At 68.6% G+C, this 121,896-nt stretch overlaps 8 protein-coding genes across 12 annotated transcripts; 6 read left to right on the forward strand and 2 right to left on the reverse strand.

Moving 5' to 3' along the window:
• The first annotated feature begins 3,060 nt into the window (after nt 1-3,060).
• LOC114506636 (MRG domain binding protein) lies at nt 3,061-6,393 on the forward strand. 2 transcript variants are annotated; one of them, XM_028524418.2, is made up of 5 exons: nt 3,061-3,347; nt 3,690-3,811; nt 4,488-4,569; nt 4,818-4,892; nt 5,500-6,393. In XM_028524418.2, the coding sequence occupies exons 1-5, from the start codon at nt 3,200-3,202 to the stop codon at nt 5,685-5,687; spliced, it is 615 nt and encodes a 204-aa protein (XP_028380219.1). In that variant the 5' UTR covers nt 3,061-3,199; the 3' UTR covers nt 5,688-6,393. The 2 variants fall into 2 exon arrangements, with proteins under 2 accessions (XP_028380219.1, XP_035865902.1); XM_036010009.1 differs by lacking the exon at nt 5,500-6,393 and adding an exon at nt 5,042-5,283.
• Nucleotides 6,394-10,112: 3,719 nt separating this feature from the next.
• OGFR (opioid growth factor receptor) lies at nt 10,113-27,397 on the forward strand. 2 transcript variants are annotated; one of them, XM_036010012.1, is made up of 8 exons: nt 10,113-10,333; nt 12,495-12,563; nt 13,088-13,166; nt 13,835-13,913; nt 14,636-14,702; nt 15,048-15,196; nt 15,737-16,727; nt 27,387-27,397. In XM_036010012.1, exons 1-7 carry the CDS (start codon nt 10,172-10,174, stop codon nt 16,707-16,709), a joined length of 1,578 nt encoding a protein of 525 aa, XP_035865905.1. In that variant the 5' UTR covers nt 10,113-10,171; the 3' UTR covers nt 16,710-16,727; nt 27,387-27,397. The 2 variants fall into 2 exon arrangements, with proteins under 2 accessions (XP_035865905.1, XP_028380327.1); XM_028524526.2 differs by lacking the exon at nt 27,387-27,397 and having other exon boundaries at nt 15,737-16,729.
• On the forward strand, nt 19,007-34,371 carry COL9A3 (collagen type IX alpha 3 chain). Of its 2 annotated transcripts, XM_036010010.1 has the most exons (32): nt 19,007-19,306; nt 19,873-19,941; nt 20,856-20,891; nt 21,320-21,391; nt 22,022-22,075; nt 23,021-23,056; nt 23,272-23,295; nt 23,525-23,578; nt 23,956-24,009; nt 24,310-24,351; nt 25,078-25,134; nt 25,451-25,504; nt 25,964-26,017; nt 26,235-26,288; nt 26,585-26,638; nt 27,037-27,090; nt 27,420-27,473; nt 28,191-28,244; nt 28,342-28,395; nt 28,518-28,562; nt 28,673-28,726; nt 28,826-28,879; nt 29,327-29,380; nt 29,503-29,574; nt 30,329-30,364; nt 30,771-30,815; nt 31,004-31,036; nt 31,122-31,268; nt 31,367-31,421; nt 31,849-32,031; nt 33,033-33,110; nt 33,713-34,371. In XM_036010010.1, the coding sequence occupies exons 1-32, from the start codon at nt 19,022-19,024 to the stop codon at nt 33,901-33,903; spliced, it is 2,262 nt and encodes a 753-aa protein (XP_035865903.1). In that variant the 5' UTR covers nt 19,007-19,021; the 3' UTR covers nt 33,904-34,371. The 2 variants fall into 2 exon arrangements, with proteins under 2 accessions (XP_035865903.1, XP_035865904.1); XM_036010011.1 differs by lacking the exons at nt 25,964-26,017; nt 26,235-26,288; nt 26,585-26,638; ... (1 more) ...; nt 27,420-27,473; nt 28,191-28,244.
• Nucleotides 34,372-34,500: 129 nt separating this feature from the next.
• Nucleotides 34,501-44,003, reverse strand: TCFL5 (transcription factor like 5). Of its 2 annotated transcripts, none has more exons than XM_028524454.2 (6): nt 43,295-44,003; nt 42,575-42,761; nt 41,975-42,137; nt 40,338-40,584; nt 38,751-38,892; nt 34,501-35,265 (listed from the first exon to the last, which is right to left on the reverse strand). In XM_028524454.2, the coding sequence occupies exons 1-6, from the start codon at nt 43,984-43,986 to the stop codon at nt 35,143-35,145; spliced, it is 1,554 nt and encodes a 517-aa protein (XP_028380255.1). In that variant the 5' UTR covers nt 43,987-44,003; the 3' UTR covers nt 34,501-35,142. The 2 variants fall into 2 exon arrangements, with proteins under 2 accessions (XP_028380255.1, XP_028380254.1); XM_028524453.2 differs by having other exon boundaries at nt 40,338-40,587; nt 43,295-44,001.
• Nucleotides 44,004-61,276: 17,273 nt separating this feature from the next.
• On the reverse strand, nt 61,277-95,729 carry DIDO1 (death inducer-obliterator 1). The gene is made up of 17 exons (XM_028523646.2): nt 95,502-95,729; nt 87,283-87,450; nt 86,170-86,278; nt 84,372-85,194; nt 82,080-82,398; nt 80,178-80,390; nt 79,062-79,275; nt 70,661-71,126; nt 70,417-70,576; nt 69,138-69,254; nt 68,941-69,045; nt 68,684-68,816; nt 68,078-68,552; nt 67,682-67,835; nt 67,052-67,141; nt 66,376-66,571; nt 61,277-64,931 (listed from the first exon to the last, which is right to left on the reverse strand). Exons 4-17 carry the CDS (start codon nt 85,190-85,192, stop codon nt 61,834-61,836), a joined length of 6,561 nt encoding a protein of 2,186 aa, XP_028379447.1. The 5' UTR covers nt 85,193-85,194; nt 86,170-86,278; nt 87,283-87,450; nt 95,502-95,729; the 3' UTR covers nt 61,277-61,833.
• Nucleotides 89,617-95,711, forward strand: LOC114506154 (collagen alpha-1(I) chain-like). Its single transcript, XM_028523647.1, has 4 exons — nt 89,617-89,975; nt 91,597-91,843; nt 92,128-92,304; nt 94,377-95,711. The coding sequence occupies exons 1-4, from the start codon at nt 89,617-89,619 to the stop codon at nt 95,709-95,711; spliced, it is 2,118 nt and encodes a 705-aa protein (XP_028379448.1).
• Nucleotides 95,730-103,824: 8,095 nt separating the features above from the next.
• GID8 (GID complex subunit 8 homolog) lies at nt 103,825-108,260 on the forward strand. Its single transcript, XM_028524226.2, has 5 exons — nt 103,825-103,946; nt 106,104-106,233; nt 106,999-107,195; nt 107,384-107,581; nt 107,976-108,260. Exons 2-5 carry the CDS (start codon nt 106,116-106,118, stop codon nt 108,147-108,149), a joined length of 687 nt encoding a protein of 228 aa, XP_028380027.1. The 5' UTR covers nt 103,825-103,946; nt 106,104-106,115; the 3' UTR covers nt 108,150-108,260.
• Nucleotides 108,261-110,859: 2,599 nt separating this feature from the next.
• On the forward strand, nt 110,860-121,528 carry SLC17A9 (solute carrier family 17 member 9). The gene is made up of 13 exons (XM_028524512.2): nt 110,860-111,067; nt 114,931-115,128; nt 115,477-115,616; nt 117,075-117,174; nt 117,500-117,630; nt 118,071-118,167; nt 118,280-118,376; nt 118,590-118,677; nt 119,325-119,359; nt 119,658-119,773; nt 120,321-120,376; nt 120,566-120,595; nt 121,046-121,528. The coding sequence occupies exons 1-13, from the start codon at nt 111,000-111,002 to the stop codon at nt 121,207-121,209; spliced, it is 1,320 nt and encodes a 439-aa protein (XP_028380313.1). The 5' UTR covers nt 110,860-110,999; the 3' UTR covers nt 121,210-121,528.
• Nucleotides 121,529-121,896: the final 368 nt, after the last annotated feature.

Consider the following 121,896-nt stretch of genomic DNA (forward strand, 5'->3'; position numbering starts at 1 on the left):
CAGGGGTGCCCCTGTGGAGGGAGGGCTCCCCGGGGGCCTTGGGAGGGGAAGGGGAGGGGCTGGGCTGGTCAGTGCCAGCAGGGAAAGTGAGTGGGACCCATGGGACCCCCCACACTCAGGGAAGGCGGGGGAGCAGGGGTCACCTGTGTAGAGCACAAAGCCTGGTTAAGCACAGTAGGCCAGCTACCCAGCATTCCCGTGTCTCGGTTTCCCTAACACAAAGGGAATGATAATGGCTGCTGGCACAGAGTGACCAGGAGACCCTCCTCTCGGCTTGGTCCTGGCAGTCACCGCCTGCCCGATGGACAAAAGTCCTTCCAGCAGGGGCTGGCCCCGATGACAAAGGCCACACCTCCCACCACAGGCTGGTCTCCCCCAAGAGACTGGAGAATGGGACAGCGACCAAAAGCAGCTCAGCCTACTCCCCACGCCCCGCGCACTGGGAGACAACTGGAGAGCCCCCCCTTGGAGGCAGCTGGGCCGCTCCTCCCTCCGTGCCCCACCCCAGACCGGCTCCACCCAGCCGACGCTGCGGGAGTGCAGACACACGGGTGCGCACACACGCACACGGGCCCCGGCTGATGCGGGGGCTGCCGGTGAGGCCGGACCCTGTACCCCCGTCCTTCTTGGCCCCACCCCCCCAGGCCGGGGGTGCACTCGAGGGCAGCCTTGTGGCACAGCGCGGCGTCTCACCGCCGTTCACAAAGACTCTGCCCGTGGACGCAGCAGCCAGTGGAGTCGACCCCGGTGCCCCCTCACCGGGGTGGGGGGGTGTCTTCTGCACCCGCAAAACCAAAACCGGAGATCGGGGGTCTGGGGCCTGCCTCCTTGGCCATTGCAGCAGAGACACCCACTCCTGTACAAACCCTGAGCACCCGGGGGCGACAGGGCCGCCCTGTCCCTTCTCACTGCCACAGCTCGCTTCAGGGAGAGGCGGGCCCCACATCCGGACAAATCCCGCTGCCGACCGGAAGGTGATTCCGGCAAACCCAGGAGTAGGATCGTCAGATGGAATGCGGTGTGGCGCCCAGTTGAATCCGAACTTTAAATAATGAGCAATTTTTGACATAAGCGTAGCCTACGACACGTTTGGGGTGTGCTGACACTGCCAAGGCATTCGTTGTTTATCGGAATTCAAGTCTAACTGATGTTAAAGCTGGCACCCCCCCCCCCAAAAAAAAGAAGCCAGCCCCGCACACCGGTGAGGAGTGACCAGCAGCTGAGCCCAGCATTTCAGGGCTCCCCGCCCCCCCGCCCAGGGCCCAGCTGAGCCTTGCGGGGGTTGTGGGGAGCACACCTCGACAGTGCCAGGACGGGGTGCAGTGAGGCTCTGCAGAGCTGACCACACAGCGGCACTCCCCGGTGGGACAGACGTCCCCAGGGTCGTCGCAGCGGTTCTGCGTCTGTCCCTTCTGAAGAGCTGGGCTTCCTTTTCCAGATTCCCCAACTGGCACCCTTTGGGCCAGCCAGGTCTCCAGGAAACAAGCCTGCCTTTGGTTCCTGCCGGCAGGTTTGTGGACAGCCCTAGTTTGGGTCCAGTGGGTGGCAGACGCCCCCTGGAGGTGGGACGTGTGCACTGCAAGTCCCCGCCGTTTGCTGGAGCAGAAGTCCTGCCATGCCCGGCTGGCGGTGCTGGGGGCGGGGTCCTCCGGCACCAGGGGGAGGAGGTTCTCCACTGGGAAAAGGCGAGGTTGGGGCGAAAGTGGCCGGGGAGCAGGGACCCCGAGGTGTCCCGGGCACAGTAAGATTAACAGCGGAAAGGGCCGCCCTCTGCGGAGCCCTGACTGCGGTTGGGGCCAGGGCGAAGTGGCCGAACCTCATTTTGGCCTTGCAGCCTCCGCTGAACCAGGTTCTCCTCCCCGGGTCAGGGCCCGACAGAGGCCCATCAGAACGCCCAGATGTCTCAGGCTCCCATGGCAGCTGGTGGCCCTGAGCCCCCGCAGAATCCTCTCCGGGCCACTGGTCCTCCTGGAATGGGGCGGGGGCGGGGGGCACCGGCATCACCCGCAGCCCCTGCACAGACGCCAAGCCGAGGTTCAGGCCCCAGCCAGCAGACCCCGCTTGGAGACCACCTGGCCGTCCCAGCAGGAGAGGCTGGCCAGCGCCTGCACCGGCCAGGGGACAGCGCTCAGCCATGTGGCTCCAGCCGTTTACTATGCAGCCCAGCTGCGTTCGGGGCACCGGGCACCGAGCGGTTGCTGGCAGGACAGCGCGCCCTGGGAATGCGCCCTGATTGGTCCCGTGCACGGAGGAGGAAACTGAGGCTTTGCCCGACTCACACAGCTTTCGGGCCGCTCAGGAGGGGCCCTGGAGCCCCACCCGAGAGCCAACACTCGGTGGGAGGCGAACGACACTCCGCCCTCGAGGCCCAGGCTACAGGACCACGGGGGCGAGGCCTGGCGGGAAGAGGGCGGGGATGGGCGGGGCGGGGAGAAGCGGGAGCCCGAGCGACCTTGATTGGGTGCTGCTTTGAGCTCCTCACCGGGCTGCCTCCCAGTGCGGGGCCCCGCCTTGGCCCCGCCCCTGAGCCAGACTCCGCTCAGGCCCCACCCCGCCGCGTGCGGGGCGCAGACCCTCCGGGAACCTCCGCCTGGCCCCGCCCCGCCCCGGCCCTGCCCGGGCCACGCCCCGCTGAGAACCGCAGTAAGGCCTGCGGGGCCGTGCCCACGCCGCAGTCCAGCGAAACCTCCCAGGGATTCCCTCGTCGGTCACGCGGAGGCCCGCGGTCCCGGCGTCTGGGCCCGGGTCGCTCCCCGGTGCGCGGGAGCCCCTCTGGGCAGCGCTGAGACCAGAAGTCGGCCCGAAGCCCACGACGCCCACAGTGGCAGAATGGACAGTGGGACAGCGGCTTCTTCTCGTTCTTCTTAACCGCTTTGTGGAGGCGTTATTTGCAGTTCCGCCACTTACACTCAACGGGGCTTGCCCAGAGTTGTGCGGGGATCGCCACAACCTCATTTAGAGCGTTTCCATCCCCCTCCCCAAATCTGCTGCATTTCCGGAGGTCCGCCGGGATCGGGCCGCGCTGCGCTGCAAAGCGGACCGCCAGGGGGCGCCGCGGCACCGACTCAGCTGCGCCTGCGCCGGCGCCGCGCGCGAACCCGAGCGCTAGCCCGCCGAGCGCGCTCCCCCGCGACTGCGACTGCGCGGAGCCCGTGGCCCCGCCGCTCCCGCCGGGGGCTCGTAGCTGGGCGCCTGGGCCATGGGAGAGGCGGAGGTGGGCGGCGGGGGCGCGGCGGGTGACAAGGGACCGGGGGAGGCGGCCACCAGCCCAGCCGAGGAGACAGTGGTGTGGAGCCCCGAGGTGGAGGTGTGCCTGTTCCACGCCATGCTGGGCCACAAGCCCGTCGGTGAGCGGAGCGCCGCGGACCCGCGTGGGGGCGGGGCAAGCCGGCAACGGCCGGGGGCGCGCGGCCGGGCGGGGGCCTCCCACACCGCACCCCCACCGATCCTGCCCCCGCTGCACCCCCACCCCCTGCCATCTCCTGCACCTCCTACACCTGCCCCCTCCGCGCCCCCACCCCTGCCACCTCCTGCACCTGCCCCTCTGCAGCCCCACCTCTGCCCCATCTTGACCCCTTACCCACTGATGCCCGCCCTGTGCTCCCCTCACCTTGTCCCCCCGATGCCCCCACTGACTCCTGACCCCTTGTGCCCCCCAGCCTCCCTCAACTGACCCCTTTCTCCTGCAGGTGTGAACCGGCACTTCCACATGATCTGTATCAGGGACAAGTTCAGCCAGAACATCGGCAGGCAGGTGCCATCCAAAGTCATCTGGGACCACCTGAGCACCATGTATGACATGCAGGCCCTGGTGAGCTGGACCCCACCCTCCCCCGCCAGTCCCCGACGACGAACTGGCAGCAGAGGATCCGCTGTCCCCGTGGGGCCAGTCATGAGACAGGGTGGCTCCCAGCGGGTTTGCCAAAAGCACAGCCCGAGGGGTGGCAGTGGGCCACCGGTGCCGAACCTGTTTTCGGTTGGTGGTCAGGGCAGGTCTCTCCAGGAGGGAACGCAGGAGCCCCGGCCAGAACGAGGGCTCCTTGCGCCAGCATCAGTCTTACGGGCGAGGCCCCAGAGTGCTCTAGGCAGGCAGGTGACCGTGCTCCCATCAGGTCAAGGTGAATGGCATGGCTTCGGGGAGAGCCAGGCAGGCAGGGCCATAGGCCTCTCGGACCTGCCAGTCACCCGTCCCAGAGTCCTCGGCCGCTGGGCGGTCACTGCCCTCTGAGCTCATGACAGCTGCTGCCACTCTGCCCCTGAGGGCGTGGGCTGCTAACCCGGCGTTCCTCCCGGGCTGGCGCTGTGGTGGCACCCTCCCCGGGCCTGCGGACTGTGTCCGAGGCCCGCGCCCCTCCGTGCCCACCTCGGCAGCCCCCAGGACGGCTCACTGGGTGCTTCTGAGCTGGCTCTCACGCGTTTAGTCATTCACTAAAATCACGTTGTCTCTTTTGCTTCTTAAAAAAATAAAACTCTCTATTTGCCCTCAGCACGAGTCCGAGATTCTTCCATTCCCGAATCCAGAAAGGAACTTTGTCCTTCCGGAAGAAATCATTCAAGAAGTTCGAGAAGGTGAGACTCTGCCAAGGTCGGGGTCGGGGGGCAGGTGGGGGCAGATGGTGGCAGGTGAGGCCCTGCGCCTCCCGGAGGGGTGGGGTCGCCTGCCCATGATGCTCAGCCACCCGGGTCGGGGAAACGTGCTCAGGGGCAGGCGGCTCCTTGCAGCAGCGGGGCCCACGTGTGCGGCGTGTGGGGGGCAGGCCGGCCCGAGCCACCCGCCAGCGTGGGCTTCTGGTAAAGGTTTGCTGTCCCCACCCCAGGAAAAGTGGTCATTGAAGAGGAAATGAAGGAGGAGATGAAAGAAGACATGGACCCCCACAACGGGGCCGACGATGGTAAGCGTGGAGCTCGTCACGTCCCTCTGCTGGGGCCCCGGGGGGCACGGTGCCCGCCCCTGGCAGGGCCTCCCCGCAGGGCGCAGCCCAGGTGCCCAGCCGTCCTTCCTGGTCCGCTGCAGCCACGGCTGCTCTGTCTGGTCCAGCAGCTGAGAGGCAGCTTCCCTCTGCTCGGGCAGGAGCCTCGCCGGGCGTGGACATCGTGCGCACGGCCTGCACCACGAGCGAACTGCAGGGCGGCCTCGGGCCTCGGGCGGGCCCGCTCAGGTGGACCCCGTGTGCAGTGCCGGAGGTCTCAGTGCAGGACAGACCCTGAGTAGCAAAGCCGGCGCAACCTTGTGGGACAGGCGTGAGTGGCGGCCCGGCGGGCCCTTCGGCCGAGCGTGCGGTGCCCGAGGCCCCCGAGGCCCCCGAGGCCCCCGAGGCCCCCAAGGCCGGCACGTTCTCAGAAGGACCAGGCGCTCCGCGGTCCGGGCGGGCGCCCCCAGCTCAGGAGAAGCTGTGGGTTCGGAGCGTCGTGTGTGTAGACGCAGCGTTTCTAACTGAACAGGAAGATAAAATAAAACTCTGGATATTCTGTTTTCAGCCAAATGATTTTGTCTCCCAGTTTTTTCATCTTCAGGAAGCTTGGGGAAAGTAACGGAAAAGCCCGGCAAAGACAGAGACAAGAACCCCTCGGACTTGGGGGCCAAGGACGGGGCGGACAAGCGCAAGCGCAGCCGGGCCGCCGACAAGGTCCTCACGGCCAACAGCAACCCCTCCAGCCCCAGCGCCGCCAAGCGGCGCCGGACGTAGCCGCCCCACGAGGAGGGCCGGCGGCGCCCCCTCCCCGTCCGGAGTCCGGACAACGCGAAAAGCCGGGATCGCCGGTTCAGGCTGAGAGCGCGCTCAGTGGTGGCCTCGGGGGCACGGAGCTGCTGCCCGCCCGAGTGACAGACGCCGCCTGGCATGAGGAGCAGGGAGGCCCGACGGCCCCGCCCTCCCAGGGGCACCCGTCTCCCTGCGGGTCCATCTGTCCACCTGTCCGCCCGCCGCCCTTGTTCAAGCGACCGTGACCTCCAGGGAAAGGCCACCGGGCCTTGTGCGCACGCCCCTCTGTCGCCCGAGAAGCTGGGAACTGGATATTTGGCCTCATTCACTTGTACTGTAACGATGTATATAATTTGGTTGCTGTTTCACTATTTAATTTCTAAGAAGCCTATTTTACTAGTGTTTTATATGAAAAAAATACGGCAGAAGTTAAGAACCTGTGTTGTATTTTTTCCGAGATGTTTTGTTGTAAGGTAACGACCACTGAGATACTTTTTGCTCAGTTTTTATACGCCAGACAGAGAGTTTGTGGCTATTTTTGTATTACCGAGTAACTTGCAAACAGACCGAACTCTCGCGTGGAGGGCGGCCCGCCGGGGCTGCTGCCAGGCCGGGGACTAGGGGACATTAAAGCCCAGAAAAGCGACCTGGACTCCTGTGGTTTTCATGCCAAGATAAGTGACCGTTTGCTGCAGTGGGGAGCTTTGGTTTTCCCGAGACGGGTGGCTGCAGCGCGCCCTCAGATGCACTTGGCTCACGCGACACGGCGCAGGCACGAATGTGTGTGCCCGCCCGTGGTGACCTGTGGGTGTGACAAGCCCTGGAGTCGTGCGGGGAGAGCCCAGGAGGCAGCGCCCGCGCCCCCTCCTGCAGGAAGGCTGGAGCGCCCCTGCCTCGCAGGTGCACCGCACAGGTGCGCCCCCTCCTGGCCAGCCGCCACGCCCGACCTCCTCAGCCTGAGGAACATGAGGACTCCGAATTCCCCTCCCCTGTCCCGTGTCCAGTCCAAGGCCAACCCGGCCACCACGGGGCCTGGAAGATGTCACTGGTGCCTACTTGCCCCACAGGCCGGTGGCACCTGGCACAGAGCGTCTCGTGCCAGGGCCTGCCGACCGTGAGCAGAGGGTCTCGGCGTCCACCCCAGGCGGGAACCCGTGGGAGAAGCCTGCGCTCCCGGCCTTGCGGCCCCACAGGGTGCGTCCCAGCGGAGGACCCACAGCCGGTCAGAGCACCCTGCCATCCAGGCAGGGCTCTAGGCAGAGCCCAGGTGGGGTCGGAGGCCGCCCTCCCGCCACACCCCTGCTACAGGCATTTCTCCTGGGATGAGGGCCCGTGGGGTCCGACTCCACACACAGCATGCACCACGCGCTCCCCCGCTGCCCAGAGTGGTGGCCACTCTCCCAGGGCCGGGAGCAGAGGTCTGCCCTATAGAGAGTTCTAGAGCTGACTGGGGGAGGACATGCCCCCCCATTCACTGTGCCCACCACCCCCACTCTGCCAGGTCCAGGAGTCAGGACATGTGAGAGAGCCCTGCCGGGGGGAGAGACCACCTGCCCAAGCGCACGCAGCCCTGAGGGATGCGTGCAGAGTGGGGGGCAGGCTCCCTTGGCCAGCTGAACCGCCTGCCTGAAACATGCCTTCAGGGGCCTGGGGACCTGCTGGAAAAACCCAGGCAATAAATCACACCTGCCTGTTTCCATCATTCGGCGTTTCACAGGACTCGGTTGGAGGACACAGGCGGAAGGGCGGGTGGGCAGGGGAGCAGGCAGCCCCACCCCCATATGCCCTGATGCCCTTGGGGGCTGCAGTCCTAAGCATTACCCAGCACCCCGCCCTGGGCAGATGCAGCCCCCCAGGCCTCCCGGGACCCTCACCGCATGTGGCCTGTGCAGGCCGCTGTGGCACATGATGTCTCCAGCCCGGGAGCCAATCTGGGACATGGGGGGCCCACACATGCCCACCAGGTACTGTGGGAGCTGCATCTGGACAAGGAAACGCAGACAGTGTGGGGCTAAGGTCGGGGTGGGGTGTAGAGATGCAAACACCCCCTAGAGCTGCAGAACAAACAAACAAACAAACAAACAGTGTCCTCACGGACCCAGGGGTGGCCTCAGACTGGAAACCTTGGCAGCGAGTGGCCCTCGGCACCAAGGACGCCGGGGCCTGAGCACCCTGCCTGCTTCCCTGGCGCTGGTGGGTGGGAACCGGGTGGGAACCGGGTGGGTGTGGTCTCGGTGCTCCTTGCTCTGGCCCGGCCCCCGATGGGGGTCTGGAGGGACAAGGGGCCCCCCAAAATTGTTGAACACACACTGAGCGGCAGCAGGGGGCCGTGAGCACCCTCCCCCCGCCCCCGCCGTGGCTGGTGGAGTGGGGGTGGGCGGACTGGGGCCCGATAACGTGCCTGCAACTGTGTTTGCCTGAGGAAAGTGTCAGAGCAAGTCTAACCAGAGCCGCCTCAGCCAGGCCCCCACCAGAGCCCTCGCAGGGCCTCCGGGCACGTGGCTGGCTGCCGGGGCGCGTGGGGCGGGCCTGAGGGTGCACGGCCTGCCCGTGCTCTGGGCTGCCTCACGAGGCCTGGGCAGCAAGCCGCCTGGATGTGGGGCCCATGGCAGGTGTCCCCAGAGCCCCCGCTTGCCCCCGCAGCAGAGTCTGGGGTCAGGGATTACTGCCCCCTCCCCCCACGAGGCGAGCTCTCGCAAGCTGCACACAGAAGCATCTAAAGGGGCGGCCGGGTGCGACCACCATTGCCGGGGCAGCGGCTGGGCGGTGTCTTCGGAACAAGCCAGGAGGCGGGCTGCCCTCCTGGCCCTGGCCGTGGGTCGGGCTGGGCCCTGAAGCCGAGTGCCTCCCCTCCCGCCTGCTCTGGGGTACAGGAGGGGCGGAGCCTGCCCCCCCCAGGAGCTCCCAGGTCAGCCATACCCTGCAGGACCCTCCACCCCAGCGCCCGGGGCCTCCGCCAGAGGCTCGCACGAACCCGGTGTCAGCACCAGGGTCTCCAAAGCCAGCTGCTCGCCGGCTAGCGGGCCCGCGGCTGCACCCCCCGGGGACGTCTACCCCGGCCACTTCTGGCAGGTGACTCACAGACATGCCCAGAGCCCGTGCCTTTGGGGGAGCCGCCACCGTCCTTCTGGGGAAAGTGAGGTGTGCTCACACGGCTTGCAGCGGGGTGAGACGGGGCCCAGAGAGTTCCGGAAGGCCGAGGAGCCAGCCCACCGCCAGCACAGCTCCGAGGCCCGCCCTCCCCTGTGCCCTGTCCTGCTCCGCTCTCAGCCGTGACCAGCTGTGCGGGGCCAGGAGACGGGGAGTCCCTCCCTCCCAGGGCTGGGCTGCAGCCTTCCCCACGGCACCCGTCACCCGCAGGCAGCCCGCTCTCCTCAGGGCTGAATCTGAACGCTTGGGTCTTCGCCGCGTGTTTGCAGGAAGGCAGTGGCCTTGTCGCAGCACACGGTGTTACCTGGGGTGGCCGCACCCAGACTTCATTTCCAAGGGCCAGTCGCCCGCTTTGCTGAAGCTCTGGGTCACCTGCTGGAGGTCAGAGGTTAACTAAGGGACCCGCGTCGCAAGGAAATTTGGAGCAGCAGGTGATTTTAAGCCGTCCGAAATCGGCCACCTCCCAGCCCCCAGAGAGACCCCCGAAGGGCGCATAACTGGTGTGGGCGTGCACGGGACACCCACAGGGGACCCGCAGTCACTTCTGCCTCCCGGTGCTCGGGCCGCGTTGACGGTCACCACGCTGCGGGCACGCTCCCGCTGGCCCCGGGGGGGGGGGGGGGGGCGGAGGCGGTAGCCCACTGCCGGGTACCAAGGGCCGGTGGAGGGCCCGAGGGACCTTGGGAGCAGGTGGCTCCCCAAACAGGCCCCCGAGGGGCCCACGGCCCAGCCGACACCGGAGAGCGTCCTGAGGGGACCGTGGCAGGGGCGGCCACCACCTGGGGGTATTCATGGCGCTGGGGCGGGGGGGACAACTTCCAGGCAGCACCCTCCTGGGGGCGGCCTCCGAGGACAGTCTCAGGGGGACACTGCTGGGGGCCTCCGGGCCGGGTCTCTAGGGGGCGAGCGTCCTCCGGGGCGGGGCGGGGCGTGCTCGGAGTGGGGAGCTTTGGGGGATCCTCGGGGTGGGCGGACCCCGGGGTGGGGGGGGGGCCTGGGAGCGGTTCTGGGGACACGTTCCGGGGGCCACGCTGAATTCGGCGGCAGCCTCCCCGCGAGAGACCCCGCAGAGTGGGGAGAGTGGGGCGGAGGGGTTCGGGGTCGGGGGCGGCGGGGGCGAGGGGAGAGGAGTGCTCGGGTCCGGCCGCCGGGGCCGGCGGCCGGCGCGCACGTCCTTCCGGGCGGGCGCCCCCGGGCGGGCGGGCGGGGTGGAGCCCGAGTCGCCGGAGCCCCGCCCCGCCGCGCCGGCCCCGCCCCCGCGCTTCCTCCCCGGCTCGCGGCCGCTTCCGGCGGAGCGCGGGCCCCGCCGCCGCCCGAGCATGGACGACCCGGACCGCGACTCGACCTGGGAGGACGACGAGGAGGAGGACGGCGAGGACCCGGGCGCCGGGGGCGGCGGCGATGGCGAGGCGGGCGCCCCGCGGGGCGCGGAGGACGCGGAGCAGGAGGAGGAGGAGGAGGCGCGGCCCAGCGCGCTGCCGGTGCGTCCCCCGCGATCCCCGCGCCCCCCGTGACCCCCGCGCCCCCCGGGAGGCCTGCCGGGCCGCCGCGGATTCCGGGCGAGGCCCTGCCCCGGGGGGAACCGCCCCCTTGCCCGGGCCGGGGGCGGAAGCTCCTCGGGCACGCGTTTGGAGCCCGACTCCCGCTCCGGCGGCCCCCTGTCCGGACCCCTGCCTCCCGGAGGGCCCCGCACAATCCGCGGGACTCCCTGAGATCGCCCCCGCTCGGCGCCCCGAGGGCGGAGTCGGCAGGGAGGTGCCGGCATTTTCTCCGGGGGAAGCCGGGGCACATCCTGGACCTCCCTTCCTCCGACACGTCCAGCTCCGGGCCTGTGGCTCGGGTCTGGGTCCCACCCTCCGCGCCTCTCAGCCCCCTGCGCCCCCTCCAGAAGCACCTCGCGATGCTCCCGGCCACCCAAGACTCCCCTCTTCGCCCAGGCGGCCAGCGCCCCAGCCCCGCGCCCCTGCTACTCCGCACGGGGTGCGGGCCCGCCCTCTCCAGCGGGGGCTGGCCTTGCGTCCTCCGGCAGGTGGTCTTGGGGGCTGCACTTGGGTGACCTGCCTGAGCCAGGGCCACTGCCCTGCTGAACGGTTACTTCTGGTTACCACTGGTGGCTTGTTACTGCTGGTTACTTTGTTGCCACCCGTTAGCTGTCTTAGCACTGGTTACTTGTCTTTAGCAGAGGTTGCTTGGCGGCCCTCACTGAGCCGTGGGTGCCATTGTTCCTGCTGGGGTCCCAGGAGTTTGGGGGGGATGGGACCCAGAATGGTAGCTGTCACCCTGTGTCCCCGTTGGTTTGGGACCATGGCCCCCGGCAGCACGTCCAGAGAGGCACAAACGTGTCCGTGGGGCCTCTCAGGTGGATCCATTCTCCTGGAGCAGACCAGAGCGCCGGTTTCCAGGTCTCCCCCTCGGTGTTTGGGGAGCAGAGGGACCCCGGGGGGGCTCCTGGGCACATCTGGTGTTTCAGGACGAGCTCCTGGGGTCCGGGCCTGGAGGGGCAGGCAGGAATCTGGTTGTCTCCCGGCAGGTACCAGCAGGGGTGGTGAGGGTCAGGTGGGGGGCGCAGCCCTCCCACAGGTCCACTGTATGCCGTGTCCATCCTGTCACCCTGTGGGTGCCCCGACCCTCGGACCTCTTCCCCGGCTCCCCTCCCCCCCGCCCCCAGGGCCCCATGCTGCTCCCAACACCCGCCGTTACAGGGGCAGGAGAAATAGAAACTGATGGAGAAGTGGGACTGGCTGCTGCTGAGTTTCGGTTCTGTGTCCTGGCCAACGGCCAGGAGGAGCTCAGCAGCTGGCCCTGGAACAGAAGTCGGCGGAGGGGCAGCTCCAGACCCTGGGTGGAGCTCACACGTTAAGGGGTGGGGCAGGGGGGCGGGAATGGTGTGGAGCCAGGGGACACACAGGTGGGCTTGGCCTGCTGACCCCTCCAGCAGTTGGCTCCTCCCAGCTGTCCCCTCCCGTGGTGCCCAGGAGCTCCCTATCCTGGCCCCTCACCCTCACCCAGTCTGTCAGATGGCTGGGCTTAGCCCTGCCTTGTGCCCCCGCCCGGACGCAAGGTGGGTCCCGGGTCGGCTGTGTTGACCCCCCCCCACGCTTCCCAGGACCCCTGGGTTCTTGGCCCCCAGACACGGGGCTGTGGGGGCTGGGAGAGCGGGAAGGGGCCTCTGCCTTGTTACGGGGGAGCCCCAAGCCCCACTGGGGAGGGGCTGGGAGCCCGGAGATACGGGGTCTGGTCACTGAACAGTGGGTTTGGGCTGGAGGGGGCAGGCTCCCTGCGCCTGAGACACTCATCCCTTTCTCAGACCCCAAGACAGGCACTTGGGGCCCCACCAGGGGGCAAGCAGGCACAGAGCCTGGTGACAGCTCAGAGCATGGCTGAGGAGGCTGTGCTGGGGGAGGCGGGTTTCCTGGGGAGGCGTGGCTGCAGCCGTGGGGCGCTGGCAGGTTGTCACCAGCGAGCGAGCGTGGGAGGAGGAAGTGAAGCTAGAGGGCTGCGCCCCGAGGGGGTTCGCGTGGGCCGGGGCTCCTGAGGGCTGAGGGGGCCCCTTGGGCCCTGCTGACACCTGGCTCAGGGCTTGCTGGCCTCGAGGAGGGCGACGGTCTCCCGGGGGTCTCACCCTCCCTTCTCCCCCCCCAGTCTAGGACGGCCGAGTTCCGGAACTGGCGAGCCGTGCGGGACACACGCAGGTACCGCCACCGCTACCCGGTACGTAGCTGCCCGGCACCCTGGCACCTCTGCGGCCCGCCCCAGACAGAGCCCTCCCGCCAACCCCGGACGAGGCCGGCGGGCCTGCGTCCCTGCGTCCCTGGGCCCTGCCTCTCCGAGCCTCAGCGTCATCACGGTGCTGGCTCTCCGTGCCTCGCCCCCCCCAAGACCCACGCCCCCAGCCCCACCCACCAGGTCTCCTCTCGTGCTCCGGCGGCCCTGCCCTCTGTGCGCACAAGTCTCAGGCCACCCTGGGCTGCCTCGGGAGACAGAAGGAGGCTGGGGGGCGGGGTGCGTCCCAGCGCCGGCCCACACTGGTGGGGAGAGGGTCAGAGGCCAGCTTGGACCCCACGGGTGAGGGGCCCGGGTGGGCCCTGCGGGGTCTCCGGCAGCCTCCGGGATGTCTGGAGGGTTCTGGCCGAGAGCAGACGCCCCCTTCCCCCGGGGCATACTCTAGTCTGAGGGGCCTGGGGGGCCAGCCTGTGCCTGATGCCGCCCCACCCGGACGCTCTCTGGCTCCCCAGGACTTGATCGAGCGGGACAGCAACGGCGACATGCCGAACCTGAGTTTCTACCGGAACGAGATCGAGTTCCTGCCCAACGGTGCGTGCCTGCAGCCCCCTCCCCTCTCTGCCTCTCCGCGCGGGGGGCGGGGCTGGGAGCAAACCGCGGGGCCTGCGGCCTCAGGCCGCCCCACAGCACCCCCTGGAGGCGGCTGCGGGGACACCAGGGCCCGGCAGTGAACACGGCCACCTGGCCACCGGGCCCCAAGCTCCTTGTCACGACCAGGTGGCCACCTGTGCCACCTAATACGTGTGGGTTTGACATTCTTACACAGTGGGAGATTTTACGGAGGAAGATTTTTGGGACTGGAAATCTTAGGAAACTCAGGTTTCAGCATCCACGAGTGAAGTTTTAGCGGGACTCAGGTGGCCGCCCGGCCTCCAGTGCTCACCCTCCAGCTGTTTGCAGAACGGGGGGGGGGGGGCTCAGTCCTGTGAGCGAGCCACGGGGCGGGGGGCGGTGAGGACCCCCCTGCAAGGACGGGGGTAAGGCTGGGAGCACGGGCCCCTTCCCCGGGGGGCGCAGTCCTCTCTCTGGGGGCCGCCCTCGGTCAGCAGTGGGGTCCCCGCTCCCAGCTCGCATGGGGCCGAGGGCGGGAACCACACGGGACGTGCGACCCAGAGCCTCGCGGCCCCAGGTCCTCAGAAAGCCGGGGAGGGGTCGGGGCCTGGGTCACCCCGCGCTGACCGCCCCCCGCGGGCCCCCAGGCTGCCTCATCGAGACGGTCCTTCAGGACTGGAAGGACGACTACGAGACCCTGGAGGACAACCACTCCTACATCCAGTGGTGAGCGGCGGGCTCCCCGGCGGGGCTCCCGGGGGCTGGGTCCAGGCGGGCACCCCCAGCAGGCACCCTGGGCCCTTTCCAGGGCCACACGTGGTGTCCACCTCGGGGGGCCAGGGCTGAGGGAGGACCCTGCGCCCTGCAGGCTTGGGCTCTTCAGCCCTGACCGGCCTCTGTGGCGGGGGGGGGGGGGGGGGGGGGGGGGCGGGGGGGGGGGCTGAAGCGCCGGGTGTGGGACGGCAGCCTCTCGAGCCCCAAAGGCAGCTGGTGCCAGCCTGGCCTGCGTGGCGGGGTTCCGCCCGTGGCTGGAGGTGACCCCCAACATGGCCCTGCAAACGCAGCGTGTCTTTGAGGACCGCTCACAGGGGCCCTCTCCTGGGCACCGAGCGTCAGTGACCAGAGAGAACGGCGAGGAAGAGAAAAGGGCCCGCTGGCCGCCCTGGGGGAAGGGCGGGCAGGCAGGCAGCCCGGGCTGCCGGGCGGACTTGCTGAGGACCTGGGGGGGGGGGGGGGCCATGGGTCTGTCTGCGGCACCGGCTGAGGGCTCTGCCCTCGCCCACAGTTTTATCTCCAGAGCCTGTGGTGTGCGAGGGCCCAGCCCTGCTCGGGTTCAGCAGTGGGCCCAGAGGGGGGGCGAGCCGCCCAGCCTGCCCACCGGCATCCGTAGGGCAGGGGCAGGGAGCCGGGTCGCCTCTGACGGGCCGGCACCGCCGCTTCTCCTGCAGGCTGTTCCCTCTGCGGGAGCCGGGGGTGAACTGGCACGCCAAGCCCCTCACGCTGCGGGAGATCCAGGTGAGCCGGGGCCCCTGGGTGCCCCCGAGGAGCCCCCTGCAGTGCGGGAGCTGGGACTCCCCCCACTGCCTTCCCTCTGCAGGGCCCCCACCCTGGGCACTCCGCAGGGTCTGCCAGGGGAACGGGGCTGCGCGCACGGGCAGCTGGGGCGGGAGCGGAGTCCGGGGTGGTGTGAAGCGGCAGGTGGGCGGCCAGAGCTGAGGGGGGCGGGGCATTGCTCTCAGGGCTGAAGTGACGCCTCAGGCCCTGGAGACTTTGGAGGAGCTCGGGGCGGAGGGACGGTTACCGTGACGCGTCTCAGGGCCCCGTCTCTTACCCCTGCACTCTCCTCGGGCTGCCCCGCAGGAGTTTAAAGGCTCCAAGGAGGCCAGAGCGCGGCTCGTGCGCGCCTACGAGCTCATGCTGGGCTTCTACGGGATCAAGCTCCGCGACCCGGACTCGGGTGCCGTGTGCCGCGCGCACAACTACCAGAAGCGCTTCCAGAACCTCAACTGGTGAGGACCCCCGCCCCCGCCAGCCAGCCAGCCAGCCCCACGGGGCCCGGGTTACGGAGGAAGGGGCTGCACTGGGTTTCAGGCAGGGGTCCCGGCAGCACCTTGGGGGAGGTGGGGCAAGCTTTGACGAGCGCCCTCCCCCTCGCTTTGCTTGCAAGGCGGGGTGGGCCCTGCCCGGCGGGGTGGGCAGGCGTCGGAAGTCCCACTGGTCGGTGTGGCTTCTCAGCCGCACACCGCTGCCTGCGAGGCTTCGCAGGCACAGCGCCCCTCCCTGTGGAGAAGCACGGGGTCTGACGCTGGCCCAGGGGGTGAATGTGCCCACCGCCCAGCCTGCAGGGGCCCCTCTGACCCCCCTGTAGCCGCGCGGGGACCGGGGGTGTTCCATGGGACCAAGGGGACAGTCACCTCCCAGAGGACAGAGGAGACATCCCCACCCCCACACCCCTCCCCACCCCCCCATGCCAGGCCCCTGGAGGTGGGATAGGGAGGGGCGGGCCTCGGCCGAGGACCGCCCACCAGCGCCCTCCGCCCCGCCCGCAGGCACAGCCACAACAACCTGCGCATCACGCGCATCCTCAAGTCGCTGGGTGAGCTGGGGCTGGAGCGCTACCAGGCGCCGCTGGTGCGCTTCTTCCTGGAGGAGACGCTGGTGCACCGGCAGCTGCCGAACGTGCAGCAGAGCGTGCTGGACTACTTTGTGTTCACCGTGCGCTGCCCGCGCCAGCGCCGCGCGCTGCTGCGCTTCGCCTGGGAGCACTTCCGGCCGCGCCGCAAGTTCGTCTGGGCGCCCCACGACAAGCTGCAGAGGCATGCGCTGCGCCGTCCTCCGCGGCCGCCCTCGCCGGCGGCCCCTGGCGAGGCCCAGGGGGAGGAGAGCCCCGGGGACGCCTTCCCCCAGGCCGGCGCCTGCGGACCTGGGACAGGCCAGGGCGGGGACAGTGTGGCCGCCGGCCCCCAGCTTCCGAGCCCCGAGCCCCAGGAAAAGGGGGTCGAGGAAAGGGACCAGGGAGAAGAGGCCGAGAACGGAGGAGAGGAGGGGCCAGAACCTTCGAGCCCCAAGGAGGGCAAGAAGAGGAAGCTGGAGGCGAACCGGCGGGAGCAGGCCCCGGGGGAGGCGGGCCCCCAGAGCTCCTCCGAGGTGGAGAAGGTCGCCCAGAACCTGGAGGACTGCGCGCTCAGCCAGGGGGCGGGGGCCCGAGAAATGGGCAGCCAGGAACCTGGGGAGACCGAGCAGCCCTGTGCCCCGCCCCCAGGGGCCAAGGCGGCCGACGACGAGGTGAGGAAGCGGAGGAAGGTGGACCAGTCTCCGGCCCCCACCGGGCCCCCTGCCCAGCCAGGGCCCCCTGAGGCCGGCGTGGGCGAGAATGGGGTGGAGCAGGCGGCGGCGGAGGACCAGGGCCCCGGCGCGCCAGAGCGGGATGCCCCCCAGAGCTCGGCCGCGGAAGAACCTGCGGTGGACCGGAAGGCGGAGCCGGCGGAGGCGGGACTGGCTGCCGGACCGCGAACGCCCTAGGCCACGGGGCGCCAGAGGGTGCGCAGTGCCGGGGGACCGCGTTGCCAGCTGCTCCCAGCGCCGGCAGTGCTGCCCCTCCCCGGCGGGCGCTGCGGCCGGGGGAAGCACAGAACTCCAGAATCCTCACCTCGCCTTCCCCTGCTGCCTCCCTCCTCCTCCGGGGCCGCTGGTCCGTCTTTGTAAATTGGCCCCTGAGGGTCTGGGAAGGGGGTGGGGGTCGTTTTCTAAGTCTGGTGCCCAGGCCTTTTCTGAATAAACTCGTTTGACTTAGAGCGCTCTGGCGTGGGTGGCGCAGGGGCTGGTTACAGGGGCCGGGCCGCGCCAGGCTGTGCGCACACGCGTCACTCGCAGGGGCTCAAGGGCCCCACCCAACGTACCCGATCATACCCCCTGGGGCTTGGACGGGCGGCCCCTTGCCTGCCTCTGGTCGGGAGAGAAGCAAGTCTGGGGGTGCGTGGGGTCTAAGCCACGCCCCTGCCCGCCCTGATGGCGGCGCAGGCGCAGTGTAGTGCTTTGGGGGCAAACTCGCTCGCTCCGTGGTTCTGCCCCTGCTGGCCACAGCCCCCTGCAGACCCTGCATGCTGAGGCACGGCCTTCCAGGGCTCCCTCGGCCCCTCTGACCTGGTGTGCGCTCGGTGCGCCCTCCCCACAGGGCGTGGCCAGCTCTGTCCCCTGGGCCAGAGCCTTCCCTCCCTGACACTGGCCCGCGGGGCCTCGTGGGGGGTCCCCACACTCGCAGGAATGGAGGGACGAGCTGCAGCGCCCCCGGGGCAGGCGCAGGGAGCAGTCGCCAGATCTGGGTCCCTTTCAGTAAGAAGCACTTGATGATTCGCCCCTGTTCAGGGAGGGGTGCAGGGTGTGCCAGACACAGGGGGTCATTTTGGACAGAAGAGGCCCGGCGTTCTCGCTCACCAGCGCTGGAGTGGGGAGGGGCGTGCCCTCGGCTCCCACCGCGGAGGAGACACTGGGCCCCGATGTGGGCGTGAGGTGTGGAACACAGAGTCACGCTCGCACCCAGGTCGGGTCCTCAGGAGAGCGCCCTCCGGGGCTCAAGTTCAGATGCAGGAGCTCGAAGCCCGGAGGAAGCCCCTTTGGAGCCGCCCCGGAGCAGTCAGGCAGCTCCCGTCCACTGACCCCCAAGCTGTGGCCTCTGTGGTCCCAGCCCCACTGTTTGGGCTTGGGGGGGTGGTGTCAGGCAGCTCCCAGGGGCAGGGGTCCACTGGCAGCTGGAGGTGGGTTTGTGGGGGGGGGGGCGGTGGGAGAGGGTGTCAGACAGCAGGGGGCTCCCTGGTGGAGCTGAAGGCCAGGGGGCATTCCCCCCAGCCCTGGGGCTGGGTGGGAGGGGCAGAGGGGTGAGCTGCGGCCGATCTTGCTCCCGGGCCCTGGGCTGGGGGTGGGGTTGCCGCTTCCCACCAGCCCCCCACTGTCTCCGAGGCCGACCCAGGCTGGCTCGGACTCCGTTGGGGCGCAGGGGTTCCCAGCTTCTCTGAGATCTTCCCAGTGCAACCCAGGCACCCCCCCCCCCCACCCCCTGCTCACGGGCGAGGCCCGGCCTGGACCCAAGGTCCGGCCGACGGAGAAGCCCGGCAGGCGCTCTGGAGCCGGGTGCTTCCCCGCAGCTCCCCTTCCGGCTCCCTTTCCGCCTCCGGTGTCCGGATTCACAAAGTCACAAAAGCCCTGAGCCCCCACCCGTGCAAAGGAGGCTAACACAGCGTGTGGCGCCCCCTGGGGGTGGGCCTGCAGGTGGCCTGGCCAGTGGAGAGGTCCCAGGGGAGCGTGGAGGCCTCCCCGTCCCAGGTGCTGCCCCTTCCACCCCACCCCGCCCCGGGGCGAATAACCAGAGCTTGCCCGGGGCAGGGACCCCGAGCTGCCCGCGGCTGTGAGAGACCCAGGGGGCCGTGCCTTCCTCTCTGCCAGGGCCACCGCTCTGCTCCCTCTCGGGGCGAGGGGGGCCAGGGGGCAGTCTGGCCTTGGCCTCCGGGGCGCATGTGTCCGTGTGGAGTTTGGGGTCAGGCCCTGGGGTCCAGAGAGCGGGCACGGTGAGGCCCATAGCAGGGACCAGGGCTGTGGGGGCCTGCTGGGGCCTTGGGCAGCCGGGGCCCCACTCAGGACCCTGAGAGGGAAAGGGGGCGGGTTCTGGGCCCCGTTTCTGGGACGAAGCTGCTGCTTCCCTGAAGGGTCCCCTCAGCATGGGCTCTCCACATGCGGGGGGAGGGGCAGGGGAGAAAAGAGCATCTTTCTTCTTTGCTAAAAGGTGTGTGTGTGCAGCTCACCATCCTGGGTTAATTTTAACCCAGAGGCCGGCCAAAAAAATGCCACTGGAGCTGTTTCCCCCTGCCTGGCTCGGCGGGGAGCGCGGGCGGCGGAAGCCCCCGCCCGCGCAGGTGGGCCCCACTGAATGGGGGGCTTGTGCGCGGCCGGAGGGGCGGGAGCTGGCGGCCCGCCCACCGCCCGCCCCGCCCGCCGAGCCCCGGGCCCCAGCCCGGCCACCGCCGCCAGCGCCGCTCAGACCGAGCGCAGCCATGGCCCGAGCCCCTGCCCTGGCCCTGCTCCTGCTCGGGCAGCTCCTGGCCAAGACGCTCGTGACCGAGGCGCAGGTGAGCACAGGGCCGCGGGCGAGCCCGGCCCGCCCCGGCGAACAGCGGGCTGGGGCGGGCGCCCAGGGCAGGCGCCCAGGGCAGGCGTGGGGCAGCGCACCCTGGGGACGACCCCCTGTCCCGGCCGCCCTGGGCTGGCCAGCAGGTGAGCCCGGGATGCTGGGGGTCGTCGCAGCCGCTGGGCTGAGCCCCCGCAGACCCCAGGGCCGCTCAGGAGCAGCCCAGGTGGCTGCCCGGTCGTCTCCAGGCTGGGGTCCAGCCACGCCAGAGCCGCCGCCGCCGCCACCGGACACACAATGTCGCCTTTGTTCCCCCGGGCGCCCTGGCAGGGCCGCCACAGCCCCTCCTGGCTGCGCAGACCGGGCGGCCGACACCCCCACGGGGTCTCTGAGGCCACAGGGCCCAGGGGCCCCAGAGCCAGGCCCCAGTGCTGGGCCACCTGGGAAGACAGGACGCTCTGTCGGGCTGACCCGAGGGCCCTCCAGGGGACCCACTTGGAGGGTGGGGTGGGGAGGGTGGGGAGGGGTGACAAGTCCCAGGTGTCTAACGGCGTTTCTCCGTTTCAGAAAATGGGCCCCAGAGGCCCCCCGGGCCCCCAAGGGCCACCTGGGAAGCCAGGCAAGGACGGCATCGATGTGAGTGTGGGGTGCGGGAGTTTCCCCAAACCCCCAGGCCTGATGGAGAAAAAACTTAGTCCCGCCTCCCAGGGCTGGGCAGCATCAGGGCGACGAGCCAGCACCCTCGTGGGATGTGACATGACAACGGAGACCCCGTTCTCACCTGGGGCCCACCCCACCAGATGGCATCCCCGGGCGGGGGGGGAGGTGACGGTGTGGGGGTCCTTGGACCGGCAGTGAGGGCCCTGAGGTGTGGGGCTCTGCGCCCCGTGTTCTGGGGACCGTGCGGGGCCTGGCCCTCCGCCCGGGCTGCTGGGGGCTGCAGACAGCCTTGGGGGGGAGGCCTGTGCCGAGTCGTGCAGCCCCCACAGGTGCACTCTCCTCCGGGCAGCCCGTGCAGGGGCAGCAGAAACCCTGCCGCCTGGCCACCCCCGCCCAGTCACCTCCACGAAGGACAGGGGTCCTCCACGACGCCCCCCCTCAGCCTGGGCCCCCGGCTCCCTGGGCTCCTGGGCCCAGCCGGTCAGGCCTTCGCAGGGGGCTTGCACTTGAAGCCCTGCCTGCCAGGTGTGGGGGCGAGGCTGGGGTGACCTTCCTGGGCCTCAACGGGGCCAGGGCCAGGGCCGGGGCCACCCCCTCTGGCCACGTGGAGGCAGGAGGCCCAGTTTCTGGAGCTTTCCGGCCAGTGGAGGCCCAGGGCCTCGGGACACGTGCCCTCGTTCCCGGGAGTCGTGCCCCGAGCCCTCAGAGGGACCGTCTCCCGGAACCTGTGGGCCGTGCGGGCGCTGCACCCTCCCCGGGGTGCTCGCCCCTCCCCCGGGCCTGGCCCTGGAGAGGCGGCGCCCCTAGGTGTGGACGAGGGGGTGAGGGGTGCCCATCGGGGGTGGGTCTTCAGGGGACACTTGGTCACACGGGGTGTCTCCCTTCTGCAGGGAGAAGCTGGCCCTCCCGGCCTGCCTGGGCCCCCGGTGAGTGACCCCGCTGTGGTGGGGGAGGGGAGCTCGGGCCGAAACAGAGTGGCCATTGACCCCCCACCCCACAGGGGGCCGGGGAGCCGGACGGCAGGCCCCAGCGGGGCTGAGCCGGGCAGGGGGCGGGGGCAGAGCGCAGGGCCCTGCGTGGGTGCAGGCAGGTTCTGGGTCTGAGGCTTCCTTGCCGCCTGGGATGCCGCAGCCCCGAGCCGGGGGGCTGGTCGGGGCCGCTGGGAGGTCCGGTCCTGAGCCCCAACAGGGCTGTTGCGCCCGGAACGGAGGCTCCTGGGCCCATGGAGGGGGGCCCACAGAGGGGCCAGCACGGGTGGCCAGGACCCCAGCGGGGCAGGGTCTTCAGGCCGGAGTGGCACCTCAGCGGAGAAAACGCCGGGTTGCCCCCTCACGCCTCTGCCCTCCCCACACAGGGGCCGAAAGGGGCTGCGGGGAAGCCGGGGAAGCCAGGAGAGGCCGGGCTGCCGGGGCTCCCGGGCGTGGACGTGAGTGTGCCCGCTCCCCCAGGGCCCCTCCCCGCCCCCTGAGCCCCCCTGCCCCCTCTCCCGCCACCCCCTCCCCAGCCCCCGCCCCAGCCCCAGGAGTCCGGGTTAATTGCTGTCCTCCCACCGGGCCTGCCCCAGCGTCCGGACGCCCCAGCAGGCCGCCCCTGGCCGTCGTCCCGGAGCCTCGTCTGGCCGGGCCTGCAGGGGACAGAGCCCGCCCACGGCAGAGCTGAGGGTCCCAGCCCCTCTTCCTTGTTTGTCTGGGGATGAGTGCCCACGACCAGGCCCCTCCCAGTCCCCACTGGGCATTGGTCGCCAGGGGCTCCAGGGCTGGCCCCGGGACCACTGGGCTTCCTGGGGATGGCAGAGCTCTGAGACGGGAGCTCCCCAGCCTGCTGGGCTCCGTGCACTGGCCTCCCCGCTGGCTGCCCAGCAACCCCCAGGGGCCTGACCCACCCAGGGGACAGCGATGGCCAGGAGAGGAAGGTGCCAGGCCCGAGGTCCCCTCGGCAGCTCTGGACTCGGTTTAGTGAGGGAAGGGCCTGTGGCTGGTTCCTCCCCTGCACCTGGGAGGGGGGGGGCACGTCCTTCCATGTGACCCCTTGAGCCCTTCGTCCCCCCCACCCCCAGGGTCTGACCGGGAGGGAAGGACCGCCTGGATCCAAGGGCGCCCCCGGAGAGCGGGTGAGTGCCGGCGCCTCGGGAGGCGGCTTCAGTGCCCGGGGAGGCCGGCGCCGGGAAGGCCGCCCTGGCACCCCTCCGTCCACAGGCCCTGGGGCTGGCGGCTCTGGGGGCAGCTGCCAGACAGGGACGGTGCTGCCATGGGGGGGTGGGGCAGGAGCCCAGGGGGCCCAGGGGGCCCAGGGCACAAGCGGAGAGCCCCTCGGGGGGCCTCCCCCTTGCACGCCCGCCTGCGGTCGCAGCTGTCCCGGCGTTCAGTCCGTGTCGAGGGCCACTGCCCCCCATGCACGCCCCTTCCCCGGGGGACCTCTCCCACGCCAGCTCTGTGTCCCCCTGAGAGGCCCACGGTCACCTAGACTGTGCCTTAGGTCTGACCACCGTTCCCTGAGCTCCCTGACCAGGCAGTGCCTCTCGGGGAGACTCTCCAAGCCCCCACGCTGTCCCCTTGCCCCGGAGGGCAGTGGCCGCCCACCCCAGCCCTGGGACACGGGCGGCACAGCCCCGCCCCCGGGAGCTCAGCTGTGGGAGTGCGGGGACAAGAGGCTTCTGGACCCACCAGTGGGTCCTTCGGGGCCCAGGGGACGGGGGCAGGGGAGGGCGGGGGAGCCCCAGGCCTCCTGCAGGGAGTCTGAGCTGGGGGACACAGCGGGGAGGGGTGGGGAGTGGCCTCAGTGAGGATGGTGTCCTCGGGGTGCTGGGCTGCAGGAGACGCAGGGCCAGGCTGTCCGTTCTGGGCTCCCTCCGGGGGGTCGGGGCCTCGTGACCCCTGCGGCAGCTGACCCGGAGGACTTCCTGGCCGAGGAAACACAGGCCACTGGGGGTCCGGAGGCCCCCACGCCCAGGGCCTCAGTCCTCTGTGCAATGGGGACCCCTCCTCAAAGGAGGTGCAGGATGGATTGGGGGACGGCCGGGCCCGGCCGGCCCCTGACACCTGGTTTCCTCCCACAGGGCAGCCTGGGCCCCCCAGGACCCCCCGGGCTTGGGGTGAGTCCTGCCTTTCTCCAGGCGGGAGTGTGAGGGTCGGGAGGGCCTGCTGTCCTCCTGGGCCGGTCCCGGGTGCCCTCTGGGTGGGGTCCTCTTCTCCGGGGGTGGGGGAGGCTCTTCCCCACACCCGCTGGGGCGTCAGTGGAGTGGGGGAGGGGGGAGGGCCGCTCGCCGCCCTGTCCCCAGCAGCTCTGACCCCGTTGTTGGCTTCGCAGGGCAAAGGCCTCCCCGGACCCCCCGTGAGTACCCTCAGGGCCCCCACCTGAGCACGCCCACCACATCCACCCAGGGCCCCCTGGCTGCCAGGTCCCACACCGGGGCTGGGGCTGGGGCGGGGCAGAGACCTGGCTAGCCCCCGGGGGGTCTCCGTGTCTTTGGAGAGGGCAGACCAGACCAGCCCTGCGTGGGGGTCGGGAGCCCTTGGGTGTGACTCCGCCCTCACCTCTTTACCCGCCCCCCCCACCCCAGGGAGAGGCAGGAGTCAGCGGGCTCCCAGGCGGACTCGGCCTCCGGGGCCCCCCGGTGAGTGGCTTCCCCAGACCCTCCCCACCTCGGGGAGCGGGCGCCCTACCTGCCAGGACCCCGACTTCAACCACCAGGGGCTTCCCCATTCTCTCCCCTCCCCTGGCTCCCCTCCCCCCTTTCCTTTCTTGGTGGAAGCCCGAGTGACATCTGGGGACAGGGCATGACATCTGGGGGCAGGGACAAGCCCGGCCTCGGAAGCGCAGGCGCGAGAAGCAGGCCAGGCCAGGCCGGGGGAAGTGGGCGGAGCTGCAGGGGTCCCCAGGGGCACCGTCCAGAGCGCCCTCTCCCGGGCAGCCGCTGGTGCCCCCCCCCCCACCCGCCCCTGCTCCGGTGAGGCCGGTCCTGCTCCGTCTAAGTCGTAACCCACCCCCCAGGGGCCCTCTGGACTCCCAGGCCTGCCTGGCCCCCCCGGCCCTCCAGGACCCCCTGTGAGTACTGGGCAGGGGGGGGGGGCTGTGGGTGTGGATGGCTCCCCTCCCCCGCCTCAGCCCCCGGGACTCCCCGGCACCCGCGCCCACGCCCAGTGTCCAGGCAGAGCCCGGGGCCGAAGCAGAGACTCGGGGCGGGGCGGGGCTCGGGTGGCTCCGTCACTGTCCCCTGCCCTGCGGACGGGCCAGCAGCACGAGGTGCTGGCCACGTGGGGGCTGAGGCAGCTGAGTCCCCTGTAGTGGGGGGTGTGGGGAGGGGTGGGCGGTGGGCTGGGTCGCAGTCAGCCACCTCTGTTCCAGGGCCACCCAGGGGTCCTCCCCGAAGGCGCGACGGACCTCCAGGTGGGCGCCGCTCGTGGGGGGGGGGGCGTGTCTTGGTGGGAGGGGGCTCTGCCCCGTGTCCCTGGCCTTGGACCCGCCCGGAGGCCAGCCCTTCCCCCCCGCAGGGAACGGGGAAGGCAGAGCAGGTCTGGGCTCGGCCGAGGTCCGGGGGCGCTGGGCACCGCAGACGGGACGTGCCCCTCGCGGAAGGTTCCAGACTGAAGTCTGGGGCTCGCTGCTCCTTGGCCTTCGGGCTTCGTGGCTGGCTTGTGTGAAAGGGAGAACGCCCGGCCACATCCCAGAGGGTGGGGGGGGGTGTCTTCCGGATGAGGGCAGGGGCTGAGCCCCCGAGGGGTCTGCCAGGGTCGACGCCCCGGCTCTGCCAGACCAGCTGTGGAAGGATCTAGAGTCCTCAGCCCCGCCCCACCCCCTCCCCACTGTGGAGCATCCAGTCCGTGTCCGAGGGACGGGCGCCCCCCCCATCCCTGGAAAGCGTGTCTGTGGAGGCGGAGCCGCCCCTGCTCACGGCGGGGCGCCGGGCTCGGATGAAGGCCCCTTTGTGTGGCTGCAGACGCTCTCTCCGGCCCGGGCGGCCCGGCCTGCCCTGAGGCCGGGAAGTCGGAGCCGGGCTGTGAGGGGGCGGCCCAGGGGCCTGGCGGCCGCGGTCTGGCCCCCACAGAGCCCGCGGCCGGCCCTGAACGAGGCCCCTGTGTCTGGGAGGGGACTGACCTCTCTGTTTTCCAACAGTGCCCGGCCGTCTGCCCGCCAGGGCCCCCGGGTCCCCCGGGGATGCCAGGGTTCAAGGTGAGTGGTGGCCAGGGGGTGACTCAGACCCAGGCCCACCTCCACGCCCCCGGGGGGGGGCAGCTCGGCCCCCGTGTGGGCTGGGATGGGGGACATGGGAGCCCAGAAGGGGGGGCTGGCCTCCCACCCTGCCTGGGGGCCTGGCTCCGCCCCCCTCCCCGTCACCCCTGCTATGATGCACTGGGCGTTTGTCTGGGTGCTGCGTGGTCAGGCCCCGCCCTTTCCCGGCCCGGCCTGCTTCCCCCAGTGGTTCTGGGGCCAGGGCCCCCGGGAGGGTCGGGCTGTGACTCACTGCCCCCCCAACCCCCACTTCCAGGGACCCACTGGCTACAAAGGGGAGCAAGGAGAAGTCGGCAAGGACGGCGAGAAGGTGCACGGCGGGTGCCCGCTCCGGGTGGTGACCAGGGCTGCGGCCGGGCGGAGGGGCAAGGGAGCGGGTGCTGGGGGCAGCAGGGGTGCACCCCAATGGCACACCGCCCCAGTGGGCCTGGCTGCCCCGGGTTGGGTGACACAGGACGGGGTCTCTGTGTGAGGGAAGACTGGCTTCCACTGGAAGTGTCCCCAGGGGTCCCTGCCACCCCGCAATGGCCACTGCCCATGGACCCGCCCTTCCTCCCTCACAGGCTGGGGTGAGGTCGCCGGCCCTCCAGCATGGCCCGTGTGGCCAGACCCCCACGTGGGCAGCAGGGGCCGCCCCGGCCAGGAATGGTGTCTGGGCAGGGCTGGTGCCGGCTGGATCAGAGCCCGGGGATTGGGGAGCAGAGCTGGGGGGCATGGGGAGAGCCCGGGAGAGCTGGGGGCTGACCTCTCACCTTCGCCTCCCCCGCAGGGTGACCCCGGCCCCCCCGGGCCCCCCGGCCTCCCCGGCACAGTGGGGATGCAGGTGAGCGGCACATGGGCTGGACGGGGTGCGGATGAGGGAGGGGAGCCCCTTGGGCAGCTCGGGGTGTGAGGGGCCGTCACCACCAGTGCCCACAGCGTGAATGTGGACGGGGCCCCGCCTCTGGAGCTGGGGGTCCCGGGGGTGCACCGCCTGGGGCCCCCCACGGCTCTCGGGGACGTGTGGCCCTGGGGCTGCATCTCCGCTCTCCCCCCCACAGGGCCCTCGGGGCCTCCGAGGACTGCCAGGGCCGCTCGGGCCGCCCGGGGACCGGGTAAGTCCGCCGGCCCCCACGTGGCCCAGCCCGACGCCAGCCAGGTGGGGGGAGGCCCCTCCCTCCCAATCTCTCCAGTGGCCGCAGCTGGGCCTGGGCAGGCTATGCCTGGGCCTCCCCTCCCTCGTCCTTCCAAAGCTGGGGCTGTGAGGGCGTCTCGGGCCTGGGGGTTGGGGGACACTGGGTGGCCCACTCAGGACGGGCCTGCTGGGGGGCTCCTCCAGACGAAGCTAAGTGCCCTGTGGGCTGCTATCAGGCTTCAGAAGTGAGGCCCAGGCGCCCCCTTTTCTCTGCAGGGTCCCATCGGGTTCCGAGGACCCCCCGGGATCCCAGGAAGCCCAGGAAAAGCGGTATGTGGGAGCCTGGGGGGCGGAGGGTGGTCTGGCAGGCTCTTGGTCCCCTCCCCTCTTCCTGCCTCAGATGCCCCCCAGCCCCACTGGCTGCACAGGCCCCTCCCGGGCTGGAGCTGGTCTGTGGGCACCCCAGGCCAGGCACCCATGGGTGCACCCGAGCGGAAACCAGTGGGCTCCCGGCGGGCAAGTCCACCAAGGGGTCTCTCAGTGCTTCGTGGAAGGCTCGAGCCCCTTCCCCTCTGGGCGAGCAGCGAGCTGTGCGTGGCGCCCCTCGGGCCGAGACCCTCAGCGGCATCAGTCCTGGGCCTCTGCCCTGCCCCGGGCAGTCGCCCCGGCCAGGCGCACCCCAGTCCCGCTCCGTCACAAGCTCTGTCCCTGCGCCCCTGTCGTTCCAGGGCGACAGAGGCGAGAGGGGCCCCGACGGGTTCCGAGGCCCCAAGGGCGACCCCGTGAGTAATTGACCCGCCCGTGCGTCCCGGGGTCCTTCGCCGCCGAAGGGGCGCAGCCTGCGGGGGTCCGGGAGGACACGCAGCCAGCCGGAGCCAGAGGCGTGGGGCGGCCACCCCTCCCTGGGTGGGGCGGGGGGGAGCCACGGGAGCCCTCAGCCCCCATTTCCCAGCGGTCATCCGACCGGCTGCCCACAAGCGGCGGCCGCTGCTCGCCCTGACGCACCCCAGTCCAGGGGCCCCGGGCCCTGGGGGTTGGCTGGCGCAGCCGGCCCCCGGCCCTAGCACGACAGCTCGAGGGTCCTGGCTGCAGCGGCCTTCCTGTCTTCCAGGGCCGACCGGGGCCCAAAGGAGCCCCTGGAGTGACAGGGCCGGCCGGAGAGCCGGTGAGTCCCTGTGGCCGGCCGCCGCTGCTCGGCTTCCTGCCGTCTGCGCCCCCTCCCCGGGCTTCCCGCTGCGCGGTCCTCCCCTGGGAACGCGTCACGGTGGTCAAACGGGCCCCGGTCTCTGTCCCACGGGCGCGGGCCCAGCTGCACGGAGGCCGGGCTGTTTGTCTGCATGTGGGGCCCCAGAGGCGCAGGGGGCCGGGCAGGGCCGGCAAACGCCGTGCTGGGCACCCGCCCTCTGTGCCCACTCAGCCCAGACCCCCCGGTGACCTCGCCCTCTGGGCAGGACGCCTGGGAGCAGGGACCCAGGGCCGAGGGCAGCCCCCTCCCCGGGACTGGCTGGGTCCCGGCTCCAACGGTCCTGAGTGTGGGGTCGGACAGGCCCAGCCAAGAGCCCGGCTCCCAGGCCTCAGTCTCCCCACCTGTAAAACGGGACTCCCCTTGGGGCCAGGAGGGGTCTGGGCAGAGGTGAGGGCCTCATGGGGTCCCACAGGGCGCCCCTCACCTGGAGGACCTGAGCGGGGGTTGCAGGGTAACCTGTAGCACAAGGCCGTGAGGCCAGTTTGGGGTCCACTGGCTCAGGAGGCCGAGTCAGTGCCGGGGGGGTGGGGAGGGGGTCCGCCTGAGCGGGAAGGGGGGGCCTGCAGGGCACCGGGGTTGGGGAGGACGGGTGTGGGGGTGCTGCCCGTCAAGCCTCCTGTCCTCGCCTGTCCCCAGGGCATGCCAGGCAAGGACGGCCGGAACGGCATGCCAGGACTAGATGGTGAGAAGGTTAGTGCCCGGCCAGTGGCCTGTGGAGGAGGGGTCTGTGGGGGGTCCGGCCCCTGCGCTGGGCATCCGCACCCTCTCACCCCTCAATCTCTTGCAGGGAGAGGCCGGTCGCCATGGAGCCCCGGGAGAGAAGGGTCCCAACGGGCTGCCGGTGAGTGTGGGGCTCCAGGGGGCCAGGCTCCCAGGACAGGCCGTCTGCTGTGGGCGCCTGAAGGGGGGGGGGTTGTTCTCCCCTGGACCTGGCAGCTCTGACCCCAGACCCCTGCCCTGCAGGGCCTCCCCGGACGAGCAGGGTCCAAGGGTGAGAAAGGAGAACTGGTAGGTGGCTTCTTTCTCGGGGGAGGGGCAGGGCGGCCAGCCCAGGGCCCTGCACGGCGGGCAGCAGGCGCTCAGGGCTCCCGTCCCCGCGTCCCCGCCCCCGCACACAGGGCAGAGCTGGAGAGCTGGGCGAGGCTGGTCCCTTGGGAGAGCCCGGCATCCCGGTGAGTGTCCCCGCCCCCTCCCCACGCCCTCCCCACCCCCTCCTCACCCGCACCCCGGGGCACGGACCCTGCTGACACCCTCCCTCCCTCCCTGCGCAGGGAGACGTGGGCATGCCCGGGGAGCGCGGCGAGGCTGGCCACAGGGGCTCGGCGGTGAGTGGGGAGTGAGCGAGGGCAGGGGCGGGCGAGGGCCCAGCTTCTGTGGGGCCGGGCAGTGTTCAGGGTGCATCCACGGGCTGAGTGTGAGACACCCAGGGGTGGGGGTGCCAGGCCTGAGCCCTCCCGACCCCGAGACCCGTGTACCGGGGGCACAGAGCCGCCCCCCAGCCTCGGCCCGCGGCGGCGCCGGGAGCTCCCCAGCTGTGTGTCCGCCCCAGCTGGTGACGATGATGATGGGCTCCAGTTCCTGGCACCCAGTAGGCTGACACATGAGGGTCCAGTGTGCTCCCGACCTGGCCTCCGGGACCCCCAGCTGCCCCACGGGGCACCCCCACCCACCTCAGGCCCTCGTGACCGGGCCGGAAGGTGGGGAACAGGCTCCTGGGTCCGCCCGGTCCCTGGGGAGGGGAGCTGAACACACACCGCCCCTCTGATTCTCAGGGGGCTCTCGGCCCGCAAGGCCCTCCCGGGAACCCTGGCATCCGAGGCTTCCAGGTGGGTCCGCTCGGTCTGGGGTCCGGGGCCCGGTCCGGGCCGTGGGCCCAGGGGGGCCAGCTGGGTGGGGAGGGTCCCTGTGGCTCCCTCGCGGGTGTTGACCGGTGGGCCGTCATCTGCAGGGCTCGAAGGGCAGCATCGGGGACCCCGGCCTGCCAGGCGCCCAGGGCCTCCGTGGCGGTGTGGGCGACCGGGTGAGTGGCTGGGCCAGCGCGGCCGTCCCCAGGGTCCCAGGGTCCCAGGGCTTGGAAAGGAGCCTGAAAACCGTCACTCTGTACCTGTGGTTGTCACTGCACCTAACTTTTCTAGCCTTTCCCAGGGGTCTCGTGACAGCCAGCAGGCTCGCGGGGGGGGGGGGGTCCCTTCATCTGTGACAGCGGGGGCGCAGAGGGCCCTGCTGCACCGCGTGGGCCCCTCGGCCGTGTCCTCAAGGCCACACCTGCCCCCGACATGGAGATGCTCCCTCTTCCAGAGGCACAGGGGGCACAGCGGGGGCTCCCTCGGCCTCCCGGGGGGGGGTGTTGTTCTGGGGTCGGGAGGTGCAGCCTCAGCAGGGCCTCCGGGGGGCGAGAAGGGGGCCGGCCACTGATCCCCCGCCGCACCCTCACCTGCGAGCTGCCGTCTCAGCAAACAGAACCGTCCGTGTCACACCTCAGTGTCCAGCCACGGCCCTTCCTCCGCTCCCGGCCCGCTGGGAGGTGGTCACCCGGCGCTCTGGACCCTCTGACTCAGCAACCCCAACGCTGTGACGGCAGCCCAGGGCTGTGTGTGCGCGAGGGGTCCCGCACCCTTCCTGGCGATACAGACGCCTGTCAAACAGTCGTGCGGAGCCCCCAGGGGACGGGTGGCCCCTCGGGAGGACCCCCAGACACCCAGGGGACAGGCACAGGGAGGACGCCCAGGCCTTCAGTCCCGAGTCCCCTGACCCGGAGCCTTCCCTCTGCGCAGGGCCCGGAAGGAGCCACAGGCCCCAAGGGCGACCAGGTGAGCCTGGGTGTGTGTGTGGGGAGGGGGGGGCAGGTGTGGGGAGGCCCCGCTGCGGGCGCCTGGCTTCTCACCTCCCTCCTCCACCTTCGACCTGGGCGCTCACCTGCTCCCTCCTCCCTCCCGGAGGAGGGTGGTGACAACCCCCCCCCCCCCCCCCCCCCCCCGCCTCAGGGGGAGAGCTCGCCCCCTGCTGGCCTGGGCCGGCGACAACAGGGGCACCAGGTCGGGGACCCGCCTGCTTCTCCAGGCCGCCCAGGCCCTTTCTATGCCGGCGGCCGGGGACCCGGGACCACCTCAGCTCAGCTGTGCTCCTGGGAGGAAAACCCGTTGGGGTGGACAGGTGACGCCCACGGGGGTCTGGGGACGGTGCGGACAGTCCCTTTAACTGCGGGTGTCATTTCAGGGCATCGCCGGTTCCGACGGTCTTCCCGGGGACAAGGGTGAGCCGGTGAGTGTGATTGCGCCGCTGGCCTCACGCCAGCCGGGTTCGGGGCTGCCTGCAGGCAGCGCCGGAGTCCCAGGCAGGCAGAGCCGCGTGGCGGGCTCAGGGACCATCTGACTCCAACCGGTTCCTCGGCAACCGCTCCCCACCGAGCGACAGTGCCGGTCACCCCAACGCTCCCCTTCTCCCCGCAGGGACCCAGCGGCCCCGTTGGATCCAAAGGAGAGGTGAGTGGCTGCCCAGCGGCCGGATGACTAGCCGCAGGGGAGCCCACCGGCCACCTGGTCCCCCTGTTCCCCCTGTTCCCCACAGCCCGGCAGTCGAGGGGAGCTGGGCCCGAAAGGCATCCAGGGCCCCAACGGCACCGGCGGCGTCGACGGCGTGCCGGGCCCGCCCGGGCCCGTGGGCATCCAGGGCGTCCAAGGCGTGCCTGGCATCACCGGGAAGCCCGGGGTCCCAGTGCGTGTCCTTCCCTCGGAGCCGGGGAAGTCGGGGGCCGTGGCGGGGGAGGGGACCGGCTCGCCCCCGTGCGCTGACAGACTCCGGCTGAATTCCAGGGGAAGGAGGCGAGCGAGCAGCACATCCGGGAGCTGTGCGGCGGCATGATCAGCGGTGAGCACCCCGCCCCCTCCGGCCCCTCCCCCTCCGGCCCCCTCCCGCCCCTCCCCCTCCGGCCCCCGCCCACCCCTTGGTCCCAGGCTCTGCCGCCCGCAGGGGCGGGGGTGGCTGTCCCGAGTGTCTGCTGAACAGAACAGTCACCAGGGACACGAAACCGTGCCCCTTCGGCTGTGGCGGGCCCAGGGGGCATCTCTGGCCACTCTGAGGACACCTTTCCGGAGCTCCAGACACCCGAGGGCCCCGCCCAGCCTGGTCTGTTCCCGAGCATGTGGGGGGCAGACGGCATTGGTCATGAGGCTGAGCCGCTGGAGCCATCCTCGGCCGGCAAACTCCCTCTGAAAGGCGGTGCCCACGCCCCACGCTTCACGTGGCGCGCTCTGGGTGACCCCCCGTGGATCACCTCGCACCTCTGTTTCCAAAGAACAAATCGCACAGCTGGCCGCTCACCTGAGGAAGCCGTTGGCGCCGGGAGCCATCGGTCGGCCTGGACCTGCAGGCCCCCCAGGCCCCCCCGGGCCCCCAGGTTCCATCGGTCACCCTGGCGCCCGGGGGCCCCCCGGATATCGTGGTCCCACCGGAGAGCTGGGAGACCCCGGGCCCAGAGGTGAGTCCAGGCGGCCCCACCACCGCCACCCCAGGAACCCCACACATTCTGTGTTCCCCGAAAAAGAGATGTCCCCTCCATGGGGACGAGAGAGGGAAGGGAACCCCAAGGAGCTCGGGAACCCTGGCCTGGCCTGCGCCCCCCACACGGACGCCCGGAGCTCTGGCAGGCGGCACTTTCGCTGGAGCCGCCTGCGGCCAGCACGGCTGCGTCCACACCCGCCCGCCCTGCCGGCCGGCCCCTCGCCGTGTGAAAGGTGCGGCTTCCCCCAAAGCCTCCAGAACCCCACTTGGCGGACAGCATGCAGGGCCCCCCCGGAAACGCAAATCCACTGCAGAGAGCCAGGGGACACGCAACTCGGAAGGAAGGTGGGATCCCAGGCGTGCGCCGAGGGCCACGCCGGGCACGGCCTCTGCCCCCACGGCCTCTAGCGCTTAGTTCACCGTAGGGTGCGCGGGGGGCCGGCCGCCTGTGGGGGAACCCGTGGCCCAAGCGAAGAATTTAAAGCTCACGACTCCAGCTCGCTCCGACCTACTGGCCACAGGACTTTGTTCCGAGAGAGCTCCGGCGTCGGACAGTCCGGCACCAGAGGCAGCCGAGCCGGGGGCCAGGCTGGACCGCGGTCAGGGCCCAGGCCCTCCAGCTCCCCCGAGCAAACCGGAGCCGGCCGGTCAGCGCCAGGCCCACGGCCCCGCTCACCTGGCTCTGTCCGGGTGTCCCCGCAGCAACAAAAGGCCCCCCTCGCCGCTGGGGGCGGGGAGGGGGTGGGGACCACACGGCTGGGGGACATTTGGAGACGCCGTGACTCGTGGGCTCAGGACCACGCTGGACACGGGGACGCCCTCGGCTCTGCCGCAGGCCCTCGTGTGTCCAAGCGAGGCCGAGGGACGGTGGCCGCTGGGGCACCGGGCGGCCACGCAGCCGGCTTCCCCATGTCCCGAGCGGGGTCCCAGGTGCCAGGTGGCTCTAACCCCCACTTCTGCCAACCCCCCCACCAACAGGAACCCCGGGCGACAGAGGAGACAAGGGCGCAGCCGGCGCGGGGCTGGATGGGCCCGAGGGAGACCAGGGGCTGCCAGGTACGAGGCCACCGCCACCGGCACCGCCCGCGTGTGTCTCTCGGCACCGTTCCTGGGCCCCGGGGCTTCCCCCAGCGCAGCCCCCTGGGCGGCGGGGTAGACGGGCCTGTGGCCCATAAGCAGGTCCTGGTCCCGGTCCTGGTCCGGGTCTGGGTCCGGGTCCGGGTCCAGCTGCCCCGCTGCAGCTCCGCGGGTCTGGTTCCGGGCAGTCTCTCTGCTGCCATCTAGTGTGCACGGCAGTTAGGTTCTAACAGAACCTTCTCCTAACCGACCGACCCTCAGGGTCTGTCTCCACTCCCCCGTCACCGGAGCCCTGTCCCCAGGGAGGCCAGCCCTGCCGTGCCCCCCCCCCCAGCTTCTGGGGGACAGGACTTTCCCTGAACCGACACCCCCAACCTCCTCCCTCCTCCCTGGGCCCTCGAGGCCGCCCCCCCCCCCCCCCCACTCACCCTGTCTGCCCTGGGCTTCCCCTCCCCGGGCCCCTCCTGGGTTAAGGGACAAAGCAGTGCGCAGCAGGGTGGGGCGGCCGCGGGCCCAGTGCCCGCAGGCCCACTGCCCGCAGGTCTCCTGCGTCCACACTCACCCGCCTTGTCTGTCTCAAGGGCCGCAAGGCGTGCCTGGCGTTGGCAAAGACGGCCAAGACGGGGCCCATGGCGAGCCCGGGCCGCCCGGAGACCCCGGCCTCCCCGGCACTGTCGGTGCCCAGGGGACCCCTGGCATCTGTGACACCTCAGCCTGCCAAGGAGCCGTGATGGCCGGGGGCGGGGAGAAGTCCGGTCCCAGAAGCTCCTGAAGCACGACCCAGGCGTGAGCGTGACGCCTGCCAAAGCGGCGGGCTCCGGGGGGGTGGTGGGGCTCGGCAGCACCCGGTGCCGAGGCAAGGCCGCCACGCCGTGCTGCTGTCCGGCTGGGCCTCGCCGGCCCGCCCGGCCCCCACCCCCATTCTCAGCGGCAGCACCCGGGCACTATGCCAGAGGGTCCTTCCCCAGGTGCCGGGAGGTGGGCTCCTCGTGTGTTCACAGCGGCCCGGCCCGCAGGGACCTCGAACCTCGGGCAGGGGTGCCGCGCGGCCACACCGGGAGGGCCTGGGCGCGCACCAGGGCCCGAGAGAAAGCTCAGCGTCACATGGCGCGGGTGCAACAGCAGGTGCGGCCCCAGTGAAATGACAACATGGACCCCAGAGTCACGGCTGCCCACGGGGCAACGACAGAGGTAAAGGGCTGCCACCGGGCCGTGCCCTCCGCGCCACGGCCGCCCGCCTGCCCGCCGGCTCCTTCGTGTGCGGGTGCCGCGCCGTCCCCGACCAGCAGCGTCCGTGGGAGCCGACTGTGCCGCGCCAGCCCTGCGGGTGTCACCCGCTGTCCTGAATAAAGCCACTCGTTTGAAAACGCGGTTCTGAACACTATAGTTTATTACACGGAAAATAATGTCTCTCAGCGGGAGGCGAGGTCGGCGAAGCGACCCTGCCCCGAAAGCATCTCTTCTACGGACGGAAGGGGCCCGAGGGCGTGCTGGGGACCCCGGCCGGGGGGGGGGGGCGGGGGCGGAACCCGGTCGCGCCCCGCAGCGTGGTCGCGCGGCCGGGGGTGGTCACAAGGGGAGGCGATAAACAAATGAAATAAATTTCCAACTACTTCTAGTGAAGAACATTTTGACTTGTTCCAATTGCTAAAGGGGCGTATTTAAATGTCAATAAAATAAGTAAAAAGCGGCGTGCCTGGTAGGACTAAAGAAATTACAGAGGATGTTAATTCTTAAGTTATCATGTCACGAAAACATGATGCAATCAGACAGATAATTGAAACAGTACTTACTAATTGTCTCGGTGTCTTCGCCCCGAATGGCCTAAGAGGACACTGGCGGACAGGTATTCTGTTTCGGGTAAGCATTTTTACAGGATGTGCTTTCGGAGTCCCCCCTGGAGCCCCCCGGAGTCGCGTCCCCCGGAGGTGGCGGTCGGCGTGAGCCCCGGGGCTGCGGTCGTGCGGGGCCGGGAGGGCCGCGTGCTTCCCAGGAACCAGCGTCCCCGCGGTCACTTGATCTCCATGGCGGGGCTGCTCTGCAGACTCTCCTGCGCGGGGCAGGCCACCAGGGAGTCCGGTCGGGTCAGCTTTAGCCTCCTGCCGGTCTTCCCGCAGAACACACTCTCAAACTCCTGCGGACGAGAGGAGGGCGCAGACCCAGGCGTGAGCGGTGCCGCCCTCACGCCCCGAAGGCCGGGGCTCAGCGCCCAGCCCCCCCACACACACGTGGGGGCGTCGGGGCGTCCCCCCACCCCGCACACTCGCGGCACAGCCTGCCGGGGTCTGCCTGACCATCTCTGTGCACAGTCACAGAGACGTGGGTCTCCACTCAGCTCGCCAACAAGGGCTTCTCAGATGCCTGGCCAGGCTGCAGCGCTGTCCTCTGCTTCACTGGTTTACTTTTTAGCGAGAGAAACACTGGCCGGTGGCCCCGCTCACCGATGCATTCTGGGTCGGCTCTGCTGTGTCGCTTTTACCTGGGGACCGAGCCCACCACACCGGCCTACTGGGGTGGCGCTCTGACCGAGGCAGAGTGTGCCTTTTAAAACAACGAAACAGAAGCCAGAAGCAAAAGAACCATTTCTCAGGCAGAAGGAAGCAGGAGCAGAGATTTTCCGAGCCATCATCACACGCGAGGCCAGCCCCGGGGCTGCCCGAACTCCCGGCACCCCACCGGAGGGCTGGGCTGTCGCGCCGCCTGCCCCCCCTTGGCCCCGGGGACCAAGGCCCGGGGAGCTGGGGGGACCGAGACACAGCAAGGCAGGGGCCTGCCCAACCCTCCTTGGCTGAGCTGATGGTCAACTGACGGTCATTCTCACTCACTTCTCCCAACTAGCATCTGTTCCCAACACATCATCAGGGAAAAGGCTGAGTTTTAAGGGGTTTTCACAATTTATCAAAACACTGCAAACCCTGGCCAGTGTGGCTCAGTGGATTGAGCCCTGGCCTGCAAGCCAAAGGGTTGTCGGTTCAATTCCCAGTCGGGGCACAGGCCTGGGCTGCGGGCCAGGTCCCCAGTGGGGGCTGCACGAGAGACAACCACACACTGATGTTTCTCTCCCTTTCTTTTTCCCTCACTTCCCCTCTCTCCAAAAGCACTGGAAAATGTGTCCTCGGGCAACAATAAAGATGAGATGAGATGAGATAAGGTGAAGTCACCTTGGGGACACAAGGATATCTGACAGCATCAGAGGGCCACGGCCCGCCTGGGCCGGCACGGCCACGATGGGGGACCTCAGAGCAATGACCCAGTGCCAGGCACCGACTTGCCAACAAGGACCCGCCGCCAGCCACACCCGGTGCAGAGGGTCTGAACCAGCTCAGGCCCTGCCCCCCACCGTTCCTCCCTGCCCTCGGGGGTTGGGGGTGCTAGAGCCAGAAGCCCCAGCACTCCCCAACCCCCTGCAGCACCCCACATCCCCACGAGCACGGCCCCCGGCTCCCTGGCAGCACCCTACAGTCTAAGCACTCGGCTCTGTGGCCCCAGCCAGGGGCCTCACCGTCACTCCGGCCCCAACCTGTCCTTCCCAGAGCCCCGGCCCCCTACACAGCAAGGCGCCGGCCAGACCACCCAGACTGGGCCGCTCCGGCCTGACCCTCGGGCCCCTGGACGCCCGGCCTCAGCCGCCCGCTGCCGCAGGGCCGCCCGGCCACGTCGCCTCCTTGAGACACTGGGGCAGCTGCCTGCAGGCCAGTGGAGTCTCTGCCTCGCCCAAAGGGTTGGGTTGGCCAAAAAGTCCGTTTAGTTTTTTCAGCAAAATGCGAGACATCTTTCATTCTCACTGGGAACTATTGATCTGTGTGTGCTGAGCGAGCCGGCCCTCTCCCGCGGGCAGAACTGATGCTCCGAACCACCGTCCCGCCGGGACCGCTGCTGCCTGCAGCCGGTACGCCCACCTGCCCAGCACCGTCCTGCGAGAAACTCCGCCCACCACTCCCGACACGTCCGACCTGTCGCAGCGCCTTCTCCCCGCACCGCACAAGGCTTTTTGCATTGCAGTTGCATTTTTACCTTTGTTGAAAGGATAAAGCATAACATGCTGAAAATGTCACTTATTTTTTTCCAACTTCAACATCAAATAGTTACAGCACTAGCTGGTGAAGCTCAGTGGTTTGAGCACCGGCCTGCAAACCAAGAGGTCATTGGTTCGATTCCCGGTCAGGGCGTGTGCCCGGCGTGGCCGAGCGGAAGCCTGGCCGGAGCGGGCACCTGGCCAGAGCGGGCAAGGCCTGCGGAACACGGCGTGCACTGAAGTAACCCAGGAAAGCCGCTTCCGTCCCACAGGTCGTACTTGGAGAACAAGAACATTCGGGAGAGTAGGAGGGGGGTCACCGAGAAAGCGCGGAACCCGTGTGCGTGGGGGCCGACGACTTCCGGACCCCCAAGGCGAACTGACCTCGCTGCGGCCGCTTCTGGGTGGGTCGCAGGCCGGCACAGGGGCAGTACAAGGTCAGTGGGAGCGGGTTTCAGAGACATTCAGGAAGGGTGACATCCCTAAGACAGAGCATCCGGAAGCTACCCATCTACTTAATCTTAGTGTGGGGGCACGTTATACACATGTGTGTACACACACACACACGCACACACACAGGTTGAGGTTTTGTTGTTGTGACACCCTCCTCGTACTTGGACGAATTCTGTCCATAATTTCCTCACAGGCGCACGAGGCAAACATTCAATCCCTCACAAAACACAGCAACTGCCTCGCAGAGGTGACCGGCCCCCCTGGTGACGGAGGGCGGCGGGGAGTGCCTAGGCGCAGACACAGTGGCCGTGGGAGGAAGCCCGGCCTGTGTGCTGCCCGGGGACGCGAGGACACGGCGAAAACCACGCGGCAGACGGAGGGCGCAGCCGTGCCTCGCACAGCCCGGCCGAGGGCCCGGCACGCGGCCACGGTAGGCGCCGTGGGAAACAGCTCTGCCCTCCGACCCCACGACGGCTCACAGGGGCCCGGCCCCGAGGCCGCATCAGCCGCCACCCTGGCCGCCCGCTCTGCGGCCAGCACCCCAGCCGAGGTCCCCAGCGCCACCTCCGCTCTGTCCTCTGAGATGCTGGGGATGGGGGCGGGGATGGACACGGATGGACAACAGGACCCACACTGCACACTCGGCCCGACGGCAGCCAGGCCGCGCTCCCACTGACCGCACCATGGAGCCGAGGCGCTCGGGCCGTGGGGCCTGAGCCCACACAAGAGTCTCTCTCCTGCCTCCTGAACTCCAGACCATCTACTTGACATTCACCTGCCTTTTTGGGGGGTGGGGGGCAGGTTTCTATTCTCGCTTCGTCCCCTTGGGTTTTCTGAGGGCGAAACCACAGATCTCCCCTCTCCGGGTCTCTGAAGCCTCGTGTGCCCAGCGCCACCCACGGCGCACCGCGGGCGCCCGACCGGGCACGGCCCCTCGCCCGAGTCACGGCCACTCTGCCGCCAAGCCAACACGTCCAGGCTGTGGCCGCCACGCTCACCGGCGACAAGTCCTGTCGCGAGTGTGCAGGGCCGTGCTCACAGCAGGCTCTGCGACATCGGGTTCCGGGACCTGCAGGACGGCTCGGGGTCCTCGGGGAAAAGGACACAGGCCCCCGGAGAGCGGCCGCCGGGGCCCTGGCCCGCAGACGCACCTTCTTCAGGGAGTCCCCGTGCCGCTCCTGGATGTACTTCAGGAAGGCGGTGGTCCACTGCAGGGTCGTGGCCTTGTCCGTCTCGGCGTTGCAGAACGGGACCAGGAGGTTCAGCTCGTCACAGCAGATGCGGATCCTGCGCCTGCGGCAGCAAAACCCGGGGTGACCACAGAGAGGACGGGCAGCCCTCCAAGGGCCGGTGCTCAGGGGCTGGCACCCAGGGCACGGGAGGGCCCGCCGCCCTCTCGGGACGGAGAGCACACAACTGTCCTCGGCCGGGCGCCTTCCCTGGAGGCCCCCGCTGCCTCGGGCACCCTCCCCGGGGGCCTGCCCATCTGCTTCTGGGGGCCGAGGGCAGTGTCCAGACCACAGACGGAGCCCGGCCCCTGGAGTCGCGTGTGGTTGTCCTGGGCAGGTCACTCTCTTGCCCAAGGTCACAGCCCTCCGCCTGTGTGCCCGGGACTCGGGCCCCAGCTCTGCTTCTCCAGGGGCCTGGCTCACAGAGGAAGCCCAGGCAACTTCACAGACGATGTGAGTCACGGCCGGAGTGACCACCGGGCCACGTGCACGCAGTGACCAGCAGAGTCCAAGCTAAGCCAACACCTGAGCATCTCAGCGCGGCCCCGGCATCTCAGCCCCCACAGGACACGGGGGGCTTTCTGCAGACTGCAGCCGGCATTTCCCGGTGCCCGCCGCGGCCTGCTCGGGGGACAGCATCTCCGTCTGGCAGGCAGAGGCTCAAGACGAGGCGGGAAGGAGGGGTGGGCGGAGCCCCCCCCGACAGAAAGGGGCACGTGCTCGGTGCGCGGCGAGGCTGACGAGTTCTGTGTGAGCAGCCGCTGCGAGCGCCAGCTCCTCCACCCCCGATTCTGCGCCGACCAGCACAAACAGAATCCACAGACAGAGCGACTCGAACATAACAGTTCCAACCTCCTCCGTCCCCGCCACTCCCGAAAGAACCAGGGCACACTGGTGACAAAGGTGCGGGGGAGGTGGCCGGCGGGCCGACCTGCCCGTCGGGCAGCGTGGCCCACGGGGCTGGCCCGGCCGGCCTCTGGGAACGTGGATAGCGGGGGGGGGGGGGGGGAGCCCCCACCACAGCTGCCTAAGCAGCTTGCACGAGCAACTCGGTCTGCGTGAGGTGCAGGCTTTCCTTCTGTGTCGGCCACCCAGCCGAGTGCCGGGCAGGGGTCACCCACAGGACCGACCCCGACGATGTCTCGGGCAGCGAGCCCGCTGGCAGTGGTCCTCGTGCCTCAGACCACGGGGTGGGGGTGAAGTGCCCTGAGGGACACCCCTGGGTACAGTCCCCGTCCCCCGCCTCCTCCCCCAGAGCCTCTGCCTGTTTCCTTGCGTCTTTTCTCCGTAGGAATCAAAGCCCCAGGCCCTCCTCCTCCTCCTCTCCCAGGAGGGTCTGGGGTGTCGAGGACCTCGGCCCGCAGCAGAGCCAGCCCGAGTCTCCTCGTGCCGACGGCCCCTCCCTCTGCACACGGTCGCAGCCGCTCTTGTTTGTGCAGCAGGGCGCCCGCCGTTCCTAGCGCGCACCCAAGGTGAGTGCCCGCCGCCCGGCCCACGTGAGGACCTTACCTTCTGTCCCTCTCCATGCGGTTGTGCCGCTCCCTGCGCTGTGACCGTCCTCCCGGGGCGCTCTGGGCCTGCTCCCCCGGGTGAGGCTGCGACGGCTCCGAGGACGTGGGCTGCCAGGGGCCCGGGGCCGCCGGCGCGCCCTCCCCCACGTTCTGAATCTCGCCCAGGGCCCTGCGCTCCACGCTGGCATCCAGCTGCCGTATCCTGCTCCGATTCCTCTTACTTATGGCTTGTTTGCACAGCGCTTCTTCTTTGCAAAAGAAAAACAAAACAGGCACTTTCACTTTTTATTTTCCTTCACTGATCTACCTTAAGGCTGACTACATTTCTGGCATCTTCAATCTAAGACCTAAACATGAGCGAGTAAGGAGCAGAGACCCGCAGAACACGAGCGGGTCCGTGTGTCCACACGCCAACGGGCATAAACCTAGACCCACAACGCAACACGCTGAGTGTTACCAACGTGATCTCGTCAGAGCCTCCTCCCTAACCAACAGGTGTTGGCTCTCACCTAGGAACAGAAAAAGCAAGAAGTTGCTCGATTTTTCTGACACGCAGACTGGAGGGCAAGCTGGGATCCTAACATGACAATGACATTCTCCCTGCGATTCTCAGACGAGGACAACAGCTAAGTGGCTCGGGATTCGAACACTGTCCCCTGACCAGTGAGTCTCCCCACGAGGGGGGGTCACCTCACCACCTGGCCTGGGCTAAAGAAATACGCCAGTTCCGCACCAAACACGCCAGCAGACCTCTCACTGCTGTGCGTGGGGCCACCCCCCCCCCCAGAAGCCACGCAAGGCCACGTCTGGAAGAGCCCCTCGGCACAGTTCCGCCCGTGGGGACACTTTCCAAGGGGGACAGGCGGGTCCACGGGCATCGCCACATTTCACTCCGTCTGCTGTGCAGTCAGTACAGGGACACTTTAATGTTGTCCTCATCCCTGACAAAGGCCAACATACGCTTCTGCCGAAAGTGTCACAAAAACGAGGGGAAACTAGTTAGTGCCCCAGGAGGAAGCCGCAGCCCTGCACCCTGCGCTGTGCTCGCCGGCTCTGGGAGAAGCTCGGCGTAGCTGCGCTGTCGTGGTGGGGGACGTGAAAGATGGCCTGTCTTCAGGAAGAGAGAGACTGAGAGTGACTGGCCAGGGGCCGGGGGCGCCTTCAGCAGGGTCTGTCTCCCAAACGCCTGAATCATGCCACCTCCGCTCGCCGCCGTCCCAGGCCTGGGCCCACCCGCACGCTGGCTCCTGAAGCTTCCGACAGACGGCAGGCCCCGCCCCACTCAGGAGGTACAACACCAGAGGGGAAAACCTATGTGCTTTGATGGCCTGAGGGTAACTGGAAATTCATGTCAATCTCTTAAGACAAGAGTTTTTCTGTTCTCCTGCTACTCTTCGGAAAAGGCAGCCCTGACCTCCACGTGTCCACACTGACTGTGACGGTGTCTGTAATTCAGGAGGATGCTCCACGTGAGGTGGCGGGGGGTGCGCAGGAATGGAAGGAGCCCCGAGACGAGACACCTCCAAGACCATTCGTGTGCATAAACCACCTGCCCCCGCCCCAGGGCCACCAGGACGAGAGGGCAAAGGTCGGGCGGCAGCAGAAGGACCCACTCCCTTCCACCAGGTGGCTTACCTCCCACTTTGATCCAAACCTGCTCGGGCAAAGCTTTGTTTCTACCACCCAAAGTCTGCTTCGTGGACTCGATCTCTTGTTGGTAACAGAAGGAAAACGCTCTGGGCAATCCAATATCCTGGTGCTTGGCAGCCTCGAGTATGGAGCAGGAGTTCCCGGAACCCTGGGAAAGACAGAGCAAGGGAACTTCACCAGCGTGCGACTCCCTCTTGCACACACAAAATGCACTATTCACAGGCAAGAGGAAGATCCCTGGTGCCCTGAGGATTTCTAAATAAGCCCCAAACCCGTAAGTGGCCTCAATTTTAAAATAAGCTCAGCCCAGCCCAGCTGGTGTGGCTCAGTGGATCGAGCACCAGCCTGCAAACCAAAGGGTCGCCGGTTCCATTCCCAGTCAGGGCACAGGCCTGGGTTGCGGGCCAGGTCCCCAGTAGGGGGTGCACTAGAGGCAACCACACACTGATGTTTCACTCCCCCTCTTTCTCCTCCCCTTTCCCCCTCTCTAAAAGTAAATAAGTAAAATCTTAAAATAAAATGAACTAAGCTCCATGAAAGGGAAAGGCCCCTGGCCGCAGGCAACAGAGACCCTGCTTTCCGAACCTGTGTCTGCGAGAGGCTGGCGCCCGCCCCGGAGGAGCAGGCGTTGGCCGTGAACAGGGGGTAGGTGAGCTGCAGCGTGGTGGCCGCACCCGCCGTCTTATTTTTCACTAACGTTGTGCATTTGTTTTGCTGCTGATGAAGAGGAACGTTCACTAACTCGGACGGGTGTCGAATGAGAGTCACCAAACTGCCGAGACAAAAGAAAACCCAGAAACACGTGGAGATGCGGTGGTGGGAACGCCTCCTGACGCCAGCCCCACCCGCCATCCGTCCCTCTCCACGGCTAACACGGCCGCTGGTTCTGGGCAGCAACGCCCCGGCGGGACAACCTCCACAAAGCCGCTGCCGGCAGGTGCAGGGCCGGCTCCCACCTGCTCCCACCTTCTCCCTGCGGGAGGGCGGGGCTGTGTGTCATGTCTCCGAGCCCCGCCCTTGACCCCAATCTCCCTTGAGAGCCATTCTCCAAAGTCATGACAGTGAATGACGTGGGGGGGAACTTCGGGGTGGGGGTAGGTAGAAAGCTGGGGGGTCACTGAGCCGCCCCACCGCTGCAGGGGAAGCTGCGTGCTCCACGCAGAGCCTCGCTCTGCATCTCCCGCCCCGGACCTGCTCCCTGGGGGGTGGCGGTCAGGGGGGAGCCCGCGGCCCGGCACAGGACCCCCCACCCCTCCCTCCCCACCCAGACCCCGCGGGGCCAGCCCTCCGCCCCCAGGCACCCACTTGTTGAGCGCCACCCCGGGCTCGGAGGGCTCTGCGCCGCGCGGGGCGGGCGGGGGCTCGGCGGGGATGCTGTTGAAGCGGTCCTCCAGGCGGACGCGCACCGCCGACTTGGCCCGCGCCTCGGGGGCGCCCTCCGCGGCCGCCGCGTTCTCCTTGCCGGTGGCGTCGGGCGCCTTGGGCCGCGCCGCGCCCGGGCCGTCGGCGCCCGGCGTCTTCTCGGCGGCGGCGGCGGCGGGGGCAGGGGGCGCGCCCGCCTCGCTCAGCAGCATCATGCGCAGCTCCTGGAAGTCGATGTGGCCCAGGCACGGGTTGGCGCCCGCGAAGCCGCCGTCGGCCAGCGCGGGCGGGCACAGCAGCGGGTACACGGGCGCCGCGCCGCCCGCCGCCGCCGCCGCCGCCGCCGCGCCCCCCGCCGCCGCCGCGCCGCCGGTCGCCGCCGCCGCCGCCGCGCCGCCCGCCGCCAGGAAGGCCGAGTTGAGGCGCGTCTCGAGCTCGCCCTCGGCCGCCGCCTCCATGTGCGAGTAGAGGATGTGCTGCAGCTGCGTGTACTCGACCTCCGTCATCTCCACCAGGCTCAGGTCGGTGGTCGTGAAGCTCAGCCCCGCCTCGCCCAGCGCCGCGTCCGCGCCCTCGGGGCCCGCCGGCCCGCCCGCCTGCGCCTGCGGCGGCTCCCGCGGCCCGGGGCCCGACATGCCGGCGCCAACGGCGGGGGGCGCGCGGCGGGCAGGCCGGCGACACACCGGCTCGGGCGGACGGCGCGCCGGAAACCGCCGGCCCGGCGCGCCTGCGCGGCCCCGCCCCCAACGGCAGCCCCTCCCCCTGCGCGCCCCCCGCCCGCAGGCCCTGCCCTCCAACCGCCCGCCGCCCCGCCCCTCGCCCGCGGCGGTCGGACCCCGGCTGCGCGCGCACGCGGAGGCGAGGGGCGGGGCCGGGCTGCGGCCGGGGGTCCGCGTCTGCGGGCCGAACGCCTCCACCGCCCGTTCCCGGAGGTGCGTGTGGGCGCACGCCGTCTGCGTGCACCTCGACAGCAGACAGGTGACTCGGGGCCCCGAGGCCACGCGTGCCGGCTGGGAGTCCGGTCGCTACTCGCAGCCAGCAGCCCGCAGCTCCTCCCGGGGCTGCGCTGGGCGTGCGGCAGTGCGCTCCCCGGATGCTGGCCCCGGAGCTCAACTGGAGCAGCTGGGCTGAGACGACGCGCGTCCAATCCGCTCGTGCACGGGAGCGCGCGTGCGGCTCAGGGGCTGCTGGTGCTCACAGCGCCGTCCTGTCGCCCCCAGAGAGAGAGAGAGAGAGAGAGAGAGAGAGAGAGAGAAGCCGGTGCCCGTGAGCACGGTCTCGCCTTCCCCACCCCCACTCCCCCGACGGCACTCGTGTCCTCTCTGTCCCTAAAGGTTTGTCTACTCCTGCATCTCGCACCGGCACCCCACTCGCCAGCGTGGTTGGCTCTGTGTATGGGAAGCGGTGCTTTCTCCCGAGCAGGCTCTGCACTGGCCGCGCCTAGACACCGAACGAAGTCTTTGGACGCTGCTCGTGTCCTTTCCAGTATCTTTTCTCTGAACGAACACAAGCGCATTCTATGCAGTATGTGACTTTGTAACTTGCTTTTCCTCACTCCCACTCGATACGTCCCCAGCAGAGAAATGACGGACTGACGGCTCCGTGAAAGAGACCAGGGCAGCGGATGAATCATTTAGAAAAAAAAAAAATTAGCTTAGAGCACTTTTTCACACTCCACATAAACATCAGTTTCTGGATTGAAATACCAAATTTAAAGAGCAAAATTATGAAACTGTCACAGGTGGGCACAGGTAACCAGGTTCTTGGTGATCGCAGATGTGGGATTGAGCCGAACACACAGAGAGTTTACAGCAGGAAGAGTCCGCAGATTGACCGAGAGACGGTGCACTCCGCAGAACGTGGAAGCTGGTCCCCTTGTAGCAGAGATGGACCTCAGGGGCTGGAGGGATGCTGTTCTTACAGGGCACATGTTTCCCGGCCGGTTTTGGCCGGATGTTACTGTGCGTGTACGAGTAGTTACAGTACTTTAAAGCTACTGTTCTGTGTACAATGAATGCTCAATAAATACTGTTGACTTGAAAAAAAAGAAGCTACTGTGCATGTGGTCTCCCATGATCTTCCTTGAGTGGCCACTGGGGAAGGGGTCCCACAGTGCTGATTTATCATAACACTGTTGTCATGAAGCAGGGGCCACGTAGCCTGTTCTGCACAGGTGCATTCATGGTTCCCCGTGATTCGGCGCTTTTCCAGAAAGCGGGGGCAACTGGTCTTGGAACAGGGTCCCTGTCCTGCATCGATGTCCTTCGTCTTAGCCCCGGGGCGCCTCCGGAGTTTTCTCCTTCCTGGCCATCTCCTGCCTCGACTTCCCCCTTGAGAGACACGGTTCTCAAAGATCTTTTGGGGGTTATTGAAGGACAAGGATCATCCTTCTGTAACTCCTTCCAGCTTAGATGGGGCAGTCGTCCCTGCCTATCGAGAACCACGAAACTCTCGCCCTGTTCTATCTAGAGGCGAGTAGAGAGGGGTTAGGAGAAGCAACAAAGCCACATCCATTTCGGACATTCGCAGACAGGATTCCACCCAGAAGGAGGGGAACGAGCCTTCGCGCAGAGGACCAGTGCTAACGGGGAGTTTCCGGGAAGTGTGACTCTCAGGACGACGGTGATGTTAGTACAGCGTCATCAACCGTCACCTACCCTTTAGGACAGGGGTGTCAGACTCGTTTTCTCTGGGGGCCACATCAGTCTCTCGGTGGCCTTCAAAGGGCCGAGTGTAATTTTAGGGCTGTGTAAATGTAACTACTTAACTAGGAGCTGCCACCGGGTAGAAACAAGGTGGAGGCCGGGTTCGGCCCACGGGCCTCGGGTGGCCACCTGCGCTCCAGGGCTCCCCGCTTCTCCAGGGGGACCAGAGGCCCTCCAGCAGCTGGTGCAGCCTGGGCTTCAGGTCTCCAGCTGGTCCTGGGCTGGATCGGGATGGGCAGGAGCCTGCTTTCCCCCGGAAATGTGGACCCAACGATCGACCCCTAAAGTTTTGCAGCTGCGGTGGGCCTCAGGACTACCCGGTAGGGCCCTTCCCACTCAGGGTTGAGGTGGTCTGCTGGCGACCCCTCCTTCCAAGTTGGAAGGGGTGCCCAGTCCCCCGGAGACACGGCAGTGTGAAGGTTCCCTTTGGGGGCTGGTGGAACTTTGTCTCCATGTCCCTGGAATGGGTTCTGCACGTGCCCTAAGTTTATTATATACCTAATTGCTTGACGGCTCTCCGTATCAAATATCCAATCTAGAGTTAGTTAGAAGGGGCCGGCCACACAGCATTTCGCGTGGGCTGAGCTCGGTATTGGCCTTAGGGGAGCCCCTCATCCTCAGGAGGGTTGTAGGGAGCCACTCGGCCCAGGTTTCAGAAGTCTCCTGGCAGAGTTTCGCTCATGTCCCTTTTGAAGTTTGACTTGCCCGTCCCACCTTTCCGGAGGGCTGTGGGCCCCAGGTGCAGTGGGGATGATATTCTATGCCTAGATCCTCAGGGACCACGTGAGTGACCCTAGGGGTGAAGGGTGGCCCGTTATCACCCTGCGGGGATCTCGGGAGACCAAACCGGGGTATTGTGTCCTTTAGGAGGGCTTTTGCTGCCTCTGTGGCAGTCCCCGTCCTTGTTGGAAAAGGCCCAGTCCACCCAGCAGTGGCATCTGTCAGGACCAGTAAGCACTTACATCCTCTGCAACGAGGCATTCTGGTACAACCCATCTACCAGTCCTCTCCCGGTAGGCCCCTCTTCGCCGCATAGGCTCTGTCGGCGGGGCAGGGATGGCTTTGCCCAGACTTGCCGTGGGCACACAGAGTACAAGCCCGGCAAATTGTCTTCGTGGTAGTAGCTGCTCCCCTGCCTACGAGTAATTTATCAACCGTGGTCATCGAAGCATCCCTTCCAATGTGCAAGGAGTCCTGCAAAGCCTTTAAGAATTTCCACTGGGCCCTGGCCGGTGTGGCTCAGTGGGCTGGGTGCCAGCCCAGGAACCAAAGGATCACGGGTTCGATTCCCAGTCGGGCACAGGCCTGGGTTGTGGGCGAGGTTAGGTCCCCACTAGGGGGCGCGCAAGAGTCAGCCACACATTGATGTTTCTCTTTCTCCCTCCCTTCCCCTCTCTCTACAAATAAATAAATAATACTTTAAAAAAAAAAATAATTTCTCTTGGCAGGCCTGGGGAAGGAAGAGCCTCTGGCCAATATACATCCGGGGTCCTCCCTGGACGCCCCCTTGCGCCAGAGTCCAGGGCATGTCCTCAGCCAGGGGCAGAGGAGAGTGAGGCCGTGTGTGTGTGTGTGTGTGTGTGTGTGTGTGTGTCAGCCCCTGGTGCTGCTGTCTCTGCTTCCCAGCCCGCTCTCCCACTTCCCGGGAGGCGGGGGCCCTGCCCTTCTGGTGGCCTTTGCTGCGCACGGCCGCCTCCGGCTCAGAGGGCCTGGCTGCTCCCACAGACCCCAGACCTGGGGGGTGCTGGCCCGGGTTTCCTGGGGGAGCTCTCGGCAGGGAGGAACCCTCTTTCCTTCCTCGTGGCAGCGGGAGCGGCCCGTCTGGAGTCTGTGCAGACGGTAACCCTTCTTCCTCGTCGCGGACGAGAGCCCGGGAAGGGTTAGCCCCCATCCCTGCCTGTCGGGCCCAGGGCGGAGGGGTCGGGCTGAGGGCGGAGGGGTCGAGCCTCAGCGGTGCCGCAGGAACTGACCTCTGCGCCCCGCCTCTCGCTGCCCAGTCCTCACAAAGCCCCTCCCCTCAGGGAACCCCTCGTCGTCGTCGGGGTTTTCTGAGGGTTGGTGTGGCGAGCCGGTCCTGCCGGAGCGAGGAGGACTAGTCACGTCGGCGCAGGGACGGGCCGAGTCTGGGGCTGGCGCTGTGGGCATCAGGGGGCTGGGTTTGAGGTGCCACAGGTCTTCACAGCTGCTTCGGGGTCGCCCAGGAGAGGGGCCTGCTGTTGGGACCGCCCGGCTCCCGCTCGCCAGAGGGGCCCTTGCACCTGATGTCGGCCGGGTCAAGGCCTCGAACTTCTGCCCGCGAGTTAGTTACAGGGCAGCTTCCTCGGTTTGCGTGGCTGCGGCGGCCACTGCTCTGAGGCACCGAGCCCCACCTCCCCCAGCTGCTAGCTCGTCCACTTTTGTAGAGAAATAGGCCACCGGTTGAGGGTCATTCCCCAGTCGTGGGACCGGGACCCCTAAAGCTATCCCTTGCTTCTCTGTGGTGTGTAGGGAGAAAGGCGTATTTAAGTCAGGGCTGCCTAAGGCCGGGGCCTCCACTAGGGCCTGCTGGGTTTTGTCACAGGCCTCATCACCTTCCTCTTCCCATATGACGGTTCGGTTCCGGCCCCTCCGTGGCTTCGTATGGGGGTTTGGCGATTAGCCCACAGCAGGGACCCCGACCCTGCGGAGTCCTGCCGTTCCTGAGGAGGTGGGAAGCTGCTGCTCAGTGGCGGGTGGAGTTAACTCAGTCCTGGCTTCAGCCCCTCCTGTGATGACTGCCTGCACCCAGGAGCCAACACGCACCCTAAATAATTCACTTTTTGTTTGGTCATCGGAGCCTTCTTCGTCGACACCCGATAGCCGCGCTCAGCTGGGAAACTCAGGGTCTGGGTGGCGTTCGGGCCGGGAGCCTCCTCGGAGGGACCGCAGGTGAGCGTGTCGTCTGCACGGGGTAAGCTGCCCCTCCTGGTACCTGCGGCTCTCCGAGATCCTTTTCCGACACCCGGCACAGTGTGGGGACTGTCCCTGAACCACTGTGGCCGTGCAGTCCCAGCGTGTTTCTGACGTGTCACCGTCTTGGGGTCCGTCCACTCAGAAGCGAACACATGCTGAGCGTCGGGGGGCCAGGGGCTGCGGCAGAAGGCGCGCCTCTCACATCTGACACCGAACACCCCGAGCACCATCGGGTGCCCGCGACAGCAGGCTGTAAGGCTTAGCTGCCCCTGGGTGCAGAGGGACCCCGGACTAGCCTGTCCTCCCCCGTGGCTGGTCACCGGGGACGCAGGAGCGTTGCGAGGACACTCACGGGGAACTGCGCGCCTGCGTCGTGCGGTCGTGCGAGAACTGAGTTGTTAGGATGGGCCACCAGCCCTGCAGAGCCTCCCGGTCCTCAGGGCGCTGCTCCCCGAGAGGGTGGCCCGACCCGGGCTCCACTGGGTCGTGACAACTGGCAACGCAGTCTCTGCTCTTCCCGGACCCCCGGACCCCCTCCCGAGCTCTCGGGTTTACCGCGTCCAGAGCCGAACTTGGGATCTCCTCCCGGTTTCGGCTCCTACCGGCTCTCATGACCTCGCTTAACCCCGGTGGCTGTTCAGGGAACAGCGAGATGGGCCAGCAGGTCCCGGCCTCACGGGGGAGAGGCCGCCGAGGCACAGCCGGAGAGGAGCGTTCGAGTGTCTGACCCTCAGGCTGGCGAGTGGCAGGGGTGTACAGCAAGGGGCCTTCACGGCCCCGGCTGGCGTGGCTCCGTGGACTGAGCACCGCCCTGTGACCCAGGGATCACCAGCTCGATCCCCGGTCCAGGGCGCAGGCCTGGGTCGCCAGCCAGGTCAGGTCCCCAGTAGGGGGCAGCCACACACCGAGGTTTCTCTCCCTGTCTTCCCTTTTCTGCCTAAAATAAATGAATGAAGTCTTTTTAAAAAATAAGTGGGCCTTGAGGTTTCCTTCGATCCTCATTATCTTAGCTGATTTGGAGGAAAGGGGTCCCTAGTAACAGGTGAGGACAGAGTGGGTGGCCCCAGTGTCAACAAGAAAGTCCGTTTTCTTACCGGCCACACGTGGACTCACTGGGCTCGCGGCAGAGAGCCATGCTGGGAACATGCGTGCTCATCCCCTGGGGCCGGCCTGCTCCCCGGCCACCCTCAGCCCCCCAGGGTGGCCGTGGCCTTGGTGATGCCCCCTTTCCCCTCTGGGACGGGGTGGGGGCTACCTCCCAGTGCCAGGGGTCGGAACGGATGTCCTTGCAGAGAGCACAGGGTCCTGAGGGGCCGAGGGCCCAGTGTTGGGGCGCCTGCACTCACAGCAGGTCTGATCCTCGCGCCCCATTCTCCTGAGGGCCCCCCCCCGCCCCGAGCTCCCCTGACGGGGCTGGTTTCCGCCAATGGCACCCGTGCGGGGGGCTCAGTCTGCTTCTCCCTTTCTGTCTCTCCGAGGTGTCTTCCCTCCGGGTCCTGTCGTTTAAGACCGAAAAGGCCGGGTCTGTGAGCCGCTCCAGGGGGGTCTGGGGCCCATTTGAAATTTCTGAAGCTTCCTGCGAATATCAGGGGCGGACTGACTGATAAACTGCCGTCCTATCGAGACTCGACCCCCCGGGGATGCTGAGTCCGAGTCCGAAAGTTTCCGGAGTGCGGGCGTGGAGGGGAGATAAGAAGAGCCTCTCCCGGGGCGTCCCGGGCCGACTTTCTCCTCGGCTGGTGGCTTTAGGTTGTAGCCTAAGGTGGTGGAGTGGTCGCTCCCTCTAAGGAGGGGCAGAGACTCGGCACTCTGGGGTCCCCTGATCTCCCCGGAGAGACAGGTGGGGAAGTGAGGAGGGGCTCGTCTAACTGACCAACTTCAGGGCCCGCAGGGCCTGTCAGGGTGGGGCCGGAGTGTCTCAGGCAGGGTCTCGGGCCGGGGCCGGGCCGGGCCGGAGCCGTACAAGCCTGCACGAGAGGAATTTCGGCCCGCGGCCTTCCCTCGGGCAGAACAGGTCTGGCTGCCGGATACCAGTCCGGCTCCTGCTCTGGGCTCAGACAGCGCGGCTCCAGCCCCTAACTTAACTGGGGCCGGGCCGCATTCCACAGGAAAACTAATCTCTTCCCTCCTAAATGTTTAGGGTCAAACACATCTCAGTCGCTAAGAATGCACCCGGCGGCGACTGGAAGGGGCGGAGGGTGTGGCTCCCCTCTGGGCTGCGGTGATACCACAGGGAAGGGGGAAAAGGGAAGACAGACATTCCCGTGCGATTGGAGGCGCCACCCTCTCCCTGCCTCGGGGGCTTCCCCAGTGGGCCACAGGCCGGCCCCTCACCCCACCGTCCCGCCAGAGGTCTCTGGCGAAAGAAATCCTCCTGCCTGCGGCCTGCAGAAATCTGAAAGAGTTGAGAAGGCGACCAGTCTCCTTCTGTTGCGTCTTCTGCGTCTAGTTCAGAGGCTGTGACTTCCCTGGGCACCGCTTGCAGGATTCAGGGTCCTACCGAGGGTCCAGGCAGCCAAGAACGGTCGGGAAAGAGCCGGCCCAGCATCCTTGGTCAGTTGCCTGTAATCCTGACGACCCCGGACCCGCTGCTCCGCCCGGGTGGTCCCAGTGCGTTTCCCTCCCTGTGTCCTCCATCTACCGAGACCCCCACCTTCCTGTGCACCTTCAGGCCGGGGGCAGAGGAGGTGTCGTGCCAGCAAAATGGCCTCGGGCCCCGCAAACCACCAAGAGGGGCGCCAAGGCGATCCCATTATAAAATGACTCTCTTCCAAACCACAGAGAAGACCCTCGGGTGTTCCTCCACCCAGCTGTTCTAGAGCTTTAAGAAATGGTGCCCGCGTCTGAAATGTCCCCAGAAGGGACCTCGAGAGGTGTCTGCGCTCCCCGCTTCGTGCTGGAGGTGGACCTCACGGCAGGACGGCGGACCAGGAGGGGAAATTTAAACACCCCTGCAGGGGCCAGGCAGCCACCTGAGAATTTCAAATCCGACTGTCAGGCGAGAGTGGCCCCACGTGGCCGGCCCTCTCTGGTGGCGAGGGACCGGGAGGCGCCCCGCACTCGGGCCCAGCCGACACAGCTGCTGCGGGCCCGAGAGTGAGCGTACCCCGAAGATGGACATGGCCCCTTCCTGCCACTGTGCCTCGCCATGATGAGTGACCCCAAAGCTGCTATTCTGGAGAGACCTACAGCCAACATCATACTCAATGGGCAAAAATTAAAATCTTTTCCACTAAGATCAGGAACAAGACACGGATGTCCACTCTCACCACTTCTACTCGATATAGTACTGGAAGGTTTAGCCACAGCGATCAGACAGGAAAAAGAAATAAAAGGCATCCAAATCGGGAAGGAGGAAACAAAACTGTCACTGTTTGCAGATCACATGATAGTGTACATAGAAAATCCTATAGACTCCACCAAAAAACTGCTTGACCTAATAAATGAATTTGGCAAAACAGCGGGATACAAAGTCAATATCCAGAAATCAAAGGCATTTCTGTACACCAACAATGAGACAGCAGAAGCAGAAATCAAGAAAAAAAAATCCCATTTGAAATAGCAAAAAGGAAAATAAAATATCTAGGAATAAACATAACCGAAGAGGTAAAAGACCTGTATGCAGAAAACTACACAACACTGGGGAAGGAAGTCACAAATCAAGGAAGACACAAACAAATGGAAACATACACCGTGTTCATGGATCGGAAGAATTAACATCATCAAAATGTCCATCCCACCCAAGGCAATTTACAGATTCAATGCAATTCCTATTAAAGTACCAATGGCTTATTTCACAGACATAGAACAAACACTTCAAAAATTTATATGGAACCATAAACGACCCCAAAGCGGCTGCAATTCTGAGAAAGAAGAGCAAAGTAGCAGGGATCACAATACCCGACACTAAACTATACTACAAGGGCCACTGTAATCCAAACAGCCTGGCACTGGCATAAAAACAGGCACATGGACCAATGGAACAGAACAGAGAGCCCAGAAATAAGCCCAAGTCTCTACAGTTGATTAATATTTGACAAAGGAGGCAGCAACATAAAATGGAGTAAAAATAGCCTCTTCAAAAAATGGGGTTGGGAGAACTGGACAGCCACGTGCAAAAAAATGAAACTCGAGCACCAACTTACACCTTACACAAAAATAAATTCAAGGTGGATAAAAGACTTAAATATAAAACGTGACACCATTAAAGTCCTGGAAGTAAACATAGGTAGGAAAATCTCAGATATTTCACGCAGAAACTTTTTTTTTAAACTAGGCATCCATACTTTTTTTTTAAAGATTTTATTTATTTATTTTCAGAGAGGGAAGCGAGGGAGATAGAGAGAGAGAGAGAGAAACATCAACGTGCGGTTGCTGGGGGTCATGGCCTGCAACCCAGGCATGTACCCTGGCTGGGAATCGAACCTGCGACACTTTGGTTCGAAGCCCACTCTCAATCCACTAAGCTACACCAGCCAGGGCCGCAGAAACTTTTTTACTGACATGTCCCCTAGAGCAAGGGACATAACGGAGAAAATAAACAGATGGGACCTCATCAAAATAAAAAGCTTCTGCACAGCTAAAGAAAACAGTATCAAAATAAAAAGAGAACCAACCGTATGGGAAAACACATTTGCCAATGATACCTCAGACAAGGGTTTAATCTCCAAAATATATAAAGAACTTACAAGACTGCACTCTAAGAAGACAAGGAATCCAAATAAAAAAATGGGCAAAGGACTTGAACAGACACTTCTCCAAGGAGGACATACAGAGGATCCAAAGACACATGAAACGATGTTCAATATCGCTAGCCATCAGAGAGATGCAAACTAAAACCACAATGAGACACCATTTCACACCAGTCAGAACGGCCATCATAAACAAAGCAACAAACAACAAGGGTTGGAGAGGTTGTGGAGAAAGGGGGTCCCTAGTGCACTGTTGGTGGGACTGCAGACTGGTACAACCACTATGGAAAGCAGCATGGAACTTCCTCAGAAAACTAAAAATGGAACTGCCTTTCGATCCAGCAATTCCACTGCTGGGAGTATTGGGAGTATACCCTAAGAACCCTGAAACACCAATTCAAAAGAACCTATGCACTCCAGTGTTCACAGCAGCACAATTACAATAGCCAAGTGCTGGAAGCAACCTAAGTGCCCACCAGTCAATGAATGGATCAAAAAACTATGATACATTTACACAATGGAATTCTATGCAGCAGAAAGAAAGAAGCAGCTCCTACCCTTTGCAACAGCATGGATGGAACTGGAAAGCATTGTGCTGAGCGAAACAAGCCAGGCAGAGAAAGACAGATACCATATGATATCACCTTTAACAGGAACCTAATCAACAAAACAAACAAGCAAAATACAACCAAAGATACTGAAATAGAGGACAGGCTGTCAGTGACCAGAGGGGAGGGAATTTCAGGGGAAAGGGGGAAGGGTTTGCAGGGACAAGGACACAGGACACATGGACAAAAACTAGGGGTGGGGGGTAATGGGAGGGAAGTGGGGAGGGCTGGGAGGGTGGGCTGGGATGGGGGAAAACTGTACTTGAACAAAGATTAAAATAAAACACAAACACAAACAAAAACAAAAAACAACAGCTATTCTGGGTACAGAGACAGCAGGAGCCCTTCCTACACAAGAGGCAGGTGGGGTGCAGGTGCCGGGACAGAGGCCAAAGTCAGCCGGGGAGCACAGGGGTGGAAGACTAGCTGTGGGCCCCACGAGGGGACCCCAAAAGGGAGTCACAGCGCAGGCGGGGTGGTGACCGACAGACACCCCGCACGGAGGGCCGGACCAGGGCTGTGAGGGGTTGGCCGAGGGGCGGGGCCGAGTCTTGTGGCTTCCTTGGCAGGCCTGGCCGGCCAGTGTGGGGGCCTTTTCTCACGCCGGGCGGGGGCTGAGGCCGGCCTGCTCTGTGCCTCAGCTATCCTGTCCCGGGTGTCTTCCAGCGGCGGGCGCTCTCATGGCTCGGAGCTGCCGACCTGTGCCTGCAACTTAGCGGCCCACCCTCCATCAGGGAACCTCAGAGTCACTGGAATGCAGCAGATGGCGACGGACAGGGGCCTCCCCGGGCCCCAGGGCAGCAAAGGGAGCTCACCCCTCCGGCGCCTCCTCCTAGCTGGCTCGCCAAAACCTCACAGGTGGACACACGTAACCAGGTCCTTGGTGACCACAAAAAATTGAACCGAACACATTGAGCCCTGGCTAGCGTAGCTCAGTGGACTGAGTGCGGTCTGCGAACCAAAGTGTCGTAGGTTCGATTCTCAGTCAGGGCACATGCCTGGGTTGCAGGCCACGGTCCCCAGCAACCACACATTGATGTTTCTCTCTCTCTCTCTTTCTCCCTCCCTTCCCTCTCTAAAAAAAATAAATAAATAAAATATTAAAAAAAAAAGAATTTTGCTGTGGTGAGAAAAACATTAAAAAAAAAAAGAATTGAGCCGAACACACGGAGTTCACAGCAGAAAGATGACGGGACAGTACACCCCGCAGAACGTGGGAGCGGGCCGACTCCAGGCAGGGACAGACCTCAGGGGCTGCAGGGGTCTGTCCTTAAAGGGCGCGTGTTTCCCGGCCGCTTTGGGCGGGCTTCTACACGTGCTCACACTACTTTAAAGCTACTGCACCTGTGGTCTCCCATGATCTTCCTTGAGTGGCCACTGGGGAAGGGGGTCCCCACAGTGCTGATTTATCGTAACACTGTTGTCATGAAGCAGGGGCCACGTAGCCTGTTCTGCACAGGTGCATTCATGGTTCCCCGTGATTCGGTGCTTTTCCGGAAAGCGGGGGCACCTGGTCTTAGAGCAGGGTCCCTGTCCTGCACTGATGTCCTTCGTCTTAGCCGTGGGCGCCTGCAGAGTTTTCCCACTCCCCAGGAACCGGTCTTGGGACAGGGTTCCTCTCCTGCACTGATATCTTTTATCTTAGCCCTGGGCGCCTGCAGTTTTCCCACTCCCCAGGAACCGGTCTTGGGACAGGGTTCCTCTCCTGCACTGATATCTTTTATCTTAGCCCTGGGCGCCTGCAGAGTTTTCCCACTCCCCAGGAACCGGTCTTGGGACAGGGCCCTGACCTGCACTGATGTCCTTCGTCTTAGCCCTGGGCGCCTGCAGAGTTGCCTCCGTCCTGACCATCTCCTGCCTCCAAACCACAAAATACCTAGGACATCACGGGCGGCGAGGGTGGCACCAGCTCGGTCCCCGATGTGCACGGCCCGGCCCGGGAACTTGTGGGAAAGCAGGTTCTGAGCCGCAGGCCCCAGGGGCAGGGGACGACGTGCGGGGGCACCATCGTCCTGAGCGGCGCCCCCCAAACGGATGCCCTTGCTGCCCACCCGGTTCCCCACTTAGGATGGCAGTGTCAGAGCGCAGTGAGGCCCCCAACGCCCACAAGAGTCAGTGATATGAAGGCGACGGCTGTCTGGCTTCTCGGCGATCAGGAGCGAAGGCCATGTGCACCCAGGTGGCCGCCCTCTGTGCCTGCTCCCGGCGGGGCTGTGGCAGGCGAGGCGCTGGCCTCCTTCCGCTCGGACCCGGGGCCGGAGGGCGGCCGGGCTCCCCTGGGCTCCCCTCGTAGACAACACACGGCGAGAACACCCCCGGGGTGTCCAGGCCCCAAGCACGGCTCCCGGGGCTTCTGCCAGAGACCTCGGCGATGAGGCCAAGGAGCCCAGGTGGGCGGGTGGGGGTGACGGAGACCCCACCACACGGCTCCTTTGCACAGGCATCAGCCGAGGCCGCAGGTGTGCCGGGAAGAGTAGAGGCAGACGGCTCCCTCGGGCCGAGGCCACATGGAAGGACGGAGGCGGCTCTCCAGGACGGGGGCAGCGCTGCCGGACGCTCCCGGGGGCGGGGCGGGGGGGTCACTTCAGGGCTGGGACCGAACAGCAGCCTTGCTGCCGCCCGGGCAGCCTGGGGCGGCCTCCAGAAGCTCCCGGCCAGGGCTCCTCCGCACGCTCGGAAGGAGGTGCGAGACACAGGGCACGTGGGGCAGCGACGCCTCCGCCCCCTCCCAAGGAGGCGGCCCGGGACCCCGCCCGGCTCTCCCGGCGTCTCCCCCCCACGGTGCGGGACGCCCCGCACAGCCCTCGGCGGGAACCGCCCCAGACGCCCTGCGGTGTCGTCCTGACCCTCGTAGGCCGTCTGCCTCTCTTCCCTTCCAAAGGCGGTTTCATTGATTTGCTTTAAAAAATATATTTTACTTACTCTTTTTTAGAGAAAGGGGAAAGGAGGGAGAAAGAGAGGAAGGGAAACACTGATGGGTGAGGGAAACATGGGTTGGCTCCCTCTCAGGGGCCCCAACGGGGAACCTGGCCCACAGCCCAGGCGAGGGCCCCGACTGGGAATCGAACCGGCGGCCTTTTGTCCGCAGGCCGGCGCTCAGTCCACTGGAGCCACACCAGCCGGGGCCAAAGGTGACTGACGTTTTGAGAAAAGCCGGAAGCCGCAGGACACCAAATCTGGGCAGTAGCCGGGCCGAGTCACCTGGGTGGTCTGAGGTTTTGCCCAAAGTCTCTGCACGAGACGTGAGGCGTGAGCAGGTGCCTCGTCGTGATGACGCCGCCCGCCGCCAGCTGCCCACGGCTGCGGCCTCCTGGGTCACCGTGCAGTCCCCGAGGCGGGGTGTTCAAGGGCAACGCGGAGTCTGATGCGGAATCGTCGCTCCACTCGCTCCGTCACTTTGACTGCGATGGCCACACGGCACACACACACACACTCACACGCTCACTCAACGGTGTCCACCGCCCCCGCTGACCAGCACAGTGAGGGCGTCCTTGTTCACACAGGCACGTTCCAGCCCACGCCCCGCACCTGCCGGGGGACGTACACGTCCTGCAAACCGTTCCCGTTACACGAACAACGGCTGGACGTTGTCCGGACAGACCTCGGATGTGCTTCCGGCGGCACCAGCATGACCCGAGTCCAAGCCTGGACACGGATACGAAAGGCAAGTCAACCCCTGAGTGGCACCCCCACGAGCAAGCATGCAGGAGGCTTTAACAAAACCTCAGCTGACCGGACCCCACGGGATGAGCGACAGAGCACGGCACCCAGACCCTGACTGGCCACAGCATTGCCCCGAACCGCCCAGGACACAGGTTCGGGCCCTGGCCGGGGCCCTGGCGAGGACCCAGCGGCGCATGCACAGGCCGCGGGACCACACCCCAGTGCCTCCCTCTCTGCCCCTCGGACTAGAGGGGACTCGCCCTGCCCCCCCGGTGCCCGAGTGGGGTCAGCCGGCGAACTCACGGAGACAGGCCGAGGAGAAGGGCCAAGCGATCACCTCGAAAATGCAGACCAGCGAAGCACAAAAAAGCAAAAACAAAACGGAAAACCCGTCTGAACAAACCCGCCCCCATTCCTGGCGGAAGCCCCGCCGGCCAAGGGCACGAGGGGCAGTCGACCGCTGACGCCACGGAGCGGTGGGGACCTCGGCGCCACGGCCACCGCATCCTCGCCGCACGCCGCACAGTGGGCCCGCTCGGCGCGCCCAGGCAGGGCCGACACGGCCCGCGGGCGGGAGGGCGGGCGCCACGCAGCCGTCCGGCTGGAGACGCGGCGGGGTCTGGGAGGAGCGGTCAGTACTCGGGCCTGGCCAGGTCGCAGGACGCCAGAGCTGCCTGCAGACAGACGTCCTCTTTGCTCCCGCGTGCCCGGGACACACGTGTGTGCACGCGTGTGCTGTGACCAGAGCACGGCGCCGGTGCGGCCACTCAGAAATGTGCCTGGACAGGGACGTGACAGAACTGGAACAGGTGTAGGTCACGCGTGTTGGCTGTCACCCAGAGCGGTCACTGCCGTGTCCTCTGGGCTGCCCCCCGCCCAACCCCAGGCGCCCGCTGGCCCCTCCCTGTCTCCACCGCTTTGCCTTTTTCCGGAAGGTTCCGGAGTGGGGAGCACAGGGGTTGTGGCCTCTCCCATCGTGTACGTTTCATGCTCCTCCGTGTTTTTCCAAGATTCTATTTATTTATGTTTTTAGGCAGAGGAGAAGGGAGGGAGAAAGGGAGAGAAACATCCGTGTGTGGTGGCCTCTCCTGCCCCACACTGGGGACCTGGCCTGCAACCCAGGCCTGTGCCCTGACTGGGAATTGAACCCATGACCCTTTGGTTTGCAGGCTGGCGCTCCATCCACTGAGCCACAGCAGCCAGGGCCGCTCCTGGTTTGTACTAACACCCCGACACCCTCCTGCACAGGGGTGGCCCCAGGACGTTGCCGGGCCAACCTGAGTGTGGGGCGGGCACAGCACGGTAGGGGCGCCCTGCGGACAGCTGTGCCACCGCCGCCCCAGCTCCTGCCGCCCCGGCTCCTGCGCGAGCACCCGGGCCTGGTCCCCGCTCTGCCCCCTCCCCGGGCAGCGCCTCTCCCCACCCCTGTGCTGGCGTGGGGGGTGCTGGCACGGGCAGGGGCCCCAGCACCTGGAGCTTCTGGTGAAAGTGCCGCTTCCTTCTCCCTCACGGCGGCCGAACCACAGGGACCAGGAGTGACTGCCGGTGGCAGCCTCCAGGGACACCCCAACAGGCGCACGCAGCTGCAGGGGCCTGGGCCGCACCCTCAAGCCAGGCCCGAGACTTTCCCGGGGGGCACGTCCTGTGGCCCGGGGGGCGCGTCCGGACGGCCATGTGGAGCCAGGTGCCCGCGGGCCCTTGGTGCCCAGCACTTGGCAGAACCTCGGCTACTGGGCACCGTCTCCAGGGTCGGGGTCCCCACAACTGGCAGCTGACCCTCGAAGGCCTTGGGGGGTCTTCTGCCACCTTCCTGGGACAGTGCCCTGAGGGCCGTGGGGACTGCTCCGCCCCGGGGTCCCCTTGCGGAGCCCCGTGCTGCAGGCTGGTTCCGGGCCTCCCCCCGGGTTTGCTGTGCGCTCAGCCCGGAGCCCGGAGCCCGGAAAGGCAGGGCCGCCCGTCCCGCCCGAGGACGGCCCTTTCCCGAGTCCCTGCCACAGCAGACCGCGGGCGGTCAACCACGTGTGGCTGTCGACCAGTCTGGGGTTCACGGACTGAGCCTGGCTGTGGCCGTCCTTCACGGTGGCAGCCGTGGCCGTGTGCAGGTGTGGGAGCTGCCTGCCCATGGCTCGGCCACCACCGCCGCCCCGAGTCCCAGGCACCCAACCTGGGCCACCGACTGCGCCCCCCACCCGCTCCCAGCCAGAGGCTCATGTAAGCCACAGGCTGGTGGCCCGGCCTTTGGGAGGCACTCCCGCTGAGGGCGCCCACCACGCACCACCGACCGGGGGACCCTGCCACGCTGCCTGCCCGCCCTGCGGTGCCCCCTCCCTGGGGGGCCTCCAGCCACCCACCTGCCCGACTTCCCGCCCGACAGCCTGAGACCCGCACCCATGGCCGCGGGGGGCTCCGTCCTGCTCGCCCCGGGGGCGCCTCAGCCGTTCCCGGAAGCAGGCACCTCCGGCCGCCAGCCGTGAGGGGGCGCATCCCCGGGCTCGCTCCTGCCCGCGTCCCGAAACCTGGCCCCTGGGGGTGGCCGAGGCGTCCCCGTGCAGCCCCGACCTCCCACCACGGAGAGGACACAATCACACAGACAGAAAGCCTCATCGATGTTTATTCTACTTCAAGTAACAAAACCTACCAAGTTCCATGTGCTAATGGACAGTGATATAATACTTTGCCATATAAAATACAATTTACAGAAAAATCTATTGAGTAAACCTAAAGAAACACACTTGATTTTTACATTTGTGTATTTAAATTAGAAAAATCTGTTTTATGTGTAAAAAACCCTTCACGTCGTATTAGCTGTTGGGACACCAGGGCGGCCGGACACCCGCTGGTCACAGTGGGCCCCCCGCCCCCTGCCGGGGCCCGGCTGGGCGGCCGCGCCGGGAGGGGAAGGGGGTGGGCAGTGGGTGCGCGACGGAGAACAGACCCCGAGAGCAGAGGACGCCTCCGATCGCACACCTGCACAAGTTTGTGAAAACGTAAAAAAATACCAGAGTGTATTCGTACAGCCGAACGAGGGGGCATGGTCTCGTCGTCGCCACACTCTCCACGGGAACCCCGCGCAACGAGGGCCCACGGCTCCCGCCCCCACCCGCCCGGCCGCCCGCGGACACTGCTGGTTTCCGCCCAGTGGGCCAGCGGCTCGGACCGGGGCCTCTCCCGGGACGCAGGCCGGGGGCCGGACGGTCCCCGCGGCTGCAGTTGGAGAGCCCCCTTCCCAAGTGCACTCGGTGGGTCTGCCTCCTCGCTTCTGGGTAAAACGGAAGCCTTTCCCGATAAACTGCCATTTAAAATGCGACAATTTGCACTCAGATGTTGCTTTTAATTTCAGGGGGAAAAATATAAGCTGATATATAAAAACTGAGCAAAACTAAGAAACGTGTTGTTTCCTGGTTGAAATTTGTAATTCAAATTTCTTTAGAAAACAGGGAAATGTATTAGTGAGTGTTGCTTCTCGACGTCCCGGGGCCTGGCCGGGCCCAGGGCCGCCGCCGGGCACGGCGCACAGAGCCCACAGCCCTGGGGGACCGCCCGGCGGGCGGGCGTGGCCCTGAGGTCCGCAGGAATGCCCTAAAACTCGCCCGGGTCAAGTTACTGGAGAAGATAGCTGTATAATCTGAAAAAGCAATATGCTTTTGTAGACACTTTCCCATTTCGGTAATTCTAAATGGAAATATTACGAGTCCTTTAGTTTTTTTTAAAAAAGCATCGGAATTGTAAAGACGGAAAATTTGTAAGAAACCATTATACACAAAATTACAGTAATTTCTGAAGTCCAGAATGTTCTATTCACCTAAGTTCATAGCGATTCCAAAACCGACTTGTCCGACACAATCTATGGACTTGGCTTCCGGAGGGCGGGCCCGGGGAGCGGCCTAGGGGTGGGGGGCGGGGGCGGCCGCCTCGGCCTTGGGGTCGCGGGTGCTCTCCCTGCTCCGGCTGCGGGCCCGGTGGTCGCGGCCGCGCTCCCGCTCGCGGGCCCGGTCCCGGTCTCTGCTGCGGGACCTCTCGCGGTCCCGCCGGCGGTCGCGGTCCCGGTCGCGGTTCCGGCTGCGCTCGCGGCTGCGGTCCCAGTCCCGCTCGCGGTCCCGGGGGCGGCCCCGGCAGGGCTCCTTGTCGCGGTGCCGGTCCCACTCGCGGCCGCGGTCCCAGTCCCGCTCGCGGCTCCAGGCCCGGCCGCGCTCACGCTCCCGCCGCCGGTCCTCGAAGGCGCGGCCCTGCCGGCTCTCGGCCGGGGCCTCGGGCCCCTCGGGCGCCTCCTCCCTGGGGCCGGCCGGGCCCCGGTGCTCGGGCGCCCTGCCCTCCCGGAAGTCGGCCGGGGCCCACGGCGCCTCGGCCTCGGCGCCCGAGCCCGGCGGCCCGGAGGGCAGGCCGGGTGCCGGGCCGGCCTCGTCCCAGCGGTCCTTGCGGTGCTGGGGCGGGTGGCTGGGCAGCTCCAGCAGGGGCCTGGGCGCCGGCTTCACGCCCTGCGGGGCGGGGCCCTGGAAGTGGAACCGGGGAGGGGCCGGCTCGCTCTTGTCGGGAAAAGGTGCGGATCCCCGAGGGCCCCCGAACTGCAGGGGCGCTGGGCCCCTCTGGCCGGCGAACCTGGGCGGCGAGTTCACCCTCTGCTCATCGAACTGCTGGGGCGGAACCCCCCTGGGCCCCGGCATGAAGTTTCCTGCTTGTCCCCTGGGCCCATCAAACTGACCGGGGTGCGGCCCCCGCGGGCCCACAAAATGGCCGGGGGGTGGTCCCCTCTGACCCCCAAACTGGGAGGGAGGAGGGCCTCCCCGGGGACCTTTGAACTGGGCCAGCAGAGGCCTCCGTGGGCCTCCAAACGGGAACGGGCCCGGGCCCCTGCCGCCCACCGGGGGGCCTGGCTCCGGCCCCTCAAACGGGCCAGCAGGCCCAGCCGCGTCCCCGTACGGGGCCTCCGGGGGCTCTCTCGAACCCCCGTGCGGGTCCTTGCGGTCTTCAAAGGGGGGCGGGGCTGCGCCCCTGGGCCCTCCCGGGTGGGAGGGGGCGGGGCCCCTGCCGTCCCCATAGGGAGGCGGCCCGTGCGGCCCTGAAAACAGGGAGGGGATGGGCCCCTTCTGGGCCCCGAACCTGGCTGGCGGGGGCCCCCGTGGACCACCATCACTGTTGGAAATGACGTTCTCTTCCGAGAAGGGGGGCGCTGGCCCCCGGGGCCCCGGGAAGCCTGGGCCGTGAGGTCCCGACGCCCCGAAAGCGCGGGGTGCTGGCTCACGCGGGCCCTGGAACGGCGGCCCCGGCGGGGGGCAGGGGGCAGCCCCCTCGCCGGGCCTGCCCTGGTGGTCTCTGTCCCCTTCGGTCTCCGTGGTGGGGCGGCCGCTCTTCTCCGAGAACGGGGCGTTTCTCGGGGCCTCGTAGGCGGACGGGCCGAAGGCTCTGTCCTGAGACCCTGGGCCCGGGCCCAGGAACGGGTCCCGCCCCGCGGGGGGGCCGAAGCCCTGCCCCCCGCTCTGCCCGGGCAGGCCGGGCGGGAAGGCGGTGCTGGGTGGCGTGGGCAGCAGCACCTTCCGGGCAGGCCGGGCCGGGCCGGGGCCACCTGCCACGGGGGGGCCGCCGTTGGCGGGCGGCGGGCCCCGGCTCTCCGAGGGCTCCCCCGAGGTGCCCTCCTGCTTGGCGGGCCCGGAGGCCTCGTCCCCTGGAGCCCAGGCTGGAGGGCTCGGCTCCTTTTCCTCCAGGGCAGGCGCGGGCCCCTGAGCGACGGCGGGGCCCTGAGTGACGACGGCCCCGCCGGGCGCGTCCCTGGAGGGCAGGGGACTGGGCGTGCTGCTGGCGGGAGCCTTGGGGCTCTCGCTCTCGCTGCTCTCAGCAGCCAGCCGCCGGGCCTGCCGGGGGTCCCGATTCTGTCGCGGGTCGGAGCCCGGCCCTGGCCCCTGGCTGCCGGGCGGCCCCGCCGCCCTGCCGGCGGCCTGCGGCTCCGGGGGGAAGGGCTCGGCCTTGGGCAGCGGGGCCTTCGGCGGCGGCGACATCAGCGCGTCCGACACGGAGAAGTGGGCCATGGAGGCCCCGACGGCCGCCCGCTGCTGCCGGAGCGCCTCCTCCTGCTCCCGCACCTGCCGCTTCTGCTCCTCGATCTGCCGGTTGAGCTCCTCGATCATCTGCTGCTGCTCCACCAGCGAGGGCGCGGGCGCGGCGCCGGCCCGGGCGTCCGCGCACATCCGGTTGGGCAGGTCCTCCACGGCCACCTTGGCTTCCTCCAGGATCGTCTCGTCCTCGGGGTCGTAGGCCACCTCCTCCCGCTCGGCCGTCTCGGGGGCCTTCTCGGCAGCCTGCCGCTTCCCGCGGCCCCCGGGTGTGGCGTCCAGGGCCCGCTCGGGGCCGTACTCCTCCTCGGGGTCGTAGGGCCTGTCGTCCTCCTCCTCCTCCAGCGCCCGCTCCCGGGGCAGCTGGCCGAACTGCTGCACGATGGGGTCCAGCAGCGGCACGGCCGGCAGCCCGCTCTCCGCCCTGGCGTCGGGACGGGCGGCGGGCGCCGGCTCCGCGGGCTCCACGGCCGTGGGGTCGAACGCCTTCTTCCTCCCGAACAGCGTCTGCAGGATGTGCTCCAGCGGTGAGGCCGTCTTGGCGGCGGCAGTGGCCGCTGTGACCGCTGCCGGGGCGGCCGGTGCCGTGACGGTGCCGGCGGGCCCTGGCTTGAGGGACGACAGGGTCTTCGATACAGACGAAGACGAAGATGAGGCTGGCGGTTCCGGCAGAGGGGGCGGCGGTGGCGGTGGAGGGGACCCCGGGGGGGTGCCGCTGACAGCGGTGTCCCCGGAGCTGAGCTGATACTTGGGGGGCTTCTTCTCTGACGGCAGGGCTGGAGGCCCCTTGGGGTGGCCCGCAGCGTCCGTTTCCTCCGGGGCCTGCGCCCGGGCCCGCTTCTCCTCCGCCCTGTCGGCCTCGCCGGCCGTCGAGGGCCGCTTCGTCTTCTGACAGATCACCAGCCCGAGGATGACGTTGGGGCGGGGGGACTCGAGGCCTGAGAAACAAAGGGGGCAGATTTCAGGGCCGAGCCGCTCTCCTGTCGGAGGGGGCTTCGGGGCGCTGCCGTGGGCGGAACCCACACTTCCTGGGCGAGACGGAGCCCAGTGCTGGAGGAACTCACGGGAGAAGACGTTTGCCCCTGGGTCCCACACCCCACACCCCAAACCCAGGGCTCACTTGCAAGCAAATGCACCCCAACTGTCAGCATCCCCGTCACGGAGGACTCCTGACACCAGGCAGCGGGGTGGCAGGGGCGGTGGGCGGGCGTGAGAAGGAGCTGGGGGGCCGCCCAGCACGTACACCGGGAAGGCACCGCCCTGCAGCCCGCGCCCGGCGCGGCGGCGACAAGAAGCTAAACACGCGGGCGCTCAGCCACCCACCAGGGACCCGCCGCACAGCCCAACAGGGTTGCGACGACCGACGGAACCACGCTTGTCCACGCGGCCCGCCCCGGGGGCCGGTGTCGAAGCCACAGCTGGTGGGGCCGGAGCTGCCGACGGGCACAACCAGAACCAGCGCCTTTCGGGTTCAGCACGAGCGCCCACGGGTGTCCGCCGGCCCCGAGCTGAGGCCTGGCAGTGCGGGACGTGGCACTCCAGCCCTGGCGTCCAGGAAGCTGGCTGCACGGGGGGCACAGCGGAGTCTGGGGGCGCAGCCAGCGGCTGGACGACGGCCACGTCGCCAGGAAGGGCGCTCCCAAGCCTCCAGGCCGAGGCGCCGCGTCTCGGGACGCCCGGCCCCCGGTCCCAGTGAGCCCGGAGCGCCGGGCAGGGACCCGGATCCAAGCCACTGGGCAGCGACGTGGGGAGACACACGCCACGGGGGCCTGCTCCACAGCAGAAGACTCCCAGAGTCACCCGACACGTAGCCTCAGCCAACAGGTAACGACAGACGACGGCTTCTCCGCGGACCCCGCGCGACCCCGCGCCCCCGACGAGCCCAAGCGCCCTCGGGGCCGGCTCCCAAGGGCCCTTGAGCGCAGCCCTCGGCGAGCGAGGGGCGGCCCCAGGAAGCTGCTCTGCAGACGGCAGAACAACTCCGCGCAGCCCTGACGGTGACGCTGCCCAGCCCCACCTCTGCACTGCCGATCCTCGCGCCTCCCGGCAGCGAGGCTCCGGCCGAGGGGGGCAGCGCGGCCTGGGGCCTGCTCACCGCCGGCTGCGCACCGACGGAAGCCCGGCCGAGGCAGCGCCGGCGACCCACGGCCGGGCCGCTCTCCTCCGGGCTCCGACCCCAGGCTGGGCCACGAGAGGCTGGACGCCTCGGTCTTCCCCGTGCACGGTTTTTCTAGGACGACTCACGCCCCAGACAGCCCGGTGCCGCTCCCGGACCCGCTGCTGGCGCCTGCTCCCGGACAGCGCCGGCTCCGGGAGACTCGCCGTCGGGGAAGGGGACGCGTGTGACCCGCGGGGCCAGGCCCCCAGGAAGCCGGGGCTCACCTGGCCCCTCGAACGGCAGGAGCTTGGACGGCACGGGGTCCTCGGCGCTCAGGGGGATCAGGTAGAGGTCTTTGATGTGCCGGCTGTTGTTGGCGACCACGCCGAAGCGGCCGCGGCTGCTGAAGTAGGAGTACAGGGAGACGTAGGCCACCTCCTCCTCCTCTGTGGCCGGGTGGAAGCGGATCAGACACAGCTCCTGCGGCAGAGACGGGCGGTGCGTCGGCCCGCGGTGGGGCTCGGGTGCCGCGGCCAGAGACGGGCCCACGGGCAGAGCACAGGCCCAGCGGCCAGGCCACCGGGCTCACGGCCTCCACCCTCCGACCGCCACCCAGCCGTGAGACGCCCGCAGCCCACAGACAGCCCCGTGCGGGCGAGCAGAGCGCCGAGGCGACCCGGCCCGCGGAGCAGCGTCTGTGCCCACGTGGAGGCGGCGGCTGGCCTCGGGGCGCGGCGAGCTCGGCCGAGGGTGCCCCGCGCCTCGCCCGCCTGCGGGGACAGCAGGGGACAGAGCGGCCACCTGCGCGCCGCCCCCCGCGCCACGTGCTCCCCAGCCCGGCTCCAGACCGCCCACCCACTCCACCCAGCCCAGCCCGGAGGCTGCGCGCCGGCCTCTCCAGCAGTCGGCTGCCGGGGCGGGCAGAGGCCCCCACGGGTGGGGTCCGCCCGCACGCGGTACCTTGGACACGGAGGACTTGAGCTTGCCCACGTAGTCCCACACGGTCCTGGGCGCGATCCGCCCGCCGATGTGGATCGTGTCGGGCAGGTCCTGGGGGGGACGACGCGGCGCTGAGCGACGGGCGAGCGCGGCCCTCAGAGGCCCACGAGGGCCCCCGGGGCCCCCGCCAGCGCGCCGAGGAGGCCGGGGCGGCGGCAGGGAGCGTGGCGCCCGTGGCCCCAGACGCCCCTTGGTGCCCCGGCCCGGGGACCCGCGCCGCCCGGCCCTCGGGGCGAGGACAGCCTCCGGGCGCACCGCACGCCCGGCAGACGCTGCCAGCACCTCCGTGATAGGGACGTGCGGGCCCCAGCAGTGCCGGCCGCCGCCGGCCCGGGGCCCAGTGCTCCCGCGCGCCCCTGCGGGTGAGGCCTCGCCCCACGGCTGGAGCCTGAGGGGAGCACGGGGAGGGGACAGACCCCAGCTTCTGCCCAGAGGCCGGGAGGCCCGACATCTCACCGGAATTTCTGTCCCGACAGCTTCCCGGGGGGTCCCCCAGCAGGCCCACCAGCCCCCGTGGCACCGCCAGACGCCCGGCCGGCGGCCGGTCCCGTGGGGGCCCACCCCCGGACACCCACAGGCGCACGCCCTCACCTCGCTGAGGTGGTCGAAGCACCCCGAGACGGGGTACGCCTTCGTGACGAACTTGGCCACGCTCTGCATGTTGATGAAGCCCTTCCAGATGGTGCTGAGCCGGGACAGGAAGAGGGGCGCGTCCCCGTCCGGGGGCGACCGGGTCTCGGCGGCGCTGCGGGGGGCAAGCGGGGGGCGGTGACTGTGCGCCCGGGCGCCCTCGCTCGCTCTGGCCACAGAGAGCGCGGCTGGAAGGCGACCGGGCCAGGGGCCATGGGCGACTCGCAGTCTCCGCTCCCCAGGTCCCTGTTTCCGAGCGGCAGCGGGCACCCCGAGTGCGGGCGGCCCCCGAGCCCCGTGCAGACTGGCCCCAGCCCGCCCACCCACAAGGAGCAGGGACACAGCTGGGGGCCGCACCTGATGCTGGGGGACGGGGGAACGGACAGCAGGTATCGGGGCTCCGGGGAGGGGGACGGCTTGGCCAGGATGGACTTGGGCACCAGCACGGGGGGCTTCAGGACGTCCTGCGGGGCCTCAGCCAGCTGGGTGCTGTCCGGGGCCGGGGCTGTGCTCGCCGTGCTCTGTGCGGTCCTGGGGTCGCGGCCAGACACGGTGACGGTCGTGACCATGGCGACCCCGCTGGGGGCTGGGCAGGAGGGCCCTTCCCGGGCGGAGGGCTCGGGGTGGCCATCTCCTGGAGCGCCGGGGAGGCCCCGCTCCGAGTGGGCCGGGGACGCGCTCTGGGGCAGCGTTTCCGGCGCCATGTCGTTCGCCGGGCCGAGAGCCGGCTCGGGCGCCGCGCCGTCGTACTTGGGTTTGGGCTCTTCTTTCTTGGCCGGCGCTGACAGCTTCTGTCTCTTCGGAGCCGGCTCCCCTTCTGACGAAACCTGGCCTGGGGCGCGGGAGGGAGGGAGGGCCGGTGAGAGCCCGGCACCGTTCGGCGCGGCCTGCCCTCGAGCGGAGGAACGGCCACTCCCGCAGGACGGGGGCGACCCCGCGCTCAGCCCCGCCCGGCCCGCTCACCTGTGCACACCCTGCAGTTCAGGTCGAAGAGGTGGGCGCGGTGCTGGCCCGTCGTGTCCTTCAGCATGCTGCTGACCACGTCCGGGGGCGGCGCGGCGCTCTTCTCGGGGGCTGCGCGCACCGATTCCTGCTCCTGTGGGGAGCGAGAGGACGCGCATGGGTCTCGGCCTCCGGGTCCGCCCGGGGGCGGGGCCCCGAGGACGCGCCCCCCTGGCCCCGCCCCCCCGGAGCAGCGCGCCGCGGGACCCGGCACTCACTTCCGAATCCGACACGGGCGGCGAGTCTTCCATGTCCGGGACGGCCTCCGGCCGGGTGCTCGCCTTCTTGCTCTCCGGGTGCGACTTCGCCCTGGGCTCCGCCACCTGGGAGGGGAGACGCGGCCTTACGCCCTGTCCGGGGGCGCCCGCCCGCCCGCCCGCCCGCCGCCGCGCCCCGGCCGGCGGCCGGCACTCACGGGCTTCGCGGGCCGCTCCTTCCACACGGAGAGCTCCTTAGACACGAGCTCTTCCGGCTTCATCCTCACGAGCCTGGCCAGAGGGATCTCCTCGCGCAGAACGCGGTGGAAGAGGCCCTGCCGACGAGCGCTTCGTTAGCCGGGCGCAGGCCGCGGGCGGAGCGCCTCCGAGACCCGGGCGCCGGCAGCGCCCGCGCGCCCGCCCGCCCGCAGCGGCTGCGAGCGCGGAGTGCCCCTCCCCCGCCGCGCCCCTCCCCCGCCGCGCCCACAGCGCCCGCCCACAGCGCCCCCGGGGGAGAGAGGCTAAGGAAGCCCGGGCAGACGGGCTTGCGCAGCCCACGCTGGGCCACGGCCCCAGGCGGGAACGGCGCCTGAGGCCGCCCAGACGCGGGGCCGCCCGCGCCCCTCCCAGGAAGAACGTGAGCTCCGCTCTGGGGCCACCCAGGGGCGGCGGTGCAGCTCCGCCGCCAGGCGCGCGTGCGGGGACGAGCGTGGGGACGGACGGACGGACGGGCCTCCGGACTGCGGGGAGGGCGGGGAGGCCGCCCCGCCCGTGCCTTAGGCTGAGGGAGGGACCAGGCGCCACCGAGGGGACAAAGCTCATTTCCCTGGCTTGATCAGCAGTCCGGGACGGGGAGCGACTCTCTGAGAGAGAGTGAACCTAAGACAGACGCAATCATGTGGGATGGCCTGAGGGAGGAGACTCGCGGGGCTCTGGAAGTGAAGGGGTGATGGACATCGACCCTGCCCCCCTCGGCTTTGTCAAAGCCTGAGTCCTTGTTCTTGGATGTGAGAAACCCAAGACCAGAGACGGGGGACCCCCGGGGTGATGAGGCCCCGGACATGGAAGACGCAAGACCCTGTGAGATCTGTTCGCTGGAGGATGTTATTAACCTGGGGTTTAAAGGCACAGGCAGGACACCTTTGGGACCTGTACCCCTTTCATGTGTTACAACCCCAAACCTTGCCCGGATCCTCAGCAGGAGTGCTGCCCCCACCTTTGTAAGCTGTTTACATCTCGTGACCTTTTCTGCCAGACTGTGAATCCACAAACTAAGTCTGTTTCTTCTCAATAAAAAGCTGCTTGGGTGTGGAACGGGGCGCTCCCCACGGGAGGAGTGGCCCTTCCGCCCCATCCCCCCGCAGGACCTGGCTGCCTCCGTGCATGTTGTTAGCGTGTTTCGACGAGCACCCGCAGCCGCGATGGGCACCGCGGCCCGGCGTCCCGCACAGGCCCTGGCGGCAGGAGGCTGGCCCTGCCCGGCCCGGCGGCACACACCTGGTTCTTGGGGTCCTTGAGGTTGAACATGATGCTGCGGTACTTGCTCTTGTAGCGGTTGTCGGTGACGCGGAACAGGTTGAACATCTCCTTCTCGATGTGGAGGGCGACCCTGCCCACCTCATTCTCTGTCATCGTCAGGTCGTCGCTGTCGCTGGCCCTGAGGGACGGGAGGGCAGCGTCAGCCCGGGCTCGAGCGCCCCGAGCCCCGCCGGCAGGCGGCCGCGGCCGCGTGGGAACCCACCTCTTCCACAGGATCTCCTTCAGGGAGCGCCTGATGTTCTGCCGGATCTGGGAGTTCGGCTGCGACGGGGCGGCGCCGGAGGTCCCCAGGCGGCCCGGAGCTGGGGAGGCCAAGGGGACAGAGGCCGCCATGGGCTTCCTGGTGGCCCCCCCCGGGGCGGTGGAGCCCGGCAGCTTTTTGGAAGCAGCCGTGGCAGCGCTGGGCCCCAGCCCCGCCTGCTTGGCGGGGGGAGCGCTGCCCGGGGGGGCGGCCGCCGAGGGCCACGGCCGCTTGGGGATGGTGCCCGTGAAGCCCGAGGGCAGCTTCCGGACGGCCGGCTTGACTGCGTTGGCGAAAGGAGGCGACTTCTTCGGCAGGAGTCTCCGGGGCGAGGGCTGTCTGCCGGCTGCGGCGGGGCTCGGGGCCGCCCCTCTCTTCGGCCCCGCGGCCGCTGCGCTCCCCTCCACGGGCCGGTCCTCCTTCGAAGCTGCAAAAGACACACCAGGTCAGCGAGGCCGGGGGCGGTGCGCACACCAGGGGGGACCGCACACCTGCCGGGGCCCTGGGGGTGTCGGGGGGGGGGGGAGCGCACCAAGGACTCGGCATTTCCCGAGGGCCGTGCCCACGCTTCATCTCGGGAAGAAACCCCTCCCGTGCCGTCACGCGGCGCCGGCCTCGCCAGCCAGCGAGCCGAGGCGAGGGCTGTGCTGTGCCCCCCGAGGAGCTCGAAACGAGGCAGACCTCGCGTGGGCGCGGGAGGGTGCAGGAGAGCGCGCCCACCAGGAGTCCGGGTGCGCCGTCCTCACAAACAAGCCTTGAACGACACCTTCCGGGAAGGGCCAGGCAGACCCCTCCCCCGACCCTCGAGGCCCTGGAAAGACTAGCGCGAGCCCTGTGGGTGGGGGCCACCCTGGGTGGGGCCCCCAGGTGCTCATCGTCCTTTCGGGCAGAGGTCAGTGTGGCGGCGCTAAGGGAACACAGACAAGTCGGCAGAAGCCGCAACGTGGGGCAGGCCGGTCACTGTCACACCGAGACGACAAGAGCTGACCCTGTCGTCGCACCCAAACACTCGCCTGCTGACGACCCCCAGCCGCGTGTGAGGGCTCGTCAGACCGCCCGGCAGCGCGTGCGGGGCTCGAGGGCTGTCGGCGGGACGGGAAACACAGTCCCGACCCTCCGGCCCGCACGGGAGGTTCTGCACCGGCCCGGCCCCGGACCCAGGGGTGGGCAGCGGGCCCCGGCTGGCCGACACCAAGGCGGGAGGCCGCCGCTCTCGGCGGGAGCAGGTGGGCCCAGGGAGCTAGCCAGGACGCGGAGCAGCCCGCACCGGAGCCGGTGGAGAAGGCCCCAGCCAGGTGCAGGCTTTTCCCGAACCGCCCGGGCAGCACGCGCCTCTGAAGCTCCCAGGCCCCCACGTGGGGCTTCAGCAGATGCTCCGGGGATTCCACCCTGGGACGAAACACCATGCAGTCGCCAGTCACCAGGCCCCCCTCTGACCCCCCGTGAATGGGGGCGTCTGAAACCCGCCAGGGGGGCCCGCCCTGCCCACAGAGCGGCGGCCCCTCCGGAGCACTCCCAGACCCGCCCCAGCAGCTGTGCCCATCTTGGCAGAGGGCCAGGCTGCCACCCGGGAGGACTCCCCCCTCCCAGCAGGGCCCGTGCTGGCAGCATGCAGGGACCCCACCACGTTCCTTCTGCTCTGCAGGAGGGACGAAGCCACCTCGCCTCTCGAAGTTCTCGGCAGCACCGCCGGCCCCATGCGCCAAGAGAGCGCCACGAGCCCCGGTCTCCAGCACCGGTCTGACTCGAAAGCCGCGTCTTCCTCCAAAGCCCTCACAGCCCCTGACCCCTGCCCCGGCGCCCCCAGGCCTGCGCCGGCCAGCCGGCCCACCGTTCCTGCTCGTGGTCACCCACGCTACCACCACGTCACACCTCTAAAGGCTTCGCTCTCGTGGGACCGGACCTCCAGGTACAGCCCACTACAGTCGGATGAGCAAACAGGCAGCAGGGGCGGACGAAAGCACGCTTTCCACATGAGCTGCTTCGCCAGGCCGAGTCCACCCATGCGAGGAGTCGCCGCGGGTCAGCGCCCGGGAGCCCACCTCTGCTGGCTGGGACGTGGAGGAGGGCGGCAGCACCCCCCTGCGGGGCCTCGGGCTCAGGTGCGGCAACAGGGGGGAGGCTGGGGTGGGCAGGAGCGCGGCAGCAAGGAGCCAGGGGCCTGAGCTGGCAGGCACCAGAGGGCAGAGGGAGGCGGCCGGGCCCCGGCCAGAGGGATGGGCTACGAAGATGCCAGCGGGGGCCTGGAAGCAGCCGAGCACCGCCCTTCGCAGGCACAGCCCTGCGGGGGTTGGAGCAGTGCCGCGGCCCCCTCCGGAGCGCGGGCCCCGGTGCTCCCGAGCACCTGGGGCCGGCCCAAGCACCCAGGACACCTGTGTGACGGTGGGGCCCGCCCGGGCCTTGTGCGTGGCCTTCTCGGCGTGTCGGGCGGCAGACGGTATCCACCACGGCGGTGCCTGCCCCGGGCCCACCTCCAGGTCAGAACCCCAGGCCCGCGGCTCTGGTCGACCTGGTGCTGCCTCCCTCGTTCGGGGGGAGCCTGCCGACGGCCCGTCGGGACCTTCCTGGCACGCCGTGGACGTGGCCGTCACCCAGGAGCAGCAGCAGCGAACCCTGGTGACCCATTTAAAGCGCAGGGGACAGCTTCCCTGAACCACCGGGCCGTTCTGTGGAACTCTTCTTGCCTTTTCAAAGTCAGCCTCCCCTGGCCCCGTCTGCCCCCAGAGGCGCCGGCAGCCATCACCCAAGGAATCGTGGGCGAAACGTCAGAGGCCGTGGATTCCAGCGGCAGGCGGGCCCTGCCCCTTGTCCACGACGGAGGGGCATTTAAAGCATGTGGCACCTCTGCTCAACCACCGCCCCGCTGGCGCCCGAGGCCCCACTGGAAGCTGTACTGGGGACACGCGGGCACACAGCGACCCTGGCGCAGCACCGGAAGGCCCTGACAGCGAGACACGCTGCAGTTTCCAGGTGGACGCCAGTCAGATCCGCAGGCCCTCGCCCAGACTCCTGCCACCCGTCCCGGCGCGGGCGGTCTCCAGAAGGGCAGGGAGGGCCGCGGTAACCGGGGAGGAGGGGCCCGTTCTGGGGCAGCAGCAGCACATCCTGCGCTGGGCGGGCCTCAGGGACAGGGGCCACCCCACGAGCCGCCGGAGCCCCCACTGGCCCAGTGACTCAGCTGGCGGCGGCAGCAGGGGCGGCAGAGGCCGCCCTGGGACAGGCCTGCCTGGGCCCCCGGCAGCCAAGGGGCCTTCAGCTTCCACACCTGGGCCCGCCTGCTGCCCGCTCCCGGCTGGCTGACCCGGGAGCCAGCTGGTACCTCGGCAGCTGTGGGCAGTGGGGCCGCCCGTGGGCCGTGAGGCCGCCCGTGGGCCAGGCCCCGTCTGGGGTGAGACTGGAAGGCCGGGGCGAGGCCGCACACAGGACTGGGCAGGCCGGGGCTCCCAGGAGCCAGCCCTCAGCGACTCTCTAATTGGCTCCTTTCCCAGGGACGCGTGGAGCTGGGGCCCTTGTCACACTGCGAGGCGCGCTGTGGCGCTGCGTGGCCACTGGGTGGCACCGGCGGGCCTCCGTGGAAGCGAGAGGCCACAGGTCTGCACTGGCGGTGCTGCCCTGTCCCCCCCGGGGAGGCTGTGCAGGTGCCCCGGTGGGGTTGCAGGAGGGCCCGGGGCAAGCGTGGGGGCGCACCCGGCCAGCACAGCCCCGCGCGCCCACACCCAGGGACGGGCGTCGCGGCAGAGGCCCGGCACCGCACTGGGCGGGCGGCCCCTGCATCACAGGCTGCCTTACACAGAGCTCGTCCCACCGGGAGGAGGCCCTTTCCCCTGAAGCCCCGGCCACAGGCAGGCAGGCCGACGCCGGTGGCGGCCGGTGCTTGCGGGCGATTGGCTGGGACGGCCAGTGAGACCCAGCGTCCGGGGCGACGGGAGGCCCACCACACTGCAGGTGTGGAGGAGTGGCTGGGGGCCCAGCAGGGGCGCCCCCTCCCCAAGCCGCCCAGACCCGGGGCTCGGGCCGCGCCCCTCCCCCGCGCACCCCTCCGCCGATCGAGGAAGCCCCCCCCCCCACGGGAACTGGCTCCGCAGCCCAGACGCACTCGCGGCCACCGTGGGGGCCACGGTGGGGGCGGGAAGGGCACCACGAAGGTCCCCGTGCAACTGCGTCCCCGTCAGGAGCCCTCCTAGTGTGGGGAACCAACGGGCGGCAGCGAGGGAAATCGCTCGGCTCTTGTGCGTTGGCCCAAGTCTTTCGAGTTGTTCTTCCAGCAGCACAATGAAGCGCTGGCTCGCGCCTGCCGGCCCACACCAGCCCCCGGGCAGCCAGGCGCTCCGGGAGGCCGAGGCTCTGGGACGTGCGGCTCCCTGCCGGTCGGTCGCTGGGCTGGAGCCCGCCCTCGGCGCGGAGGTGTGCAGGCCTCTCCTGGGACACTTGCCAAAGACCCCGCGTGCAGACCCCACTGCCCCTGGCTGATGCCCCTCCGTCTGCAGCCCCACGCAGGGTTCTGAACAGCCATGCTGATCGGCAGCGCAGGAAAAATCTGGCCTGGGCCCAGCCCTGGCTGGTGTGGCTCAGTGCACTGAGCGCTGGCCAGCGAACCAAAGGGTCCCTGGTTCAACTCCCAGTCGGGGCACGTGCCTGTGTTGGGGGCCAGGCCCCCAGGAGAAGGTGCAGAAGAGGCAACCATTCATTGGTGTTTCTCTTCCTGTCTTCCTCCCTTCCCCCTCTAAATCTTTAAAAAAGGTTTTTTCTTAAAAAGGTCCCATTCCTCAACGAGACTAGGGTGACATGTGACCAAGGCCTCTTGGGGAGCTGGGTGTGTCACTCAAGGGGACCGGCAGACAACCCAGTGGTGCGGTGGCCTGGGGAGCTTGGCCAATGCCTTCCTGCTGCCGTGGCTGGTCCCTGGCCGCCCCCTGGCCCTAAGGCTGCAGTCGGACCCCTGCCACCTGAGCCCGCCATTTACTGCTTTGCCTCGGGATGGGGCTCAGGGGCCTTACACCCTCCCTGCGAACCCCGGGCCCCCGTGGGTGCTGGGGGGAGGCCCGGGTGGCTGGGCGGCAGTCGGTTACCTGGGCGCTCTTCCTGCGGAGCTCCTCGGGGTCCGCCCGCAGTGACAGCCGCCCCCACCTTCACTTAAACGAGCGGAAGAGGCAAACTTATCCGTCTTCTCAGTGTACTTCTCGAGTTCTCAGGGAGCTCAGACCAGAACTACGTGCATGGCTGTGCCTCTGAGATCAAGGCCGGGAAGTGATTCCCAGTGCGGCCCGAGGGCCCCTGAGACCCCCGAGGCCCGGCGGGGGACCGCGGCGGCGGCACCCCACATCGGCCTGGACTCTGGCAGGCCCTGGTGCTGCCGGAGCACCACCTGTCGGAGCTGGAAGCTGGCCCCCGGGGGGCCGCAGCGCCTGTGCGGAGGGGTTTCGTCCCAGTGCTGGGAGCTCGTGTGCATGTGACACCTTTCCCCGAGCTGACCCCCTGAGCAGGGCTGTCTCAGTGCTGTACAAGGTACGTGTGAGATGCCGGGACAACGTCCCCGCAGCCAGGGACGTGGGAGCGCCGTGGAGGTCGAGCCACCCTCCCCTAGGACAGGCTGCGTCTGCAGTAAGGGGCGAGGGGGGGCCTCAGGGGGGGCCTGGCGTGAGTGCGAAGCCTGCTTTGTCTGCAGCCACATCTCACTGCCTCGGACAATTCCGGAGGAGACAGGAGCAAACGGCTCGTGCGGCTGGTAACACACAGGACCCCACCTCCCTCTAAATGTCTACAGAATGTGCCCGGGTCCTAGAACCCTCCACGCATTCTGACGGGAAACACGTGGGCCCCGAGGTGGTGTGCAAAGTGCTCCCAGAGCCCGGGCCTGGTGCGTGGCCGTCCCGGGGCCGCACCGGCCTGGGGGCAGGGCTGCCTGCCACACGGGGGCACGGTGCGGGCTGACTGGGGTCCTCGGGTCCTCTCGGGGGGTCTCCTGTTTTCACTCTCAGAGCTCCCACTTCAGCCACAGTCTGCTCAGATCCCCGGGCCTGGAAGTCCCCTAAGGAGCCACCCGAGGGTCCCAAACTCCTGGGCCCGTGCCTGTGCGTGCCAGATGCCCCACTGCGCTGTCCAACACCCTGGGGCCTTCTGGACAGAAACACGCAGCCCCCCTGTGCACACTGGACAGCAACGAGAGGAGGGCCGGCAGTGCGTGTGTGTGTGGGGGGGGGTGGGGAACGGCTCTGAAAGCACAGGCGTGATGGGTTTGGGAGAGAAACTTTAAAAGCAAGTGTCTCCACAAGTGTGGGCAACCTCAAAAACAATTTTAAAAGTCCAGTGGGGACAGCTGTCAACGGGATCGCCCGAGGACATGGAGGCCCTGCCGATGCTCTTCGTGGGAGGAGGAGGAGACGGGTCCACCCCCACCGAACGGAGGGGCCCCTGGCATGGCCCCTGCCGTGTCGTCCTCGTACCCACGGTCCCAGGGACGGGGCGCGCAGAGCACCTCCGGGAGGGCGTGCGGCCCTCTGGGTGGAGTGAGGGTCCGGTGGCCAGGCCAGCCCCGCAGAGCCTGGCCTGCGGCCGGCAGGGGTGGCCCGGGGGCAGAGGTGGGCTCACAGCAGCGACTCACCGGGCTGGCGCGGGCACCCTCCCCGTGTGCCTCTCACTGTCCCCCCACTCATCTTGGGGGCGGGTGACGTTGCTGGGACAACAGAAAAGAAAACAAAACCAAAAACAAAAGCAGCTAGCTCAAAAGCCTCCCCTATGCGGTCAGTCCTGGTGCCACCGGTTTCCACTGCTTGGGGTCAGTGTGTGAGGAGGGAGGGTCAGTCCTCGGTCTGCTGTGCCTCCCTGCCCGCGGACGCCGCCGCGCTCCAGTGAGGAGCTGCCAGTGTGGGGGGCAGAGGCGAGAAGAGACGGGGGCCGGGCTGCGAGCAGGGGTCAGGCCCCCAAGGCCAGTCAGTGGGTGTGCGTCGGAGGACGGCCCTCCTGCCGCCCCGCCCCCGCACGAGGTGCCTTCCAGCGCTAGTCAGCAGGCGGGAGCCAGCCGCCAGGGCCGCGGCTGCTGTGCCCAAGTCCCCGACCCCGCCAAGTGCCTGTGACCCTCCCTCCCAGAGCTGACACGGGACTGCAGCGTGGCCACCCCCACCCGCTCACACGTGAGTGGTGCGTGTGTTCACATATGTTCACGGCCTCTGTCAAAGTGCTACTTCGTAGAGGTGCTGGAACTTAATGAAAACTTGAGACGTTGTCAGCATGAAACTCTTAGCTCCACAACCTGAGGTGTGTCAAGCTCACTTTAATACACGCAGGTAACTGTGTTTAACAACTCGTTTCTAAATTATGTTTCAAAATCTAGCATTGCTTTGAAATTTACGTGGGTCCGGGCCCTTGGCATCCTGGAAGCGAGTCTCTAGGTGCACCCCCTCTAGCCCCACCAGCTCAGCCCTGCCCGCACGGCCCGCCCTCGGTGGCAGAGGGCACTGAAAGGAGGCGGCCCGCTCCCGTCCAGCCCGGGGAACTCAGGGCTCTTTAGAAAGGTGTGAGACAGGGAGAGAGACAGTATTAATGAAAACGGAGTAAAAACGATTCCAGTCCATAGAAAGAGAGGCGCCCCGCAGACCGACTTACCCCCCAGAACCTAGCTCTGGGGCGGGGGCTGCAGCAGGAGGGGAGGGGCACACTGTGCTGCCTGGCCGGTCGGGGGCTTCGAAGACGGGCTGGCAGCACCCTGACCCCTCGCTGGGGGGGGGCGGGGGGCGGGAACCGGCCGGCCCGGCGTCCAGGCCCCGTGGCAGTCTGCTCCAGGGGCCCCAGCGCCCACTTACCTGGGACCGGCGCGGCCCGGGAGGGGCCGCAGGGCAGCGGTGCGGGCTGTGTGGGTGTGTGCTGTGTGGGCTGGGCTTGGGGGCTCTGTCCGCTCAGAGCCGGGGCTGCCGCCGGCTCTCAGTGTGATGCTGATGTGCAGAAAGAGGCCCCAGGACACACAGAGGGAGGGACGCCCACAGGGGCCCTGGGGCAGCGCCGGGCCCCCGCCCGGCCGACGGGGCGGGGACAGAGAGGCACCTGCCGCAGGACCAGCGCTGGGCGGGGAGTGGCGGGCAGGCGCGCCCGCTCCGCTGCGCTGCGCTGGCGACGACACGGGTACTCACCCGCGCCGGGCAGCACAGGCAGACCAGACCTCCACTGCCGGGCACCGCTAGGCGCTGCGGCCGCAGGGCGCTGTGGGGAGCGGGCGGCGGCGGGCCCGTGGGGCTCCGGGGCGTGTGCGTCCATCCTCGGAGCGGCCACACCGAGCACGGCCGCACCTCCTAGCTCTGGACAGTGCCGAGGGGATGGCTGTGTGGAGAGACAGGGAAGGGTCCAGAGGCCACCCCTCGGAGATACATACATTTACACAACAGTGACGGCCGCGGGGCAGCGGTCTGCTCCGGCTTCACTGCATTGTAATTGTGGTCGCTGGCCCAGGACGGCGTGCTGCTCTCGCAAGGCGCCTCCTTCACTGGCGCCTCGCTCCTCGCAGGGGCCCCCGCCGCCGCCTTCCTCACGGCGTCGTCCTTCTTGTCTGGAGCTGGCCTCTTGTGCAGGGAGACTCTGACGCCCGCCTGGGGAACCGGTGAGACCCCTGTCACTGGGCGGATCAGCACCAGGCCACCGCTCACCGCCTCCCCCCGCCCGTGCGCGGGCGCCGCGTCCCCACAGCAGCAGCAGCAGCAGCGCTCAGCTCTGCCTGTCGCCGGCCGGCCCCGCACGCAGCTCCATGTGGCACCTTCGCGTCACTCGGGGGCTGAGGTCCCGGCCCTGCGACTCGGCCTCTGCCTCGAAGGTGGGCCGCAGAGCCGCCCGCCACCCCGAGGAGGCCCCCGGCAGCCAGGGTCCCCAGGGGCCTGGGCGCTCTGTCAGCTGCCCAGCACGGTCACTCCTGCGACACAGCAGCTCGGACTCAGAATGACCGGCATTAACCTGAGGCCACCGGAGGCTCGGTGAGCATGTAAACATGTCAGGAGAAGTCCCCCAGGCCTGCGAATCACGAGAGCAGTGGCGGTCAGCACGCGGCCAGGCCGTCTGAGCTGACTCCAGGATGGCCCTCGAGAGCAGAGCGAGTGCCCGTTACTGCTGACACACTCTGGCCCTCCCCAGACCCCTCGAGCCCGAGACCCAGACCCCGACCCCGACCACCGCGTCTGAGAGCCAGGGCTCTCTCTCTCATGGGGGGGGCGGGTGTCAGGGCAGCCCTGCCTAGGGGCCCACGCCCACCGCGCCGGATGCCCGAAGGACAGAGGGACGGCCGCCAGCCGCCCAGGCAGAGCACAGAGGAGGAGAACATGTGCCCACCAGTGAGTCTGAGGCAGGGCCAGTGGGCGGGGCGGGGGGCTGCAGAGGAGAGGACAGGGCCAACCCCCACCCATGCCGCCGCCCCCACTCCCCGCAGACGAGCCGGCGGGGCCGGGACGTGGACACGCCTACGTGTGGACGGCTCCCGTGGCGGTGGCCCGGGCCAGCCTACCTGCACGCTGCACTTGGGGAGGATGAGCCTCTCGGGCTTGGCCTTGGCCTTCTCTCTGGGCTTCGCTCTGGCCTCCTTCCCCGCACTCAGGAACTTCATGGTGGCCGCGGCGTGCTTCAGGATGCAGTCGCTGCTGCAGTAGACCGAGTCCGGCTGCGCCGCGCGCGAGCACCCCGGCCCGATGCACCTGGCAGCGACGGGACCCTCTGCAGCCTGCGGGACGACAGGACACGAGGCTTCAGGCCCGGCGGCGACGGTGCCCGTGCCGTGCGGCCCCCAGCGCCGAGGGCACAGCCCTCCGTCGAGAGGCGCGACGGCGTGTGCCACGCGAGTCGCCGACTCCGAGCGCGCTGGCGTCCCCGTGACAGGCGTGCACATCGCGGCTCCCTTCCCGCCACTCGCAGGGCACACAGCTCCAAGGGAGCCCTGGGCCCCCCCAGGACTCAGAGCCCGTGTCCCTTTGTAGGAGGGCGGCCCCCGCCCACAGCGAGGCCCCCTTACAGGGCCGACGGCCCTCCTGTGGGGGGAGGGGGCCCAGACGGTGCCGAGGTCACGGAGAGGGTCCGACCGCAGGACGGAAACCTCCAGCGGAGGGACCAGGCCGGCCGCGGCACAGGGGACGCCAGGGCTCGTGCTGAAGGCAGCAGCCCCACCGCTCTGCGGTCAAGGCTGCCGGGGAGACCAGGATGCCCCGTTAGGTCTGCACCTCAGACCCACGACGGGCGCCATGGAAACCGCACGAGGCACGTCCCACACACTGAACCACGTGGGCGTCTGGAGAAGTGACGCTGCCCCCGCCCACCCCAAGGGCCCGGCCCCCACTGGCCGCCGAGCCCCAGCAAGGGTCCGGCCGAGCCGGACCCTGGTCTCCAGCTCACGGACACCGAGCCCAGGGCGAGGAGCGTGCTCCTTCCCACCCGGTCTGCGGCGTCGGCTGTGCACCGGGAGCTGAGCCCCGGGAGCTGAGCCCCGGGAGCTGAGCCGGCGGCTCCCGTCTCTAACGGCAGACGGCGTGCTGGTGGTCCGGATGGAACCCACGCGAACACACCCTCACGTGCACGTGAGCCGAGCCAACTGGTTTCCCTCCCCAGAACCCAAGTTCCGCTCAAGGAGAAACAAACTCAGCCTCACACACAGACGACAGAGACGCGAAGTTCAGGTGACTCTTGCCACTGACTGACTTCTCACCACCTTTCCCGACCACCTACGGGTGCTGCGTGCCGCCCTTCCCCCTGGGGCCCGCGACACCTCGCGACAGCCACCCACACACCCCAGCCCCTGCGCTGCAGCCAACACAGCACAAGCGGCAAGGGCAGCGATGCTTTTCCACACGGCACCTCCCACCCCTCTGCCCGCGGGACACCCGCTGGGGGACAGGCTCGGGGCGCCCTCCCTACCGGCCCCGCCGACCCAGCAGCGGGGCCCACGGGAGGAGACTGAAGGGTCACAGCCCCAGAGGGGCCTGCACCCCAGCTGGAGGAGCGGGGAGTCAACAGCTGGCACAGGCAGACGCAACAGGAGCCGCAAACAGCGGCCGGCCTCCCCCCCCGCGGTCATCCGTCACCATCACCCCAGGCTGCCAGCCAGCGGGGGCTGGCTGCCACCGCCGCCAGCCTGGGCGTCCAGCAAGGCCAGTGCCAGGGCACCAGTTCTGTCAGGACGGCGTGGGGATGCACGGCCACTCGCACACCCTGACTCGATGGGGACGTGCGGGTGCACGGGGTCTGTCGGGAACATGGGAGGAGGGACCTTCTAACAAGCAAGTCTACTTGAGGACGTGCCAAGTCCCCGGTGACAGTGCTTGGGCCGGAGCGGCGGGGCAGGCCTGCAGAGCCCTCGGAAGGATGGCCTTCCCTCCAGCCACCCCTCCTCCCACCCCCGACACCCGCCAGCAGGACCCACCGGCTGGAAGATCTTGAGCTTCTTCTTGCCGCTCGGGTTGGCGGCCTTCTCAATCCGCCCCTTGATGCCCTGGTCCTCGCTGGACTTCTGCTCGATGGTGCCCATGCTCGTGCAGTCCGCGCCGTCGGGGTCGGCCGGCAGCAGCCCGGCCCCCTGCGGGCCGGCCTCGGCGCGCGGCTCGTCCTGCCCCTGCAGGATGGTGCAGTTGGGGCAGATGTAGTCCTCCCCGTTCCGCTCCAGCAGCCGCCCGCGGGCCTCGGAGATGCCCACACAGTCGCCATGGAACCACTCCTCGCAGCGGTCGCAGCAGATCATGAACCTGGAGCCGGGGGGGGGGGGGGGGGGGGGACCAGACACGCACACTCAGTGAGGGAGGGCACCACCAGCACACTAGCGTGTGCTATCAGTGTGCTACCGTGTGCCGCCCACGTTCCAGCACGTACCAGCACATGCCACCAACATACGAGCCTGTACTATTAATGCACTAGCACGCGTGATCAATGCACATGTGCCGCCAACGTACCAGCACAGTCAGTGCACTAGCACGTGTCATCAGCGTACTAGTGTGCACTATCAGCGTACTAGCACGCACCATCAATGTACCAGCAGCACACTAGCGTGTACTACCAATGCACTAGCATGTGGTCAACATGCCAGCATGCATGACCAATGTGCTACCGTGTACCAATATTCTAGCATGCACCATCAATGTACCAGCATGTGCCATCAACACACTAGCACGTACTACCAATGCAGTAGCATATGATCAACATGTCCGCACGTATGATCGATGTACTGCCAACATACTAGCATGTACCATCAACGCACTAGCACGTACCACCCCATGCCACCAATGTGCTCTCATGTACTGTCAATGCACCAGCACGTTGTCATCAGTGCACCAGCACATGCCACCAACACACTAGCAAGCACCATCAGGGTACTCGCACGTACCCTCACTTTTACAGCATGTGCCACCAACACACCAGCACGTATGCCAACGCGTTAGCACATGTGATCAATGTACTAGTGTGTACTACCAACGTACTAGCATACACCATCAATGTACCAGTACTATCACGTACCCTCACGTGCCATCAATGTACCAGCCTGCACCATCAACACACTAGCATGCACTACCAATGCACTACCATGTACTGCCAATGCACTAGCATGTGTGATCAGTGCACTAATGTGTACTATCATACCATCATGTGTTACCAGCATACTGACATGTACTATCAGTGTACCAGCATGCACCATCAATGTACCAGCACGTGCCATCAACTTACTACTATGTACTATCCATGCAATAACATGTGATCAACGTGTCGGCATGTATGATCAATGTACTACCATGTACTGACATACTAGCACATGCTACCGATGTACTGGCATGTACCACCCCGTACCAACGTGTTATCGTGTACTGTCGATGTTCAGCATGTTGTCATCCATGTACCATCACATGCTATCAACACACTAGTGTGCACCATCAGAGTACTAGCATGCACCATTAATTTACAGCACGCACCAACACACTAGCACGTATGGCCAATGCACTAGCATGTGTGATGAATGCACTACCACACACCATCAATGTGCCAGCATGTACTATCATGTACCACCCTGAACCACCCATGTGCTACCATGTACTGTCAACGTACTAACGTGTTCCATCTCGTACCATCACCATGCTATCCACACACCATCAATGTGCCAGCACACACCAGCGCACCACACACCACCCATGACCCAAGTCCGCCCTGGCCCTACTAAAGGCACGCACTCGCATAGACAAGGGGGGACAGGGGGACAGGAGGGCAGGGCCCACCCTGTCCCCAGCACAGCACCAAGTGTGCTCCCCGCATCTGCGCGGGGCCTTCTGAGCGAGCTGCAGGCCTCCCTCCTGGCCCCTGACCCCCGCTGCTCCGGTTCGTCTCTGCGAAACAGCAAGTGCCTTTCCCACCCCCTGCGGACCCGGCCCTGGCCCCCGCCCCTGAATGGCACCGGGGCAGTGACCCAGTCCGCCAACCCCCACGCCGGCCACGGGCCACCCTCTGGGGCTGCAGATACCGACGTGGCGAAGAGCCCCGCAGGGCCAGTGGCAACCACGGTGCAGCGTGCACGCGGCGTGCGGCCCCAGAGCCCTCTCGAAGGACGCCTCGCCCTCGTCTCCGGCCGCACAGGCTGTTCGCCCAGCCCGGCTCTGCCGCCATGACACTGGACAGAAGCCTCTCCGTAGCCTCCCACACAAGGCCCCCCCCCCTCGGCCCCCCGCCCAGGACGCACCTGTTGTTGTGGGGCTGCCGGCACATGCAGTACAATGCGCTGGGGTCGTACGCCTCGCCCTCGGGCTTGTGCCGGCCCGAGCCTCTGGGGCCCTCCCCTGGGGCCGCACGCCCCTCCGGCACCCTCTCTCGGCCGTCGCTGGCCGCCTGGCCGGCCGCGGGCTCCTGCAGGCACGGCGGGGAGCTGTCCCCCGCGTTGGCCGCCTCCATGCCGGCCCCCCCCGCCGGGTCCCCCTCCCGACGCTTCTTCCTCAGGCGACCCGGGGCGCCTCTCGGGGGCCGGTCGGCTGGCTCTTGCTCTCGCTTCCTCCGCAGGCGGTTCTGAAGTTCCTTCAGGGTCAGCCCATCGCTGTCGCTGTCCGAAGTGTCGTCCTCGCTATCTCCTCCCTCGGCCTTCGTGGCCAGGCGCTCCTTGCTGCCCGCGGGGCTGGCCCCGGGCCCACCCCTGCCGTCGGAGGTGCTCTCCACGCTCCCCTCCGAGGCGGTCTCTGCGTCTGTGGCTGGGCCGGAGGCGGGCTCGCCGGGGTCCTCGGGCGACGCGGGCAGAGCCCGCCTGCCCCTGCGGCGGACCGTCGTCAGGAACTCCTCCACCCTCTCCGTGCGCTTCGGCTGGCGCCCGCTGCGCCGCAAGGACAGGCTCTGCTGCTGCTGCTGCTGGGGCTGCTGGGGCTGCGGGTCCACGGAGTCCGCCTCCGCGTCCCCAGCGCCCTCTCGCTTGGCGATGGTGGTCCTCCGAAACCCCCACGTTTTCCTAAACTCTTTGCTGGTGGGTTTGATGACCTTGGGGGCTTCCTCATTGCTCGGGTCACCTTTCTCATCCATACCTGATGGGGAAATGCAACCAGACCATGACCGGCATTAACGAGGCCGCATCTGCAGCGAGGGCGCGGGGAGCCACCGAGCGGGGGGCGGGCAGCCTCCAGCCACCCCCGTGCGGGCGAGCCACAGGAGTGCTCTCCTGCCCCCCGGCCGTGAAAGCACCCCTGGGGGCAAGTGCCCGCGACCAGGGTGTCCTCAAGTGTGGTGCAGGACATAACGCAAGGAGACTCTCAAAAAGAATCTTAACTGTTACATATCGAATGTTAAAAAAGAAAAACAAGCCTGGCTGGTGCAGCTCAGTGGATTGAGCACCAGCCTGTGAACCACAGGGTCGCTGGTTCGATTCCCAGTCAGGACACTTGCCTGGGCTGCGGGCCAGGTCCCCCATAGGGGGGGTGCAAGAGGCGACCACACAGTGATGTTCTCTCCTATTCCTTCTCCCTCCCTTCCCCACTAAAAATAAATAAAATCTCTCGATGAGTAAAAAACAACAGCCAGCACACCTACAGCTGTGCCACTGGGCTGCTTACGACAAGTGCCCACGAAAGAGGCAGCAGGAGGCGCCGGGTGAGGCGCGGGCGCGGGGCGAGGACAGGACCGGGGCAGGGCTCGCTCCGGGGCACAGGAGGCGGCTGCCAGCTGGCCGGCACTCTCGCCTGGGGTCGAGGACCGGCTGCCCCATCCTGGGTTGGAGCCCGGAGCCGCCGGGCTGGAGGGGTGCGTGGGACCCCCACCCCAGCCAGGCTGGGTCCTGCTGCGCCCCGAGTCCTGACTCCTCGCACACGAGAGGACGGGTTTGGGGCAGGCGGTCTCACTGCAGCCGCAGGCAGCCGGGACCTCCCAGGCTTGGCCGGGGCTCCCGTGCGTTTCCCTCCTCCACTCCTTCCCCCGCCCCCACCCCCCAAGAGACCAGGGAGGGGCCGTGTCTGCGAAGGCGGGGGCCCGCCTGGAGCGCGGGGGCCAGACGCGGGCAGGCGTACCTCGAGAGCTCCCGTCCGGGCCGTCAGGCTTCAGTCGTGTGGAGTCGCCAGTGGGGCCTCGGGCGCCGAGCCACGTTCCATCCCAGGGGGGCTGGTGCCGAGCGGAGACCTTCGAGACACGGAGGGCACGCGGCTCAGGACCACATGCACCACCCCCCTCCACTTCCCACCAAGTGTGCCCCCCCCACCCCGCTTCCTGCCTGGCTCCGCGCGCCCTGCACCGGGGAGCCTGGCCTCACGCTCCCAACCACGCAGGAGCTTGCCGGAACGGCCGTGGCGTCAGCCTGGGTGCCACCCCCGTCCCCGGTCCGAGGTGACAGCTGAACCAACCCGGGGCTCGTGGTGGCCCCAAAGCAGAGCGCTCTGGCCGGCGACCCTGGGCTGGGCACACCGCGCTGCTGGCACCCAGGAGGCAGTGCTGGCCTCACGGGGCCGGAAGCTTTACCCGGAGAGCCCAGCGCTGCACCCCCACCCCACCCCAGCAAGGCCGCGCTCCTCCCCTGCGTGCATGTTGGGAGCTGTTGAAACTGCTGACCCCTCGGCCTGGAACTCGGACTTTTAGGAGATGCACTTCTGCTCCTGCAAGGGAGCTCCCAGCCAGTCTGACGGCCCTCCCGCAGGGGCTGAGCCCTCGGCCTCCTGGGGCGTGCTCGGGGGAGGGGGGGGGGGTCCCCCGTGGGGCCCGTGCTGGCAGGCCTCCTGCGGAGCGGCTGGGGCCCCGCAGGCTGGGGAGGGAGCTGGCGCCCTGAAGTGCGGTGGCTCTCTGCAGGGGCCCCACCCCAGGGAGGACGCAGGCCCCGGCGGAAGGACGAACGCCCTGAATCAAGCCGTGTCCCCCCTGCAGCTCGAGCTCACGTGCCCCATCTGCAGAGTCTCTTCACGTCCGGCGTGCTCGGTGTGGCGCCAGAAACCCCGACAAGCCCTCCTTCGACGGAGCGCCCACAGACGGGGGTCTGGGAAGGGGCAGCAGACCAGCCCCCGGCCCCACTCCCCACGCGTCCGGGACCGTGTGGGCCAGGCCGAGGCCGCCTTGGGCACGCCGCGCCAGACCCAGAAAACACACCCCCGACGCCCGAGGTCTGGCTGAGGCTCCTTACCACCAGGGACACCTACCTGCCAGGCACCAAGAGCCTGGAACTTTCCGGAAGTCCTCGGCACAACACGAGCCTGGCCGAGGCAGGCGCCGGACCCGAGCCGACAGCAGACTGCAGACGCGCAGCCCCACGGTCGCAGCTCGCCGCCGTCGCCGCAGGGGGCCGTGGGCCTGCGCCCGCAGAGCTCCTGGAAGAAGGGAAGCGGGCGGGTTACACGCCTGAAGCGCTGACTCGGACCACGTGAATGCGCCAACACACAACCACGTGGGTCCGGGGAGACGGGACCCTGGTGCGGCACAGACCAGCCCCACGGACCCCACGGAGCAGCACGCGCGGCGCGTGAAAGGGCCGGGCAGCGGAACTGAACGCACGCCGCCGGCCCGGCCCTGGGGACCGGCCCTGCGCCCCCGCCGCAGGCAGACGCCTGGGAGAGACCTCCAGAGCCTCCACTCCCGACCGCCCACGCCTGCTGAAGACCCTTCCCCCGAGACCCCCCCCCAGGGCCCTGCCTGGCTGGCCTCAGCGTCCGCCCTCTCGGGTCCCCGGTGCCCAGGAGCCCCCTCCAGGAGGGCACGTGCCTCCCTGCACGCTCCAGACCCAGACGGCGGCGGCGCCCGCTCTCCAAACGCGGCTCCGTCGGCTGGCCCCCCAGGGCCCGGCCCTCAGACCCACCTCCCGCTCCAACTGCCTCCGCAACTGTGGTCTCCCGAGCGACCCGGAACAATGACCAACATTCTGGAGCCCCTCCCTTTAAAGCGACAGTGGCCATCTCCCCGAGTCACGGCCACCGAGCGCCCACAGGGGGTAGAGCCAGCGCCCCGGCAGCCTGACTCCCGCGAAGGGGCCGGAAGGAAGCCTCGCGCACACGCCTCACGGCCCCCAGCACGGAACGGGGCGTGTGTTCAGGGGTGACAAGTCCAGCCCACGTGACTCTGAGAGGTGACCCCGAGTCTGAGCTGACGTGGGTGCCGGACAGTTCTCCAGAGAAGCTGAGTTACTCCCACTGGGGCGGCGAGAGGGCGGGCCGTCTGAGACCCGTCCGGTCGCTCAGACGACGCCTCGGCTCCCTCGGCTGGACGCCTTGACGGCCGCAAAGCGGACTCCTGCCCACTGACTCCTCCTCGGCCCAGACGCCTCCACGTGGGCGAGACCGAAGTGGCACGGCTGCAGCCCGGCGCCGTGCCCCCGGCCTCTCGGGGGCCCCGGTCACAGACCCGCGCCCCCGCCACGGCCACAGCAAGTCTCTCCCGAGGACAAGGGGTGCGCACCCTGCCCCCAGGGACCTCGGAAGGCGGCTCTCCGACCTCCGGGCCTCAGGGCCCCGAGGAGTCCAGTCCCCGCCAAGTGTGCGGCTACCGCCAGTGTGCACACGGGGCTTCCCAGGCGGCGGCCTTCCCAGGCGGCGGGCGTCCCCTGCCCCTGCTCCACGCTACGAGGAGGCGGGCCCAGAGGGCCGGCCGCCGCATGGAGACAAGCGCTGCGGGTCTCCGACCGACGAAGCGCGGAGGCGGCACGTCCACCGGGTGACCAGGAGGACAGGACCCCCGGTGCCGCCGGCACCGCCTCCTCACACAGCCTCGCCCGCCTCCGGGAAGCCGTGGAGAAGGCTGGTGTCGACGGAGGCGAGCTCTCCGAAACCCTGGCGCTCGCTCACCCGCAGGCTGAGACTGGAGCGCCAGCCACAGACACTGCCGGTGGCTCTCCCAGACCCACGCCCCCGGCTCTGAGAAAACGCCGTCCGCCTGCCACGGCTGCCGCCACCGGGGCACAGTGCGGGCGCATCCGGGAGCCAGCAAGGCCTCAGCTGCCCTGTCGGGGACGCTGCGGGAAGCGGCAGCTCCACCCCCCGCCCGCTCAGCGGAGAAGGCAGACGACGATGGCCACAGAGGACGAGCCTCACCCCCCGTCCAGGAGAGGGCCCGGGGGCTCCGGGCGCCCGCGGCCCCAGGATGAGGCACTGCTCCAGGTGGGTGGGCAGCTCGCACGTGCAGCCCCCGCCGCGGACCCGAGCGCTGCCCCCCAGACCGGCGCCTGCAGGCCGCCCCGCGGCCCCCGCCCGCCGCCTCTCACAATGCCGGGCTGCCCAAGCCCCCTTCTCCAAACAAAACCGGAAGTGCCCTCCCACACACCACAAGTCGCTCACACGCAACCCACGGACGCCGGCTGTGTGACAGTTGCGAGATTGAGCCGGGCAGCTCCAGCTGGTCACTCGCAGCTCTGTGTGCGCCCAAACCCTCCCCCCACTTGACCTCTGACACAGCCGGGGCCTGCCAGCCAGAGCCCGTGACCCGAAGGCCCAGCGTGACCGCGTCGGCCTGAAGCTCTGGCGGCCGCCCCGAGGTGCGCGGTGCCCATGCCGGGCGACAGGCGGCCCTTTCCTGTGGACGAGGAGGGACGCGGGGACACCAGCCAGCAGCCCCTCGAGCTGCAGAAAGGGAAGCAACAGGAAGGACTCCTCCGAGGCAGCCTGCCACAGCTCAGCCCCCACGGACGGGCAGTCCGTCCCCAGCCGTGCCGAGCCCCGAGAGCCCCATCGCTCGGGACAGCGACGGGAGAGGCCGCACCTCGGGCTCCAGCAGCGGCCACCCTCGGCCTGCAACGCACGAGCAGTCGGGCTGGGGCCATGGAGTGCCCCGCCCACGCAGCTGAGCGCCCACTGCACGGACCCCTCGGGGCCCTGGGGGGAGCCCGGGAGCGGCCCCTGCTGCCTAGGTGCGCGGCGGCGACAACAGCCGACCCCGTCACTCAGCACGCTCTGCGGGGCGGGGCTGGGCCCCCCCCCCGCCCCCCGTTCCAGGGCAAACACAGGCGGCCCCCTTGGCGGGCCGCCAGCACGCAGGCTCCTGCGCCCTCTGCATAGCGGCGCGGCGCCTCCCCGGCCGCTGCACCCACCGGGCTCCAGTGGCGGCGGTCTGCGTGTGCCCCAACTCCCACGTGGGACCCCCCCACAGCGGTGTTCGGGGGGGCCTCTAGGAGGGGCTCAGGTCACCAGGGCGGAGCTCCGTGAATGGGACCAGGGCCCTGAAAGAAGTCCCCGGAGAGCTGGCTCCCTCGCCCCCGGCCTCCCCCCACCCCGTCTCGGGCCCGGAGCCGCGGGAAGGAAGCGGGGTCGTGCGTGCACCCCGCTCCCCGGACTCCGTCTCGGCAGTCCCAGCGGCCCGAGGGTCCCCTGGCCCCTCCCGGTGCACAGGAAAGTGTGGTCTCGAACGCTGCACGTGCGGCTTCCCCGCCCCTACACCCCAGGAAACCGGTGCTCCCCAGACAAGGCCACCCCTGGGTCTTAACGATCCTGTGACCGACCCAGGTTCTCGGTCACACGAGGAAACCTGCCCCGTGGGGCAAGTGTGGCTATGCTGCGTGCCTGAGGACAGCCAGCAGGGGCCGGACCCCCAGACAGAGCCCCCCTTCCCAGCCCCGACGAGCGCTCCCGGGGCGAGCACACAGGAGACCCCGGTGCCTAGGTCCTTCCCAGGACACAGGCCCACGGGCCCGTGACCGCTGCTGGGCGTTTCGGGGGCTGCTCCCCAAGCCTTCAAGTCCAGATTAAAAATCCCGATCCTTGCCCTGACTGGCTTAGCTCAGTGGATTGAGCGCGGGCTGGGAACCAAAGTGTCCCAGGTTCGATTCCCAGCCAGGGTACATTCCTGGGTTGCAGGCCACGACCCCCAGCAACCGCACATTGATGTTTCTCTCTCTCTCTCTCTGTCTCTCTCCCCCTCCCTTCCTTCTCTAAAAATAAATAAATAAAATCTTAAAAAAAAAAAAGTCCCGATCCTGCTCGGCTGGTGTGGCTCAGCGGACTGAGTGCCGGCCTGAGAACCAGAGGGTCACCGGTTCGATTCCCAGGCAGGGCACACGCCTGGGTTGCGGGCCAGGTCCCCAGTAGGGGGCACAGGAGAGGCAACCCCACACTGATGTTTCCCTTCCTCTCCGTCTCCCTCCCTTCCCCTCTCTACAATAAATAAAATCCGACTCCCTCCGGCAGCTCAGGGCACTGCCGAGACCCCTGCGCCCTGCGGTGGTCCCCTGGGGTCGCGCCCACGGAGGTCTGTGTGCCGCACCTCGGCCCCTGACGCAGGCACTCGCGCCGTGTGCTCGCAGTGGGAGCCGGGGGCGCAGGTGGGTGGCGGTGTGCCCTGAGGACGCCTGCAGCGGGGCGCCGCGTGCCCGACACCCCGTCTCAGCGCTGCCCCCGCTGGCACCGCGCTGAATGGCACGGGGCCTGGCCCCTGCCCAGCAGGCGTCCGGCCTCACTCGACAGGGCTGCCCACTTGGGGAGAGGCTGTGCCCCAAACACTCTGACCTGTGACCACAAACTAGCCTTTTCCCAAAGAGCGGGTGTGAGGAAAAAAGTCTGGTTTAGCCAATTACGAACTACAAACACACTGCCCGCCTTCCCCAAGAGCCCCGTCCGACCGGCTCGAGGCCCTCTCGACCTGGCGGCCCCGCCCTCCCCGGCGGCGGCGGCTCCAGGCGTGGCCCCTCAGCCCTTCCCCGGTCCCAAGGTCAGGCCGTGGGCCCGCACTGGGGCCTCGCTGCCCTCTTCCCCGGAGCAGCGGCGGGACCCTCCGGAGGCCAAGGTGAGCGCCCAGCTGCCGTCAGCCGAGCAGCTGGGAGAGAGATCCGCACACGCGGGACACAACGCCCCTCTCACCCGGCGGTTCTGTCCTGGACACGCTTCCCGCCAGAGGCACCCGTGGTGACCTGCAGGCGCGCGTCCCGTCCCGGTCAGCGAGCATGGGCGGCACCACCAGACGTCGCTCCGGGTGGCAGGCGCTCCCCGGGGTGTGGGGCTCGAGCGTCAGACCCCTGGGAAGGGCTCCCCCTGAGCACAGGCCTGACCCTCGGGGGGCCCGTCACCCAGACGAGGAGGCAGGGGCAGCACTGGGCCCGCAGGGGCCCTCCGGGCACGCTGACTGCGGAGATCAGGCTGCTTCCCGCGGGGACCCCGGGGCCGCCGAGCCCTGAGCGTGGCCGGAGAGGAGGAGACACAGGCCTGCAGGTGCCATGCTCCGTGACCTGGGGACCTGTCCGGCGGATGGTGCGTCTCCGCTGGGGTCTTCCTCCCCCAGGGCCCACAGAGGCCCACATCCGGGTCTGGGTTGGGGCAGTGGGAAAGGTCCCCGCTGAGATTCCGCGGGCAGCAGTGGGATGACAGGGCTTCCCAGGGCGTCCGAGCAGGCCCGCGCAGGCTACTGCCCGCTCCTGTTGGCGCTGCTGGGGGCGGCTGTCGGTCAACTAGAGGGAGACGGCGCCATTTGCACCCACACCCCCGGGCGTCCAGGGCCAGGCGCTACCTGGACCTGCGTTTCCATGGGGGGCAGGGGACATCTCGGTGGGACCACTCAGCATCCCTGGTCTCATGACAATGGCACCCAGGAGAGTCCTACCCCCCCCCAAAACATGCCCCCCAAAGTGGGCGGAGTCCTCTGATGAGTGGGCGTAGGGCAGAGGGGCCCAGTGGCTTTACACCAGAGCGCCCCGGCCTCCACCCCTGCTGCAGCCCTCACAGCGGGTCACCTCTCTGGGCTGTGACTTTCTGGTCTGGGAAACGGAGACAATTGTGACCCCACAGCCCCCCCAAAGGGCATCTGAAATGTCACCAAAACCAGGCAGTAGTGCCAGCCGAGGGTGAGCGTGGCGAGGGCCCCTCGGGGCGCCCATCCCACCAGCGTTTCCTTGAAGCCCCTTGCCCTCCCCCACGGTCACGCGGGCTCTCCCGCCCGCCCCGGCGGGTACCTGGAGAGGGCAGGGGTGCCTCCAGGGCTCGGGCGCCCACCAGCAGGAGACTGGGACGTGAGGCCGAGGAGCGCCCGTGCCAGCGCACCCCCAGGCTGTGGCGGGGGAGCCCGGTGCCCCAGGAACGGGCGCGTGGAGGGAGGAGAGGCATCAGCCTCAGCAGCCACCGCCCCCCCCGAACCGCCCTGGCCACAGGCCCACGTCCAGGCCGCCCCCTACGGGCGCCCGGCTGCGACGTGGGCTTCTGCGGGTGCCCTGGCTGGTGCTCCTGCCTTCTGCGCAAGCACTTGCGTTGTTCTAACGCCGCACGCCAGTGTCACCTCTGTGACGCACGGCGCAGCGGGGCCAGCCTCCCCGGGGTGTGTGCCGCGTGGGAGGGCGTGCGGAGGGCCACCCCGGCGCCCGTCAGCACGTGGAAGCACGACCACAGCACCTGGCGCCCGTAGGGAGCAACGCCCGCCTCACAGATGACACACTCGGCCGCCGCCACCGGCTGGGGACACCCGGTCTGCAGCTGGGGCCGAGGGTGCTCTGACCGCGGGGCGCACAGCCGCCCGTCCAATGCCCGCTCAACCCGGGGTGACGGCCTCCCCAGACGTCGCTGCTCTGAGGGCAAACGGAGGCCTGAGCAGGAGACCATCCTGACCGGGGCAGCAGCAGACGGCCGAGGGCAAGATCGCACCGTCCGGCCGAGGAGAGTGCAAGCGTCAAACCCTGGCTGGCGTGGCTCCGTGGACTGACCTCCAGCCTGCAAACCAGAGGGTCACTGGTTCGATTCCCAGTCGGGGCGCGTGCCTGGGTTGCAGGCAGGACTCCCGGCTGGGGGTGCATGAGAGACAACCGATGGGTGTTTCTCTCACAAACTAACCTTCTCCTCTTTCTCTCTCCCTTCCAAGGAGTAAGTGAGTAAGATCTCAAGGAAAGAAAGACGAGGTCGGAGACCTGGACCGTGGGGCAGGCCCCAACCGGGAAGAGGAATCCCTGGGCTGCTGGGGGGCCAGGCCCACCTGCCTGCGGAGACAGGCTTTTGGGGCGGCAGCAGGACCCCCGACCCTCGGCTGGGGAGGACTGGGGGCCCCGGTGCCCACTCGCCCCCACGAAGGCCAGCCCAGGACCAGGGCTGCCCCAGAGAGCTGCACCTGCTCACCTCCAGGCCCCAGCCAGCCGCCGGCCACGACTGCGGCCTCGGCCAGGGAAGACCCGGGGGGCCCGGGCACCGGCCGCAGGAAGGCGGGGAGCAGCCGGCCGCACCCGGTGCCTGCCCCCTTTCTCGCAAGAACAGCCTGAATTGAGCCCGATGCTACCAAGCAAAGGCCCTCAACCCGGGAAGCAAACGGAAGACGCCCATCGCCGCTTCTGAACCCGCGGCTGAAGTCACCGCCCGAGCGCGGCGCTGGGGAAGCGCTCTCGGCAGAAGGGGTCGCGGCGGGCCGGACGGCCCCGCGCGTCCCCACCGCGCGCCCGCGGGACACAACACGCAGGAGCCAGGGGCTCGTCCCAGAGGCCGCACCGTCACGTCCGAAGCGCAGGGCCCGAAACGCGGCTGTCGGGAGCGAGGCCGCAGGAAAACCACGGAGCGCTTCCCCGACCGCGGCTCTGCCGCCGCGGGGCCGGCTGGGCACGCCGCACCGGTCCCGGCACCGCCGCCGGCCCTCGGCCCCGCGGGCAAATTCTGAGGCCGCGCTCCCAAGACCGCGACACCCACCTTCACTCTCCCGCCGCGCCACCGGGCACGAGGCTCCAGCCTCACCCCTCCGCGGGCCACCGACAGGGACCTCGTCACCCCCAGCCCGGGCGGCGCTCGGTGTCCCCAGCAGCCACCGCGCAGGGCGCAGGGCGCCGCACCACGGCCGCCTGGAGCCGCCCCTCCCCGCTCCAGTGCCCGGGGCAAGACTCCAGGCAGACAACCTGCCGCCGCCGGGCGGCCCCGCCCGCAGCAACGGGCGCGGGAACGGAGGGACGGGGCGCCGCACCCACCGCCGGGCACCCGCACTGCCCGGCCGGCCTCCCGGGGCCCACACGCCGCGCCGCCTCGCCGGCGTGGCCCCCGTCACAACCGGCCGGCCCGCGGACGCCGCGAGAACGCACGCCTGGGACCGGCCCGGGAGCGGAACCTCGTCCCCAAGACGTCCCGGGCTCGGTCCTCGCCCGGGAACGCCAATCCTGCCCGCCCCGCGGCCGCGGGCCGCAGTCCTCTCGGCGACCAGTCGGCCCGCCGCGCCGGGAGCTGGCCGGCGCCGCCTCCTGTCAGGGCGCTGCCGCCGCGGCCGCACCGGGCGCCCGCCCGCGGCCCGCGCCCCCCACCCCCGCCGCGGGCCCGACCCCTCCCCCGCAGCCCGGCCGCCGCCATCTTCTCTCCCCGGCGGGAGCGCGGCCCGGCGCCGAGGCCGCGGCTCTGGGCAGGCCGGGCTCGGGCGCCGCCGCCCCTGCCCTGCCGCCCGCGCCCGAGCGCGGCCCGCGGCGGCCGGCCCCTCCGCCTGGCCCCCGGGCGCCACTGACCTCCACTCCCAGGCCTCTAGGGTCTCGCAGCCATTTCCTCCGGGCTCGGGAGAAGGAGCCAGCCGCGACCGAGCGAGCGAGCGAGCGAGCGAGCGAGCGGTCGAGCGCGCGGGCGGGGCCGGCGTGGGCCACCGAGAGGCAGGGGCTAGAGGGCCCACCCTCGCTCCGCTCGCAGGGAGCACGCCCGCCACCGAGACGCTGCGGAGCTAGAGAGGCCGCCCGCGCCGTGAGCGGCGCCCCCGCGCGGCAACCACCAGCAAAGGCCGGGCCCGGGCTCCACCCCGTGCGCATGCGCCCCACGTGCCGAGCCCAGGGGCCTAGGCTGGGGCGCAAGTGGCAGCGACCGAGGCTGCCAGCGGAACACCCCGGTGGCCCGGTTCCTGTCGGCGGGCTTCTGAGGGTAAAGCAGCGAGGCGCAGCGCCTCTTTCCCTCCAGCCCACGGCGCGAAGGAGCCCCGCCCGGCGGCTTGGGCGCACCTGCCCACAGGGGCCGGAGGGGAGGGGAGACGGTCACCGTCGGGGAAGGCGAAGGGCTCCGGCAGACGTGCGGCCTCCTCGCGGATCGGCTGGGCGCTGACTCGCGAGGCCCCCGCGCCGGCCTGCCCCGCTCGGCCGACCTCGCAGGGGAACTTCTGCTTCCTTGAGGCGCCCTGGGCCCTGGACACTCGCCCCGAGGCAGTAACCCCTTGGCCTCTGACCCCATGACTTGCCCCCACAAACCTGCTTCCTGTCCTTGCAAGTAGAAGCCCCTTAGCAGAAAGCCGAGAAACGCCCTACGTGCGGCCGACGCGCGCCCCTGACCCTCCAGGTCTCCCAGGCGCTTCCCCGCGCAAAAACCAGGACCGCGGGCACAGGTGCTTTCTGGAGTCCTCCCCTCCGGGACCTGCTCGTGGGTTTGAGACAGACGAGGGAGGGGACGAACATCCATCCGCTGCCTCCCGAACTCGCCCCTACCAGGGATCGAACCCACAACCGTGTGGTACCTGGGAAGACACGCCAGCCTCGGAGCCACCCAGCCAGGGCCAGAGGTGCCGGTCGGTGCACGCCTCTGGAGACCTCAAGGCCTGCCGTGCTCCGCAGAAGCACGCGGGGCAGCTTGCGTCCACAGTGGGGTTCCCGTGGGGCCACCTTCATGGCTTCGCAGGGACTGGCCCTACACTCTTCTGCCTCGGCGCTCAGGTCCGCCCTGGACCAGGCAGTGGGACGGCCAGAGGCCAGGCAGACGGGCTGGGACTGGCTGGAACTGGCTGGAACACGCAGGGCGGCAGACCTATGCACGCTGCCTGTGACTCCGGTGGACGTGCTGGGGCCTGGGGCCGCTCGCCGGCCGCCTCCCTACAAAGGGCCCCGCGAGGGGCACTGGGACAGGGACCTGCCTCGTGTCTTCGGCTGAGGGTCCTTGATGGGGCCAGGTCAGCAGCACCGCCCTCTGCAGCCACGACTGTGACTCTGGAGCGGTCTCAGGCCGGCCCGCAGGCGGGCGAGAGGTGCTGAGGACAGGGCCGGCGGCGCCCAGGAGGCGTGCTGAGTGGGGAGGCTCAGGGCGGGAGACCGAGCTCAGGAAGCCCCCGGTTCTGGAGGACCCCCGGGGCCCACTCTCGGGATCCCCCAGAAGAGCCAGCTGGGAGTCTGCGGGCTGAGGGCGCCCCTCCCGTGGGGGCCAGGGAGCCTCCCCTCTGGCCTCTCCAGGTGACCCCCGCCCTCGGGTCGCCGCTCCTCCTGGGAGCTGCCGCTCGCTGGGCAGAAAGGCCTCTCTGAAACTTGGGTTGGGTGTTTTTCGGTTGGACTCTACCTCCCAACAAACTCACTGAGCCTGAATAGAGAACCTGAATTTAAAAGAGTCTCCAGTTGTCTCAAGTTCTACCTTGAACACCCGCATCGCGCCACAGAACCCCGAAGCCCCCGTGGCTCAGAGGGCCTAGTGGGGGGGGGGGGGGCACAAAGCTCCACAGGCTTCCACGCCTCAGTGGGTTTGAATCTTTGGGAAAAGCTCCGATTGGCCTGCCACCCCCAGCCCGTGCCAGTCTCAGGGCCGAGGGCCCAGTCCTTTAAAACCGCCTCCTGGCGTTCAGCCCCCTCCCACCCCTGGGTTAGAGCCTGCTGCAAAGGCGGGTCCTGGGCAGAACATCCTGACCCCGAATGAAAACCCTAAAGCAGAGCACCCTCGGGGTCAAGTGCAACTTTGAGAGGCTCTGGTCCGACCCTCCCAGGGAGGTTCCAGCCCTTTCCAAGGACAACTTAAAGCCAAGCAAGGAAGCAACAAGTGGTTTTATTGTTACTCTCACTTAGGGACAAGGAGCAGCAGGCGGCACCGACTGGAGGCCAGGCTGGGGCAGAGGGGGCGGGGAACAGGATGAGGGGGCGGGGAAGGGCCAAGGTCAGCCCCTTCGCTCCTTCTCCGACCTCCGTCGCAGTTTGGGAAAACCCACACGGTTCTTCCAGAATGGCCGAGGCTGCCAGCGCCCTTTGACCCAGGGCCCATGGGCTGCAGGGCTGGCCGGCCGCCCGCAGCGGCTCCTCTCGGGGGAGAGGCAGGTCCCAGGCTTCCCACTCCCCCTGGGGCTGCCCGGGGTGCGCCCACCCCTCCCGTTCCCAATGCTCCCTCTTTTGCCACGGAGCTTATCCCAGGGCCTCGGGGCACACGGCACCCGGAGGCTGTGCGGTTCACCCCCTGGGGAATCAAACACGTGAGCGAAAAGGTTTTTACAGAACATGCCCCTGGCATTCCCTGGCGACGGAACTTAAATTCCCAGGAACAGATAAATCTGGTGATGTTTTCACAGCTCACCAGAGCCCAACGACTGTGCTTCTAAGGAGCCAATTCCCGCTCCTCCACGCGGTGCGTGAGGCCGGCTAACGAGCTGCGGGCCGGCTCGGACGAGCCTGCTCACACCCGAGCAGCCGTGGGGCCTGAGGGGTGGCTTTCAGGTGGCCACTTCCCAGATCGGCCAACGGAGGGACGCGGGACGGCCAGCCCCCAGGGAACCCCAGGAGCCTTCCCTCCTGATTTGCACCTGAATTTCCGAGTCCGCGGCCCAGGCTAATCCCAGAAGCACCCCCACCCCCTCCACTGTCCGAAGCTACTGCAAATCCGATCAGAGGCTCACATTCCCCCACCCCCACCCCAATGCACAAGAACGCCAGCAGAAAACCCCGGAAACCTCCGCAGACAGGGGTGCCCTTCCTCTCCTCTCAGCCTGGTTGTGGGTGGTTCGGACCCCCTGCCCCGAGACCGCTGTCTTTTTTGGCTACCAATGGCCCGATAAACCCTTTTTTTAAAAAAAGCTTTTCAGGCCCTGGCTGGGGTGGCTCAGCGGATTGAGGGCGGGCCTGCAAACCAAAGGGTCGCCGGTTTGACTCCCAGTCAGGGCACCTGCCCGGGTTGCGGGCCAGGTCCTCAGTGGGGGGCACCCGAGAGGCAACCACACGTTGACGTTTCTCTCCCTCTCTTTCTCCTTGCCTCCCTCCCTCTCTCTAAAATAAAAACTGAAAAAATAAATAAATAAAAGCTTACAGTAAACTTTGTTTAAAGTAACTTCTGTTTAGCTGCTGCAAGGTTGCAATCAAACTGAGGACTACCTTCCCCCACGCGAAGGGCCGAGCCCCGCCGCGGCACCCCGTCGCTGCAGGGAGCGGCCGGCGCACGGTGCTGTTCCGAGACCACCCCCACCCCCGCCCCCGCTCCGGGAGCAGACCGCCCAAGGGGCGAGGGTGGCAGGGAAGCCAGAGAAAAACAAAGACGCCAGGAGGAAGGCGGACGGAGCTGAAGTGTGTGTCCGACGCTGCGGACCCAGAGGCCGAGCGGTGGGCTGCGGCAGCTGCCTGCCCACGGGCGTCACGGCATCGCGTCTTCCGGGCCAGGGGGCCAGCACCCCTGAAAGACGAGGCGAGGGGGGCACCCGTGTTCTTGCCCACTGACTTTCCCGCACCCACGGCAGCTGTGCGTCGGGCCGCGTCTCACCCGAACACGGGACACCGCGGGCGCGGGCCCCCTCTGGGAGCAGCGGGAGGTGCAGCTGCATGGGGCACCGGCCCTCGGAGCCGCCCGCCCGCCCCTGCGCCCTTCCGGAAGCCCTCCGACGGAAAGGCTGAGCTGAAGCAGCGACCCTTCCCTCTGGGCGGAGCCCCGCCCCAGCTCCGCTCCCGGGACCAGGCGCCTACAGAATGGGGCTGGCCTCCGCCTCTGAGATGCCCAAGTGTCCCCGTGAGCTCGGGGACCAGTCGGTCAGCCTCGGGAGGAATCCCCGAGAACTGCACGCCCTCTGACCGCCTGCACCCGAGCCGTCTGGGAGAGGGCGCGGCGGAGGAGGAGGCTGGGGAGGAGGGGCCCTTTGCGAACAAGGTGAGGATGCCTCCAGGTGCCTCTGGGCTCTCAGGTGTGTCGTGGAGGAAGGGGACCGCCCATGGGAAGGCTGGGACCCTCCCGGGCCCAGGGTGAGGGGCATCTGCTCCGATGAGGCAGTTCCCGTCTTCTGCCCATCAGCCCTGGCCTCCGGGTGCAGCTGCAACTGGACAGGCTACAATTTGAAAGGGTTTTTTTCCCCCAAAAATGAAAACATGATGAAAGCGAGTCCGGTTAATGTCAGCTCTCACAGGCCTTTGGGATTTACTTGTTCAGAGTGGAGACACCGTATCAGTGCGCCCCTGCTCCGCCCGCTGGGAGGGCTGGGCTGCCAGGGACCTCAGAAGGTCTTCTGTCCGCACTGGAGCAGCAGAGCCGGCACCTGCATGGTTCCTCCCACGGCAACGGGGCTGGAGTCCCAAGTCGAGCTGACTGCTTCTGAATTCAGGAGGCCGAGGAGACCCACGGGCCCCCAGGTCAGTCCGCACAGGCGGGAGGCCAGGCCACCGCCCTCCGTGGCCATGCGGAGGAGGGAGAAACCCAGGGCCCTCACACGCCGGCTGCCTCTCGCTCTTGCTCCGACACAGGCGAGCCCGTGAAGCGCGGCCGTAAGAGGATTTCACGGTCAAAAGGGCTGCTCTGCCGGCGTGTTTTAAACAGGAAAACAGGACGCTGACCGGACACCGTCTCACCTCCATCCGGCGCTTCTGCCCCCGACCCAGCACCTGGCTCCACCTGGGTCGTGGGTCGGGGGGCACACAACCAACACCCCTGGCGCAAAGACAGCCGTGGCTGGTGAACATGTATGTTATGCGTGCTTGTACGTACACACATCTGTCTGTCTTTTAACTTACACTGAAAAAATAGGAGAGAAGCGTCAACTCCCAAACCAGTCTGTGAATCTCAAACCCTGGACCAGCCAGGTCTGAAGGGCACAGCCAGCTCCGTAAGAGCCGGCACAGAACCAGGGCCGGACAAATTAACGCCGAGTGTCACCCAGGGGTGGTGCAGGGCTGCCCGCCCCGCCCCAGGCCACCCCCCCTCGTTTCGGGTGTCGCTGTGCTGGACACAGTTTATGTTACAGCCTCAGCAGGAGTTGAGCATTAAAAAGGGCATCAGGAAAAACGTCACCGTTGCGTTATTCAGGTAGAGAATGGAGGACGTGACCAGTGCCTGGGACGGAGTGGCGGCAGCATCCCAGGCAGCGCGAGCAGGTGAGGATACGGGGGAGGGATGGGGAAGGCGGCGGAAGGCGGAAGGCGGGAGAACCCCCCCCACCCCCACCGCCGTGCCTCCGGGTCTCCGCGCAGCTGAGCTGCAGGGCCTCCGTGCGCGCACAACCGGCCAGCAGCAGAACGCCCTCTGGGCGTCTACCGCCACCTGGTGGCCGCGCGGCGGAGCGGCTGCCCCGGGAGAGCCGCAGCGCTCGGCGTGCGGGGGTCTGGACCGTGCTTTCGGGCTGGGAGAGCCGGGCTGAGGCAGCCACAGGAACGCCGCGGCTGTGGAAAACCGGACAGTTCCGCACAGCCGGGGCTGGAGGAGAGGACGCAGCCTGCACTTTATTCTCAAGTTACTTCCCCCTTTAAAAAGCTCTGTAACACTCTTAAAACCAGTAAACCATCAGCACCTCCCTGTGGAGGCCGGCCAATCTGCCCAGGGGAGACTCCACCGGGCTCCCCCCACCACAGGCCCACCTCCCTCCCATCAAGCAGCTCGCCCGGCAATGGTCCCGCCGGGCTGAAACCTGGGTGGACCCGGTCACCGCCCCAGGGGGCGACCAGTGCGGGCCTGCACCCACCCACCTCCCCGCGGGCCCCAGGCCCCCCGCTGAACGCCGGCGTCTGCAGGCTCTGGCCCAGGCCTCCACTTCGCCCCCACCCTGTGTGCTCTCGGAGGGGCAGGGCAGGCCTGCCTAGCGGTGCCCACCTCCCCCTCTGCCTCCACTCGCCACACCCCTGCTGCGGGGCCGACTCACTCCTGAGAGCACTCTGCACGTGGGCTGTCTCCCCTCACTCCCCCCTCAGCTCACCCCCCCCCCCCCGGGTTCCGGTGCCCACCGGGCCACCGCACTTGTCACCAGCAGCTGCCGAGGGGCTCGTTTTCGGTGAACGCCACACTGGGTGCTGCCTTGCTGCCTGTGGCACCGCTGAGCACAGGCCCTGGTGACCCTGTGCCCTGCCGCACCTTGGGAAGGCGGCGGGACTCCGGCCTCTTCGGGCCTCACCTCCTCTGTCCACGCCCTGGGCTGGGCCCCCGCTCCAGGCAGCCGTCCTCTGGGTCCTGGACTCCTCCGCCCGCCCCTCCTCCTGGACTGTCTCCGAACATCGGGTCTCAGCCCTCCTCTCTCCCAGGGGCTCTGGGCACCCCAATGCCACACGGCCCAGACCGACAGGTCCCCTCCCCTCAGCCGGTGCCACCAGCACCGACGCCAACAATGAGGCTGTGCGTCTGGGCGCCCGTCGTTCCAGACTCTCTCTGTGGAGCCCTGCGGCCTCCCGTCCCCGCTTCTGCTGAGAGCGCTTCCAGGGAAGGTGCTGGGGTCCCGCTCACTCCGCCCTCCCAACAGGTAGCTGGGGAACCCCGCCACCTGCTGGACGCTCCCACGCCGGGAAGCCTGCACTCGCGGTGAATCACGACGTGCCATCAGGGGATGGTGACAGAATAGGGTGCCACGCAGGGAGACTGTGAGTACCACGTGAACACAGGGGAGACACGACTCCCTGCTCTGCTCGGCGACGTCCTCCGCAAGCCCAGGAGCAAGCTACACAGGAGCCCAGCTCGTGGGGGCGCGGCTGCAGCAGAGGCGGAGGGCAGGGGCAGCGAGCGCTCAGCTGTGCGTGCTTTGCAGCGGCAAGGCGGCGTCTCCGAGGGGTGTGCACGGGGCAGGGGCACGGAGACCGCGCGGCCTGCTGGGCGGGCGGCAGCCGGCGGGTCCCCTGGGCGGGGAACAGCAGCCAGGGTGGGGACAGAATCTGCCGGCTCGGTCGCCAGTCGGCGGCCGGGGGAGGGGCCGAGCGCCCGGGACCCGCGGCTGCAGCCTCATTGGCCCACGACGGGCCGCGTCCTCCGGGCGCCGGCGTTAAAAACTGCAGTGAAACTCTGCGCGCCGCTCGGTGGACGCCTAGCACGGGTTACGGGACTAAGTCGTGGCCGAGGGTTAAGGATGGAGGAGCAGGTGCACCTGCGTCTTAAACAGGCCTGTGTCCCGCAGGTTCGCTCACGCCACCCGTGGGACCTGCTGTCGCGGTCGAACCTATCTGCCGAGTCCGCGAGGAGTCGGCCCCACCTGGGCGTCCAGCGTCCCTGCGAGCACCCGCGCCGAGCCCCGGACCCCTGGCTGCGAACTCGGGGACCGTCGGATTCCCAAGGGTCGCGAAGCGCGCCGCCCTCCACTGACCCGGAAGCGCTCGAAATGGCTCCCCCCCCCCCTGCGGGGACGGGGGGCCCGGGCCTTTCTCGAGCAGACGGGCTGCGACGCGCAAAGCCTGCCTGGGGGTCCGCGCGCCGCCGCGTCCACCCGGGCCGCCCCACCCACGGAACCGGGCGTTCCTGCCGGCCGCGCTCGGGCGAGTCCTCCCCGGCCGGTGCCTCGGGGCTGCGCGGAGCCCCGGCGCCAGGCCCCCGCCCCCGCCCCGTGCCCTCTGGGCTCACACAAACGGCGGAAGGGACGCGGGGACCTTCGCCTCGGGCTCAATCTAGCTGCCGCATTCCCAGCGCGAAGTCCCCCCACACAGACGCCACCACGGCAACTATCTAGCGCGGAGACGCACGAAGCTTTTTGACTCTCGCGCCAACCCGTAGAGTGCGGGCCCTCAAAGGGCGTTCTGCGCAAGGACGGAAGCTTCAGTGCCGCGCTTCCGGGCGCTCGCCCCCTCGAAGGAGCTCCTGATTGGCTGACGGCTCGTGATCTCTCAATCTCGCGGGAAGAGACTGAGGGGGCGGCCGCCGGTGGGTGCGTCGGCCCTCCGGTTCCCCGCCCCCGCTTCTGCCGCGGCTCTCGCCTCCGCTTCCCCCTGCCCGGCGCCTTCGCGCCCCCTCCCCGCCCGGCCCGGCCCCCCGAGCGGCCGCGGAGACTGCGCAGCGCGGGAGGCGGGCTCCGCACGGTAAGATGGCCGCGGCGGGCCCAGGCGGTCGGGCCGAGCGGCAGCGCGGTGGGGCCCGGAGGGGGCCGGACCCGCGCCGGTTCTCAGGGGGTCGCAGGTCCGAGCAGAAGTCTGTCTGGTCGGGGCTTGTTCTCGGGGGGCCGAAGCGCTCCCCGATTTCGCGAGTCAGGCTGCGCGTTGCTCCTGGCCGAAGCGGTGCCGGGCGCAGCGGTCCCCGCCGGGGCATCGGCGCCAGGGGCGGCTCGGCGCTCGGAAGTGGTCGCGAACCGGAGCACCGAGACACGCACGCGTGTCAGGCCAAAGGTCGGCTGTTAGGACAGCTGCTTCCAGCAGAACCGACCTGGCGAGGCCCGAGGCTGCCGCTTGGGAAGCGGGCGCCCCTCCTCGGGGCGGGGAGGTGGACTTCTGCGTCCGCGGGCGCGGGACCGCGGGCTTCTCCCAAGTGGTCGCTTCCGAAAGCCGCCCTCGCCGCCCTGCGGTGGTGCAGCCGGTGGAGCGGCCCAACGGGAACGCAGGAAAGTTGCTGTCTTGTCCCGAGTGGGAACGAGCCTTTCTTTGGTCTGAGTTGCGCAGTTGGCAGCGGCCCCGGGGGATGGGTGTGTGTTGGAGGAACGGCGCCTCTTGGTTGTGTGTTCGGTGCCGGTCGTCCTGTGCTGCGCCGCGAGGGCCCGCATCTCCCAGGAGCCCAGAACTTTGCCTTGCTCCCCTCCGCTCCCCTCCCCACCCTCTCCCTGCGCGATCCACGCGGGACTCTTGGCTGCCCATGCCTAGGCTTTCCTTATTGACGTGCCCAGCGCTGAGCCCGCCGTCTATAGCCCAGGGGCCTGCTAGACTTCCGCTGCGCCCTGTCGGGCAGCCCAGACTGGCCCTGCTCCCCAAACCTGTTCCTGTCTCAGTGCTGCCCTCTCGTCTGTGGCCCGGCCTTCGCGCGCTTGGCTCGAACCGTGCGCTTGTCCTCCGGTCCCCTCTTGTCTGGTGGCTCCGGGCTGGTCCTCCTGCTTTGCTGTTGGCCCCCCCCCCCCCCCCCCATGGCTGCCTCTCAGCCCTACAGTTCGCTGGAGCATCGAGCAAGTGGTTCTGTGTGTGTGAAGTAGCGTCCCCAACGTGCACGTCAGTGACAGGGATGAAACTAAACCACGTGGACCGTGGTGGGCTGGCCGGTCCCCGCAGCCCAGGTGCGCTCCTGGGCCGGCCCTGCCTGCCCCTGCTTCCTCGGTGGCACCTCCCGAGTCCCCCGTCTCGTGTGCGTGCGCTTCCAGACTTTGCGTGGAGTCTGCCCTCTTCCCTTGTTTTGATCTCGACTAAGCCGCCTGCCGCGCTCGGGCCTCTGCCGCGGCTAGCCGTATCCGCAGCCGGTGTCTGAGAGCCGTCCCCGGGGCTGTGCTCCTGGGTTGTGACTGCTCTAGCGTGTTTTGCCACATGAACACACACTCCCAATCCCTCTCAGCGGCCTGACATCCGAATGGCTCTGAAAACGGAGGGTGTTTTTAACCTGTCTGGCGGTGAAGCCTGAGCTGAGGCTGGGTTATGGGCGCTGCCCAGGCCCTGAGGGGACGCCGAGTACCACAGTGTGGGCTGTGCCGTGCCGTCCTCCCGTGACCTGGAGAGCTCTGGGTCCTGGCAAGCACCCGCCCCGGCCGTGGGCCGTGCGGCTGTCGGGCGGACGTCTGGCCAGGGGCCTGCACGCTCCCCGTGTCGTGAACGGAGCTTCTGCGAACAGGCTCGTCTGTCCGGCGGTGGGAGAGTTTCGGGGTCTCTGCCTGGCGGGAGTGGCACTGTCGGCCCCAAGTGGGTGCCTCTGGGGGCTGTGGAGACAGTGCCGGCAGCTCCGGGCCTGTGTCACAGGGGTGTCACCCCTCCGTCTCCGCCGGTCTGGGGGCCGGGGGCGAGCTGCGCGTGAGCCTGCGAGTCACAGTGTGCACCTCTCCGCTCACCCCTCCGGCGCTGCCCGTGGCGGCGCCCAGGGGACATCTGTGTCAACCCCTCCTTCCTACCGTGTGGCCGCCCGGCCTTCTGCTGGCGGCAGGCCCTTCGCCAGGTGTGCGGAGCCTTCCCGCCCTCTGTCCTCGCTGCCGCCTCGCCGCGTGTGTTCCCGAGAGGATCTCGGCGGCCGGAGCGCTCCCCGCTCCCTCACGCGGTTCCGTCTCCGTCCCGCAGGGGTGAGCCAGGATGAGCTACACGGAGAAGCCCGACGAGATCACCAAAGACGAGTGGATGGAGAAGCTCAACAACTTGCACGTGCAGCGCGCGGACATGAACCGCCTCATCATGAACTACCTGGTCACAGGTAACCGCCCGGGCCCAGGCAGCACCTGCGGTCGGGCACTCTGAGCTCCCCGCTGAGCACGTGCGTGGTGCGGTCGGTCCTGGCTCTGAGGTCACGTCGAAGATCCCCCTCCCGGGGAGCAGGCCGTTGTCCTCGGGCCCCGAGACCTGGGCTTCTGACGCGCCTGCAGCCAGCCACGATCTCGGAGAGCGTGCCGGCACTCTCCCGGCCAGCCCTGCGCGTGCTCGCAGGCTGTCCTGCAGGGCACCGCTCAGCTTGGGGGAGGAGCGGGCCGGACAGAGCGTAGGGGGAGACCCAGGGGCCGGTAGCTGACACCCAGCCCCCGTGGCGGTGGGAAGGAGAGGGGCTCTGCACGCGGCGCCCAGACGTCTCCAGAAGGGACACGTCTCCCCCCCCCCCCCCCCCGCTAGTCTGCTCCGAGGTTTATTTTTTGACCGGTGAGGAGGGAACATGGGGTGGTGGCTGTGGGTGGGGGGTGAAGAGGGGCACACGGCGCTTCGATGGGGAGGGCCGGGGGGCTGCGGGCTCCCAGGGAGGAGGGCGTGGGCAGGTCCTCAAGGCCCCGCGGCTGCCCGGGGTCCCAGCCTCCCTCGGGGCTTCCTCTCGTGCATCTCGAGGGCAGAGGCGCTGGCGCTCGCCCCTGAGGAGGGGAGGTGCCTGCGGGCCGTCTGCTCCGGGCAGGCAGACCTGGGGTGGTGCGGGGGGCTGGGTGCCGACCCGGGGCCGCCGCCCAGGGCACTGACAGGAGCCGGCTCTCACGCCCAGAGGGCTTCAAGGAGGCCGCAGAGAAGTTCCGGGTGGAGTCCGGGATCGAGCCCAGCGTGGACCTGGACACCCTGGACGAGCGCATCAAGATCCGCGAGATGATCCTGAAGGGGCGGATCCAGGAGGCCATCGCCCTCATCAACAGCCTGCACCCCGAGCTGCTGGACACCAACCGCTACCTGCACTTCCACCTGCAGGTGCGGGGCGGGGCAGCCGCCGTGCGGGCCGGTCAGTGGGTGGCGTGCAGACTCGGGAGTGCCGGGCGGCCCGCGGGCAGGGTGGTGGCGTCTCCCCCCAGGGGGGAGGGGTGCGAGAGCGTCTGGCGGGCGTCCCTCCGCACGGCCGGCCGTCTGAGCCTGCGCCCCCCCGCCCTCGCCCCGCGCAGCAGCAGCACCTGATCGAGCTGATCCGCCAGCGGGAGACGGAGGCGGCGCTGGAGTTCGCGCAGACGCAGCTGGCGGAGCAGGGGGAGGAGAGCCGGGAGTGCCTGACGGAGATGGAGCGCACGCTGGCCCTGCTGGCCTTCGACAGCCCCGAGGACTCGCCCTTCGGGGACCTCCTGAACACCATGCAGCGGCAGAAGGTGGGGGAGCACAGGCCCTTGGTGGGCTGTGGGGCGGGCGGGGGCCGGGGTGCGGAGGGCTGCCTGCGCGGGCAGAGAAAACCCGAGGGTGGAGGGTGGAGGGCCGAGCCCACGCTGGCCGGGGCTGAGCCGGGTGTGAGCGAGCCCCTGCCGGTCCTCCCCCCCGCCTCCCCCGTCCTCCTGCTCCGGGGAGACTCCTGGGAACAAACAGGGGCCCCGGGGGTGCTATTAGTTACTCCCCCGGGCTCGCTCCTGAACCGCCCGCCCTCGCTGCTGGTCCTGTGTCCCCGCTGGCGGGCCGGCGGCCCCCTCCCCCGGCCCGCCTCCCCGTCCCCCCCTTACCCCCGGCCCCACCCCTGTGCGTGGTATCTCACCGTCTGCCCGTGCCCCCCAGGTGTGGAGCGAGGTCAACCAGGCCGTCCTGGACTACGAGAACCGCGAGTCGACGCCCAAGCTGGCGAAGCTGCTGAAGCTCCTCCTCTGGGCCCAGAACGAGCTGGACCAGAAGAAGGTGAAGTATCCCAAGATGACGGACCTCAGCAAAGGCGTCATCGAGGAGCCTAAGTAGGCCTGCGCGCCCGGGGTGCCGCCCGGGCCGGGCCGGGGGGGCTTTCCTGCAGCAGAGACCCCTCACTTTCCGCTCCCCCGGCCCCTCCTCGACGGGAAGAATGGCCCCCGGCAACGCCAGACGGCGCGGCGAGAGACTGGTCCTCGGTGGCGGGTGCCGGATGCGCGCGGTGCTGGGGCGGCGGCGGGCCCCCCCCCCCCCCCCCCCGGCTGCTGCGCTGTGCTGTGGGGACGCCAGAGACCCCCCCCCCCCGGCCCCAGAGCCCACGAGGACCACGGCCGCTGTCCTGCCCTCCGTGGGGTCTCCGCCAGCAGCAGCGCTCCCTGGTCCGCGGGTCTTCACTCTCCGTGGCAGAGACTGGGGCCCCGGGAGGCCCGGCCCGGAGCCCTGGGTGTGAGGAGCCCTGGGTGCGAGGGGCCGGGCCGTGTGGCTCTGGGGGCACGTGTGTGCGTGCGAGTGAGGGGCGGGCGGTGTGTTTTTAACTCCCAGATATATATTTTGGTGCTGTGTGTGGCCAGAGACTCCCCTGGGGACCCACGGACCGTCTCTCTGGGCAGTTCTGTTGAAAATAAAGGGTTTGCTCTGGTTTCGGGAAGGACTGAGACGGCCTCTCGAGAACGTCCCCGTCGTCTCGAACGACGCCTGTGCGCCAGCAAACTTCTCCCGTGGGCCCCGCAGCCGGGCGGCCACCTGCCGGGCCAGGGTCTGGAGCCGCCGTGCCCCGGCGCGGTGGGGCGGCCTCTCTGAGCGCTACAGTTTCTCAGGCAGGTCCCACCACAGCCCCCCCACCTGGCTACGCACGCCGGCGGTCAGCAGGGCGACGTGACGCGCTGCCAGTCACCCTGGGTGGGGCTGCCAGGCCCGGGGTGCCCCCGGGGGAGCCTGGTGACCAGGGAGAGAGGACGGGCCCTGCGGTCCGGCTTGGTCCCCACCTGGCTGGGCAGCCTCGTCGGCAGGCCGTGCTCCCTGGCGCAGCGGGGGTCTCCTGTCCCACGCTCCCGGGCCCTTCTCCCCACTGGCTTCTGAAAGGGAAGTGTGCCATGCCGGTGAGGGTCCCCGCTCCAGGGCGACGGCGCTGGAGGGGGCGGGGCCGGCACGGGGCTCTGGGAGGCCACCGACTCCTGAAAGGGCGAGTCTTGGCTCCCGGCACTGAGCTGCCTCCCCGTGTGAGGCTGAGGCAGCCGGCGCGGAAGCCGGACGGATGGCGGTGCCCACGACCCTCGGCCTCTCGGCCCTGACAGTGGCAGCCACGGCCCCTCCCGACACTCGCCTGCGTGCAGGGCCGCCCCACACTGAACCCTCGTCCTGCCTCGGGCGTCGCCGGGTGCCCAGACGGTGCACCCCGCTCTGTGCTTGGGAGGCGCCCCGCCCCCGCCCTGGTCTCCCGAAATCCAGCCCAGAGCCGCGTCCTCGCTGCTCACGCTTACCTGTCAGCCACGCGGGGACGTTCCCGGTCCCCTGCGGGGAGAGGAGCTGCCCTGGCCGGGGGCGAAGGGGGGAGGCAGGGTCTGCCCCTCGGGGAGAGCAGCGCTCGGCGGGGCCCCGAGGAGCCTGCGAGGGCGGTCACCGGCGGGCAGCAGCCGGCGCCCTGCTGGATGGCGCAGTCACCCACACCCGCCCCGTCACACGCCAGGGGTGGGGCAGCTCCCAGGATCCGCAAGAGGTGGGGGGAGCAGGCACCCCCCTCACCCCGCACCATCACCAGCACCTGCTGTTTCCAGGCCCCCTTTGGGCTGTGATGCTCCGTCTGGCTGCTGCCCCACCCCCCACCTCAGGACGGGAGGCCCCGCCCCACTCGGGGTCTCCAGAGGTGTCAGGTGCTCGGCCGGGCCCTCCCTCCTGCTGTCGCAGACCTGCCAGCCGCGGCCTGGCACTCGGCTCCTCCCAGCTGGAGGCCCCTGTCCTCGCCCCGGGACAGCAGCGGCCTCCTCTGCCCCCCCCCCACCCCCACCTGCACCCTGGGGGCCCCAGCACGTGGTCCATGGCCACGGCCTACTGCGGGTCTCCCAGCCCCGGCCTCCCAGGCCTGTGGGGCCGGCGCTGCCCCACCACCTTCACCGTCTCCTCTCTCCACCGGCCTCTGCGGCCCCAGGCCTGGGCCCCTCCTTGATTGGCCCCTGCCACTGGTGCCAGCATCCCCACCCTCCCGAGCCGGCTGTGACCGCCATGTGGGCGTGAGGCCCTGGGGCCCCAGCTTGGGCCCAGCCAGCTCGCGCCTGCTGCGGGGGGCACCAAGGGGCCCAGCCCTGGCACCTGGCTCAAGGTCACAGGCTGGAGCCGCCCCCCAAGATCTGTTTGGAAATGAACCGTTACACTCGAGTGTGCTCTTGCTCCTGGTGAGACCGCCCTGACTTTCTCGGATGAGCGCACAGCCCTGCGGGCGGGGGCGGGCACCTACAGACCGGGCAGCAGGCTCCCCGGCTCCACAGCGAGTCCCAGGCCCGCGTCTGGGACCCGGAAGGCCACCGGCACGGCACCTCCAAAGCCCCATCCGCCCCGAGCACTGCCAGGGAGCCCCGAGCTACCGCCGTGGGGGCGGGGTGCGGGATGCGGTGGGAGCCTAAGGCAGCCGGCCGCGCTCCGCCGCTCCGCTGCGCTCCGGGAGCTGTGAGGAGGCCGGGCGGAGCGCCGGGCCGCGGAGGCGTGCCGGGCCCCAGCCCAGGGCGGGGACCCAGAGGGGCGCCCCGCCTGCTCCTCCGCCCCGCGCCGCCGCCGCGGTGGCCGACCGTCCCGGGGCGACACGTCCTGGGAGCGCCGGACGGAAGCGCCGCTGGGACTGACACGTGGACTTGGGCGGCGCTGCCCGCGTGGGCTTGCTGGCGGGAGCCGGCTCCGGACTCGCTGCGCCCGATGCAGCCGACGCGGCCGCCCCCAGACCAGGCCCGCGGGGAGGCGGCGGAGGACGCCCACTGGTCCAGGTGCGGCCGCACAGCGGGGGCAGGGGAGGGGTCGGGGGAAGGGGCGGCGCATCCCCTGCGCAGATCCCTCAGCAGGGACTTGTTTGCTCGTCCTGCGGGGCAGCCACCACCCGGGCGAAGGGGCCCACGAGTGCCTCCAGCCTCCAGCGCAGCCCCAGGGCCGAGTGGCCCCGGGCCCTGTCCAGGCTGCTGGGGTCGGGAGGTCGTGCAGGCAGGGCGGCATTCTGGGAGGCCTGCCTGGGGTCCGAGCATCCTCCATCCGGTCGGGGAGGAGGGACCGCCCGCTGGCATGGCCTCCAGGCCTGGCACTGACCCTGCCAGGTGGGGCCGCACGGTGGGACCGCCCCTGAGGACACGGAGGGCACCTCAGAGCCACCCCGCGGGGCGGTCAGGGGCTGGCGGGGGCCTCTCAGGGCAGCGGAGCCCTGCCACCAGCTGCTTTGTGACGTGAGCACGGTTCCCAGGGGCAGGGAGGGCCCAGGTGGGCGCACCACTGCTTTCCACGCCTGCGTCCACGGCCGCCTGCAGCGGGGGACCAGACCGGAGCCCCGGGGAGCCCCCAAGAGGCTCAGCCCCTGCTCTGGCTCTGTGGGCCGAGGCCGAGCCGGCGGGACCCTGGGCCTGACGGGTCCAGAGCTGTCCACCTCCCACTTTGGTCCCCAGGGGAGACGCCGGCGGGGCCTCCCTGTGGCCTGTGGGACGCTGGCACCTTCCTGTCTGCCCCTGCCCCCAGCACGGGGCAGCAGGAGGGCCCTAAGGGGCAGCCCCCCACCCCGGTGTTGGGGTCACAACGGGGCCCAGGGAGACTGACCACAGAGCCCCCTCACAGCCCTGGCCGCATCCCCGGTTAGACTAGGGGCTATTGGAGGTGCGCCCGGACCAGGCGTGGGTGCCCTCGGCCAGCCGGTCCCTCGCTTCCTCCCCTGCACCCTGCTTGCTGTCGAGGTGGGGCCTCGCTCTCTCTGGGGCCAGGTGGCAGCCGGCGGGCAGAGGGTGGTGGCCCAGGGCCAGGGAACAGTCTTCAGACTTCCTCTCGGGCGCTGGGGTGACGGCCTGAGCACCACAACTGCTCCCCCCGCCCCACGTGCAGTGTGGAAGTGGCACTTGAGCCCCAGGATGGTGACGGGCAGGGCCGGCCGGCGTCCCGGAGGGGCCCTTGGGTGCCGCGCGGAGCTGTGTTCAGTGGGGGAGAAGGTTGCTGTCTCCCTGGGTGGGTAACAACAACAATCGCCACTGTGTGTCTGTCGCCCTGTGCGCTCTGCCGGGACCGCCCGCCTGTGCTCCGGCTCGGCCCTCCGGCCACGTGCCGGGTGCGGGGCGGCCAGCAGCCAGGACCCGCAGGTCCTCTGGGCTCGTCGCCCGCCCGGCCCTCGGTGCCCACACCATAGTTCCCTTTTCTGAACCGAGGGGCCATGTGACCGTGTGTCTGCTCGGCGGGGGGCGGGCTTCTGGCGCAAGGGCTGTGGCAGGAAGCCCAGGGTTCTAGGAGCTTCGCAGGGGGCGTCTTGACGGGCAGGGGGTGGGCCGGAGGCGTCCAGGCAGGCGGGAGGGACCTCTCCTGCCGTGGGAGCGAGCGCCCTGCACCTGGCGTCCCAGCCATCTGGCTGCGTCGGGGTCACACCTCCAGCCAGACCTCCTCCTGCTCCTGTGTCCCCGCAGCTGCGGAGGACGGCCCTGTGCTCGCCTGGCCGCCACTGCCCGCCAGCGTAGGGACGGGCCCCGGGAAAGCGGACGGCCCTTGAGAGCCAGGCTCCCCGGGTCTCGGTGGAGCTGCACCTGCGGGGGGTGAGCCTGCACTGCCCGGACCTCCTAAAGGAATGACGCCCCTTTGGACGGTGGCTGTTTGGGGGCAGGGTGACAGCCTTGCTCCCACGCCCTCCGCTGCCCTCGTCGGTCTGGCCGTGAAAAGCAGAACTGTGGGCCTGTGCGGGCCCCCCCAGGACCCGTGTCTGGGGGCCTCCGCCCTGCTGGGGACCAGGCACGGTCGTGGGGTCCTCCCCTAGCCGCCTCGGTGGCAGCTGGGGTGGCGGGCTCCGTGTGTCCCCGGGAGTCCAGCGGGACTGTTTGCACAGAGGGAGCAAAGTCCCAGGCGGTCCTGCAGGCCCGGGGCAGCGCGCCGGGTGCCAGGGGGTGGGCCGCGATCTCCGGGCAAGCTCTGCCCGGTCTCGGGGAGAAGCCCTGGGCGTGATCCCCGTGATTGGGTGGAACCCCAGAGGGCCCGTGGCCCCTGGAGCTCCTGGGTTCCACGTCACAGACACAGACAGGGGCCAGGCACGCACTGTGGGGGCGGGGGTGGGGCCTGTGGATGCCTTTGCCCTGTGAAGACCCGTGGGAGCCCGGCCCTCCACCCCCGCTCTCAGGCAGGGGGACCCCCAGGGCCGTCCCTCTGCCACTGTGGGGCTGTCCAGGCCTCTGGGCTCAGAGAAGCGTTTTTGGAACCAGGAAGTAGGGTGGGGGCGTGGCATTTGGGGCCCCTTCCTAGCAGGTGCCCAGTGGGCCCCGGGGCCCTTGCCAGGGGCAGCCCGGCCTTGGCCTCCACAGAGGCGTGGCCAGGCGGGGCCCCCGCCTCACCGAACTGCGGGGGATGGGAGTCGGGAGGGTGTTCCGACATGTGAAGCAGGTAGTGGTGGGGGTGCCCTGGAGCCCCACCTAGGGGACCCTGCTGAGCACCCAGAGACTCAGCCTGAAATCCAAGGCCCAGTGCAGCCTCTTCCCTGTGCCGACGGGGAAACTGAGGCCCAGGGCCGGGTGGGGGCTCCTGGCTCGCTGCCCCGCCTGCCTCTCTCCGCCGAGTCCTGCCATTTTCCTGGGTGACTTTGATGTCCCCGCGGGCCCTCTGTCCAGCACCCTGGCCTCTCACCTTTGACCCTCTCCTCCCCAGCGACCTACCAGGGCAGGGACGCGTCCTGTGCCCGGCCGGGCCCCTCCCACAGCCTGAGCTCTCCCTGCAGCGTCCCGTTCCCGGGGAGGACAGGTGGGCGGGTCCAGGGGCAGCCGGGACCCCAAGCCCCCAGCAGGCCCCTTTCCGGCTTGGCCACGGCCCCGAGTGGTCGCCCCCAGCCCCCAGCCCCTTTCAGAGACGCCCTCCTCCCCCGTGAAAGTCAGCAGGGGGGCCTCCTTCCCCGGTCCCCACCTCCCACCTGTGCACAGTGAGCGTTGTTTTTGGGGAAGTTGCAGAGTGGCAGCAGCGCCCCTGTGATGGTGGCTCGGTCCCCCATCTGCCACGCCTGAGACCAGCATCCTGCCTCGGTCCTGGCAAGGGGCTGGTGCCGGCACAGCTGCAAACCGGAGCCCTCGGAGCGCTCAGGGGCTGCAGCTGCTCCGGCCCTCACCGCAGGTCCCTGGGCAGCAGCAGTGCTTTCTGACCGCCCTCGGCCCTGGTGACACAGTCCAGGAGCGCCGGCCAGGAGTTCTGTGGGCACCCCCTCTGCCCACAGTTGTCTGGTGACCTGCCCAGCAGCGGGGGGGGGCCACCTCCCCCCTGCCCGGGTCCCTCCTGGGGCCCCACAGCCCGGTGTCCGCCCCGCACCGCCCGCCCCAGTCCCTGCTGCAGGGGACCCTCCACCTCTACCTCAACTGGGGCCTCTTGCCCAGCCCACCGCCCCTTTTGTGGGTTATCAGCTGTCAGCTCCCACCCAGGCGCCTTCCCGGGCCCCTCCGCCCACTGCTGCCTGCACCCCGGCCATGGCCGACTCAACGGCCCTGCAGCCGGCCTCATGGGCTGCCCCGAACCCCTGCTGTTCCCGGAGCCTGTCTCCGTGCTCCTGGGAGTCAGCGGGGGGCACTGGGACACCTGGGAGGCGGCCCGGCCCCTCCGCCGGGCTCTGCCTGCCCGGGCCTGACCGGCGCCCCGTGCCCCGCAGGCCCGAGTGCCAGGCGTGGACGGGGACGCTGCTGCTGGGCACCTGCCTGCTCTACTGTGCGCGGGTCAGCATGCCCATCTGCACCGCCTCCATGAGCCAGGACTTCGGCTGGAACAAGAAGGAAGCCGGGATGGTGCTCAGCAGCTTCTTCTGGGGCTACTGCCTGACCCAGGTCGCCGGCGGCCACCTGGGGGACCGGTAACCGCCACCCACCCACTCCCTGCGCCGGGCCGGGGTGCTCTGGGGTGGCCTCCTGGGAAGTTCCTGCAGGGACAGGCCCCCCAGAGGAAGCCGGAGCTGGGGGACCTGACGTCCGGGGGGTGGGGTGGGGTGGGGTGGGGGTGCATGGCTCCACTTGGGAGCTCGGCACCCTGGTGGGCACCCTGAGGGCGTGGGGGCGGACGGACGGGGCGCACCCTGGGCTCTCGAGCTTGGCCTCCGCCTAGGGCTGCTCTGAGGAGGGACGGCCCAGACCCACCCCCCACCTGGGTGGGCGTCCCTGCGGCAGGATCGCTGGTCGGCAGCTCAGCCCTCTTGCCCCCCCAGGATCGGGGGTGAGAAGGTCATCCTGCTGTCGGCCTCGGCCTGGGGCCTCATCACGGCCGCCACCCCGCTGCTCGCACACCTGGGCAGCGCCCACCTGCTCTTCATGACCTTCTCCCGCATCCTCACGGGCCTGCTGCAAGGTAGGCGCACCCCGGGGGCTTCCCTCCCGCTGCCGGCCCTCGGTCCCGGGCGTGCGAGCACACGTGTGTACACGGGTGCGTGTTCGTGCAGGCCGGTGCTCCGTGTGTGCCCGTGTGTGCCTGTGTGTGGCAGGTGGGCAGCTCGGCCTGACAACGCCTCAGCACCTGAGCAACTTGTGTTTCCAGAAGCATCTCACAGCCTGGCTCATTCTGAGGCCGGGTGCCCTCCGTGCCAGCAAGGCCGCTCCGAGCACCAGGGTGGCCGCCGGGCTGCTGTGTGGTGACCGTCAGTCAGCACCAGCAGGCTGATGGGCACAGCAGGGACATTAGGCTTCTGGGGAGAGCCCCCCCGAGACCCCTGCAGCCCGGGCCAGCCAGTGGCAGGTGGCACCCCCCCCCCCTCCAGGGACCAGATGGGCTCTGAGCCCCTGCCTGCCGCAGCCTGGTGCTGGACAGCGTCCGTCTCCCAGACGCGATCCGAGTGCGTGGGTTCCGCCGACCCTTCCTCACCGAGTCACCCCGCTGGCTGTGGGAGAGACCACGGGTGACCCCCTCAGATCCTGGGGTCCCCAGGGCTCCCAGAATGGGCCTGCGCCTGTTTTCTGACCAGCCCCACTGGTCCGGCCCCTGGGTGGTCCGGGGGGACCAACCTCTGTGCCCCCGTGAGCCCTCCCCACGAGGTCCCCACGTGGCCGCGGCTGGTGCTCCTGGTCCCACAGACGAGGTCCGAGGGCCCAGGCTGCTGCTCCCCGTCCTCCCGGGCGGCAAGAGGGCTTCTCTGTGGGGCTGCTCTGCGGCCCGTTGTGAGGGACAGACAGGGGGGTCCAGGCACTGCCATCGCCCTGAGGGGGCCGGCACTCTGCGCCCAAGGTCCAGGGCCCTGAGGGGAAGGCAGGGGCCAGTGCCGCCCCGGCCCCCCGCCCCTGACTCCCAGGAGCTTCTGGAGGAAAGCACAGCACCACAGGCGAGAGCGGAAGTCCCCAGAGCAGCTCCTCTGAAACTAGATGTTGCAACAGTGACAGATCCCCAGGCAGCTGCCGAGAAACGCACAGGGCAGCTCTCTGCCCGCCCCCTCCTCCCTGGGGGACGCGCCCCGTGGACACAGGGCAGCGTCTCGTCCAGCACCCGGCTCAGTGGTCCTGCAGACCCTTCAGGGCTCACGGGCCGTGTGCACGCCGTGGGCATGTGTGGCAGCGTGTGCGCGTGGGTGCGTGTGCGCGTGGGCATGTCACACGTGTGTGCCAGGACTCCAGAGCTGCTGTGGCCCAGAAGCCGGGGTGACAGCAGTAGCTGGGACCCAGGCTGAGCGGCTCCGTAGCCAGGTGTCACTGATGGTCCCTCAGGTGACCTGAGTGTGAAGGACACTGCAGGCCGATGGGGCGCTTTCCAGCCTGGCTCTCGCCCTCCGCTGGCTGCCCAGCGCCGCGCAGCCCCCTGAGCCCTCTGCCCGCCCCCCAGGGGTGTACTTCCCCGCGCTGACCAGCCTGCTGTCCCAGAGGGTCCGGGAGAGCGAACGTGCCTTCACCTACAGCACCGTGGGGGCCGGCTCCCAGGTCGGGTGAGTGCCAGCCTCGGGGGCTCGGGGGAGGCAGGGCGCGTGGTCCTGGCAGAGCCCCCCGGGGTGGGGGGCGGCCACGCGGGGGTGTCTGCGGCTCAGGGTGACGTGGGTCTGGCTGGTTCCGTGCTCTGCGGCGGTGGGGGCTGCCGCTCCTCAACGCTATGCAAAGGTGTGGGCAGCAGGGGGCAGCGGCCTGTCACGCCATGGACCTCAGTTCATCTGTGCTGGTGGATCCGGGGGAGGGGGCGCAGGGGGAGGGGGCGTCCCGCTGCCTCCTTGCCTGGGTGCAGCTGAGGGTCACGGCCAGGGTCCTCTGTTGCCGCAGGACGCTGGTGACGGGGGCGGTGGGCTCCCTGCTCCTGGACTGGTACGGCTGGCCGAGCGTCTTCTACCTCTCTGGCGGCCTCACCCTGCTGTGGGCATGTTACGTGTACAGGTACCTGCTGAGCCAACAAGGTAACCGCGGCCGGGCAGGCAAATGCACTGCCCAGGAGGCCGAGGGCCTGGATGGACCCCGGAAGTCACCGAGCAGCCCCGGCACGGGGCCTGGGGGCCCAGGGGCTGCGGCTCGGCCCCAGACCAGTGGACAAGCCCCTGTTGGGCTCTGGGCCGTGGTTCCCACCACGTTTCGTGCCGAGAGGCCGGCCAGGGACGAGGCGGAGGCGGGGCGGCTGTGCATCGGGTGGTGGCAGGGGCACTCGCGGCGCTTGGGGTGCTCAGGGCTCAGGGAAGGAGAAGGCCGAGAGCGTCTGTTCCGTCCAGACACAAATGTAGACCCTTGAAGGTGCCGGACACAGCAGGGCAGGGTGGGTGGGCTGCTGGGCCGAAGGAGCTGGCCTGTCCCCACCCGCGTCCCGAGCGGCGTTCACACGGCCCCCTCCCCTGCCCCCCCCCAGAGTTCGTCCGGGCCTTGGACGCTTTGGTGCGAGGCCTGCCCGTGTCCAGGCACACCAGAGTCCCCTGGAGACAGCTCTTCCGGAAGCCTTCTGTCTGGTGAGCTGCCCCGTGGGGTTACCTCAGGGGGGGGGGGTTGGGGGGGACCGACGCCAGGGCCTGGGTCGTGCGGCTGCTGGGGACGGGGCCCTGACCGGCGCCCGCCCCCCAGGGCGGCCATCTTCTCCCAGCTCTCCTCCGCCTGCTCCTTCTTCGTCCTGCTGTCCTGGCTGCCCACCTTCTTCAGGGAGACCTTCCCCAGCTCCCAGGTGCGGGCACCCCGGTGACACCCGCAGGCGAGGGGTGCCGAGACGCCCCGCCACACGCAGGGCCGCGTCCTGGCCTCGCTGGGCCTGTGCCTGTCGGGAAGGCGGGGGGTGGGGGTCCGGCACCGGGGGCCGGCCCTGGGGGGACGGGTGAGGGTTAGGGGGGCCTGTCCCGGGACCGGGGGGTTGCCGCTGAGACCCCCCTCGCTCCCTCAGGGCTGGGTCTTCAACGTGGTGCCCTGGTTGGTGGCAGTGCCGGCCAGCCTGTTCAGCGGGCTTCTCTCTGACCACCTCATCAGCCAGGGTGAGCCCTGGGGATGGGACGCGCCGGGGCCACACTGGGGTCTCACCTCACCTTGGGGGGCGGGGGGCACCCTTCCTGGGGCAGCTGCAGGGATGGGAAGAGGCCACGCCCCCCAAAGACCAAGCTGGGGGAGGGAGACGCCCAGCCCTTTGGACCCAGTGCAGGGGGCCCGTGGGAGCCCACTCAACGGGGGACTCCCCCAGCCTCAGTTTCCCCACTAAGGGTGGCCTTGGGGTGCAGCGAGAGGTTCCGCGTCCCCTGTGATGGGGGAGTTACCTCCCAAGGCCTGGATGCAGCCCCCAGCCCTCTCCAAACGTGGGAGTGGCACTGGGCAGGGTCAGAGGTCGCAGTCAGGTGAGAGCCCAGGCCCCCAGCGCATGCCTGTTGCCATGGGAACAGCCGCCCTCGCACGCTGTGCCCCACTGCAGCCTGGGGCCCTGTGAGCGCGGCCGGACCCGGGGCAGATGCACACGCCGCTCCCAGGACACAGGGCACCTCAGCCCGAGCCTGGGGCCCCGCCCTCTGCTGCCCCACCCCCGCCCCCGGGCAGCCCCCCCGGGGCTCCCCACTCTGGGTGCCATCGTGGGGAGGGGGCCGCCGGCGCCTTCGGGCCGGTGGGGACGTGTGCCGGTCTCCCCCTTGTCCAGGTTACAGAACCATCGCCGTGCGGAAGTTCATGCAGGTAGGGGGCGTGGGGTGGCACTGTCCGGACCTCCGTGCGCTCCTGGGGCCCGAGGGTCGTGTCCCCAAGTCCCCTGATCCAGTCCCCGGGTAGTCGGGGGGTCCCCGTGGCCCTCAGAGCCCGCGCCCACTCCTGGGCTCACTCACGCCCAACGGGGTCTGCAGGTCTGACCAGCAGGGGCGGCTTCTGCCGCCCGCCCCACACGCCCCCAGGCAGGCCCTGGTGGGGGGAGAGGGCAGGCGGGGGAAGGCCCAGGTGCGGGCACGGCTCCCGCCCGACGCCAGTGTCCGCCCCGCAGGTGATGGGCCTCGGCCTGTCCAGCGTCTTCGTCCTGTGCCTGGGCCACACCTCGAGCTTCTGCAAGTCCGTTTTCTTCGTGTCGGCCTCCATCGGCCTCCAGACCTTCAACCACAGGTGAGCCCTGCCCACCGGAGCCCCGCCCGCCGGAGCCCCGCCCACTGGCCCCCCGACTCGTGAGCCCAGAGGCAAAGGGTGTCAGAGTGTCAGCTGGCATGGACGTGGGCCTCGGAGGACGGGCTGACCTCGGGGCTGCGGCTTCTGTCTGGACCTGGACGCGCTGGCGCGGGCGGCACCTGTCCAGGGGCTCCCGGTGCCCTCCTGCCCCAGCGCCCAGCCTCCGCCCCGTTTCCTCAGAGAAACCTCACAGGGAGTTGTTTCGGGAATTGGCCTCTGAAGGTTTTTAAAGAGAAATGTGTGGGCGGGAAAGCAGGGTGCACCGGAGCCCGCCTGCCTCCCCGTGTGCCCCGCCCCCCCCAGAGGGTCCCCGAGCTGCGTCACCACTGAGACGGGAGAACGGGGGTAGAGGGGCTCGGGGGGGGGGGCCCCCGGTGTGGCCGAGCGCCCCCTCGCCGGCGCCGGGTGCTCGGAGGACTGTCAGCGGTCCCGTGGGTGGGGTCAGCCGCCCCGGGGTCACCGTGCTGTCCTCCCCTCGTCCCCACAGCGGCATTTCTGTGAACATCCAGGACCTGGCGCCATCCTGCGCAGGCGTCCTCTTTGGTAAGGACCCGGGCCTGGGGGTGCCCGGGGAGCGGCTGCCCACTACACCCCCCCACCCCCGACCTGGGCCTGTTCACCAGGCCTCGTCCCCACCCCCAAGCCCACGGGGGCCGCTCGCCGGTGAGACGCCGTGGGAGGGGCGCCAGGGGCCGCCTCTGACGGCCCGCCTTCGCTCTGCCCGGTTCACAGGTGTGGCCAACACAGCGGGAGCCTTGGCAGGTGAGGGGCGGGCTGGGGTCCCCTGCCCGAGGTGCCGGGGCGCTTCCCACCGCCCTCCGGCTCTGCAGGGTGGGGTATGGCACCCTCCCGGGGTCCACCGGGGTGACATCGGGCGGGGGGGGCACGCAGACCCCAGAGCTGGTCCAGGGGGAGAACAGAGCTCACCTCCCCCTCCCAGCCCACCCCCGAGTGTGACTCAGGTCCCCATGGCCCGGGGCCCCTGAGGTCCAGTGCCTGGGTGCCTGGGTGAGTGTCAGCCTCACTCCCCAGCCAGGCCCCTCCCGCGGACCCTGTCCCCTGTGGGGAGAGCACAGGGGGATGTGGCGGTGGGTGGCGTCCTGGCTGGTCGAGGCTGGCTTCTGGTCCCGGCCCCCCAGGCCAGCCCCTCCCTGCAGACTGCCCTGGCGACCGCCTGGCCCTCAGCCCGCCTGTCCCCTCTCCCGGCTGCAGGTGTCGTGGGCGTGGGCCTGGGGGGCTACCTGATCGAGACCACCGGCTCCTGGGCGTCCCTGTTCCACCTGGTGGCCGCCATCAACAGCCTGGGGCTGTGCAGCTTCCTGCTGTTCGGGAAGGCCCAGAGGGTGGACCTGGGCCCTGCCCACCAGGACCTCTAGCCCCGCCCTGGACGGCCCCCGCTCACCGGGCACCGTCGGCCTCAGGGTGAAGGGCTCCGAGTCAGAGCCTCTTCCTCTTGTGGCCTGTGACAGAGGGGCTGAGCCTCAGCGGGGTGGCGGGGGGAGGTGGCCGGCACCAGCACCTGGCTCTGGTCGGGCCTCCGCTTCCCCTCTGCCCAGTGTCCCCCGGGCAGCTGCCCCTGGGCGAGGACCCCAGCTCTGAGCAGTGGGCTCCGGCCCTGTGGCCGTCTTTGGGGCCCCCACCCCCGGCACCCCCTCCCGGGGATCCCTGGACACGGGCAGTGCCCACGACGTTCCCCAGGACCAGGCGACCTGCCTCCTCCCCTTCACACAGAGGAGCCGTCCCCCCTGAACCGATGGCAGGTGTGGCCGGGTGCAGCTGGGGAGAAAAGAACGTGGAAAACCACCCCGAAGCCTTATTTAAGTGATGCTCATTAAACTATTTAAGAGAAGACGGACATGTTTGTGACACATGTTTTAAAGAACAGACTCTTGTTAAAGATGTATCGGATGCATTCACCAGGAGCCCAGCCGAGGGTCTCCGACAGGTCCAAGGAGAACTCTGGAGCAGACAGGGTTACAGACGGGACACTGAGCGGGGACACGGTGGCAGCGGCGCTGGGCTCCCAGCACCAGGCACACCCAGCTGGCACTGGCTCACCCACC

The sequence above is a fragment of the Phyllostomus discolor genome, chromosome 9 (genome assembly GCF_004126475.2).
Source record: "Phyllostomus discolor isolate MPI-MPIP mPhyDis1 chromosome 9, mPhyDis1.pri.v3, whole genome shotgun sequence".
NCBI classification, from domain to species: Eukaryota; Metazoa; Chordata; class Mammalia; order Chiroptera; family Phyllostomidae; genus Phyllostomus; species Phyllostomus discolor.

Bases quoted from the DNA above. Each gene is read 5' to 3' on its own strand.
- LOC114506636 (XM_028524418.2), top strand. From the start codon at position 3,200: ATGGGAGAGGCGGAGGTGGGCGGCGGGGGCGCGGCGGGTGACAAGGGA. The intron at 3,812-4,487 runs GTGAGCTGGACC...ATTTGCCCTCAG, and splicing joins TGTATGACATGCAGGCCCTG to CACGAGTCCGAGATTCTTCC. The intron at 4,570-4,817 runs GTGAGACTCTGC...TCCCCACCCCAG, and splicing joins CATTCAAGAAGTTCGAGAAG to GAAAAGTGGTCATTGAAGAG.
- OGFR (XM_036010012.1), top strand. From the start codon at position 10,172: ATGGACGACCCGGACCGCGACTCGACCTGGGAGGACGACGAGGAGGAG. The intron at 12,564-13,087 runs GTACGTAGCTGC...CTGGCTCCCCAG, and splicing joins GGTACCGCCACCGCTACCCG to GACTTGATCGAGCGGGACAG. The intron at 13,914-14,635 runs GTGAGCGGCGGG...CTTCTCCTGCAG, and splicing joins AACCACTCCTACATCCAGTG to GCTGTTCCCTCTGCGGGAGC.
- COL9A3 (XM_036010010.1), top strand. From the start codon at position 19,022: ATGCCACTGGAGCTGTTTCCCCCTGCCTGGCTCGGCGGGGAGCGCGGG. The intron at 21,392-22,021 runs GTGAGTGTGCCC...CCCCACCCCCAG, and splicing joins CGGGGCTCCCGGGCGTGGAC to GGTCTGACCGGGAGGGAAGG. The intron at 25,505-25,963 runs GTGCACGGCGGG...CCTCCCCCGCAG, and splicing joins TCGGCAAGGACGGCGAGAAG to GGTGACCCCGGCCCCCCCGG.
- TCFL5 (XM_028524453.2), bottom strand. From the start codon at position 43,986: ATGTCGGGCCCCGGGCCGCGGGAGCCGCCGCAGGCGCAGGCGGGCGGG. The intron at 42,138-42,574 runs GTTCGGAAAGCA...TGTCTTTCCCAG, and splicing joins CCAGCCTCTCGCAGACACAG to GGTTCCGGGAACTCCTGCTC. The intron at 35,266-38,750 runs GTGCGTCTGCGG...TCTCGTCCGCAG, and splicing joins ACGGGGACTCCCTGAAGAAG to GAGTTTGAGAGTGTGTTCTG.
- DIDO1 (XM_028523646.2), bottom strand. From the start codon at position 85,192: ATGGATGAGAAAGGTGACCCGAGCAATGAGGAAGCCCCCAAGGTCATC. The intron at 71,127-79,061 runs GTATGTATCTCC...TGTCTTTTGCAG, and splicing joins GCCGTCACTGTTGTGTAAAT to CTTCGAAGGAGGACCGGCCC. The intron at 68,817-68,940 runs GTGAGTGCCGGG...CGCTCCCCACAG, and splicing joins CGCCCGTGTCGGATTCGGAA to GAGCAGGAATCGGTGCGCGC.
- LOC114506154 (XM_028523647.1), top strand. From the start codon at position 89,617: ATGCCGGGCGACAGGCGGCCCTTTCCTGTGGACGAGGAGGGACGCGGG. The intron at 89,976-91,596 runs GTGCGCGGCGGC...CTTTTCCCAAAG, and splicing joins GAGCGGCCCCTGCTGCCTAG to AGCGGGTGTGAGGAAAAAAG. The intron at 91,844-92,127 runs GTGAGCGCCCAG...CCCGTCACCCAG, and splicing joins GGGACCCTCCGGAGGCCAAG to ACGAGGAGGCAGGGGCAGCA.
- GID8 (XM_028524226.2), top strand. From the start codon at position 106,116: ATGAGCTACACGGAGAAGCCCGACGAGATCACCAAAGACGAGTGGATG. The intron at 106,234-106,998 runs GTAACCGCCCGG...TCTCACGCCCAG, and splicing joins CATGAACTACCTGGTCACAG to AGGGCTTCAAGGAGGCCGCA. The intron at 107,582-107,975 runs GTGGGGGAGCAC...CGTGCCCCCCAG, and splicing joins ACACCATGCAGCGGCAGAAG to GTGTGGAGCGAGGTCAACCA.
- SLC17A9 (XM_028524512.2), top strand. From the start codon at position 111,000: ATGCAGCCGACGCGGCCGCCCCCAGACCAGGCCCGCGGGGAGGCGGCG. The intron at 118,168-118,279 runs GTGAGCTGCCCC...CCCGCCCCCCAG, and splicing joins TTCCGGAAGCCTTCTGTCTG to GGCGGCCATCTTCTCCCAGC. The intron at 120,377-120,565 runs GTAAGGACCCGG...CCCGGTTCACAG, and splicing joins CTGCGCAGGCGTCCTCTTTG to GTGTGGCCAACACAGCGGGA.